Source organism: Dipodomys spectabilis, unplaced genomic scaffold (assembly GCF_019054845.1).
Source record: "Dipodomys spectabilis isolate Male_0828 unplaced genomic scaffold, ASM1905484v1 ptg000324l, whole genome shotgun sequence".
In the NCBI taxonomy this organism is placed as follows: Eukaryota; Metazoa; Chordata; class Mammalia; order Rodentia; family Heteromyidae; genus Dipodomys; species Dipodomys spectabilis.
This window is the reverse complement of record NW_024871001.1, coordinates 3,159,688-3,262,706: the sequence shown is the minus strand read 5'-3', so window position 1 is coordinate 3,262,706 and position 103,019 is coordinate 3,159,688. Positions and strand designations below refer to the sequence as shown.

At 41.0% G+C, this 103,019-nt stretch overlaps 2 protein-coding genes across 2 annotated transcripts; one reads left to right on the top strand and one right to left on the bottom strand.

Annotated features, from left to right (window-relative positions):
- Positions 1-25,664: 25,664 nt before the first annotated feature.
- On the bottom strand, positions 25,665-27,794 carry LOC122128187 (sodium-dependent phosphate transport protein 2B-like). The gene has a single exon (XM_042702469.1). It carries the CDS (start codon positions 27,792-27,794, stop codon positions 25,665-25,667), a length of 2,130 nt encoding a protein of 709 aa, XP_042558403.1.
- A 14,695-nt stretch (positions 27,795-42,489) lies between these two features.
- On the top strand, positions 42,490-101,741 carry Rpgr (retinitis pigmentosa GTPase regulator). Its single transcript, XM_042702441.1, has 18 exons — positions 42,490-42,683; positions 44,815-44,940; positions 45,996-46,088; positions 46,673-46,735; positions 48,548-48,706; positions 49,878-50,027; positions 51,448-51,606; positions 54,890-55,045; positions 61,896-62,020; positions 63,344-63,529; positions 64,743-64,905; positions 66,673-66,773; positions 78,571-78,636; positions 81,852-82,058; positions 92,447-92,626; positions 95,086-95,143; positions 95,563-95,654; positions 101,100-101,741. Exons 1-18 carry the CDS (start codon positions 42,521-42,523, stop codon positions 101,301-101,303), a joined length of 2,451 nt encoding a protein of 816 aa, XP_042558375.1. The 5' UTR covers positions 42,490-42,520; the 3' UTR covers positions 101,304-101,741.
- Positions 101,742-103,019: the final 1,278 nt, after the last annotated feature.

The following is a 103,019-nucleotide window of genomic DNA, read 5'->3' as shown; positions in this document are numbered from 1 at the left end:
ATAAAATCAGTTGACAAGTTCCCATTGAGCATATAATGTATGCAAGGCACTGCAGTGCTGACTGCTGTGAAAGTACATAGAAATAACTCATTCAGAAAAAGTGACTTGGCAGTGCAAAACCCCAGATGTAGATATGACAGCCCTGAGTATTCCCACTGATTGCACTTCCCTACCTCTCATTTCCTGCTTTTTCACAAAAGCAAATAGACAGAGGTTGGTCTGGGAGCTTTTTTTTTTTTTTTTTTTTTTGGTGACATGAAGCTAGAGAGTGGTAGAAGAATTTTTGTGGGGGGGCCTGAACTCTGGGCCTGGGCGCTGTCCCTTAGCTCCTCAGCTCAAGGCTAGCGCTCTACCACTTGAGCCACAGCGCCACTTCTGGCTTTTTTCTTATGTGGTGCTGAAGAATCGAACCCAGGGCCTCAGGCATGCAAGGCAAGTGCTCTACCACTGAGCCACCTTCCCAGCCCCTGGTAGAAGAATTAAAAAAAAAAAAGAGTTCAGTCCAGGGGCTCTCCTTGTGCCTTGCACATAGTAAGCTTCACCAAGTTAAATTTGCCTACTGATTCTAGCAGGAGCTCATCATTGGTAGCAATATATGGAAGGGATGCTCTATGCTCCTTCCCAGCAGCCTCTCCAGAACATGGAGGGGCCATCCGCTGCTTCACATTCACTCTCTTATCCACAGCTATAAATTGGATGTTTTCAAAGTCTATTTTGTGTCTGACACTGAGCTAGACTGGAATTTCAGAGAAGGAAATGATCTCATCTTTGCTGGGCCTACATTTCAATAAGAAAGATAAAATCTGTAAATAAATGTCCATAAAACAAGCCTGTAAGAGAGGTCTCGATAAAGCTGTTCTGCATCATTGAGAAATCAGGAAGGGTGGGAGACTGGGAGGGTTAGAGGAGGGTGGTAGGGAGGAGGAGGAAGAAAAGAGGAAGGAGCTGCCTCTTCTGGTAGACTCATATGACTTAGCAAACTCAGGAAAGCATTTGCTAGATTTTAGAATGTAAACATATGTTATTAGAAAACAACTATGAGCTGGGTTCTGGGTGGCTCATGCCCATAATCCTAGCTATTTGAACGCCTGAGATGGAGAAGCTTGTAGTTTAAGACCAACTTGGGAAGAAAATTTCACCAGACCTCCTTTTCAACCAACAGCTGGATGCAATTGTGCCCATTATCTCAAGCTATGTATGTGAGAGGCTGAGATCTAGAGGATCACAATTCCAAGTCAGTCTGAGCAGAAAAGTCCTCCAGACTCCATCTCTGCAGAGGGAAGCTAGATGTAGTCATCTCAGCAAAGACAGGAAGTCTAAAGCAGGAAAGCACAACCCTGTTTTAAAAATAACCATAAAAGGGCTGGGAAGGTGGCTCAGTGGTAGAGCGCTTGCCTTGCATGCATGAGGCCCTGGGTTCGATTCCTCAGCACCACATAAGCAAAAAGAAAAAAGCTGGAAGTGGCGCTGTGGCTCAAGTGGTAGAGCTCTAGCCTTGAGCTGAAGAGCTGAGGGACAGCGCCCAGGCCCAGAGTTCAGGCCCCACAACCGGACTCAAAAATAAATAAATAAATAAAAATAACCATAAAAGAAAAAACAAAGCTAGAGCTGGGAATGTGGCTCAGTGGTAGAGTGCTTGTCTAGCATACATGAAGCCCTGGGTTCGATTCCTCAGTACCACATAAACAGAAAAAACCAGAAGTGGCACTATGGCTCAAGTGGTAGAGTGTTAGAAGAGTGCAAAAGAAGGTCAGGGACAGTGCCCAGGCCCTGAGTTCAAGCCCCAGGACTGAAAAAAGAAAAAAGAAAAAGGAACAGGCTAGAGGCAGATCTCCATGATATAGTGCCAGCCTTGCAAGCATGAGGACCTGAGTTCAAAATCATTTCAGAAAAAAAGATAGTTTTGATATCATAATTAATATTAGCTGGGAGATCGATCACTGCTCCCTTCTGTTTGTGGAGAATAAAGTGGGATATAGGGAGGGGAAGACTGAAGCTTCCAAACTTCTGCCAAATCTCTGATCTAGAAAGAATATTCCAAGCAGTAGCATCTGTCTGTGAAAGCACAGAGAAGGTAGTGTGAATAAGCCAAGTACATGGTTGCTTTGTATGAAAAGACAGTAAAGCATCTTTGAGGAATCTAAACTGGGCCAGTTGTTTTGACAACATTTCTCTGAAGATCAAGGAAGAAAAAGGAATGTAAGGAATTTGAGGGAGAAAAGGGCTAGCCCAAGTTAAGTAGAGCTCCTATCTTTATCCCTTTACCTTCAGTAAATTGTGAACAAACAACTCTTAAGAAAAATGCCTGGGGGGCTGGGAAGGTGGCTCAGTGGTAGAGCGCTTGTCTTGCATGCATGAGGCCTTGAGTTCGATTCCTCAGCACCACATAAGCAAAAAAAAAAAAAAAGGCCAGAAGTGGCGCTGTGGCTCAAGAGGTAGAGCGCTAGCCTTGAGCTGAAGAGCTGAGGGACAGCGCCCAGGCCCAGAGTTCAGGCCCCACGATCGGACCCAAAAAAAAAAGAAAAATGCCTGGGGGGCTTGGAAGGTGGCTAAGTGGTAGAGTGCTTGCTTAGCATGTCCAAGCCATGGGTTAGATTCCTCCAAACCACATAATCAGAAAAGGCCAGAAGTGGCACTGTGTTCAAGGCCCTGGAAGAGGAGCTGTGGCTCAAAGAGGTAGAGCTCTAGCTTTGAGCAAAAGAGCTCAGGGACAGCACGTAGGCCCGTGACCAACAAAAAGAGAGAGAGAAGTGAGCATTGGTGGCTCACACCTGTAATCCTAGCTACGCAAAAGGCTGAGATCCGAGGATCGCAGTTCAAAGCCAGTCCAGGAAGGAAATCTGAGAGACACTTATCTCCAATAAACCAACAGAAAAACAGAAGTGGTGCTGTGGCTCAAGTGGTAGAGCGCTAGCCTTGAGCTGAATTGCTGAGGGACAGCGCCCAGACTCAGAGTTCAAGCCCCATGACCGAACAAAAAAGGAAGGAAGGAAGGAAGGAAGGAAGGAAGGAAGGAAGGAAGGAAGGAAGGAAGGAAGGAAGGAAGGAAGGAAGGAAGGAAGGAAGATTCCTGGAGAGAATTCAAGAACTGTACTTTCATGCCAGAGTACATGGGCAGCACTTCTGAGATGTCAAAGAACTCATAGATTCTAATTCTCTAGGAACTCAAAGCTGGAGGTGACTAAGACAAACTGAAGCCACCCATAAAGATTGAAAAGGAGAAGTGACACCATAAGTGCGTTGATAGGAAAAGCAATTTCACTGAACTTCATGACAGAATTTCTTCATGGACTTGAGAAGGTTATCATAGCCAGCCAGCTCGCTTCTGCAGATTGAGCTTGTTCTGCTGGTGGAGTCTGTTTACTTATCGGCTTTGGGATAATCCATCTTCAGATTTTTTTATTTTTATTCTTTTTGGCGGTCATGGGGCCTGAACTCTGGGCCTGGGTGCTGTCCCTCAGCTCTTCAGCTCAAGGCTAGCACTACCACTTGAGCCACAGTGCCACTTGCGGCTTTTTCCGCTTATGTGGTGCTGAGGAATCAAACTTAGGACCTCATGCATGCAAGGCAAGCACTCTACCACTGAGCCACCTTCCCAGCCCAATCTTCAGAATTTTTAAGCATTCATGTTGACCACCCTTCCCTCCCTACCCCCCTGTGGTTTCTCTAAGTTAGCTTCAACTGCTGTGTTTGGCTCCCTAATAGTTTCTAGTGTTCACCCAATCTTCTATTCATTTATTTTTCTCTGACACCAAAAATAGTTGTCTGAAGGGGGTGGAGGGAGGGAAAGAGAGAGGAGGGGGAAGAATGAGTGCCTTCTCATGTGGATTTCATTGTTTGAAATTGAAGTGAAGAAACTGAGTCACAGCCATCCTGGAGCCTGGCCAGGTGCTAGGGGAAGTTGGTTTCACAGATACCCTGAAGTCTAACCAAGAGATGAAGGATGTCCACCCAGCTCCAAGGCCTAGAGGTGAGACAAGCCATCTTTTGAACTGCAGATGCTAGTTCAAAGGGTAGAGCCAGGAAGGCCCATCTTTGGAGAAAATGTAGATACATCTTTACACTGATACATCATGTTGTTTAGCCCCAGGGGAGCCGTGCTCCTGGAGCCCTGTTTCTGTACAATACTTAGCTGAGGCTTGGTCTCCACCTAACATGTAACCTTTGTCTTTAAAAGCTTGGTGCAAGGGGCTGGGAAGGTGGCTCAGTGGTAGAGTGCTTGAGGCTCTGGGTTCGATTCCTCAGTACCACATAAGCAGAAAAAGCCAGAAGTGCCGCTGTGGCTCAAGTGGTAGTGCGCTAGCCTTGAGCTGATGAGCTGAGGGACAGCACCCAGGCCCAGAGATCAGGCACCATGACTGTCAAAAAAAAAATGCCTTATCTGCAGCTGGAAATGTAGCTTAGTGGTAGAGTGCTTGCCTAGCATGCATGAAGTCCTGCTGTGGCTCAAAGTGGTAGTGCGCTAGCCTTGAGCAAAAGAAGCTCAGGGACAGTGCCCAGGCCCCGAGTTCAAGCCCCTTGACTGGCTTTATCTGGAACTAGAAACCAACTAAAAAATAAACAATGGGCACCCAGCCCTACTCCCATTATCTACAGTGCTCTGGGCCATTACCTCACACAGTCACCTTATAATCACCTTGGGCTCCTAGAAAGTCTTGATTAACCAATAATCATCTTTTTTTTTTTTTTGGTCAGTCCTGGGGCTTGAACTCTGGGCTTGGGCACTGTCCCTGCGCTCTTCAACTCAAGGCAAGCGCTCTACCACTTGAGCCACAGTGGCACTTCTGTTTTCTAGTGATTTGTTGGAGATAAGAATCTCACAGACTTTCCTGCCTGGGGTTGGCTTTGAACCGAGATCTTCAGATCTCTCTCCTGAGTTGCTAGGATTATAGGCAAGATCCACCAGCCCCCGGCTCCAATAATCATCTTATGACAAAAAGTGAACAAGCCAGAAGATCACCCACGAGGCAGCTTGTTCCTGCTCTGCTCACGTGGGGAGAGTGATAACTCCTCCAGAGATTCAAACCAAGATACTGTTCACAGGACTGTTTTAACTGCATATTCCTTTTCACTTACCCCTACCTCTCTTTATTTAAACTAAGGCAAATGTCAATATCCCTGAAGGTACTGAAGACAAACCAAAGTGCTGTCTTTGCATGGATGCTATGTAACAAATCTCCTTTCTCTGCCCTTCATCTTGTCTCTTAATTTGGAATTTGAGGTAGTAGCTAGAGCTCCGGGGGGTTTTGCCTGGGGTCTAAAAACCTGGTCCCCAATGATTCCTCTATTTAAATAAAAAGCAAATATTGGGTCTGGGAAGGTGGCTCAGTGGTAGAGTGCTTGCCTTCACACATGAGGCCCTGGGCTAGATTCCTCAGCACCACATAAGCAGAAAAAGCCAGAAATGGTGCTGTGGCTCAAATGGTAGAGCACTAGCCTTGAGCTGAAGAGCTGAGAGACGATGCCCAGGCCTAGAGTTCAAGTCCCACAACTGACAAAAAAAATTTTTTTTTAAATAAAAGCAAATATTAATACAGGGAAGATGACCCCCCCAAGTATGCCCATGCCCACATAATAAGCCTCCTTTCTCCACCTTTCCTTCACTATTACTGGTCTCTTTATTTGGTGTGCTGGGTGAGTAGCCAGACCGGACTTATGATGCCATAGTTTGGGCCTGGAGCCTAAAACTCTTGTAATATATTGTTTTTGTAAGATTTACTCATGGGGGCTGGGTATGTGGCTTAGTGGTAGAGTGCTTGTCTAGCATGCATGAAGCCCTGGGTTTGGTTCCTCAGTACCACATACACAGAAATGCTGGAAGTGACACTGTGGCTCAAATGGTAGAGTGCTATCAGTGAACAAAAGAAGCTCAGGGACAGTGCCTTGGCCCTGATTTCAAGCACCATTACTGGAAGAAAAAAAAAAGAGCCAAGGGCTGGTGGCTAATGCTTGTAATCCTAGCTACTCAGGAGGCTAAGATCTGAGGATCGTGGTTCAAAGCCAGCCCAGGCAGGAAATTCCATGAGACTTTTATCTCCAGTAAACCACTAGAAAACCGGAAGTAGTGCTGTGGCTCAAGCAGTAGAGTGCTCCCCTTGAGCTGAAGAGCTGAGGGATAGCCCCCAAGCCTAGAGTTCAAGCTCCACAACCAACAAAAATAAATAAATAAATAAAAATAAAAAAAATTGGGGAGGGTGAGAGATGGGAAGGGATGAGAAGGGGAAACAAAAGAGGAGGCAACAATGCTTGATAAGAAATGTACTCATTATCTTGCCCATGTAATTGTAAGCTCTCTGTACGGTATTTTCACAATAAAAATAAATAAATAAATAAAATTTAAAAAATTTTTAAAAAGACTTTCCCATGGGACCCCAGCTACTCAGGAGGCTGAGATCTGAGGAGCTCAGTTCAAAGCCAGCCTGAGCAGGAAAGGCCATGAGACTCTTATCTCCAATAAAGCACAAGAAAGCCAGAAGTGGTGCTGTGGCTCAAGTGGTAGAGTGCTAGCTTTGAACTGAAGAGCTCAGGGGCAGCACCTAGGCCCAAAGTTCAAGCCCCAAAACTGACCAAAAAAAGTTTTACCCATAGGTTTGGGTGCTAGACTTGAGCAAAAGAATCTCAGAGACAGAGCCCGGCCGTGAGTTCAAGCCCTAGAACTGGCAAAAAAAAAAAAAAAAGAAAAGAAAAGATTTACCCATAATTGAACAAATGCAGCAGTAGTACTCACTACACACTATGTTGAAAAATGCACTATGCACAGTTCGTTCTTCTCATTGTTTTTTTCCCCATGGTTTCCCTCATTTGCAATAATTAGTATACATCTAGGATAATTTTATCAGACGAGCAGAAAAGCTCAAAAGTTAGTACCTATGACCATATAAGATAATGATAAGCGAAACGAACCCCAAGATATGGATACAAATGGTTCTTCTTTGTTGTTGTATTTATTTATTTATTTATTTGTTTGTTTGTTTTTGTCGGTCATGGGACTTGAACTCTGGGCCTGGGCACTGTTCCTTAGCTCTTCAGCTCAAGGCAAGCACTCTGCGACTTGAGCCACAGACCACTTCCTGTTGTTCTTTTCAATGTACTGATTGTTTTGTTTCCTTTGTATGTTCTTCCCCCTATGGTGTATCCCCTGTTGTCACTGTATTTGATTTTGGTACCCTGCATCTTGTAGATACATTTATCTAATTTGGGGAGGGGAAGGGGAATAACAAAATGCTGAAACAAGGACACAGGATGACCCATCGCAGCAATGATACTTACAAGACATTATATTGGAAATGAACTTTACAACTTGGCAGAGGAGGGAGTGAGGGAAGTAGGGGAGGGAAGGGATAGTGGAAGAACAACACAGGAGAGAGTAACAATTCTTGACAAGAAATGGACTCATTACCTTACTCATGTAACTGTAACCCCTCTCTACAGCATCTTTACAATAAAAGAAATCATTTTTTTTAAAAAAGAAAATGAGCTATACAACTTATGGGTGGGGATGGAAGAAAAAAACTGGGAGAGAGAGAGGGAAGGGGTGACATTTTTTTTTTTGTTGGTCCTGGGGCTTGAACTCTGGGCCAGGGCACCATCCCTCAGCTCTTCAGCTCAAGATGAGTGCTCTACTGCTTGAGCCTCAGTACCAACTGCAGTTTTCTAGTGGTTTATTGGAGATTATAGGCGTGAGCGACCAGTGCCTGGCTTAGAATAACAATTTTAAAAAGTAAAAAAAAAAAAAAAAGGGCTGGGAAGGTGGCTCAGCGGTAGAGCGCTTGCCTTGCATGCTTGAGGCCCTGGGTTCGATTCCTCAGCACCACATAAGCAAAAAGAAAAAAGCCGGAAGTGGCGCTGTGGCTCAAGTGGTAGAGTGCTAGCCTTGAGCTGAAGAGCTGAGGGACAGCGCCCAAGCCCAGAGTTCAGGTCCCATGACTGGACCCCCAAAAAAAAAAAAAAAGTAAAAGAAAAAATTACTCATATTGTGTGTAACCACTAGTTAGCTCCATTTTTAAAAATTGTGCAGCTATGTAACAGTTTATTTTCTCATTCCTGTATCAAAGGACATTTGGGTTATCTCCTGTTTTGGAAGCTTGTAAAGGAGGCTTCTACAAATATCTCTACATAGACTTTTGCAAAGTCATAAGATTTATATACCTAGGGTATCTAAAAGTAGAATGGCTAGATCATTTAGTATTTATAGATTGAGTTTTGAAGGCCCCATCATACTGTTTACCTGAATGACTATATCATAGCGCAGGCCCAGCATTAATATGTGAGAGGTTTCATTGCTCTACATCCTTGCCAGCTTTTGGTATTTTCGGTATTTTTCATTGTCACAATCCCTAATAGGTATGCAGTGTAAACTGTGGTTTTAATTTGCCTTTCTCTAAAGGCTAATTATGCTGTGATTATTTGCCATTCATATGTCTTCTCTGGTGAAATATGCATTAAAGCTATCGCTTACTTTTAAAAATTGAATTGCATCTTTTCTTACTTACTTTCCTTTTTTTGGCGGGGGGGGGGGGGTCCAGTTGTGGGGACTGAACTCTGGGCCTGGGCGCTATCCCTCAGCTCTTCAGCTCAAGGCTAGCGCTCTACCACTTGAGCCACAGCGCCATTTCTGGCTTTTTTTCTTTTTGCTTATGTGGTGCTGAGGAATCAAACCCAGGGCCTCATGCATGCAAGGCAAGCGCTCTACCGCTGAGCCCCCTTCCCTGTCCCTTCCTTGGTTTTTATTTACACACACACACACACAAACACACACACACACACACACACACACACACACACACACAGATATTCTTCATCTTTCATTAGATATGTGACTTATTTTTTCATATTCTGTAGCCATTTAAATCTCTGGACAGAATCATAAAGCAAAGTTTTTAATTTGATGATATTCAATTTACTATTTCTTAAATCAATCATGCTGCTAGTGCTATATGAATTGTTTAATTCAAAGTCACAAAGATTTTCTCGCATCTTCTGAAAATTACATAACCTTAGATTGTGGTTCATTTTGAATTGTTTTATCTAAGATTTGAGGTTCTGGTTGAGGGATTATATTCCCCCATATATGTGTGTGTGTGTGTGTGTGTGTGTGTGTGTGTGTGTGTGTGTATGGGCTTGAACTCAGGGCCTGGGCACTGTCCCTGAGCTTCTTTTTTTTTTTTTTGTCGGTCATTGGGCTTGAACTCTGGGCTTGGGTGCTGTCTCTGGGCTCTTCAGCTGAAGGCAAGTGCTCTACCACTTGAGCCACAGTGCCACTTCTGGTTTTCTAGTGGTTTATTGGAGATAAGAGTCTCACGGAATTTCCTGCCCAGGCTGGCTTTGAACCACGATCCTCAGATCTCAGCCTCCTGAGTAGCTAGGATTACAGCCACCGACACCGGGCTTGAGGAAGGTTTTTTGTTTGTTTTGTTTTGTTTTTGGTCAGTCATGGGGCTTGAACTCTGGGCTTAGGCACTATCCCTCAGCTCTTCAGCTCAAGACTAGCACTCTACCACTTGAACCACAGCGCCACTCCTCTGAGCTTCTTTTGCTCAAGGCTAGTCCACTCTACTACTTGAGGCACAGAGCCACTTCTGGATTTTTCTGTTTATGTGGTGCTGAGGAATCAAACCCAGGGCTTCATGCATTCTAGGCAAGCACTCTACCACTAAGCCACATTACCAGCCCTCCCCCACATATTGATATACAATTTACCCTTTTTAATGAGCTCTCTATGGTCTAAATAGAATACATTATGCTTAAGATTACAATAATTCTTATGTGTTAATAACCCTAGAATGGTTCATAAATTGTGAAACTTTTCTCTGTAAAAAAATGTATTGTTGGAAGAGGCACTGTGGCTCAAGTGGTAGAGCGCTAGCCCTGAGCTGAAGAGCTGAGAGACAGTGCCCAAACTCAGAGTTCAAACCCCACAACTGACAAACAGAAAGAAAGAAAGAAAAATGTATTGTTTTGTAGTTTAGAACTGCGTGGGAACTGGCAATAAGAAATAAATTCAAATTATAATAGTTGAAGAAATCACTTATGAACTAGCTATATTTTTCTCTCCATGTGTATATATATATATATATATATATATATATATGTCACCCAAGGAGCTTCCAATTTACAGATCTAATAATTAGTTTTCAATTAACAGATGGCAAATTTAGAGTTTGACTGAAAATATTGATTTAGGGATGTTTTCTTTCTATTCATTACTAAGTATTTGTTCAAACAGCAGACCTAAAGGGAAATTGTGAAATCAGCAAAGATTCTTCCAACTCCCTTCCCTACCGTTTCTTGAGACATTTGAAAAAGTAGTCAGCTCCATCACTCCCAAGATAAAAATTCCGAACAGATTATGAAATGCTAATCATTAAATTTAAGTATCTTCACTTGTCAAACAGACCAAATTGGCATTGAAGTCAATCTTGTGTTAATCATTTACTCTGGCAGTTTTTGATTTTAAGTAAAGCTTAGAATTTTCCAGAGCACTGATAGAAACAAAGAATCACAAGTTTTCATATCTAGTTGTTTTTCTTTTGTGATCAGGTAAACTTTTTTTTTTTTGCACAGCAGACAAGATTAGAAAATGCACAGAACAATGGACATGATTGGAAAAGGATAAATAAATATAGTGAAGGATGGAATCTTATATCAGAGGCAGATAACATGCAAAGGAGGAGTTCTCTTTCCAGGGTACCCTTTTATTGTTTAAGTTCTCAAGCTGAATCCTAGGGCCCTCTCTTCTCCCATAGGCTGATTCCAATCCCTCCCCCCTTGGAAACGCAGAGGTCAAATTGTACATAAGGGAGATTATTAGCAGACCAAAGGCTATCAGGCATTAAAGCAAACAGGGAAATCACAGAGGTTCAAAGTTTATTTGTGTCCCAACAATGATCCCTTGTTCACCTGAAACTACCAGACACTTCCAGAGCCTCAGTGATCAAGGCTCTGCAAGATCCTTGGCATTGCTTCTTGCTGAAAAGAGTTTAGTCTATAGGTGTTATCCATCCTAGCAATAATTTCCATGACAGCATTCTTCCCTTGGAGTCCAGGACACATGTCCTCAAAAGCCACCGTTCTCTACCTGTACAATTTGTTGATGCTAATAAAAATGTGGAGAAAAGCCAGGCACTGATGGCTCAGGCCTGTAATCCTAGCTACTCAGAAGGTTGAGATCTGAGAATTGTGGCTCAAAGCCAGCTTGGGCAGGAAAGTCCATGGGACTCTGATTTCCAATAAACTACCCAGAAAAAGCTGGGAGTGGCGCTGTGGCTCAAGTGGTAGAGTGCTTGCCTTGAGGCTCAGAGACAGCACCCAGGCCCTGATTCAAGCCTCAGGACTAGCAACAAAAAAATGTGGCGAAAAGTAGCTACCACTAAGGACTGGAGTCAATGTTTATCATTAGACAGCTTACCTAATAAGTACAAGGCCCTGAGCCCAAACTATCAAAAAAATTTAAGAAAATACTTTCTAGTTCTTGGTGTAACCTGGAATCTTTTTTTTTTTTTTTTTTTGCCAGTAGTGGGCCTTAACTCTGGGCCTGGGTGCTGTCTGTCAGCTCTTCAGCTCAAGGCAAGCACTCTACCACTGAGCCACATTCCCCTGAAATCATCTTTATTGTTGACACTTTCCTCCAAACTCTGCTTAGAAGTTCTCTTGACCTGCTCTTATTTTATTAGGCCACATCTGCTAAGCAAAGGTTCTATCCTCACCTTAAACTATTAAACACAGGCTTATTCTCTTAAAATTGTTCCACTAGCAATGTTTCTGTGGCCTATTAAAAAAGGGGAGGGGGCTGGGAAGGTGGCTCAGTGGTACAGTGCTTGCCTTGCATGCCTGAGGCCTTGGGTTCAATTCCTCAGCACCACCTAAACATAAAAAAAAGCTGGAAGTGGTGCTGTGGCTCAAGTGGTAGAGCGCTAGCCTTGAGCTGAAGAGCTGAGGGACAGCGCCCAGGCCCAGAGTTCAGGCTCACGACCGGACCAAAAAAAAAGAAAAAAAAGGGACTGATCCAGATTGAAGGGTATAAGAGTATGAGAATCTTTTGTCTACCAATACGGAAGAGAAACAAGTGCTTTTCCTAGAGTTGTGTTGAATATTGTGAGGTTGACATGAGAATTAGGCATTCTCTAAGACTGGTTTTGTCTTCCAGAGTTCTTCAACTAGAGTTCCCAAGCCATCCTGAATTGTTATTCAAAGTATTTCCATTAGGAATAAGCAAACAAATGTAAAAAGCTTTAATCTAAGGATTTTAGAGTTATCAGTTGAAGAACTATTTATTATAAACAAATTATTCAGCCTCTCACGTTCTTCCTCTGTTAACTGTTGCACTAGTTAGGTCCTACAGTAGCTTTCTTGTGAAGATAAGTGTGATAATATAGTACAAAGGATTGTATCACAGTACCTGGCTCAGTGCTCAAGGAATAGTAACTTCTTCTTCTTCTTCTCCTTCTCCTTCTCCTTCTCCTTCTCCTTCTCCTTCTCCTTCTCCTCCTCCTCCTCCTTCTTCTTCTCCTCCTTCTGTCCTGGGGTTTGAACTCTGGACCTTGGCACTGTCCCTGAGATTCTTTTGTTCAAGGCTAGCACTCTACGACTTGAGACAAAGCACCACTTCCAGCTTTTTCTGAGTAGTTTATTGGGGGCTAAGAATGTGGCTTAGTGGTAGTGTGCTTGCCTAGCACACATGAAGCCCTAGGTTCGATTCCTCTGTACCACATCAAGTGGTAGAATGCTAGCCTTGGGCATAGGAAGCTCAGGGACAGTGAACAGGCCCTGAGTTCAAGCCCCAGGATTGGCAAAAAAAAAAAAAAAAGAGTGTCTCAGCCTTCACTACCTATCCTGGCTTTTACTGCTTGGGTTGTCTTGAACTGTGATTCTTAGATCTCGGCCTCCTGAGTAGTAGTTAATTAGAATTACAGGTGTGAGCCATGGCACCCAGCTTAAATTCTTTTTTTTCTTCTTCTTCTTCTTCATTTTTTTTTTTTTTTGTTGTTGTTGTTGGTCCCAGGGCTTGAATTTGGGACTTGGGAGCTGTACTTGAGCCTCTTTGTGCTCAAGGCTAGTACTCTACTATTTGAGCCACACAGTACAACTTCTGGCTTTTCTGAGTAATTTATTGGAGATAAGAGTCTCATGGATTTTCTTGCCCAGGCTGGCTTCGTCGAACTGTGATCCTTGATCTCAGGCTCCTGAGTAGCTAGGATTACAGGCATGAGCCACCAATGCCACTTTTTTGGGGGGGGGGGCGGTCCGGTCGTGGGGCCTGAACTCTGGGCCTGGGCATTGTCCCTCAGCTCTTCAGCTCAAGGCTAGTGCTCTACCACTTGAGCCACAGCACCACTACCGGCTTTTTTCTTTTTGCTTATGTAGGGCTAAGGAATTGAACCCAGGTGCCTCATGCATGCAAGGCAAGCGCTCTACCACTGAGCCACCTTCCCAGCCCCCACCAATGCCACTTCTGTTAACTACTCCACCTCTGGCCCATTTGTCAGCTTGTCACTTTCTTCGTCATTAAAAGTATTGAAGGGGCTGGGAAGGTGGCTCAGTGGTAGAGTACTTGCCTTGCATGCATAAGGCCCTGAGTTTGATTCCTCAGCACCACATAAGCAGAAAAAGCCAGAAGTGGAGCTGTGGCTCAAGTGGTAGAGCGCTAGTCTTGAGCTGAAGAACTGAGGGATAGCACTCATCCCACAGTTCAGGCCCCAAGACTGGCAAAAAAAAAAAAAAGTATTGAAGCCAGGCGCCGGTGGCTCACGCCTGTAATCTTAGCTACTCAGGAGGCTGAGATCTGAGGATCGCGATTCAAAGCCAGCCCAGGCAGGAAAAACTGTGAGACTCCTATCTCCAATAAAACCACTAGAAAACCTGAAATGGCACTGTAGCTCAAGTGGTAGAGCGCTCACCTTAAGCTAAAGAGCTGAGGGACAGCGCCCAGGCCCAGAGTTCAAGCCCCATGACCAAAAAAAAAAAGTATTGAGGTGCTGTGGGCTGTTTTCATCTACTCTTTCAAATTATATTGAAAATTTCATTTCCTATCACACTGCTGTTCTCTAAGCTAATCAAAAAGGAAAAAATTAATATTTCCTCATTAAGTATCTTTTCTTTCTCTATTTCCCAACAATGCTGTGAAAACTAAGAACTTTGTTCTCCACGGGTACATCAACTGCTTAACATTGCAACTATCTAATCTTTTACTGGCCTTCTCTGACCCTGCCTGGATAGTCAACCAATCCTGTTTTCAATAGAAATTAGATAAGGTAATTAATGATTGTTAAGTGCTTCAACAACAAAGTATGCTATAAAATTCCAGGAGGGATTATTGCCTTCCAGTGTAAAGAAGTATAATGAAAATGTATCTTCAAATCTCTTTTATATTGTGGCCATTACTCCTTTTTGTCAAGTGAAAATTTACAGTTATTTATAGCTTGCTTATTCAAAGCATCAAAAGACATGAAAATAATCCAGTAACTAATGGTAAACTGAGGAATTCCTGTCAACTAACAATATGTGCAGGGACTGGGAATGTGGCTTAGTGGTAGAGTGTTTGCCTCGCATGCATGAAACCCTGGGTTTGATTCCTCAGTACCACATAAACAGAAAAAGCTGGAAGTGGTGGTATGGCTCAAGTGGTAGAGTGCTAGCCTTGCATGCATGAGTTCCTGGGTTCGATTCCTCAACACCACATAAGCAGAAAATAGCTGGAAGTGGGGCTGTGGCTCAAGTGGTAGGGCCCTAGCCTTGAGCTGAAGAGCTGAGGGACAGCGCCCAGGCCCAGTTATTTTGGCCTAGTGAGATTCTCAAATAATAATTTAAATTTAGATCACAGGAAGAAGTAAGCAAAATATCTGTGGTTATATCAGCACTCTATTTTGTCAAGTCCGTGGGGGAAAAATGCACATTTGTTTCTAATGATATCACTGAGGCCTTTCTCAAACTCCTTTGCTGCAATGCATGTGCTGTTCACATTTCTTTCTTTCTTTTTATGCTGTTAACATTTCTTTTGCATATATTTTTTGCCAGTCTTGGGGCTTGAACTCAGGACTTGGGCACTGTCCTTCAGCTTCTTTTTTTTTTTTTTTTTTGTCGGTTGTAGGGGGCTGAACTCTGGGCCTGGGTGCTGTCCCTCAGCTCTTCAGCTCAAGGCTAGTGCTCTACCATTTGAGCCACAGCGCCACTTCTGGCTTTTTTCTTTTTGCTTATGTGGTGCTGAGGAATCAAACCCAGGGTCTCATGCATGCAAGGCAAGCGCTCTACCACTGAGCCACCTTCCCAGCCCCAGTTTCTTCTTCTTCTTTTTTTTTTTCATTCTTTCACTGCCCTTGGAGTTGACAAAGTAATGTTGGCACCTGACACTGTTCCTTAACTTTATTAAGTGAGTATAATTAAAAGTTATTTGCATCCAATTATTTGCTTATCTGCTTCTTTGATTGTGCTTTCTCTTTTCATCAATACCAATTTTAGCCTCATTTAATCAAAGTGGTAAAATAATTAGATAGATAAGAGATTTAAAGTAAAACATCAATCTTGGTAAGACCCTAAGACTTCCTTGAATAGCTGTTTTCTTTGTCATTGTTCTCCCTAAGATTTACTTGAATTTTTATGTGTATTTTGAGTGGGTAGAGGAGTTATCAAAAGAATTATTAAAATCAACAACAAATGTGAAATAGAGAAATTCAATAAATATGTAGAATCTGACATAGGGAGAAGCTTCATTTTCAATGAGAAACTGGATCAAAACTATCAATTGAAACAACTCATTAGATAAAAGACTTCAGACTATATATTTATTAAACCCTTATTGAGAGCATAGTTTCCTCCTTACAGATTCATGAGAGGTCTGGAATCATAGAGTGTTAAACATAGATAGACTCTGAATATCTTCTTTTTAAAATTTTTTGGGGGGGATTCAGTCATGGGGCCTGAACTCTGGGCCTGGGCACTGTCCCTCAGCTCTTCAGCTGAAGGCTAGCACTCTACCACTTGAGCCACAGCGCCACTTCCAGCTTTTTTCTTTTTGCTTATGTGGTACCGAGGAATCAAACCCAGGGCCTCATGCACGCAAAGCAAGTGCTCTACCACTGAGCCACCTTCCCAGCCCCGGACTCTGAATATCTTAAATCAGCTTTCTCCCCCGGAAGAATAGAGAGATACAGTGACTATCTCCAAAACAGGTAAAAAAAAAAAAAAAAGAAAGTGTTAAGAGAAATAGAAAATAGCTTCTGGACTCCTAATGAAAGTGCTTTACTATTGATTAAAAAAGAGTTTATAGCCTGGTCCTGGTGGCTCACGCCTGTAATCCTAGCTATTCAGAAGGCTGAGATCTGAGGATTGCGGTTCAAAGCCAGCCCAGGCAAGGAAAGTCTGTGAGACTCTTATCTCCAATAAACCACTAGTAAACCAGAAGTGGTGCTGTGGCTCAAAGTAGTAGAGCACTAGCCTTGAGCTGAAGAGCTCAGGGAGAGTGCCCAGGCCCAGAGTTCAAGCCCAAGGATCAAACAAAGAGAGAGAGGAGAGAGAAAGAGAGAGAGAGAGAGAGAGAGAGAGAGAAAGTTAGTTTATGTTACCCAGCACTCAGTTAAGTTAATCCATCTCCAGTTCGAGGGATGTGTGTGTGTGTGTGTGTGTGTGTGTGTGTGTGTGTGTGTGTGTGTGTGTGTGTGTGTGTGTTGGCAGTACTAGGGTTTCAACTCAGGGTTTACTGCTTTTAGATAAGCATTGTACCACTTGCGCAATGTCCCCAGACTCTGTTTTCCTTTCCTTTAGTTATTTTATTAGGGAAAGTAGGTGATCAATCTCATATTGCCATCATGCTACTATAGCTTCCTGTGTAACAAGGGTTTTGCTATACTCTGGTTTCTCTTCAGATCCTATAAATCTTTCACCTTTTACAAGGGTATTGCTAACTCCACCATACCTAGCTTATTGATTGAGGTGTGATCTTATTAACATTTTTCCCTAGCTGGCCATGGAACTGCAATCCTCCTGATCCCTTCTTCCTAAGTACCTGGAATTACAGGTGTGGGCCAATACACCCAGCCCATCACGACTTAATGTAATGTCTTACTCTGTCTCTCCACTACCCATTAAACCAGGTTATCAGCACCTGATTCTGCAGATGCACCCACCTGGGATTTTGAATCTTGAATTACTAAAGTAAAAGAGCCAATGAGGTTCACAGTGCTGTTATTCACATGTAGTGCTGATTATGTCTTGTGGCTAGCATGGTCTTGACTTGGTGACTAGGTCAGTAAGGGCTGTGGATTAAGCAAAGATAGCAGCAATATTCTAACCCAAGGGCTGGGAATGTAGGTAGAGTGCTTGCTTAGAAGCTCTGAGTTCAATTCCTCAGTACCACATAAACAGAAAAGGCCAGAGTGGTGCTGTGGCTCAAGTGGTAGAGTGCTAGCTAGCCTTGAACAAAAGAAGCTCAGGGACAGTGTCCAGGTTCAAGCCCCAGGACTGGCAAAAAAAAATTCCAACCCAATGTCCTGTTGTTTCCCCTCCCTAGTTTCTCATCTTTGCCTAGGAATTCCTCTTGAGATGGTCTTCTCATTCTATGAATTCTCTGAAGGTTTCCCACTAAGTCTTTTCTTCCCTAGGAACTTTGACTGACAGGCAAAGTCCCTCTTAAAAACACAGCAGCAAACCAGCTTATTAATCACCTATGAACATCTGAATGCCCATTCACCATCCAAAGAGAATATAGTATGAAGGGGATAAGGAGTTCATTCAATGACAGTTGATGAGGTAGCTGCTTCTGATTATAAATAGCTCAATTGTGTAAAAAAAAAAGTCATTTGCCTCAGCAGATCTGAGATGGTTAAAGATAAATTCAGCCTTTGGCTTGATCCTGTGTGCTGATGAATTACAATATCAGTAGTATCCACAGCCCTGACAGGTTTCTGAGGTGCATATTGAGGCATTATCTGGGTTAGATTGAAAGCTAGAAAATTGACATGGAAATATATGAGAGGATTTAGAGGATCCTATGAAAGCTGAACCCTTAATTCTCATTGAACCTCCCTTGCCAACATAAGAAATCTCTTTTTCCTTGTCTGATGAAACTTCTTCCCCAGATTGAAGATGCTCTTTTAGATGGTTGCTTATTTCCAGGCATCAATAAGATTTATTTCAGTCCTTACTTGCCCACTCAAGATGTGTATGTATGAAGCACATATGCATATACACACATAGAAGTAAAGTTTAAAAAGAAAATGTAAAAAGATGCTCTTTTTACCTGGGGGAGTTTCCTTGCAAGATGAAGCTAGATCTCTTCATCTTTCCTCTCCCATCAATTCCTGAGGTTGTAAGATTTCCCATCATCTTGAGAAGGAGGTGGAACTAACAAAGTCAAAAGCTCAAGAAAGCCAGCACACTTCTCGATTCCTAGTTCGTAGTGGATAAACTCGAAGAAATATGTATGCAACAGCATATAAATATGCTTGGTTAAGGATGAAAACAATGTAACTTTGATCTGGTTCTACCAATTCAGGATATTGTAGAATGAGCTGCTGTTCCTAATCTAGGAGTGAATACGGTAAATACATTTTTTTTTGGTCAGTCGTGGGACTTGAACTCAGGGCCTGAGTGCTGTCCCTGAGCTATTCAGCCCAAGGAAAGCACTCTACCACTTGAGATACAGTGCCATTTCCAGTTTTCTGGTGATTAATTGTAGATAAGAGTGTCATGGACTTTCCTGCCTGGGTTGGCCTTAAACCATGATCCTCAGATCTCAGCCTCCTGAGTAGCTAGAATTACAGGCATGAGTCACTGGTGCCTGGCAAGTAAATTAATTTTTTTCTGAAAATAGAGAAGATATACAGCACTGTTCTATACTGATTCATTAGCAGTGCAGTTAGTGGTTTTGGTAGATAATTAGGAACACAGAAAAAGAAATTAAGGATTGAAGGCATGGAGGGTTTCTTTGTTGTGTTTTTGTTGTTATTTTTGTCCAGTTGTGGGGCTTGAACTCTGGGCCTGGGCACTGTCCCCGAGCTCTTCAGCTCAAGGCGAACACTCTACCACTTGAGCCACAGTGTCACTTCTGATTTTCTGGTGGATAGTTAGAGATGAGTCTCATAGACATTCCTGTCTAGGCTGGCTTTGAACTGCGATCCTCAGATCTCAGCCTCTTTTATTTTTATTTTTTTTTTATTGGCACTGTCCTTCAGCTCTTCAGCTCAAGGCTAGCGCTCTACCACTTGAGCCATAGCACCACTTCCAGCTTTTTTTTCTGCTTCTGTGGTGCTGAGGAATCGAACCCAGGGCCTCATGCATGCAAGGCAAGCGCTCTACCACTGAGCCACCTTCCCAGCCCAGATCTCAGCCTCTTGAGTAGCTAGGATTACAGGCATGAGGCACCGGTGCCTGGTAGTATCGAGGTTTTAAGAAAATTGTGAATGGACTTCTCAGAGGATGAGAATATTGATGTCCCTGTGAATGCACACCAAAAGGTCCACAGTAGGGAGAAGTCTCTTATGTCTCTCTCCTTTATTCCTCTGTCTCTTAAAAATGATACATTATTTTTAAGGCCATAAATATTATATAAATATTTACTATATAAGAAGCAACTGAAGGACTTGCCTCTAGGCCCACCCTGTTTTCCCAGGTGCATACAGATAGCAGGCAACCCACCAAAGATAAGTGTAGACTGCCTGACTCCAGCAGGGCAATCTATCTAAACCTGATTGTAAACATTCCATCGTAGGCCCAACTGAAAAGCCCCCACCTCCCTTGACCTAGTGGCTTTTTCATTAACCTCCTTGCTCAGACCTCATAAAAACCCAACTCCTATCCCAGCTCTTACACACAGGCTTCAAGCCCACCAGGAAGGCTGTGTCCTCGCTGCTCTATCGCAGTATACAGTCAGGCCTGTTTCCTTCCTTTCTCCTCCAGTTTCCTAACAATAACTGGAAACTCTCAATGTCATCTTAAAAAAAATGCATGTTAAGCGCTGGGAAGGTGGCTCAGTGGTAGAGCGCTTGCTTTGCATGCATGAGGCCCTGGGTTCGATTCCTCAGCACCACATAAGAAAAAAGAAAAAAGCCGGAAGTGGCCCTGTGGCTCAAGTGGTAGAGCGCTAGCCTTGAGCTGAAGAGCTGAGGGACAGCACCCAGGCCCCACGACCGGACCCCCCCCAATAAAAATCTAGAAAAATAAAGAGCTTTCTTGAGATCAGGATATGGAGGAAAAAGGAAATGAGAAGTCAGAGAACTAGAAATAAAATAAATAAGTATCTCTACTCTGGTTTGCTAATCATAATGTTGCAGATTAATAAAGATTTAGGAGGCTTATTTGTTAGTGGAGATTTGTGTGTATGGTTTTTGTTGTTGTTGCTGTTTTCTGATCCTGGGGCTTGAACTCAGGGCCTGGGAACAGTCCTTGACATTTTTCCCCCTCTAGGTTAGCATTCTACTACTAGAGCCAGAGCACCACTTCTGGCTATTTCTGAGTAATTAATTGGAGATAAAGACTTTCCTGCCTGGGCTGGCTTTAAACTTTAATCCTCAGATCTTAGCCTCCTCAACAGCTAGGATTATAATCATAAGACACCCGTGTCCAGTTGAGACTTTTATTTTAAAGAAGGGACATAGTCTTATTTCTGAACTATTTCTTAATATCTAGAAATTTTCAATTGTGTGAGTTTTGAAAGAAGACAGCAACCACTCCAGTTCCCACCAGGAAAGTAAAAGCCCCAAAATACTGCTTCTCTGTATCCCTCCACGTGGCAGTGTGGACAGGTAAACAATCAGATGCTTTCACTCAAGACTTTCCTCTTGAGAATGTGACCAAGAGCCAAAAAGGACAATGAGGTGACAATTGTGGGAAAATATTGCTGTATCCACAGTGAGTGATGTCTTAGAAGATGTCTCCTGCAGGGCAGCCTTTCTTCATCTTTGGCCTTCCTCTTTTTCCTGATTCTCCTCAGCTTTCCCACAGTCAATGGACTAGCCAATAGCCCCAGTGCTAGATACTGACCTATGAAAGCTAATTTGCCTGGGCTATGTCAATGAGCTCTCATGTCTTACAGCTTCTAGTTGGGTTTGGCCAATGGAATCCCAGCAAGAGAATGAGAGAATACCATAGAGTGAAGTTAGAATATTTATTCTCATTGTTATTTCTCTATATGGAGGATAATTCACTGTTCCTCCAAGGTAGTCTGCTTTATTCTCTCTCTCTCTCTCTCTCTCTCTCTCTCTCTCTCTCTCTCTCTCTCTCTCTCTCTCTCTCTCTCTGTCTCTCTCCTCCTTCCCCCATTTTTGGGTCAAGGAACAGTAGCTCCAGCTCCATTCTCATGTCTTTGCACTATGCCTTATGTTTGTCCCAACCTCTTTCAAAATTAGTTCCACTGCAAATGAACATGTCTCAATTCAGCCCAATGAGAAGGAATCATCTGTGAGTTGAAAATTTGACTGACAGGACTTCAGTTATATTCCCTTTCTGGTTACTTTTATGCAAAACAACAACAACAATAATAAAAAATAATGGATTTAGCATTCTAAAAGGAGGCTAAGCTGGGCGCCGGTAGCTCACACCTGTAATCTTAGCTGCTGAGGAGGCCGAAATCTGAGGATCACAGTTCAAAGCCAGCCTGGGCAGAAAGTCCATGAGACTCTTATCTCCAATTAACCACCAGAAAACCGGAAGTGGTGCTGTGGATCAAGCGGTAGAGCGCTCGCCTTCAGCTGAAGAGCACAGGGATAACTCCCAAGCCCAGAGTTCAAGCCCCATGACTGACAAAAAAAAAAAAAAAAAGGAGGCCAAAGAAGAACAGAGGCTCATAGTTAAGATGAAAGGTGAACATTTCAAGGAATGGTAGTAAACAAACTGAATGAATCCAGGCAACCCTGTTAGGAAAAAGTCACCTAAGAAAGGTACAAATAAAAATGGCTCAAGCCAGGCACCAGTTCATGCTTATAATCCTAGCTACTCAGGAGGCTGAGATCTGAGGACCACAGTTCAAAGCCAGCTCCTAGAAGGAAAGTCCTGGACACTCTTATCTCCAGTTAACCACCAGAAAATGGGAAATGGTGCTATGGCTCAAAGTAGTACAGTAAAAATGCTCAGGGACAATGCCTGAATTCAAGCCCCATGATTGACAAAAAATAAAAAAGGCTCAAAACACATTTCAAAAGTTTTTAAGCATGACTCTCTGTCACAATGATTAACAGATCATGTATAATAGAGCTTGTGTTTGCAGACATACAATCGCTAAATAATTGAACCATTCATTTTAAGTGTCTGACATTCATTAAATCCTCTTTCACCCCTGCCCAGTTCCTATAGTGCTTTGAACAAAATAAAATGCATATACATTCTTCTAGATCTCTGTCATCCTATTTTCTTCTCTGACAAAGAGAAACGGCTGCACCATGTTTGGACCAATGCAGCGTGAAAAAGCTATTAATCTGGCTCCATCTAGATGTAGCAAGTCTAACTGCAGGGCTAGAGTTAAAGTGTGTACAAAGTACTGAAACTTGTAAGACCAATGAAATACAAATAATGAGAATTCAAACTATGAGGCAAAGTAAGTGATATGCAAAGAGCTTTACTGAAAAGCCAGGTTCAAAAGGTTTTCTTTGCATCTTGTTACTTAATTAAAAAACAATCCTGCAAATTAGAAATTACTGTCCTGATGAAATAGATGAAGAATTGAGGGGCTGGGAAGGTGGCTCAGTGGTAGAGCGCTTGCCTTGCATGCGTGAGGCCCTGGATTCGATTCCTCAGCACCACATAAGCAAAAAGAAAAAAGCCAGAAGTGGCGCTGTGGCTCAAATGGTAGAGCACTAGCCTTGAGCTGAAGAGCTGAAGGACAGTTCCCAGGCCCAGAGTTCAGGCCCCATGACAGGACCCCCCCCCCCCCCAAAAAAAAAATAGATGAAGAATTGAGCCAGTGACTGGTGGTTTGTGTCTGTAATCCTAGCTACAGGAGGTTGAGATCTGGAAGACTGAGGTTTGAGGCCATCCCAGGCAGAAAAGTTTACTAGACTCCATCTCCAAAATAATCATCAAGACAGTAGGTGAAGTTCAAGTGGTAGAGCTTTGAACAAAATAGCTGAGTGACAGTATGAGGTCCCAAGTTGGAGCCCCAATAGCAGCACAGAACCAGCAAACAAGCAGGCCTAGAAGACTGGCTCCAGTGGCAGAGCACCAGTCAAGCAAGTGGGAGGCCTTTAGTTCAAACTCCAGTACCACAAAAAATGTAGCAATAAAACAAAAACAAGAGACAGGAAGTGAACAGTTTGCCAGATTATTAAGCTAATAAGTGGCAAGGCTTGAATTCACAACCTTGCTATCCCATGCCTGTTCTCTAAATTAGAATGTGTGGGGAGTTCACAGCAATCCGTCTTGATGAGGCAAAACAAATAATAGAATTTGTAGTTACTTTTTTGTATCTTTTTGGCATGCAAGGCAAGCGCTCTACTACTGAGCCACCTTCCCAGCCTAAGGCAGGTATGTTTGAGGAAGGGTTTTTCTATATAACCCAAAGTGATCTCACACTCCTTCTGTAGCTCTGACTGGCTTTGAATTCATCATCATCCTGTCTCAGTTTCCTGAGTGCTGGGAATACAGGTGTTCATCACCGTGTTCAGCTTGGTACTGGGGATAAGAGTTGGTGACATTTTGGAACAAGGAGGTAATGATAAGGATAATAAGACATAATTTGCAAATATATTTTGAGACTGAAAATTCCTGAACATATATTTAAGATGTTTCTGTAGGTTAAAGGTCTCACTAAGGTATTTGGTACAGCAATGAAGGGATACTGATACACTACTTCCTGCTTAAAATTTGTACAATCATCAATGGGTAGCCAATTTATTCAGAATTGAGAGGAAATAAGTGCCTCTAAAATATTTTCCTTCCAAACTTATTTTAACTTTTTCTTACTAGGCAAATGTCATTCTCTTACAGCTAGAATTATTTAAAAAGACAGGGTTTCATATCTCTTTTTTTTTTGAACTGCTACAGTTTGAAATTGGCTTTGATCTTACTAGGCAAGCTCTCGACCACTGAGCCATCCTTCAACCTGTTTTTACTTTAGCTTTTTTGGGTCATGGGGTTTGAACTCAAGGTCTGGAAGCTGTCCTTAAGGTCTTTTGCTCAAGGTTAGCACTCTACCACTTTGAGCCACGTCTCCACTTCTAGTTTTCTGGTGATTAATTGCAGATAAGTGTATCATGCACTTTCATGCCCAGGCTGGCTTCAAACCATGATCGTCAGATCTCAGCCTCATAACTATCCAGGATTAGAGGCATGAACCACCAGTTCCCAAAATGTGTCTTGTCCCTTTAGGGTAGGAAACCTCTGGTCTTAGGGCCAGAAAACCAGAAGTGGAGCTATGGCTCAAAGTGATAGAGCTCTAGCGTTAAGTGGGAGAGCTCAGGGACAGTGCCCAAGCCCTGAGTTCAAGCCCATGACTGACAAAAAACAAAAACAACAACAAAAAAAACCCAAAAAGTAATTCCCGGGGCTGGGACGGTGGCTCAGTGGTAGAGTGCTTGCCTTGCATGCATGAGGCCCTGGGTTCGATTCCTCAGCACCACATAAGCAGAAAAAGGTGGAAGTAGTGCTGTGGCTCAGGTGGTAGAGCACTAGCCTTGAGCTGAAGAGCTGAGGGACAACACCCAGGCCCAGAGTTCAGGCCCCATGACCAACCAAAAAAAAAAAAAAAGTAATTCCCTATTCTCCTCTTTCCTTCATCCAGCTCAGTAACAGCAAACACGGAGCCAAGCATATCCTAAATCTTCCTCAGCAGCCCAAGTGTGGCTTCTACAAATGTGAGCATGGGAATAAACTGAGGATGCAGTCAACTGCTTGGAAGAGCCATACTTGCCCAGGAGAGAAAGCCCTGATGGGAGTTGGAGAAACACTGGGAAATAAGTGAAAGGCCACACTTATGACCATCTTCAAGTTTCCAATCACTATTTCCCAGGCTGCTCTTGAGCACGAATCCCTGAGAGTAATTGCTCTTGGAGTAAGTAGTCTTTCATTTAAGAAAAACATAGAAGACCAGCACTGGTAGCTTACACCTGTAATCCTAGCTACCCAGGATGCTGAGATCTGAGTTTCTAGCTTAGAAGCCAGCCCAGTCAGAAAAGACCCTCTGAGATTCTTGTCTCCAATTTTAACCACTCAAAAACTGGAAATGGAGTTGTGGCTCAAAGTGGTAGAGCTCTAGCCTTGAGCAAAAGAGCTCGGAGACAGAGCCCAGGCCCCAGGCTCAAGCCCCACAACCAATAATAAAAAAAAGAAAGAAAAAAAATAGAGAGACACTTGGGAGAGATCTGCACACATATATTCATGCATCCTTACATAGACTGTTCAAGAACTGTCTTTAATCCTTTTCAACAGGATGCTCTGGGTCTGAAAACAGATCCCGGTGAAGCGGTGTGCAGTAGAAGATGTGGTAATCTCTCTTGGCAGGTTGCATTGGATTCTTCCTTAGTGCTGTTCAATCGTGCCTTTTGGAAAGAGGAAGTCAAGGGAACAGGGTTGAGATAAGACTATGTGGCAGGCTGATGCCCTAGTCTAGGGAAAGGAGAGCTGGGCAGCTGTCAACTCTACTTCCTAATTGGGAATAAAGGGCTGCAACTGTAGCTGAAGGTGTGCAGAAGTGGGAGAGGTAGAATACATAGGATGTGGGTCCTCCCCCAACCATGGGCCACCCGCTAGAAAGCTTTGTTGCTAGACATGTTCTTCATACCCTGGGAATTGATGCTGGCTTTGTCCTCTTTCGGGATGTCTTTGTTCGGGGCTTCATCATTGAAGGCCTCAGAGGCATTGGTCTGGACCGTCTGGTCCTCTGGCTTCTCCTTCTGGTCCTCGCAGCACTTGCTACAGTAGCAGCACTTGGCACAGCCATACATCAGGCAGCATACGTGGCTGCACCGGTTCTGGCAGCCAGAGATGGTCAGGGAGATGAGGTGGTCCCAGGGCTTCAGTGAGTGCATCCAGGAGGGCAGGAAGTTCCAATCTTGGAGCTTCTGGGGCAAGATATGTGGGTGGTGGGATTGCAGCAGCTGGAGGAAAACGACCAGAAGCACCAGGAAGGCAATGGGCACCCCAACACCCACCAGCACCCGCCAGCCGGCCAGAGAGAGGCCAAATACTGCCAGCGGTATCAGAAAGAAGAAGAAGATCAGGTAGAAGACGGCAAACCAGCGGTATTTGGCAGAGATGTTGCCCAGGCCCTTGGCCAGGCGGATGGGAAGGCGAGTGAAAGGGATTGGGTACCACAGCAGGATGCCGGAGACATTGAAAAAAAAGTGGCACAGGGCTATCTGGAGTGAACTCTTCAGTGTGTAGCCTGGACTAGCTAAGGCAGCCAGGATGGCGGTGGTAGTGGTGCCGATGTTGGAACCTAGAGTGAGTGGATATGCCCTCTCAATGGTTATCACTCCCATACCAATCAGCGGAGTCATGGCAGATGTAAACACCGAGCTGCTTTGCACGATGAATGTCATGCCTGCCCCCACTAGGATGGCCAAGTAACCAGTCACCCATGCAAAGGGAAAGGAGAAATCAGTGTTGATGGTCTTCTTGATGACAGAAGCCACCTTCCCCTTGAGCACGGATGCCAAGAGTTTGATGATTATGATCAGACAGCCACAGAGAACAAGCAGGGAGATGATGAGCAGGATGATGCCCACAACAAAATCTGGAAGGTTGAAATTCACAAATATATGCTGGCATTTAGCAATGTTCTCCATGTGGGTCACATTCTTGATGGTCCAGATGTTGATGCCATCTGTCCAACAGAGGAAAGGGGAAGTACAGTTCTCAGGGAAGGGGACTGTGACATTCATCAGAGTCATGTTGGTAAGAGTTTTGCACCAAATCTTGATCAGACTCTTGTTTTGGGCTGTAGGATCGTTCATTGCAATTTGGTGGATAACTGTTTTATCCAGCTGGATAATGAGCTTTGTGAAGGGATCCGTAAAGACTTTCAAAAGGGCTTGGGAATCTTCCCTGTTCTTGAAGTGGAAAGTGTCTACCACAAGGTTGGTCAGGACCTCCAGGTAGTGGGCGATGACCTCTAGTGGCAAAAGAACCAACACAGATAACCAGTTGAAGAAGTCATGGACAGTGGCCCCTGCAAAAGCCCTTCTGAATTCATTTCTGTCTCCTGCCTGCATAAGTGCCACAACAGTATTAGTGATGGAAGTTCCAATGTTTGCCCCCATGATGATGGGGATGGCAGCCCTTACAGTCAACAGTGAGGAGGCCACCATGCTGACAATGATGGATGAGGATGTGCTGGAGCTCTGCACCATTACTGTCACCAGCACACCAATCACCAACCCTGCCACAGGGTTGGACAGGATGGAGTTTTTGCTGAAGAACTGCCCAGCCACTTTTCCTCCAACCAGCTGGAAAGCACTGCTGAGGATATCCAAAGAGCACACAAACAAGTACAGAAACCCCAGGAGTATAATTAATTGCCCAATACCCTGGAGGACGCAGAGAATCTTCCCTTTAGTGTCTCTCTCTGACCACTTAATTCCAGTGTCCTGGAGTTCAGGCAAGTCCCAGGGGTCATCCACCTCAGTGTTCTCCTCTATCAAGGCCACTGTAGAACAGGAGGGCAGAAGTTCAATCTTGGAAACCGGAGACTCATTAACGGCTGTGTTGATATTCTTGTCAGTTTTGTTGATGGTCTTGTCAGTTTTGTTGATGTTCTTGTCAGTTTTGTTGATGGTCTTGTCATTAGCTGGTATGGTAGATTGCAGACTCAAGTCCCCTTCGATATATTTCTTGGGATTGGGTTGCGCATTTTCTAACTCTGACCAAGGAGTCATTGTGACTCTGAACTCGAGTTTGAAAGCCATCTGAGTGTGGCTAAGTCTTTCTTTTTCTCTGATAATTTAGGTCAATACAACCTGAAAAAAAAGCAAGCAGAAATTGCAGGGAACAGTTGGGGACCACAACCACACCTGCTTTTTTCTCTTTTAGAAATACAAAGGAAGGGCTGGGAAGATGGCTCAGAGGTAGAGTGTTTGCCTCCCGTGCATGAGACCCTGGGTTCAATTCCTCAGCACCACATAAACATAAAAAGACAGAAGTGCTGTTTTGGCTCAAGTATTAGAGTGCTAGCCTTGAGCTGAAGAGCTGAGGGACAGAGCCCAGGCCTAGAGTTCAAACCCTATCACTGACCAAAAAAAAAAAAGAAAAGAAAAGAAAAAAAAAAGATATACAAGAAAGAGAGAGAGAGAGTGTGTGTGTGTATTAAAATGATTACTACAGTCAACCTAATTAACATCTCCATCACTTCACAGTTGCTGTTTAGGTTTTTCTTTTATTGCAAGAGGCAAGAACATTTATATTTTAGATATACACTCATCAAATTTCAAGTATACATGATTTTAATTATAGGCATCATTACAGTCCCAGAACATATTCATCTTATAACTAAAAATTTACATCCTTTCACCCAAATCTCCTCGTTTTGACATCCCTTGGCTCAAGACAACCAGTGTTCTATTCTGTTTCTTTGAGTTTGACTTCTTTAGATTGCACATATAAGTGATTTCTTGAGTATTTCTCTTTTTCTGTCTGGTTTAATATACTTAGCATAATGTCTTGTACATACATCCAAGTTGTTTCAAATGGATTTATTTTATTTTATTTATTTTATTGTGAAAATACTGTACAGAGGGGTTACAATTACATGGGCAAGATAATGAGTACATTTCTTATCAAGTATTGTAGCCTCCTCCTTTGTTTCCCCTTCCCATCCCTTTCCATCCTCCCCTCTCAAATGTTTTTTTTTGTTGGTTGTGGGGCTTGAACTCTGGGCCTGGGCATTGTCCCTGAGCTCTTTAGCTCAAGGCTAGTGCTCTACCACTTAAGCCACAGCGCCACTTCCGGCTTTTTCTGCTTATGTGGCACTGAGGAATCGAACCCAGGGTCTCATGCATGCAAGGCAAGCACTCTACCACTGAGCTACTTCCCAGCCTTCAAATGTATCCTTAAGGCTCAATAATACTCCATTGTACATATCAGTACATGAACATCTTGGTTGATTCAATGTTGTGGCTATTGTGAACAATATTGCAATGAACATGGATTGTAGATATCTCTTAGAGACATTGACTTCATGTCTTTTGAATATTTACCCAGAGATAGGACTACTGCACCATATTGTAACATAATCATATTTGATATCCTGAAACTCCAGAATTTACTTGCTTATTGAAGTAATTTACTCATCTCTCTTCATTTACTCTAATAATGCTACAATAAATTTCTATTTTGTGAAAATTTGTGAAGATCTGTATATATCTGTGAAAAAAAATCTAGATGATCTTATCCTTCACAAGAAGGAGAGAATGCAGTCAAGAATCTAATGTATATCCTACAAAATTAAGAAAAGTGAGGGAAGGAATGGATTTGGAGGTATGGGTGAGAATGTTGAAAGGGATCATGAGAACCAAAACATTAAACTGCTTTGTTGAAGTGGCAATTCCTTTGTAAAACCACTTAAATAATCATTTAAAAATAAGTGGTTACAGGAGAAACTCTAGGGCTCCTTGTTCAACCACTCTGGATATTAGTAAAGATCCAGAAACACAACAAATCAAAGAAAGGTTGGACAAATAGGATTGCATGAAACTGCAGAGCTTCTGCATGGCAAAAGACATAGCTAGCAAGATCAATAGAAAGCTCATGTTTTGGGAGAAGATCTTCACTAGCCATATAACAGACAAGGGGCCTCATATCTAAAATAAACTTAGAACTCAAAAAATTAAATCCCCCCCAAAAATCCTCAAAGAAACATCTACCCCATTAATAAGTGGGCTAAAGACTTAAAGAGAGACTTCTCTGAAGAGGACATAAGAACGGCCAATAGACACATGAAGAAATGTTCAACTTCTCTGGCCGTAAAAGAAATGCAACTCAAAGCAATATTGAGATTCCACCTCAATAGATGTGGGAAGGGATGTGGCCAAAAGAGATCCCTACTACACTGTTGGTGGGAGTGTAAACTTGTTCAACCACTCTGGAAATCAGTATGGAGGTTCCTCAAAAGACTACACATAGAGCTCTCCTATGACCTAGCAATCCACTTCTGGGCATTTACCCAAATGACCACAAACAAGGCCACACTAAACTATGTTTATCACAACTATGTTTATCACAGCATTATTTACCATAGGTATGATATGGAACCAACCCAATGCCCCTCAGTAGATGAATGGATCAAGAAAATGTGATACACACACACACACACACACACACACACACACACACACACTGGATTCTATGCTTCCATCAGAAAGAATGGTACCACCCTATTTGTAAGGAAATAGAAGGACTTGGAAAAAATCATATTAAGTCACACACACAGAGGATTCTATGCTTCCATCAGAAAGAATGATACCACCCTATTTGTAAGGAAATGGAAGGACTTGGAAAAAATCATATTAAATGAAGTAAGCTAGACTCAAAGAAACATAGGTCCCACGGTTTCCCTTATTTGTAACAATTAGTATATACATGTAGGATAATTTTAGCAGATGAGCAGAATAGCTCAATAGCTATGTATATATGACCATATAAGATGATGTCAAGCCAAATGAACTCTAAGACATGGACACAAGATGTTTTTCATTGTTGTTGTTGTTTTCAATGTACTACATGAGTTCTTTTTCGTTTGTGTTTTCCCCCCTATGGTTTATCCCCTGTTATCATTGTATTCAATGTTGGTACCCTGGGTATTGCATATATGCTTATCTGAACAACAAAATGCTGAGACAAGGGACAAAGTGGGAACCTATGCAACAGCGATACTCACAAGACAATATATTGCAAATGATCTGCAAATGAGGGAGGGGGTAACAAGTTAGACAAGAAATGTAATGTACATGCTACCTTATTTATGTAACTGTAACTACTCTGTACATCACCTTGACAATAAAATTAAAATAGAAAGTGGTTATGCTGAGTAAGAATTACATGCTTTTAAAAGTTATTATTTTAGAACTGGGCACCAGTGGCTCACACCTGTAACCTTAGCTACTCATGAGGACTGAAATTCAAAGCCAGCCCAGCCAGTAAAGTCTGAGATTCTTATTTCCAATTAACTACCAAAAGGCTGGAAATGGAACTGTGGCTTGAGTAGTAGAGCACCATCCTTGAGTGAAAAAGCTAAAGGACAGCATCTAGGCCCTGCGTTCAAGCCCTAGTACTGGTACAGGAAAAAAATCTAATTTTATTGCCTACTTTTTTTATGAAAGATCATACTTGTGTGTGTGTGTGTGTGTGTGTGCGCGTGCGCTCACGTGTATGCATGCATGTGCGTGCCAGTACTGAAGTTTGAAGTGTGTGCCAGTATTTGGGTTTGAACTCAGGGCCTCAAGTTCTGTGTTTGAGTTTTTCTGCTCATGGCTATCACTCTACTGCTTGAGTCACAATTCTAATTCCAGCATTTTGTGGCTTAATGGGAGATAAGTCTTGTGGAGGCCGGGAGCCAGTGGAGGTGTGAGCCAAGCTCACACCTGCAATCTTAGCTACTCAGGAGGCTGAGATCTGAGGATTGCCAGCCCAGGCAGGAAAGTACATGAGATGCTTTAGCTTCAATAAGCCACTGAAAAAAACAGAAGTGGCACTATGACTCAAGTGGTAGAGTGTTAGCCTTGAGCTGAAGAGCTCAAGAACAGCTCCTAGGCCCAGAGTTCAAGCCAACGATCGACAAGAAAAAAAAGTCTCTTGGATTTGTTTGTCTGGGCTGGCTTTGAACCATGATTCTCAGATCTCAGCCTTTCATTAGCTAAAATTACAGGCCTGAGCCACCAGCATCTAGATAAGGTCGTACTTTTTTGAATTCCCACCAAATGAAACTGAATCTTTGGAATCTTTTTAATCTTTGCTAACCTAATAGGCAAAGAATAATTCAAATCTATTTTTGAGTGCATTTAAATGATAAGAGTTTATTGTCTTTTCAAATGTTTAACATTTGGATTGTTTTGTACAAACTTCTTATTTCTGTCTTTCACTGATTTGAGAGAGAAAATTTCTTTTTTCTTGCTCTGTGTGTGTGTGTGTGTGTGTGTGTGTATGTGTGTGTAAGTGTGTGCCTGTCCGGAGACTTGAACTTAGGGCCTAAATGCTGTCCCTGAGCATTTTTTGCTCAAGGCTAGTACTCTACACTTGAGCTAAACCTCTACTTCCAGCTCTTTTTAGTAGTTTATTGGTGAGAAGAGTCTCATGGAGCAAGCTGCTGGTGGCTCACACCTGTAATCCTAGCTATTCTAGAGGCTGAGATCTAACAATTGTGGTTCCAAATAAGCCTGGCAGTCTGTGAGACTCTCTCTCTCTCTCTTTTTCTTTTTTTTTTTTTTTTCTGTCATGACACTTGAAATCAGGGCCTGGGCGCTGTCCCTGAGCTTTTTTCACTCAAGGCTAGTGCTCTAACACTTTGAGCCACAGCACTACATCCCTGTGAGACTTATCTCCAATTATGCACACCCCGCCCCCCCCCCCCCCAAAAAAAAGGTGGAAGTGAAGCTGTGCCTACAGTGGTAGAAATCTTGAACAAAAAAGCTCAGGGACAACACTCAGGCCCTGAGTTCAAGCTCCAGGACCAGCACACACACACACACACACACATACACACACACACACACACACACACACACACAGAAGGGTCTCATGGACTTTCCTGCCTGGGCTGGCTTTGAACGGTGATCCTCAGATCTCAGCTGCCTGAATAGTTAGGATTACAGGTATGAGCCACTGACACCTGGCTGACAGAATTTCTTTTTATTTACTTTTTCTTCTTGTTCCCCTCAAATTTTGCCAAAGGCAAACATTGAGTTGAAAGAAAATATTCAGAATCCTAAGAACTTGGGTCTACAACATGTAAAGAACATTTACAACTCAAAAATAAACTAATAACCCACTTTAAAAACTAAACATGAGGGCTGGGAAGTTGGCTCAGTAGTAGAGTGCTTGCCTCACATGCATGAGGCCCTGGGTTCGATTCCTCAGCACCACATAAGCAGAAAAAAGCTGGAAGTGGCACTATGGCTCAACTGGTAGGGTGCTAGTCTTGATCTGAAGAGCTGAGAGACAGCACCCAGGCCCAGAGTTCAGCACCCACGTCTGACAAAAAAAAGATATACCAAATAACCAATAAGAAATAAACTCCTAAATTTCATTAATTATTTGGGAAATGCAAATTAAAACTCAAATGAGACATCAGTACATATAACTATCATGGCTAAAATTCAAAAAGTGATCACAACTTATGTTGGAGAAGGTGCAAAGAATCTAGAATGCTCACAAATTACTACTGGGATTATAAAAATGTATACTTTGGAGAAATGTTTAATAATTTTTTTTTTTGGTCTGTCGTGGAGCTTGAATTCTGGGCCTGGGCACTGTCCCTGTGCTCTTCAGCTCAAGACTAGCACTCTACCACTTGAGCCACAATGCCACTTCCAATTTTCTGGTGGTTTATTGGAGATAAGTCTCACAGACTTTCCTGCCTGGTCTGGCTTTGAACTGTGATCCTCAGATCTCAGCTTCCTGAGTAGGTAGGATTACAGACATGAGCCACCTGCACCCAGCCTGGCAACTTCTTATAAATTGAGATGTACAGTTACCATATGACATAGCAGTGTTATTTTGTATGTGTTTATCCAAGAGAAATGTGAGCCTTTGTCCACAAAACTCCATGAATATCCTTTTATATTTTATTAATTACAGTTCCAAACTGAAAACAATCCAAAGGTTCATCAAGTGAAAAGATAAATAACTTAAGGATATATGCACAAAAAAGCAAGTATTAATACAATGTCATGATGTAATCCCAAAAATGTTATGTTGAGTGAAAAAAAGCACAGACAGAAACAAGAGATATGGCAAAACTGGGTGCTATTTGCTCATGCCTGTAATCCTAGCTACTGAGAAGGACAAGATCTGAAGATCATGGTTCAAAACCAGCCCAAGCAGGAAAGCCCATGAGACTCTTATCTCCAATTAAACACCAAAAATCCAGAAGTAGAGATGTGATGCAAATGGTAGAGTACTAACTTTGAGCACAAAAGCTCTGAAACAAGGTCCAAGCCATGAGTTCAAGCCCTAGGACCCACACACGTGTGTGCGTGTGTGCGTATACACACACACACACACACACACACACACACACACACACAAAACCCTAGTGTATTGAAGATTAAAAAAAACAAGATGGTAAGTGTGAGGGAAGGAAATGTATATCTTACTTAAAGTGCTTGAGTGGTCATCCCATGGTATATATATTTGTCAGAACTCATCCAAGTATATACTTAAAATGGGTGCTTTTATAATTGTACATTAATCAAGTCTAATTAAAAAGGAAAAAAAGTTGTTTCTAGTTTAAATATTTTAATCATGCATTAAGCATAGATCATAATATATATCTACCACTCTGCTTGAAAAGAATTTAACCGTGTTTTTGTTGTTGTTGTTGTTGTTAGTCATGAGGCTTGAACTCAGGGCTGAGACACTATCCCTCATCTGTTTTTTGTTTTTTTTTTGCTCAAGTCTAGCACTTTACCACTTTGAGCCACAGCTCTTCTTCCAAAGTTTTGGTGATTAATTGGAGATAAGAGTCTCATATACTTCCCTGCCTCCTGGGTAGCTAGGATTAAAGACATGAGCCACCAGTGTACAGCTGGATTTTAACCTTTTTGCTGTATTTGTTTTAGTTTCTTTTCTATTTAAAGAAACAATTAGAGAAATGTGCCACTTGGGGGGTTAGTTGAGGAGGTGGGAGGGAAGGGATGATAGGGAAAAAACAAAGGAGGAGGCAACAATGCTGGATAGGAAATGTACTCATTACCTTGCTCATGTAATTGTAACCCCTCTGCACAGTATTTTCACAATAAAGAACGGAAAAAAAAGAGAACTGTACCACGTTCATCAGTCTTGTTTTCCCGTTTTAGAGGAAATGATTCCCATGAATCATCATTTTCTATATATGTGAATCTCTACACAATGTTTTCCTTTTTTTTTGTCAGTCATGGGGCTTGAACTCTGGGCCTGAGTGCTGTCTCTCAGCTCCTCAACTCAAGGCTCGTGCTCTACCAGTTGAGCCACAGCACCACTTTGGGTTTCTAGTGGCTTATTGGAGGTAAGAGTTTCATGGCTTTTTCAGCCTGTGCTGGCTTTGAACCACAATCCTCAGATCTCAGCCTCCGGAGAAGCTAGGATTACAGGCATGAGCCACTGGTGCCTGGCAATATGCTTATCTTTTTTTTTTTTTTTTTTGTTGGTCGTGGGCTTGAACTCTGGGCTTGGAGCTGTCCCTGCGCTCTTCAGCTCAATGCGAGCGCTCTACCACTTGAGCTACAGTGCCACTTCCGGTTTTCTAGTGGATTTTTGGAGATAGGAGTCTCACGGTCTCTCCTGCCCAGGCTGGCTTTGAACCCCGATCCTCAGATCTCAGCCTCCTGAGTAGCTAGGATTACAGGCGTGAGCCACCAGTGCTCGGCTATGCTTATCTATTTATAAAATAATATTATATAATGCACTCTATTCTGTAATCTTAGTTTTTGTCAGCATTACAGTTGATGCCCATGCATATAGAAATAGTTTGTTATTTTTAACCCTGAGATTATTATTATTTTGGGGGGGGAGGTCCGGTCGTGGGGCCTGAACTCTGGGGCCTGGGTGCTGTCCCTCAGCTCTTCAGCTCAAGGCTAGCGCTCTACCACTTGAGCCACAGCGCCACTTCCGGCTTTTTTCTTTTTGCTTATGTGGTGCTGAGGAATCGAACCCAGGGCCTCATGCATGCAAGACAAGCGCTCTACCACTGAGCCACCTTCCCAGCCCCCTGAGATTATTTTTAATGCCTGGTATAAACAATTTGTTAGTAGAACACTTATTTTGGCTCACAGTTTTAGAGATTTCAGTCCATAGTCCTGTTGCTTTTGGTCCTGTGGTAAGGCACTATATTGTATGATAAAGGAAACTGCTTACCTCATGATAGCAGAGGGCATAGCGAAAGAGAAGAAAAGGCTGAGTCCCAATATCTTCTTAAGAGATACCTTCCCAGTGATCTAATTTCAGTCCATTAGGCCCCTACTTTTTCCCAGTGGTAGCACAGAGTAGCAATCTAAACCTTTAACACATAGGCCTTTGGAGAACACTTAGTAAGCCATAGTAGATTATTGTACTTTTCCTTCTAGGATATGCTTTGACAAGTCTTCTTATGTATGCCTATTTGAGCACGGAGCAGCTTTTTTTTCTTTTTCATTTTTTTTTCATTTTTGGGTCCCATTGTGGGACCTGAACTCTGGGCCTGGGCGCTGTCCCTCAGTAATTCAGCTCAAGGCTAGCGCTCTACCACTTGAGCTACAGCGCCACTTCCGGCTTTTTTTTTTGTTGTTTATGTGGTGCTGAGGAATTGAACCCAGGGCTTCATGCATGCAAGGCAAGTGCTCTACCACTTAGCCACCTTCCTAGCCCCAACGGGGGCAGCTTTTTAATTTTACTTAGTCTTGGCAAACTATTCTCTAATGTAGCCATACTAATTTCACCTGTGAAAATACTCAAACGTACTTAAAGTTAATTAGTAGTATTATATTTAATCTCAATCTTAGGGGCTTAATATGTTATCTGATTATTATTTCTTTGGCATTTCCCTTATTTTCGGTAGGTTGAACATGTTTTGATATTATTGGCCCTTAGAATTTTATCTATGTGGGGGGCTGGGAAGGTGGCTCAGTGTTAAGAGTGCTTGCCTTGCATGCATGAGGCCTTGAGTTCCATTCCTCAGCACCACATAAGCAAAAAAGAAAAAGCCGGCAGTGGCGCTGTGGCTCAAGTGGTAGAGCGCTAGCCTTGAGCTGAAGAGCTGAGGGACAGCACCCAGGCCCAGAGTTCAGGCCCCACGACCGGACCCAAAAACAAAATTAAAAAAAAAAAAGAATTTTATCTATGTGAATGCAATATCTTTGCAAAATATTTCCTGTATTTTTGCCTTTTTTCTCGTTGATTTTTTGTTTTTTTTTGGGGGGGTTCGCTCATGGGGCCTGAACTCTGGGCCTGGGCGCTGTCACTCAGCTCTTCAGCTCAAGGCTAGCACTCTACCACTTGAACCACAGCGCCACTTCCGGCTTTTTTTCTGCTTATGTGGTGCTGAGGAATAGAACCCAGGGCCTCATGCATGCAAGGCAAGAGCTCTACCCCTGAGGCACCTTCCCAGCCCTCTCGTTGATTTTTTTTTTAATATTTTTTTTATGGGTCCGGTCTTGGGGCCTGAACTCTGGGCCTGGGTGCTGTCCCTCAGCTCTTCAGCTCAAGGTTAGTGCTCTACCACTTGAGCCACAGCACCACTTCCTGCTTTTTTTTTCTTTTTTGCTTATGTGATGCTGAGGAATCGAACCCAGGGCCTCTGGCATAAAAGGCAAGTGCTCTACCACTGAGCCACTTCCCAGCCCCCCTCTCGTTGATTTTTAAAAATTTAACATATAGCCTTTTTATTGTCAGTCATGGGGCTTGAACTCTGGGCTTGGGTACTGTCCCTGTGCTCTTCAACTCAAGGTGAGTACTCTACCACTTGAGCCACAATGCCACTTCTGGTTTTCTAGTGGTTTATTGCAGATCAAAGTCTCACAGACTTTCCTGCCTGGGCTGGCTTTGAACCATGAAACTCAGATCTCAGCCTTCTGAGTAGCTAGGATTACAGGCATGAGCCACCGGTGCCCAGCTCTAACCATATACTCAAGACTAGATTCTTATTTGGTAATTTTTTTTTTTGGGTCCGGTCGTGGGGTCTGAACTCTGGGCCTGGGGGCTGTCCCTCAGCTCTTCAGCTCAAGGCTAGTGCACTACCACTTGAGCCACAGCGCCACTTCCTGCTTTTTTTTCTTTTTGCTTATGTGGTGCTGAGCAATCAAACCCAGGGCCTCATGCATGCAAGGCAAGCGCTCTACCACTGAGCTACCGTCCCAGCCCATTATCTGGTAACTGTTTATAAACTCATTTATAGGAAAAGTATTTTCCTTTCTAATCATACACACACACACACACACACACACACACACACACACACACACACAGAGACTAATTCATACACCTTTCCATAGATTAAGCCTTAAGACTAGTAGTAAGAACAGCAGCTTGAAAGTTGTTGAAAATGCAGATTCCTTAAGCTTACTCTAGGCATGTGGAATCAGAATCCAAATTTTAACAGTCATTAAGTGATTTGCATTCCAATTAAGTATTTTAAAATCCTGGATCAAATAAGTTAAAAAGGGAAAAAAAAGGTGTATGCTTTTCTAAGGGGTAGTAGCTCTGTAGAGCCTACCTACTTTCTGCTTCTTTCTCAGAAACAAAGCTCCCTGCTTGGATCTGTGAATTCTCACTTTAAATGTCCCAGATCTGTACTATGATTTCAGGAATTAAAGAAGCCATTAGAATCTCTTATGTAAAATCAAATGTGTATAGCAACCCACAGTGGAACTGGTAAAGTAAAAACATACCTGGTTATCTGATTCTGACAGAAACAGCAGTGAAAGCTGCACTGCAATGCAACTCAAACTGCAAGCTTTGGAAGTTTTGTTGAATACTGTAAGGAAAGAAATGAGTTTTCTTAGGATGCATAATCCAGCAAATGTTTCCTTGTTCATATATGCCTCTATTTTTAGTTGAAGTAAAATGCTACAGAAATTAATAACAACTAGAAGTAATAGAGGAAATTACCTACTTGTACATGTTGTCAGATTTGTGATGACTGGTGTATAACAGCATGATTTGTTGAGAATATCTGAGTGTGTATACCGAGAGCATCAAAAGAGCACATGAGTATAGATGGAGGTCATAAAATTATGCCTTAGAGCACAGTTTTCTCCAACATGATAGATGTGACTCCATGGACTAAAACTACCTTACTTTGGGGATAGTGGAGGTATTTGCTACTCATTAACCATTTCTTAGTCTTCCTAGAGTGTGTGTAACACTGGGTAGGGCCAATAGGTTATGAGAAGAGGAAACATGTCTGTTCTGATGTGAAACATCTGTTCTAGCAACCAAAGAGCTCCTGAGTTGCACATGATACAGCTACAAAGTAGTTCAACACTGTTCCCAGGTGGAGAACATCTATATGATTCACATTGTGCATGTAGCATGAGTGAGTGAGAAATAAACTTGTTTGTGTTAAGCTACTGAGATTTGGGTATTGTTTACATTGTAGCACAGTGCCAGTTGTATAGCATAGCCAATTCTGTATCATTAATACTAGCTAACAGGAGGCTGGGAATGGGCTTAGTGGTAGAGTGCTTGCCTAGCATGCTTGAAGCCCTGGATTCAATTCCTCAGTACCATATAAACTGGAAAAAAAGCCAGAAGTGTCACTGTGGCTCAAGTGATAGAGTGCTAGAACAAAAGAAGCTCAGAGACAGTGTCCAGGCCCTGAGTTCAAGCCTCAAGACTGGCAAAAAATACTACCTGACAGTACTGAGTGCTACTCTATTCCAGGTATCAAGAGCTCAGTTTCATATATATTACCTAGTATTTCACAAGTCTTCTAGGACAATAATACTATCATGTCTTATATTATAATCTAGGTTTATACTATAGCTATATTCATGATGCATATGTATATATATATGGCAGTTCTAGATCATGTATATTAGTCTATAGGTAGGTAGGTAGGTAGGTAGGTAGATAGATAGATAGGTAGAGCTATACATAAAAGTCTGTAGTATATTCTGAAAGAATGGTTTCCTTCCTTCCTTCCTTCCTTTCTTCCTTCCTTCCTTCCTTCCTTCCTTCCTGCCTTCCTGCCTGCCTGCCTGCCTGCCTGCCTGCCTGCCTGCCTGCCTGCTTGCCTGCCTGCCTTCTTTCTTTCCCCTATTCCTTCCTATATGCTACAAATGTTGTCTCTCCTAGCTTAGGTCAGTCCCTCTACATGGAGTCCAGATGCCGTCGGCTCATGCCTTACATTATTTATTATCCTTTCAGTCTCAGGAATCTGCATTCTTTCTCCATCTGTTCAGTTTGACCCCTCAGCACTCTCACATCTCCTCAAGTTTCACAAAGCCCTTTATCATATTCTATCTCCTGTCTCTAAAGCTATTTTCCTATTCTATCTCTTATCTCTAAAGCTTTCACCTCATGCCTTTCCTTAAGATTCTTCTACTGTCTACTCCAATACTATTTTTTTTCCCATCACCATACCGAATAGTTCTTTTCGACACCACTAGTGATCACCAAATAGTGAATTTCAGTGGACATTTTGTTTTCACTAATCTGTTTACAAGACGTGACCTAATTGACCACACCCTTTGTTGATGCACTATGAGTCTCCCTTTCTGACCACTCTTCAGCTTCATCATCTTTTGCTCAGCCATTTAGTTTTTACATTTGAGCCTCTTCTGCTTCCACTCTATAGTCATTTTCAAACTTTGGCTTAGTATGCTCTTTTTTTTTTCAGTTGTGGGGCTTGAACTCTAGGCTTGGGCGCTATCCCTCAGCTCCTCAGCTCAAGGCTAGCGCTCTACCACTTGAACCACAGTGCAACTTAGAGTTTTCTGGTGCTTCATTGGAGATAAGAGTTTAATGGACTTTCCTGCCCAGGCTAGCTTTGAACCGCAACCCTCAGATCTCAGCCTCCTGAGTAGCTAGGATTCAGGCATGAGCCACCAGCGCCCGGCTGGTTTAGTATGCTCAAGGCTGAACTCATTATGTTCTCTGGATTCCCATCTACTAACTGCAACCTACTTGGCCCTTTCCTCAGTGGATTCTGTATCTGTAAATTATTCTTCCCTCTCCTATTTGCTTATGTTGAAAAGTTGAGCATAGGATTTCCTTCATCTACAGCAAACAAAGCTTATCACAACTTGAGTAAGTCTTTTGAAATTCCAATTTTCTCACAGTGATTATCAAAATCCTTTGAAAATGAATATCAAATCCCTTTCAAAATAATTTAGAGTTACTTATTTTTGCTGTTGGTCTAAGAGTTGAGTCAAATATTTTCTAAGGATGACTAACAAGACATTTCCTGTGGGTCAATGCACTGGACTGCAAGTCAATCTTTACATGTCTGAATACTTGTAACAGCTCTGAGCCCTTCTCATTGGTCCAGTTTATTTTCCACAAAGCAACCAGGCCAGCTGAATAATTTTAGAAACACATAATGGATTGATTCAGTCCAATGGTTAAAACCTCTCAATGGATTTCCATTGTCCTTACAATAAAATTTCAGATCCCCTAACATGCTATGAACCTTGCCATGTCACCCGGAGTCAGCCTCTTTGAGTTTCTAGAAAGAAAGATGCTCCTGTGAGCCTTTGGACACAATTTGCTTAGAACAGAATTCTCTCATTTTTTTCCCCCAACTTCTCTTCAGTTATTACATTGAAAGTGCTGTCTTTAAATACACCTTTCTGAACATCAAGTCATGATCCTGGTTAAACCTTTACTTAGTACTCCCTCCCCATTTTGCTTTGTATGTAAATGAGTATTTGTGGAAGAGGTCGTTTACCCTCTCCTTACCATGTTTTTTGGTGCTGGTACTGGGTCTTGAATTCAGGGTCTGGATGCTGTCCCTTAGCTTTATTGCTCAAGGATGGTGCTCTACCACTTGAACCACAGCTCCACATCCGGCTTTTTGGTGATCAATTGGAGATAATCTCACAGATTTTTCCTGCCCAAACCAGCTTCAAACCACGATATTCAGATCTCAGCCACTTGGGTAGCTATGAATATGGGTTTGAGCCACCGGTGCCCGGTTCCCCTCACCATTTTTAATGAGAACTCGCAGAGAAAGTTTTGGTAAATACTCTCGAATACATACTTAATTTAGGGCTATTTGAATCCATCTCAGCTCTCGTGTAGAACTACCACAGGTACATAATCTACTCCTAGAAGATGGTTTCCTGCTTCTTTACTACGACAAACTGCCGATACATAGGAAACCAATGTTTGACTACAAACACATAATATCACCAGGCCAAATTTATACACCTCTGCTTTTTCCTCTTTATGGGAGGACAACACTATACAGTTCAGACCACAGACTGGACTACCTGAGCTGGACTTCTGCTCTCCTGCACATATGTAAATAGGGATGACATTAACCACCTTGCAGGGTTGTACTAGCTCTCATTCGTTCAATAAATATTTAATGATAATTTATATGCAACGTCTTGCTTGACATGTCTAGAGGGTGGAGGTTACAATTGTGATTTGGTTGCAGAACGTTTAGGAAAATGCCTATTACGGTTTGCCCAATTATAGTGTTGTCATAACTGAGTGTAGACGTGTATATACGTCACAAACCTCAAAGTAGCGAATATGTGAGATTTGTGATTCTTCAGTACCGAAACGCGCTGACTTCCTGCAGGACCTGTATGTCGCCCAGCAGAACAGCGCGGTCGTGGACCGCCGGCTGCCTCCCGCATCTGCGCCTGCGCCGCAGGAGTCGCAGGGCTCCCGCCTCCCGTTACTGACGCGGGGCCGTCTTGCGCCTCTAAGCTCCGCCTCCGTTGCCCTAGCGGCTGTTTGTTGACTTCCGGTAGCACAGTTGTAGCCGATGCCAAAGGGGTCGTTATGGGGGTCCGGGGGGCTTCCGCGGCCTGCGTTGGAGCTAAGTCGCTACTTTAGATCCCATCGAGCCACTCCCTCGGAGTTCCAGGACCAGCCTTTTGTTTCTAGTCCGGCCCTAGGCATGGGAGAGCCCAAGATGCTGGTGCCCGGTGAGTTATGCCGGTGGTGGCGGCGGGCCGGGAGGGAGGGTCTGCGGGCGGGCGGCTAGGCCGCCAAGCTCCGCCTCTGGGCCAGCCCCGTCAGAGTAGAGGCCCAAACTCCGGCGGCCATATTGAGGCGGGAGCTTTAACCGCGCCCCAGTTAATTACCGAAAGCAGAAGAAGGGAAGGGACGGGGAACCTCGGGAAAAAGCGGAACCGATTTTTTTTTCTCCTTTTATAAATAAAGTTTTCGACGAGGTTCTCGAAGGCTGGAGCAACTTTTACCTTAGCAACGTTGATACTAACGGACGCGGGACCGGAGTGGGGGAAGGGGTGAAGTAAAGAACGGAGACAGATCGGAGAAACAATGAGAAGGGGGAATCTTCAGCGCGTTTTATTTATTTTTAGACCCTTGAGCTATACAGTTTAAAGTACTTTAGACACTGAGTCCCATTGCCGCTTGGTTACTGTGTAACGGAAATAGCTATAACAGCAAAAAGCTAAAAGTAGATACATGCCACCATTGAGCAGAAAAAGCTAAACAAGAGCTTGAGCCCCCCCCCCCCCAGTTCAAGGCCCTGAGTTCAAGCCCCACTAGCGTCACAATTAAAAACAAAAAATAGAAAGCCTATTGTGACCTACTAGTTGAGAGCATAATTATTCATTGCACTAAATATTACATTTATATGTTATATTCTAGGCCTAAACATTTGACTATTGTCGGTTTACGTTTATGAGAACTTATATTGACTACATTTTTCCTTTCTGGTACTGTGTAGTTTGTCTGTGATTGTCCCCTTTTGAGAATTCTCCAAAAGGTGGATCTGGCCTCCGGTTTCACATGGTATGGTGTGTATGTGAGAAAGACAGTAGAGTAGAAAGAGGAAAAAGATTAAATGGTTATTTATTAGAAATTGATAGAAGGAAGTTGATCTCTTCAAAATAGTGTTGGACCAAAACATTTTGTGAATTTTACTCAGATCAATTGATCACTTAAGAATTGAAATAAATTCAACATTTTTGTGATGGTGTGAATAATTTGTTTCTATCCTGCCCCAAGATTTATGGGTAGTCATTTGGGATTATCAGTTGAGAAATAACCATTTGGGGTAATGTTCTTTCTTTTGCATAAGAACAAGGAGTTAAAAAAAAAAAGAGCAAGGAGTTTTTCCTTAGAAAAACTAGACCAAAGATAATCCAAATGAATTTATGCATATATTGCCCCCAAATGTCCTGTGGTTAAAAACAACAATGACAACCCCCCCCCCCCAAAAAAAAAACACACCCAAAACTCCATTCTGTATTTATTCTGAGTGTGAAAAAAACTCCTGTCAGGGGCTGGACCATGGATATTAACCAGTGGGAGATACTAATTGTACCAGCCTATTTTTTTTTTTTTTGGGTCCGGTCATGGGGCCTGAACTCTGGGCCTGGGTGCTGTCCCTCAGCTCTTCAGCTCAAGGCTAGCGCTCTACCACTTGAGCCAAAGCGCCACTTCTGGCTTTTTTTCTTTTTTGCTTATGTGGTGCTGAGGAATGGAACTCAAGGCCTCAGGCATGCAAGGCAAGCTTTCTACCACTGAGCCGCCTCCCCAGCCCTGTACCAGCCTATTGAACAAAAGTTCATCTACTGGCAGCAAACTATTACTACAGGTGATACTTTGTGAAGTTTCATTGCATACTTCCTATCAGTAAATAATACCTGTTCAATTTAGTGGATTCCATAGGTCAAATTAGAATGAAATCTGAAGAGGACGACTAAATGAAGGTCAAAGAATGACTTAAGGGCTGGGAAGTTGGCTCAGTGGCAGAGCGCTTGCCTTGCATGCATGAGGCCCTGGGTTCGATTCCTCAGCACCACATAAGCAAAAAGAAAAAAAAAAGCCGGAAGTGGCGCTGTGGCTCAAGTGGTAGAGTGCTAGCCTCGAGCTGAAGAGCTGAGGGACAGCACCTAGGCCCAGAGTTCAGGCCCCCCGACTGCCCCCCCCCCAAAAAAAACCTAGAATGACTTAAAACCAGGCCCAAGTAGACTCAAAGCTATTACAATTCAAGGACTTTGTATGGACATATTACTGAAAATGTATTTTAATAAAAGGCAGCACAGTAAAATTTGTGTAATAGAAACTGTTTTGTACTTGCAGATTCGGGTGCTCTGTTTACATTTGGAAAAAGTAAATTTGCTGAAAATATTCCCAGCAAATTCTGGTTTAAGAATGACGTTCCTGTATGTCTTTCATGTGGAGATGAACATACTGCTATTGTTACAGGTATTATAGTCCTAAATTAAGATAATACTTAGAAGGTCCTAAATATTACATATGCGCTGTTTAAACATATTGAAGATACATAGTGGTTTTCCTTTGTCAGAGAAGAATTCTTTTTTTTTTTTTTTATTGTGAAAATACTGTACAGAGGGGTTACAATTACATGGGCAAGATAGTGAGTACATTTCTTATCAAGCATTGTAGCCTCCTCCTTTGTTTCCCCTTCCCATCCCTTCTCATCCTCCCTCCCCCCCACCCCCCCCCCCCCTCCTAATCCTTCCCCCTGTCAGAGAAGAATTCTTCACAAATCAAGTCATTTAGTCTTTCCAGCTTTGTTACCTTTGTGATTTTTTTCTTTTGTCAGTTCAGTCATGGGGCTCAAACTCTGGGCCTGGTGCTGTCCCTGCACTCTTCAGCTCAAGGCAAGCCCTCTACTGCTTGAGTCATAGTCCTACTTCTGGTTTTCTAGTGGTTTATTGGAGAAAAGAGTCTCATGGACTTTTCTGCCCTAGCTGGCTTTGAACCATGTTCCTCCGATCTCAGCCTCCTGAGTAGCTAGGATTACAGGCATGAGCCACTGACGCCCGGCTGTGATTTTCTACACATAACAAATTTCTTGTAATAAATCTATTTCACTATAAATACAAAATGTTACTGTATAGTCTTAGAAAAATTACACATAATTACACATCAGCAAGGTAAAAGCAGTATTTTAAAATGTCTTTTTGCTGAGCACTGGTGGCTCACGCTGGTAAAATTAGCTACTTAGGAGATTCTTATCTCCGATTAACCACACAAACCTAGAACTGGAGCTGTGGCTCAAAGTGGTAGAGCACTAGCCTTGAATAAAAAGAGCAAAAAGAGCTTAGGGACAGCAGCTAGGCCCTTGAGTTCAAGCCTCACAACTGACCAAAAAAAAAAAAAAATATATATATCTATATAATATATATATAAAATATATATATAGATATGTCTTTTTGTTGTCTTTTAATTGCTTTATCCCATTATTTATATGAAGAATGCTTCAATCTGTTATTTTTTTTCTCTTTTCCTACTAGGAAATAATAAACTTTACATGTTTGGCAGTAACAACTGGGGACAGTTAGGATTAGGATCACAGTCGACTATGAACAAGCCAACATGTGTCAAAGGTTTGGGGTCATCATTTTATATATACTGATTGTGTACTTTTTTTATTTAGGTGTTTATTTTGTAATAATTGAATATTGTTAACATTTAACTTTATTCTGTATGTGAAATTCAACTACTTCTATGTTAGAATCTAAAAAATGACATTGATTTTAAACTCAGAGACCACAAAGGAAGCATGATCCTACAGTACTACAATTGAACATCCAGGGCTTTTTTTGTGGTTTACTATGTATATGTGTATGTTTATACATACATCATAAATATCTACATGAGACATAATTTTTTTCACTGTCTCTTTTATATCACAGTTATATGTCAGCGTTGGTTTTATAAAATGCAAATTTATTTTCCAGTGCATTAAAACATTGACTTTCTGTCAGATAGACTTGATTTTAAATCTCATTTCCGAGACTAGGGCTATAGTTCAGTTGTAGTCTGTATGCTTAGCATGAGCAGGGTCCTAGTTCTATCCCCAGCACCACAATAAGTAAGGAAATCTTAATTCTACCACTTAGTTACTATTTGGCCTAGATAATTTATTTTCATATTCATAAAATACTTTATTATATTCTTGTATATTTAGCTCTTAAACCTGAAAAAGTGAAACTTGCTGCCTGTGGAAGGAATCACACATTGGTTTCAACAGGTATAGTATTCAATCCTTATGACTTCCTGCCCAGCTTTTATTAATATAATATTTATTATATATCATTATGTATTTTACATATTTTATGTACCTATATACTATATTACTTAATCTATATTTATGTACTTACATATTTATGTACTTTATATATATATAAATTGTATATATAATAGATTTTTAAGCATCTGTTTATATTTTAATAATATATGTTATATTTGATAATATATGATATATGGCATGACACATTATATAGAATATACTATGTATTAATATGTAATAGTAAAGATATAATATACATATTGTGTATTAATTATATGTACATTATATATATATTAAGGCATATTATGTATATATATATTTTTTTGTCCATTGTGGGGCTTGATCTCAGAGCGTCGACACTGTCCCTGAGCTTTTTTTAAATATATATTTTTATTGTAAAGATACTGTACAGAGGGGTTACAGTTACATGAGTAAGGTAATGAGTACATTTCCTATCAAGCTTTGTTACCCCCTCCTTTGTTTTCCCCCTACCATCCCTTCTCTCCCCACTTCCCCACCTCTTCCCTCTTCCCTTCCCCCCCAAGTTGTAAACTTCATTTTCAACATATCCTTGAGCTTTTTTGTTAAAGGCTAGTGCTCTGTCACTTTAAGCCACAGTGCTACTTCTGTTTTTCTGGTGGTTAATTGGAGGTAAGAATCTCATGGACTTTACTGCCAGGGCTGGCTTCTAACTGTGAACCTCAGATCTCAGCCTCCTGAGTAGCTAGGATTATAGATGTGAGCCATTGGCACCTGGCACATATTATATTCTTAAATTACTATATATTGTATACTAATTATATACACACTATATTATATTGTGAGAACTGAGGTCTTTCTTTGGTAATAAAAGGCTTTTGTAAAATTACTGTTAAGAGCTATCTTGTCATTAAAATGTGTTTATTATAGCCAGACACTGATGTCTCATGCCTCTAATCCTAGCTACTCAAGAGGCTGAGATCTGAGAATCACAGTTCAGAGCCATCCTGGGCAGAAAAGTCTGTAAGACTCTTACCTCTAATAAATTTCAAAAAATGTCAGAAGTAGACCTTTGGCTCAAGTGATAGAGTGATAGCCTTAAGCAAAAGAAGCTCAGGGACAGTGCTGAGGCCATGTGTTTAAGCCCTAGGACCAGCAAAAGAATGTGTGTAGTACAGTTACTTGCCTTTATAAATCTATACATAAGCAAAAAGAAAAAAGCCGGAAGTGGCTCTGTGGCTCAAGTGTTAGAGCACTAGCCTTGAGCTGAAGAGCTGAGGGACAGTGCCCAGGCCCAGAGTTCAGGCCCCACGACCAGACCCCCCTCCCCCCCCCCAAAATAAATCTATACATAAATATTAAGTGGCTGAAGAAAAAGATTTTCTTGGATCATATCAAGAAATAGCATGTCTGCTTGGGGGCATATCTCAAGAGCTGATTACTCCTTTCTGTTTTTATTTAGTGGTAGTAGGAAGAAGCCCTTATAAGGACTCAGCCTGTGAGTCAGCTCACATCTGGTCAAAATCTAAACAGATTTTTTTTTCTTTTGTGTGTGTGTGTGTCAGTGTGTGTGTAAGATGACAAAAACAAAAGACATTACCAGTCCTTCCTATATCTTCCTCACTCCCAGCTGCTGTTGTCTTAAAAATGTTATCTCTGGCCCAGCTCTTCTCTACCTCTCTACATTAGTTCATATTTGCCTTCAGTGTTAATAAAGGAAATAATGTAGTATGTGTTCACCTATCTCATGAACAGTATAGCTGTAGTATGTTAATGTTTCTTTTCCATGTATAGAAAAAGGCAGCGTGTTTGCTACTGGAGGAAATAGTGAAGGGCAATTGGGACTTGGTGATACTGAAGAAAGAAACACTTTTCATCAAATTAGCTTTTTTACCACCCAGCATCAAATTAAGCAGCTCTCTGCTGGATCTAATACTTCAGCTGCACTAACAGGTGAATGAGACTTGTTTCTATTTCCATCTGGGCCATATCTTTTCCTCTTGAAATATACCAATTCAGTAAACTCAATATAGTATCACAGTTAAGTATTTGCCAGTTGACTCCCTTCCAGAAGACATTTAGAGTATAACTGATCTCTCTCTATATATTTTGAATATGAATGTGATTATGTACTTAGAAGATGATTGTTAAATTTTAACTTCTCTTGTCCATCTACTTTGAATATTCTTAAGTATTACTTTTTATTAGCTTATTAGTGCATATTCTGAAAATTAAACTTGCAACTTCAACTGAAATTGTTACTAGAAATCTGTTGGGGTATATGTTGTTACAATATGGGATGTAAGCCAGGTGCTGGTGATTCGTTACTCATGGCTTGTAATCCTAGCTACTCAAGAGGCTGAGATTGGAGGAACATAGTTTGAAGCCAGCCCAGGAGGGAATGTCCTTGAGACTCTTATCTTTAATTTATCACCAAAAAAGCTGGAAGTGGTGTTATAGCTCAAAGGGTAGAGTGTTAGCCTTGAATTGAGCAAAGGAGTTTAGGGACAGCACTCAGGCCCAGAGTTCCAGGCTCAGGACACACACATAAAGCACAATTTAAAAAAAAAAAGAAAAACATCTATCCTACTTTAATTTTTTTGTATGTCAAAACCCCTGTCAGAAAGGACATAAGTTATGGTTGGAGTATGATCCAATGGTATTGTGCCAGTCTAGTAAGCATAGCCCTGAGTTCAAACCTTGAAAAACAAATAAGGACAGACATATGTTAACATGTTTTTGAGATGTTTATGAGTGGCACTGGTGGTTCATGCCTATGATCCTAGCTACTCAGGAGGCTGAGATGTTACAATTCCAGTTTGAAGCCAATCCGGGCAAGAAAGTCTATGAGACTACTATCTCCAGCTAACCACCAGAAAAACTGGAAGTAGAGCTGTGGCTCAAAGTGGTAAAGCACTAGCCTTGAACATAAAAGCTCAGAGACCTTGCCCTGGCCCTGAGTTCAAGTCCCACTATGGACAAAAAAATAAAAGTAAAAATAAGAATAATATAAACTAAAAAATAAGTTGAAGTCAGAAGAGAAAAAAATGATCTGTTGGAACTATAACTACCTTTAAAGCCCCACTACTTTTTAAAACCTGTTCTCCCCATTTTTTCTTTGTAGAGGATGGAAAACTTTTCATGTGGGGTGACAATTCAGAAGGACAACTTGGCTTAAAAAATATAAGTAATGTGTGTGTTCCTCATCAAGTGACTGTTGGGAAACCAATTATCTGGATCTCTTGTGGATATTACCATTCAGCCTTTGTAACAAGTAAGACAGAATGATATAATGAATGCACATATCATCTCTCCTTTCTAAGTTATTACTAAATGAGTAATGAAATAATGCAGGGCTGGGAATGTTGCTTAGTGTTACAGTGCTTACCTAGCATGCATGAAGCCCTGGATTTGATTCCACAGTACCACATAAAGAGAAAAATACAGAAGTGGCGCTGTGGCTCAAGTGGTAGAGTGCTAGTCTTGAGCAAAAGAAGTTAAGGGACAGAGCCCAGGCCCTGAGTTTAAGCTCCAGGACTGGCAAAAAAGAAATAATGCCTTGGGCTGGGAAGGTGGCTCAGTGGTAGAGCGCTTGCCTTGCATGCATGAGGCCCTGGGTTTGATTCCCCAGCACCACATAAGCAAAAAGGAAAAAAGCCAGAAGTGGTGCTGTGGCTCAAGTGGTAGAGGACTAGCCTTGAGCAGAAGAGCTGAGGGACAGTGCCCAGGCCCAGAGTTCAGGCCCACGACCGGACCCCCAAAAAAAAAAAAAAAAAGAAAAAGAAATAATGTCTTGGTCCATGAAATGAAATGATTTGGATATGTTTTAGGTCACACTATTTTCCCATTTCTATAATGAGTATTTTATAATTTCAAATTATCTGACATGTTGGCATTTTAAGTGACAGCTATATTTTCAATTTTTAAACCCTTTTGATATTAAAAACAAGATCAATGGGCCACTTTCTTCCAGACCCTCTTACTTCTATACTTTGACCTACCTACTCCTGATTATTTTTTTTATTGTTTCAAATAAGTGGGTCATAGGATTTCCTTGTGGGGAGTCAGAATGAAAATTAGATGGACAAGAAGAGTGCAATATGAAAAAGAGTCCTTTTGATAGGGCTTTTCTCAGTATCTCCAGTTTTTCTCTTTCTTAGACCCACTAGCAATCTTTTATGCCTGAAAGTATTGAAAGTATTTGACTCTATTATTGTCTTCATCTGTACCAGTAATAGAAATACAATCATAGCTTTTCCATGGGATTGATGGTTTTTCTAACAATAAAAACACCTTGTTAATGTAATTTTATGGACTTCCTTAGGCATCTCTCTATATCTTTATTTTATATACTTACTCTTTATTCTGTGGATCACAATTCAGGTTTAGGACAGTGCTAATTGACTGGTTCTAGTAGTCAATTGGTAGTCAATTAGACCTGTCTTTGTTGATATTGTTTACTACTGTATCCCTGATGATAATTATCTAGTGATGGAGCAAGTTAATTTTACTAGTAAACTCTGCTTTAGCTGTTAGGGATACAAGTAGGATTGTTTATCTTAACTTACAACAATTACATTCCACTCTTGTTTTTGTCACTGTCTTAACATTGTTGAGCATGAAAATATATACTAAAAGCCAGTATTTTGTTCATGTCTATGTCAACACTCATCACTCTACTCTGCTTTCAATAGCGGATGGTGAACTTTACACATTTGGGGAACCTGAGCATGGGAAATTAGGCCTTCCCAGTAAGCTGCTGGCCAACCACAGAACACCCCAGCTGGTGACTGGAATTGCCGAAAAGGTGTTACAAGTAGCCTGTGGTGGAGGGCACACTATTGTTCTCACAGGTATGTGTGGAACATACTGTTATATAGCATACTGTTATGTTCTCTGCTGTCTGTGATCGCTAATGACATTAAAAAAAATCTTTTTATTGTTATAACAACACTACAATGAGGCATAACTTCCAAACAGATTTTGAATTATATAGTATAATATTGTTGTATGTAGGCACGGTGCTGTACAACAGATCTCTGAAATTTTGTGTCCATTGTACATCTCTTATGCCCTCAAACCTCATGTCCCAGCTCCAGATAATCACCATTCTATTCTCAGTGTTTGTGAGTATGACCCTTTCAGATCATTCATGGCAGCTGGCCTAGCATGTCTTTCCATTAAGATTCTCACTTTTTATTCCTGTGGTTAGTGTATAGTTCTGTCCTATGCAAGGATTTCTTTTTCTCTCTCTCTTTTTTTTTTTTGTGGGTCATGGGGCTTGAACTCAGGGCTGTCCCTGAGCTCTTCAGTTCAAGGCTAGCACTCTCCCACTTGAGCCACAGTGCCACTTCCAGTTTCTGATGGTTTATTGGAGATGAGAGTCTCACAGACTTTCCTGCCTGGGCTGGCTTTGAACCACGATCCTCAGATCTCAGCCTCCTGAGTAGCTAGGATTACAAGCATGAGCCACTGGTGCCTGGCAAGTATTTCTTTCTTCTTTCTTTTTTTGTCTATCATGGGGCTTGAACTCTGGGCCTGGGCACTGTTCCTGAGCTCTTCAGCTCAAGGTGAGCACTCTACCACTTGAGCCACAATACCACTTCCTGGCAAGAATTTCTTAGGTAAGAAAAATAGAATCTTCTTTAATTTTATTTCTACTAGAGCAACTGACATTTTTATGACCTTGCTCCCTTTAAATGGCAGAAATCCCTGGCTCATTTTAAAAGATGATCCCTTTATGCATTTTACATTACATATTTATCTAAAATTGACATTATTTAAATTAAATTTTTTAGAGAAGCTATCTCTTCATGCTATTTTTTAATGTTAATTCTTTGAAATATTTATAATATACAGCTTGAGAATTTCTTTGTGATTTTACATTTGTTACAATAGTTTATTAAAAAAATAAGAAGTGGGGCTGGGAAGGTGGCTCAGTGGTAGAGCGCTTGCCTTGCATGCCTGAGGCCCTGGGTTCGATTCCTCAGCACCACATAAGCAAAAAGAAAAAAAAGCCAGAAGTGGCACTGTGGCTCAAGTGGTAGAGCGCTAGCCTAGAGCTGAAGAGCTGAGGGATAGCGCCCAGGACCAGAGTTCAGGCCTCACGACTGGACCCCCCCCCAAGAAAAAAATAGGAAAGTTTAAAGTTACAGATAATAAAAAGTTACAATCTTACTGTTAACATCACTTTGGGCTTCTGAATTTTATTTATTTATTTATTTTTGGTCCGGTCGTGGGGCCTGAACTCTGGGCCTGGGTGCTGTCCCTCAGCTCTTCAGCTCAAGGCTAGCGCTCTGCCACTTGAGCCACAGCGCCACTTCCGGCTTTTTTCTTTCTGCTTATGTGGTGCTGAGGAATCGAACCCAGGGCCTCGGGCATGCAAGGCAAGCGCTCTACCACTGAGCCACCTTCCCAGCCCCATGGGCTTCTGAATTTTGTACTTCATATAACATGTAATTTCTTTGCATGTGGTACTGGAGATTGAATCTATCGCAGGTGCTCTATCACTGAGCTATACCCCTAACCCAGAAACTATGTCTTATGTAATAGATTATTAACTCCAACTAAAAGCAATTTGTTTTTTGTAGAAAATGCTATTTATTGTTTTACTTCTGACAGTGAAAGGAATTAGTTTATAATGAAAAAAGTTTACATATTTTATGTCCTGTTGTTTGCTTATAATAAAACCTTTTATGGCTGTGTATAAAAGATAAAATTAGGGGGCACCAGTGGGTCATGCCTGTAATCCTAGCTACTCAGAAGGCAGAGATCTAAGGATCACAGTACCAAGCCAGTCTTGTAAGAAAAGTCTGCTGTGGGGCTTGAACTCTGGGTCTGGGTGCTGGCCCTCAGCTCTTCTTCTCAAGGTGAGCACTCTATGGGCTGGGAAGGTGGCTCAGTGGTAGAGTGCTTGCCTTGCATTCCTGAGGCCCTGGGTTCGATTCCTCAGCACCACATAAGCAAAAAGAAAAAAGCCGGAAGTGGCGCTGTGGCTCAAGTGGTAGAGTGCTAGCCTTGAGCTAAAGAGCTGAGGGACAGCGCCCAGGCCCAGAGTTCAGGCCCCACGACCGGACCCCCCCCCAAAAAAAAAAATCAAGGTGAGCACTCTACTGTTTGAGCCACAATGCCACTTCCGGTTTTCTGAGTGTTTTATTGGGGATAAGCGTCTCTTAAACATTCTTGCCCATTCTTGCCCAGGCTGGTTTTGAACTATGATCCTGAGATCTCAGCCTCCTGAGTAGCTAGGATTACAGGTGTGAGCTACCTACCCCCAGCTAAGGAAGAAAAGTCTTATCTCTAAGAAAACTACTCAGAAAAAGCCTGAAGTGGTATTTTGGTTCAAGTGGTAGAGCACTACTAGCCTTGAGTACAAAGAAGCTCAGGGATAGTACATAGGCCCTAAGTTCAAGCCCCAGGACTGGCAAAAAAAAAAAAAAAGAAAAAGATAAAATTAGACTCATGATTTTTACAACTGCATGTCTCTTCAATTTTCTCTTCAGCATTGAAACATTTACACATCAGTATTAATATTCTATTTTTTTTGTCAGTCATGGGGCTTGAACTCTGGGCCTGGGCACTGTCCCTGAGCTCTTCAGCTCAAGGTGAGTGCTCTACCACTTGAGCCACAGAGCCACTTCTGGTTTTATGGTGGTTTATCAGAGATAAGAGCCTCATGGAGGGCTGGGAAGGTGGCTCAGTGGTAGAGTGCTTGCCTTGCATGCCTGAGGCCCTGGGTTCGATTCCTCAGCACCACATAACAAAAAAGCCGGAAGTGGCACTGTGGCTCAAGTGGTAGAGCGCTAGCCTTGAGCTGAAGAGCTGAGGTACAGCACCCAGGCCCTGCGTTCAGGCCCCACGACCGGCCCCCCCCCAAAAAAAAAAAAAAAACAAAAGAGTCTCATGGACTTTTGCGCCTGGACTAGCTTTGAATCATGATCCTCAGATCTCAGCCAGGATTACAGGTGTGAGCCACTAGCACCTGGCTAGTATTAATATTCTTATGCGGATATTTCCTTTGAAAGGCAGTTAACCTTCATTATGAAAGTGTGTATATCGCTTTTTAAAAATTATATCAGAGTAATAGTGACTGCCTCTGTGCAACCCTTTACTTGATTTTTGGCTTTTTCCTTTTAGAGAAAACTGTATATACCTTTGGACTGGGACAATTTGGTCAACTAGGCCTAGGCACTGCTCTTTTTGAAACTCCAGAACCCAAAGTTGTTGAACATATTAAGGATCAGAAAATAACTTTTGTTTCCTGTGGAGAAAATCACACAGCTGTGATGACAGGTATGTATTAAATCATCTATTTTACATTTACAGATCTGAGTTTATATTATCACAATAAAAGAATACATGGAACAAACATACTTAAAGGAATTAAGGATTGTGAAAATGGAATTATTTGATTACAGTTCCACAGTATAAAGTTTTGAGTGCCAAGCACTGATGGCTCTCACCTGTAATCCTACTTACTCAGGAGGCTAAGATCTGAGGATTACAGTTCGAGGCCAATGCGGGCAGAAAAGTCAATGAGACACTTATCTCTAATAAATTACTCAGAAAAAGTCAGCTGTGGTGCTGTGGCTCAAGAGGTAGAGTGTTAGCCTTAATCACAAAGAGGCTTAAGGACAGCACCCAGGCCCTTAGTTCAAGCCCCTGGACTGGCAAAAACAAGTTATGAACTACTTTTTCTTATATTAATTCAGTTTGAATGTGTGTTTAGCACTCTTGAGGCCATGGGTTCAATCCTCAGAAGGATTTAAAAAAAAGATTCAAAGATTTAGAACCTCAAAATAAGTCATTATGGTATACTTTGGAAGAAACGTGGAATTGTTTTTGAAATTGTATGTTTGAAAGTTCTTTTTTTTTTTTTTTTCGGTCATGGGGCTTGAACTCTGGGCCTGGGCGCTGTCCCTCAGCTCTTCAGCTCAAGGCGAGCACTCTACTGCTTGAGCCAGAGCGCCACTTCCTGTTTTCTAGTGGTTTATTCGAGATAAGAGTCTCATGGACTGTCCTTGCCCGGGCTGGCTTTGAACTGTGATCCTCATATCTCAGCCTCCTAAGTAGCTAGGATTACAGGCATGAGCCACCGGTGCCTGGCTTGAAAGTTCTTAACTCTTTCAAGCCATATGAAGGCATCCCACACAACAGAATTTTTCCTATTCAATTTGAAAGGGGCTATAGTCAGGCTGAGGAAATTATTATTATTATTTTTTATTTATTTTAGTTTTTTTGGGTCCGGGGGCCTGAACTCTGGACCTGGGTGCTGTCCCTCAGCTCTTCAGCTCAAGGGTAGCGCTCTACCACTTGAGCCACAGTGCCACTTCTGGCTTTTTTCTTTTTGCTTATGTGGTGCTGAAGAATCGAACCCAGGGCCTCATGCATGCAAGGCAAGCACTCTACCACTGAGCCACCTTCCCAGTCCCCATGGGCTGAGGAAATTATTGTGATGCTTTTACAACACCAGATGTTGGAGTTTTTCTTTTTTTCTTTTGTATGACTTCTTTTGTTTCTTTCCACAGTGATACAGGGTGTATCAAAGACCACTATCTGAATATATCTCCTACTCTGGCTTCCTTTTTTTTTTTTTCCAATCATGGGGCTTGAACTCTGGGCCTGGGCACTGTCTCTCAGCTCTTCAGCTCAAGGCTAGCTCTCTACTGCTTGAGCCACAGCAACACTTCCAGTTTTCTGGTGGTTAATTGGAGATAAAAGTTTCTTGGGTTTTCTTGCCTGGGCAGTTTTGGACCATGATCCTCAGATGTCATCCTCCTGAGTAGGATTACAGGCTTGAGCCACCGATGCCCTGGCTGCTTCCTTATTTATTTATTTTTGGGTTTGGTCGTGGGGCCTGAACTCTGGGCTTGGGCGCTGTCCCTCAGCTCTTTAGCTCAAGGCTAGCACTCTACCACTTGAGCCACAGCGCCACTTCCAGCTTTTTTCTTTTTTCTTTTGGGGTGCTGAGGAATCGAACCCAGGGCCTCATGCATGCAAGGCAAGTGCTCTACCACTGAGCCACCTTCCCAGCCCCCCTTATTTTTTTAAAAAGGGTTTACATTATTGTTATTGTAAAGGTGGTGTACAGAGGGGTTACAGTTATATGAGTCAGATAAAGAGTACATTTCTTTTTGAGCATTACCCCTTCCCTCAATGTCTTCCCTTTTTTCCCTTCCCATCCTACCCATAAGTTGTAAAGCTGATTTTCAACATAGTGTTTAGTGAGTATCACTGCTGCATTTGTTCACGCTTTGTCCCACCATTTCTGTGGCCCCCACCACTTACCCTCCCGAAGACAGATAAACGGACAGTCAGGAAAAAAGGAAATGAAAACAAAAACAGAAACAAAGATGAAAAAAACCTTTTGTTTCATTTCCTGGAGTTCAGTTTTTTTGTTTTTTTGTTTTTTTTTTGGTTGTGGGGCTTGAACTCTGGGCCTGGGTGCTATCCCTAAGCCCTTCAGCGCAAGGTGAGCGCTCTACCATTGGAGCAACAGTGCCACTTCCCGTTTTCTCGTGGTTAATTGGAGATAAGGACTTTCCTGCTTAGTATGGCTTTGAACCGTGATCCTCAGATCTCAGCCTCCTGAGTAGCTAAGATTACAGGCATGAGGCACCAGTGCCCAGCTTTAAAAGAAATATATTCTTTATTTTTTTTTCAGTCCTGGGGCTTGAACTCAGGGCCTGAGCACTGACCCTGAGCTTTTGCTCAAAGCTAGCGCTCTACCACTTGAGCCATAGCCCCACTCCTGGCTTTTTCTGTGTATGTGCTACTGGGGAATTGAACCCAGGGCTTCATACATGCTAGGCAAGCCCTCCCACTAAGCCACATTCCCAGCCTGGAGTTCAGTTTCAGTAAATACTATACACATAGCTATTGCCAGCCTTAAAGAAACATAGGTTGCATGGTAAATAAATGCTTTTGTAACAAAAGAGGTTGTAGTTTCACTATTTACTTCATTTCTAAAAATGAAGTAAAAAGCATCAATAAGTCAGGAACATCTAGTATATTAAAATAACCCAAGTTCTTCTATATCCTTTTTCCTCCTGTTTTCAAAAAAGGCTCCTTCTAACATGGAGCTCATCTAACGATAGCTGGTTAAAGTAGGAATAGCAAATTCAACCTATTACCAAGCAGCTTTTCTCCATAGAACCCTTCAGGAAGGATGCTGTCCCTTATCATTTATCAATTGTGTTAGCATAGCATATAATAATAGTACTATGCAGAATATAAAGCATATAAAGAAGTGTTCCCTCCTTATCTCACAGGAATTATATATATATATATATGTATGTATATATGTATATACATACATATATATATATATATATAAAATATATTTATCTTTACTGGAAAATCCTAATCTATTTCTCCATCTTTTTTTTTTTTTTGGGTCCCGTCGTGGGGCCTGAACTCTGGGCCTGGGCGCTGTCCCTCAGCTCTTCAGCTCAAGGCTAGTGCTCTCCCCCTTGAGCCACAGTGCTACTTCCGGCTTTTTTCTTTTAGCTTATGTGGTGCTGAGGAATCGAACCCAGGGCCTCATGCATGCAAGGCAAGCACTCTACCACTGAGCCACCTTCCCAGCCCCTGTTTCTCCATCTTGATTGTCATTTTTAGTCAACTCTAAATTGCTATTGATGGCAAATACAAGCTATTTTTTATGGATCATCTGATATACAATTACACTTTAAGATTTTTCAGTTGTGGGGCTTGAACTCAGGAACTGGGCACTGTCCAAGAACTTTTGTGGGCAAGAATAGCCATCTACCACTTTGAGCCACAGCTTTGCTTCCACTTTTCTGTCAAGACTTTCCTGCTTAAGATGGCTTTGAACCACAATCCTCAGATCTCAGCTTCCTGAGAGTTGGGATTACAGGCATGAGCCACCAGAACTCAGCTTTAGTTAAGGTGTTTGTTTTTTTTTTTGGTCGGTCATGGAGCCTGAACTCTGGGCTTGGGCACTGTCCCTCAGCTCTTCAGCTCAATGCTAGTGCTCTACCACTTGAGCCACAGCACCACTTCTGGCTTTTTCTGCTAATGTGGTGCTGAGGAATCGAACCCAGGACCTCATACAAACAAGGCAAGCACTCTACCACTGAGCCACTTCCCAGCACTTAAAGCACAAAAAAATTGCCTTTTTGCCTTTTCATCTTGTCTAGGGGGACAAGTGTTAAAGATGCTTTTTTTTCCTCTAGGGCTGTTGAGAAGTGTGTAACAATTTTCCTGAAAATTCTTGCCAGCTTTCTATTGTAGCTGGCTTTTTTTTTTTTTTTTTGTCAGTTGTGGGTCTTGAACTCTGGGCCTGAGCACTGTCCTTCAGCTCTTCAGCTGAGGTGAGCACTCTACCACTTGAGCCACAGCACCACTTTCTGGTTTTCTGGTGGTTAATTGGAGATAAAAGCCCAGTTTGGCTTTGAACCATGATCCTTAGATCTCAGACTCCTGAGTAGCTAGGATTACAGGCATGAGCCACCAGCACCTGGCTAGTTATCACTTCTTTTACATGGAATCTATTCCCCTACTGCTCTGGTCCTGTAGGTTGAACTCTGGGTCTGGATGCTCTCCCTGAACTTTTGTACTCAAGGCTAGCAATCTCCTGCTTTAGCCACAGACCCACTTCTAGCTTTGGTTGTTAATTGAAGAGTCTCAGACTTTACTGCTCAGGCTGTCTTCAAACTGCGATCCTCAGATCTCAGCCTCCTGAGTAGCTAGAATTACAGGTGTGAGCCACCAGGGCCTGGCTGTTTTTTAGAAATCATTTTTTTTAACTGGTCACCTTACTGAATTGTTATTTCTAATCAACTTTTTCAGTCCTAGGAGTCTGTTAAATAATTTTTGCTTCCTAAACTAGAAGTCCCCAAATAGGATTCAGTTATTTCCTAGTATAAAAGCCTCTTAGTGCCCTTAAGATAGATTTTAAAAATTTGTAATCTGAACTAATTGAATCCTTCCTGGTATAATTATGTTACTCATGCATGCAAGGCAAGCGCTCTACCACTGAGCCACCTTCCCAGCCCCCTGTTACTCTTTTTTTGTTGTTGCTGGACGTGGGGCTTGGACTCTGGGCCTGGGTTGGGTGCTGTCCCTCAGCTCTTCAGCTCAAGGCTAGTTCTCTACCACTGGAGCCACAGCGCTACTTCCGGTTTTCTGGTGGTTAATTGGAGTTAAGAGCCTCACAGACTTTCTTGCCTGAGCTGGCTTTGAACCACTATCCTCAGATCTTGGCCTCCTCAGTAGCTAGGATTACAGGCATGAGCCACTGGCAACTGCTTATATTACTCTTCTTAAGATTCTTACTACCCCCTTTCTTGTGCCCTGGGCTCATTGGTTGCATTTTCACTTCTTTTCTGATTCATAATTTCTCTTGATTCAGTGCCTAAAGGATCTACCTAGAAGATTCCTCATTCTATTCTTACAGTTAAACTCTAATTATCCTTTAACCTTCAATCAAAAGTCTCTCTTAATCACCAGACTCTTTTCTGTACCCATGACTTCTGCTTCAAGCCACTTAAGGCACTTAAGATGTAGAGATGAAAGAGGAGTACGTAACAGATGAGGAAAAGTTTAGAATAGGTGCTATTGCAGCACACAAAATGGTTTATTAGAGAGAGGTAGCAACACTATTCATCATGAGCCTTACTGTAAATGGGACCAAGATATTGGCATGGAGACTAGTCAGTATGGTTATTGACTCATAACATTTCCTTAGGCCGAAATTTATGGAATGAATTCAAGAACTGAATGATTAAAAGGGACATTTATAGTTGGGCACTGGTGGCTCACACCTGTAATCCTAGATACTCAGGAGGCTGAGATCTGAGGATCTCCATTCAAAGCCAGGGACTTCTGTGAGATTCTTATCTCCAATTAACTACCAGAAAACCGGAAGTGGCACTGTGGCTCAAGTGGAAGAGCACTAGCCTTGAGCTGAAGAGCTCAGCGACAGCCCCCAGGCCTTAAGTTCAAGACCCAGGACCAAAAGAAAAAAATGAGATATTTATATTTAAGTAAATCAGTGGTTTTCCACTTTAGCCAAATTTATTCTTCCAGAAGGCACATAGAATCTATAGATATTTTTTATTGTCACAGCTGCAGAGAGGCATTGTTCTACTGGCATATAAGTGGATAGAGGCCAAAGATGCTGTTAAATCCCCTACAATGTACAGAACAGACCCACACAATCCAAATGTTGATAGTGCCAGTGTTAAGAAACTTTGATTTATCAATGATCTGAGGAGAAAAGAAAACATAGTATTGAAATAGAGGTCAGAATACAATAATCTCTTTTTCCTTAAGAAATGTGTATCTCAGATAGATGATGTATATCTGTCATCTATATAGATACATCATCTATCTGTATAGATCAATCTACAAGATTCAGCACTGTACTGTGCTGCTGTTCCACAAATCTCTTCTTCTTTTTTTTTTTTTCCGTGGGGCCTGAACTCTGGGCCTGGGCGCTGTCCTTCAGCTCTTCAGCTCAAGGCTAGCGCTCTACCTCTTGAGCCACAGCGCCACTTCCGGCTTTTTTTTTTTCTTTGCTTATGTGGTGCTGAGGAATCGAACCCAGGGCCTCAGGTATGCAAGGCAAGCGCTCTGCCACTGAGCCACCTTCCCAGCCCCCACAAATCTCTTCTATTACAAGAACTCACCTTCACAAACCACCAAGGTTTAGTTGTTTATGCTCAGTTTTCTTTTTTTCTTTTATTTGTCGGTCGTGGGGCTTGAACTCTGGGCTTGGGCACTGTCCTTGTGCTCTTTAGCTCAAGGCGAGCGCTCTACCACTTGAGCCACAGCGCCACTTCCGGTTTTCTAGTGGTTTATTGGAGATAAGAGTTTCACAGACTTTACTTGCCCGGGCTGGCTTTGAACTGTGATCCTCAGATCTCAGCCTCCTGAGTAGCTAGGATTACAGGCATGAGCCACCGGCGCCCAGCTCTGAGTTTTCATTACATAACATTACATGTAGAAACACAGAGACTGTAGAGAGTGTGGGAAGATCAATGGACCAGATTAAATTTAATGCAGAATTTAGTGGGAAGATTTTAATAGCATTATAAATTAGTATATTTGACTATTTACAAATAGAGCCATATGAGTAGCACTTTTGTAATTTTCTTCTTTTTTGTTTGTATTTTAGACGTAGGTCTAATGTATACTTTTGGAGATGGTCGCCATGGAAAATTAGGACTTGGATTGGAGAATTTTACCAATCAATTCTTTCCCACCTTATGTTCTAATTTTTTGAGATTCATAGTTCAACAGGTAAGGGTATCAATGTGTTTCTTTATATTTTCATACTTCTAGATTAGAGTGTTTTAGTATATCATAGAAAATGAATAAATTTTATTATTACTAAGTATATTAATATTGCAAATATGTTCAAGAAAGTGTAATGGATGCAATTAATAAGTATAACTGGTTTCTTTTTTATTTTGCTAGTCGTGGGGGATAAACTCTGGGCCTAGGTGCTGTCCCTCAGCTCTTCAGCTCAAGGCTAGTATCCCACCATTTGAGCCACAGTGCCACTTGTGGCTTTTTTCTGCCTATGAGGTGCTGAGGAATCCAGCCCAGGGCCTCATGCATGCGAGGCAAGCACTCTACCACTGAGCCAACTTCCTAGCCCTGTAACTAGTTTCTTAAAAAGCCAAATATTGGGCATTATGTCCCTGAAAAATCTGTATCTTTCCTAATTTCCCCCTTTAGCACTTTGTATTAGGAATATAAAGTAATCAGTGAAGGACAAAATAACCAAGTCCTTAGTGATTGGACATAGTCTTAATGAGGATGATAATTTTCAAAAAGTATACAAAAATATACATAAATTTTATATTTGAAAATACTATAAAGGAAGGTACAGAGTATGCTATTCGTCCTATTTCACTAGGTAGAACACTGCAGTCTGTGTATGAAAAATACTATGGTGTTTTCATAACTATTTTCTTGAAGGTTATTATGTCTCAAAATTCTTTGAATATTGGTTTTGTTGTTCCATCATCATGCATGGTTACCTTTTGTGAAAGGGCTTGTAAGCATTAAACTTAAAAAACATTCATGGGAAGTAAAAGGCTTGGAGGCCTAATTATCTCAAGAGACTGATTATTTTTTTTTTCTATCTTTTTCTGCCAGCCCTGGGGCTTGAATTTTGGGCCTGAGCACTGTCCCTGAGCTTCTTTTGCTTAAGGCTAGCACTCTACCACTTGAGCCATAGTGTCACTGCTGTCTTTTTCTGTTTATGTGTTGCTGAGTCTGTGTGGTTCTCATCTTCAATTAACGAGCAAGAAGCCAGAAGTGGAATTATGGCTCAAGTGGTAGAGCTTTATCCTTGAGCAAAAAAGCTAAGGGACAGTTCCCAGGCCCTGAATTCAAACCCTAATACACACACACACACACACACACACACACACACACACACACACACACACACACACACACACACACACACACACACAATTGTATTTGATCCAATTTTCAATTAAATTTTCTTTGGATTTTCCTGCATATTGCTTGTGGTGGTTCACACACACACACACACATATTTGTATTTGATCCCATTTTCAATTAATTTTTCTGTGGATTTACCTGCAGATTGCTTGTGGTGGTTGTCACATGCTAGTTTTTGCCACCCCTCGACTTGGTGTAGTAGAAGAAATGGAATTTAATGAAGCAAATGAGCCTTACTTACAGTCAACTTCTTCTAAGCCCATCGGTGGTCTGAACTCAGGGAATGCACTCCATAGAACTGTATCAGCACGTCTGCGTCGAAGAGACCAGGTACATTTGTGGTCTACTTTATATATTGGTGTGATTGCAAAAAGAGTGAAGAAAAAAATATTTTCTTTTGAAATCAAAGAAAAGGTGTCTTAGATAAAAATTTCAAAACAATAAGAATGAAAGGTTTTTAAATTTTAAAAGTGAGTTTAGGTTTAGTGGTAGAGTGCTTGCCGTGTATGCATGAAGCCCTCGGTTCAATTCCTCAGTACCACATAAACAGAAAAAGCTGGATGTGGCCCTGTGGCTCAAGTGGTAGAGTGCTAACCTTCAACAAAAGAAGCTCAGGGACAGTGCCCAGAACCTGAGTTCAAGCCCCAAGTCTAGCAAAAACAAAAATGAGGGCTGGGAAGGTGGCTCAGTGGTAGAGCGCTTGCCTTGCATGCATGAGGCCCTGAGTTCAATTCCTCAGCACCACATAAGCAAAAAGAAAAAAGCTGGAAGTGGCGCTATGGCTCAAGTGGTAGAGCGCTAGCCTTGAGCTGAAGAGCTGAGGGACAGTGCCCAGGCCCAGAGTTCAGGCCCCATGACCGGACCTCCCCAAAAAAATGAGTTTAGAGTTAAACCATTAAAGATACAAATTAGAATACTGAAAATTTTGTTGTGGCTAACTTTTGCTTGTAGACTGTCATGCTGTGCAAAGCAGCCTTCATAGGCCTTCCTTATTACCTCTGAGTGAATATTGCATTTTTTCATTGGTATGTGGATTGACTTGTACTTTAAATTGTTACAAGCTTTTTTCTATTATTGTGGTATGAACAACCAACATAACACTTGGCCTTTAAATGTACAATACAGTATTGTTTTTGTTAACATAGTGAGAACAGATCACAGAAATAAGAACTTGAGGGGCTGGGAAGGTGGCTCAGTGGTAGAGTGCTTGCCTTGCATGCATGAGGCCCTGGGTTCGATTACTCAGCACCACATTAGCAAAAAGAAAAAAAGCCGGAAGTGGCACTGTGGCTCAAGTGGTAGAGTGCTAGCCTTGAGCTGAAGAGCTGAGGGACAGCGCCCAGGCCCAGAGTTCAGGCCCACGACCGGTCCCAAAAGAAGAAATAAGAACTTGAGTTTGAAAGAAGGAATATTCATTCTCAAGTTTAGAAATTCTGTCATGTAAAATTATAGTTTAATGCTTATTATTTTTTTAAAATGCAGAGAAGTTTATGATGATGTTTTATACATGATAGAAATTTTATTTACCCTGCTTATTTTAAAGGAGACACCGTCACATTCTTCTCCAGTGACACAAACACTGCCTCCTGTAGAGGGGGCTGGCAAAGGAGCTGCTTATTTCTCACCCAGTTCAGTCCCTTTCCGTTTGCCTCGGTGTAACTTCCCAGAGAAAAGCACTTTTGAGCCTGGAAAGCTACTGGAGTCAGGTAATATTTGTTACTCTACTTGCTTTCAAGAGAAATCTCTCTTTCATTCCTATTGTTTTTCATGTGTTTTTTTAAGATAATCTGTCCAGTTTATTGAAGTGATCAGGTTAGATCTTGCTGAGAAAGTACATGTATATTAAAATATGAAGGATAACAAATATATAGCTATACATAACAAGGTGGCAGAAGCTCACACTTGTAATGTGGCTCACACCTGTAATCCTAACTATTCAGGAGGCTAAGATCTGAGGATTGAGGTTTGAAGCCAGCCCATGTGACTCTAGACTAGAGGTACAGATTTGAAAATTATGAACATAGAGACTGTACTTAAAATTTATGAAACTGTGTAAAATTATCACAAATTAGAGGAAGTGTAGGGCCAAGGATATAGTCCTGTCTTCCATTTAGAGGGGGAAGGAGGAAGAGCCAATTAAAAAATTCTTTGAGTCTTACAGTTGGCAAAAAGGTAGCAGGGAATCTAGAGAACAATATCATGAATGCAAAGTACTGTTCAAAGAACATCCAGTGCATTTGCTATCATGGAGATGAACAATAATCTCAAAAGTGCAATTCGAGGGAAAGATAAGAGCAGAAACTAGAGCATTAGAGTGGAGGCATGAATAACAAATGTGCAAATGAAGATGAGATAGGCTCCATCGAGGTTAATTTGCCTTTTTGTTCATGAAGTAGTCCAGACAACTGGATTGACAGCTAAGAATGATCTGTGGTATGAATGGGAAATACTGGAACACATTTATATGTCAGTGGAGATGAGCCAGTAGTGTCTAGGAGAGCTGAGTATCCTAGAGACAAGATACAAAGCTCTTTGAGGATGGGAGAGGCTGATATACAGAGCAGTCTTTGATAAAAGGGAAGACATCCTCCATTTTAACAGGAAAATGAAAACTTGGGTACAAATGCAGGTAATTGTGTACATTTGTTGGTAAGAAGATCTAGCAGATCTGGTCTGGTAATATCTGTTTTCTTAGTCAAGTCTGAGACAAGAATATGCTAAGACTGTATTTTCCAACCTTACATTCTGTGTGTCTCCAATCTTTCCTTTGCAACACTTTCCACATTAATTTTATCCAGTTGCAGTTTAGTTCCCACATCCTCACCTATCTTCAGAGGATCCCTGATATTTTTGAACATAAGTGTAAAATTTTCCATGTAACTGTCTCTGGCTTCATGTCTCAGTGTTTTTTTTAATTAACCATAAACATACAGACCAACCTGGCATAATCTACAAGGGGAACTGCCAACTACAAGGGGATGTGTGTCATTGGGACTTTCTTCATTCTATACCCACCTTCCCAGTGCTTGATACCTGGGTAGTATTTATTCCAAAGGATTAACATTTGTCTGTCTATATGAACGAAGCAATTGTTATTTAATTAGTAGCAGATTTTTCAAACATAGAAAAGATTTTAAAAACATTGACTCTAAACTTGACAGTAAAGACTTCTGGTAAGGAGGGTTGAGGGGGGGGTCAGAGGGTATAGCTGAGGAGGTAGGAGGGAAAGGATGATAGGGGAAAAACAAAGGAAGAGGCAACAATGCTGAATAAGAAATGTACTCATTACCTTGCTCATGTAACTGTAACCCCTCTGTACAGTATTTGCACAATAAAAATCTTAATTAAAAAAAAAGACTTCTGGTAAAATAATACCCATACTTTGTATTACAGAATAACTTCTGTATTCTGTTCAGTTGTATTTCCCTATTCTTTTGAAATCTGAATTTTCTTTTTACTTCTTAATAATTCAGAGTATTTTCAAGATCTGATGACCAAAGAAAGTGATGCAGAAAATTCTACTCAAGCAGCGGATTCAGAAAACCTTGAAGAAACTACTGATGTCTTAAATATGGTAATGATTTCCTACCTATTTTCCTATTTTTTGTGAATTTAAGTTCATCATATGCTTTTGTGTGCATATATGTATATTCTATTATCTTATGCTCATAAAAAAGGGTTATTTTTTGTCCATTGTAGAGCTTGAACTCTGGGCTAGGCACTATCCTTGAACCCTCCCTTTTGTCCTCCCTTTTACTCCCTTCACCCCTTATCTAACAGTTCATGTTTCTCTTTTCAGGTCAGTTTCTTTTATAGTTTCCACATGTGAGTGAAAGCCCACAATACTTTTTTGTGTGTGTCTGGCTCATTTGCTTAGATTAATGTCCTCCAGTTCCATACATTTTCCTGAAAGTGACATGATTTAATATTTTTGTAGATAAATAATACTCCATTGTGTGTATGTCCTATTTTCTCTGTCCATTTATCTATTGAGAGACACTTAGGCTGATTCCATATCTTAGCTGCTGGGAATATTGCCTCAGAAAATATGAGTATACAGGTATTTCTCTTCCTTTTCCATTTCCTGGTATACCAGGAATAGTATAGCTGAATCATAGGGCAGTTCTTAGTTTTTGAAGAAATCTCCATATTGTTTCCCACATTTCTACCAATAACCTCTAATGATTCTTTTTTCTCCATATCCTTATCAGCATTTGTTATTTTTTTAAATAAATAATAGCCATTCTGACCTGGGTGAGATAGATTCTCTCTGTACTTTTGATTTACATTTCTCTTACCTCTAATGATATTAAGTTTTACATACATTTATTGGCCATTTGTGGGGTTTTTTTTTTGTTTTTTTTTGGTCGGTCGTGGGGCTTGAACTCTGGGCCTGGGTGCTGTCCCTCAGCTCTTCAGCTCAAGGCAAGCGCTCTACCACTTGAGCTACAGCACCACTTCTGGTTTTCTGGCAGTTTATTGGAGATAGGAGTCTCACGGTCTCTCCTGCCCGGGCTGGCTTTGAACCGCGATCCTCAGATCTCAGCCTCCTGAGTAGGATTACAGGCATGAGCCACCAGCGCCCAGCTTGTGTTTTTTTTTTTTTTTTTAAGAAGTATTTGTTCAGATAATTTACCCATTTTTATTACATTAATTGTGTTTTGTTAAGTTTTTCAAGTTTCTTTTTTTTTTTGTCGGTTGTGGGGCCTGGACTCTGGGCCTGGGCGCCATCCCTGAGCTCTTCAGTTCAAGGTTAGTGTTCTACCATTTGAGACACAGTGCCACTTCCGGCTTTTTCTGCTTATGTGGTGCTGAGGAATCGAGCCCAGGGCCTCATGCATGCAAGGCAAGCACTCTTAGCACTGAGCCACCTTCCCAGCCCCCTCAAGTTTCTTATATATTCTGAAAATGAATCCTCTGTCAGATGAATAGCTTTACAACTATTTTTTCCATCCTGTAGATTGTCTCTTCATTCTGCTGTTCAGAAACATTTTTTTATGCAATATTATCTCATTTGTCAATTCATCCTCTATTTATTTTCTTTTTTTTTTTTTTTTGCTGGTTGTGGGGGCCTGAACTCTGGGCCTGGGCACTGTCCTTGAGCTCTTCAGCTCAAGGCTAGCACTCTACCACCTGAGACACAGCACCACTTCTGGCTTTTTCTGCTTATGTGGGTGCTGAGGAATGGAACCCAGGGCCTCATGCATGCAAAGCAAGCCTTCTACCATTCCAAGCCCCATCCTTTATTTCTTGAACTGTTGGACTCTTATTAGGAAATTGTTTCCTATGCTATTATCTTGAAGGGGTATCCTTTGTGTTTTCGTATAGGAGTTTCAAAGTTTCAGTTTTTAAAATCAAGACTTTGATCGACTTTTAGTTGAATTTTATACAAGATGAAAAATAGAGAGGTCTAGTTTTAATTTTCTACACGGAAATATTCAGTTTTCTCAGCACTATTTCCCTTAAAAAATCTTATTTAGGGGCTGGGAAGGTGGCTCAGTGGTAGAGCGCTTGCCTTGCATGCCTGAGGCCCTGGGTTCAATTCCTCAGCACCACATAAGCACAAAGAAATAAGCCAGAAGTGGTGCTGTGGCTCAATTGGTAGAGCACTAGCCTTGAGCTGAAGAGCTGAGGGACAGCACCCAGCCCCAGAGTTCAGGCCCCACGACCAGACCCCCTCCCCAAAATTTATTTATTGTTAATGTAAAAATGATGTGCAGAGGGGTTACAGCTACATAAGTCAGATAAACAGTACATTTCTTTTTGAACATTGTCACTCCTTCTGTCACTCTTAAGTTTTTCCCTTCCTTACCCGCCCACAAGATGTATAGTTCATTTTCAACATAGTGTCTAGTGAGTATTATGGCAGTATTTGTTCACCCTTTGTCCTAACTTTTCTGTGTCCTCATCCCCATAGGCAGATAAATGAACAAACAAGACAAAAGGAAAAGAAAACAAAAACAACAACAAAGAAAAAGAAAAACTCTTTGTTTCCATTTCCTGGAGTTCATTTTGATAAATATTGTTTTATATGATTAGATGCACATAGCTATTGCACCTAAAAAATCAACACTATTTCTTGAAGAGACTTTTTTACAGTTTTTGTTTTTGGTATCTTCATCAAGAATCAGTTGGCTTTAAGGCCCAAAGAAACATACATTTCCCTTATTTGAAATAACTAGTATATGTCTAGGACAAGCAGAAAAAGTCCAAAGCTAAGCGAAATGAACTCCAAGATAGGGACACAAGAGGCTTTATCTTTTTTTTTTTTTTCAGGTAAGGATAGGTTTATTCATTGTTCTGGCTGGCACCAGGCCATCTTGGCCCTCCACGCGGTTGGGAAAGGCCTGGGAAAGATGTGGGAAAGAGAGAGCTGGGAAAGAGAGAGGAAGAGAGAGAGAACTGGAAAAGAGAGAGCTGGGAAGAGAGAGAGAGCTGGGAAAGAGAGAGAGCTGGGAAAGAGGGTGTCTGGGCCTGGGCTAGGCCTTATCTAGGGTATGGGCGGAGGAAGGTGTGGCCACATCAAATTCAGATGTGACCTCAGTGGATGCAGATGTGACCTCTTCCAGGTGTGCCAGTTGCCTAGGTAATGCAGGTAACTGGGCGGAGACTTTGCTGCGAGGAGGGTGGAGTCTGCTCACCATCCAGAAGCAGACCTTACATTACAGCCTTTTAATAATCATGGAATAGGGCACGGATTCTCTCTGGCTACTTCCTGCTGACAAGGGGCATTGACTTTAGGGGTAAAAGACTGAAACTTGGTCCCCTCCTAGAGAAGGCAGCGAGCAGCAGCTGTCCCTTGGTGGCATGAGTCCTTAGATGAAGTAGAAGTCTCATGAGGCATTGAGGGGCTGGAAAAAAAATACTAGAGAGCAAATAAATGGCAAGAGGAAGGACTTGGGGCTGAAAATGTTGGTACAAATGTCCCTAGCTACTTCTGACATCTGGCGACTAGGTAGAGAAGTCAGGTGACAAAGGCAAGAATATAAATTCCTGTTCAGTTAATAGGTAGACAGGTATAGACATTGGATGGACAGGCTTCTTACTTCTACTGACCTCCCGGCTCTGGTTAATTTCGAAAGGGCAGCCACAAAGTAGCTGATGTGACATCATCTTCTCTTACTGCTCTCCATGTTTCCCTTGTTCCCCAGACTGGCTAAGTCTAGGTGCTTGTTGCTGGGATGGCTTGTCCCAGTTGGTATTCAAGGAAGTTTGAGCTCAAGGCTTGGGCACTGTCCCTGAGCACTTCTGCTCAAGGCCAGCACTGAACCACTTTGAGTTATAGTACCACTTGCAGAGTTTGGCTGGTTAGAGATAAGAGTCTTGAGCCATGCTTCCAGCCTGGCTCTTTGCAGGTTAGTTGGGAAATGGAGTCTTAGGGATTTTTCAGCTTGGGCTGGCTTTGAACTGCAATCTTTGCCACAAAAGCTCTTTATTATTTCCAATTAAAGCAACAAGGAGATCAAGTAGAATAAGTAGAACTTACCTTGTTCTTATCAAGAATTGACCAACAAATATTCTGCAATGACAAAAGTCATTGGATGTGAGAATCTTAGCACAGATATGCCCAATATTTTAGTCACATAGTCAGTCCCAGAACACACAACACAAAACAAAAAAGGCAAAACTCAAAACCTAAAAATTTGACAACGTTTAGACATCTTTGCTAACAAAGTACATCAGATGGTTGGGCCTCAGTTACCAGGGCCTGTGAAAAGAGCAACTTGTTAGCAAGGCACCTTAGAATAGATGGAGTAGTAAGTTTGGTAGAAGGTTAAGGGTCAGATGGGGCCAAACCCTTAACCCACCATGTGGCCAAGATGGCAAATTCAAGGTGGTGAATTTCTGAAAAAATGCAAAGAACAAATAGATCAAGCTTAAATTGGCTAGCCCTTGAGAGGGAACCTAGAAGGGGGTCCCTGGGACCCAGCCTGTGTCGCACTCTTCAGGGCACAAACCAAAACGCTATAGAAGAGAAAGGGAGAAATAGGGAAAGTTGGACATGAATGGCAGAGAGAGAGAGAGCAAAGAGAACCTGAAAGTCAACAGACTCTGACCATTTACCATTGCAGTGGCAAAAACTGTCTACATCTGAGAATGGCATAAAATTAGGCGCTCTGGCTTTCCAGGGAGCACAGGAGGCCTGTCAAAGGGGTTTCACCGCTCTGGCGTGATTTGCAGCACCCCATTAAATGTGTCGGAGAGTCAGTCTGGTGAGTGAAGGAGAGCTGACCAGGCAGAAGCAGCGTCCTGACTTCCCCCAGAGCCCTCTAGAGAGAAATGGCCAAGCCCCCAAAACCAAGTGCCCTCGGCTTCAGAGGTGACAGGCCTTTCAGCTAAAGGCCGTAGGAGCTCTCTGGTGTGGCACCACATCTGGACAGAGACTGAACAACAGAGAACCGTAGAGAGTAGTTTCACTCACCAGAGTAGAGAAGTGGTGTGGATGTGGATGTGAAGGCCAGCAATGGTATCGATGCGCTGTGTCTGCAGCAGACAGATGGGTTCGCAGAAGGCCGTCAGAACTGTGGGTATTCCTCAGAGCAAAAAAGGGGGAAAAAAAAAAACGGAGAGGAGTCTTTCCCAGGTTTTGACACCATTTATGTTAGGTTTTAAAAAAGAGGTAGCTGAGTAAGAACAACACCACGCACGTGGTATTCATGTAAGGGTAGGTTTATTCATCATTCTGGCTGGCACCAGGCCATCTTGGCCCTACACGCGGTTGGGAAAGGCCTGGGAAAGAGAAGTGGGAAAGAGAGGTGGGAAAGAGAGAGCTGGGAAAGAGCGAGAGCTGGGAAAGAGCTGGGAAGAGAGAGAAAGAGAGAGAGCTAGGAAAGAGATAGCTGGGAAAGTGAGGTTTTATCTTTCTTGCTATTGTTTTTAATGTACTTAAAATGTACTGTGTGATTTTTTTTTATTGTGAAAATACTGTGCAGAGGAGTTACAATTACATGGGCAAGATAATGAGTACATTTCTTTCTTTTTTTTTTTTTTTTTTGTCGGTCGTGGGGCTTGAACTCTGGGCCTGAGTGCTGTCCCTCAGCTCTTCAGCTCAAGGCGAGCACTCTACTACTTGAGCTACAGCGCCACTTCCGGTTTTCTGGTGGCTTATTGGAGATAGGAGTCTTTCCTGCCAGGGCTGGCTTTGAACCGAGATCCTCAGATCTCAGCCTTTGTTTTCCCTTCCTATCCCTTCTCATCTCCCCTCCATCACCCCCCACCCCCGTCTCCCTCCTCCTTCCACCGCCCACCGCCAAAGTTGTAAAGTTCGTTTTCAACATAACGACTTGTACATCTCATTGTTGCAATGGGTCCACCTGTATCCCTATTTAAATGATTTGTTTTTTTCCCTTCCCCTCCACAAATTATACCAGAATCAAATACAGTGAAAGCAGGAGTTATATCGTGGGGGAGGGACACACAAAGCAACAGAGAAATCATTTTATAAATATGTTAGAAACAATCACATGAAAGAAAAAACATTTGAATACTTATCTTGGGGTTCATTTCGCCTAACATCAACTTATCTGACCTTTTCTGCTTGTCTCAGACATATACTAGTTACTGCAAATAAGGGAAACCATGGGGCCTATGTTTCTTTGGGCCTGGCTTACTTCACTTAATATAATTTTTTCCAAGTCTTTCCATTTCCTAACAAATGGGGCAATGTCATTCTTTCTGACAGAGGCATAGAATTCCATTGTGTATGTATACCACATTTTCTTGATCCATTCATCCATTGAGGGGCATCTGGGTTGGTTCCATATTTTAGCTATGATAAATAAGGTTGCAATAAACATAGGTTTGCTGGTAGCTTTAGTGTGGTCTTGTTTGTGATCCTTTGGGTAAATGCCCAAAAGTGGGATTGCTGGGTCATAGGGGAGCTCTATGTGGAGTCTTTTGAGGAACCTCCATACTGCTTTCCAAATTGGTTGAACAAGTTTTCACTCCCACCAATAATACAGTAAGGTTCCCTTCTGTCCACATCCTCTCCAGCATCTGTTGTTATTAGAGTTCTTGATTCTAGCTATTCTAACTGGGGTGAGGTGGTATCTCAATGTTGTTTTGATTTGCATTTCTCTTTTTTTCTTAAAAAAAATTTTTTTTGGGGGGGTCCAGTCGTAGGGCCTGAACTCTGGGCCTGGGCACTGTCCCTCAGCTCTTCAGCTCAGGGCTAGCGCTCTACCACTTGATCCACAGCGCCACTTCTGGCTTTTTTCTTTTTGCTTATGTGGTGCTAAGGAATTGAACCCAGGGCCTCATGCATGCAAGGCAAGCGCTCTACCACTGAGCCACCTTCCCAGCCCTGATTTGCATTTCTTTTATGGCTAGGGAGGTTGAGCATTTCTTCATGTGTCTGTTGGTCATCCTTCTTTCCTCTTCAGAGAAGTTTCTCTTTAAGTCTTTAGCCCACTTATTTATTGGGCAGTTGTTTCTTTGAAGATTTGTTGTTGGGGGATTTAATTTTTTGAGTTCCAGGTATATTTTAGATAGGAGACCCTTGTCCGTTGTATGGCTAGTGAAGATCTCCCAATCTGTGGGCTTTCTATTGATCTTGCTAGCTATGTCCTTTGCCACGCAGAAGCTCTGTAATTTCATGCAATCCCATTTGTCTAACCTTTCTTTGATTTGTTGTGTTTCTGAGTCTCTATTAAGACTATTTCAGCCTGTGCCAAGGAGACTTAGGGTTTCTCCTATTCTATCCTGTAATGTTTTCAGAGCGTGTGTTTTAACTCCGAGGTCTTTAATCCATTTGGAGTTGATTCTGGTGCAGGGTGATATATAAGGATCTAGCTTTAGGTTTTTTGTTTTTTGGTCCGATCGTGGGGCCTGAACTCTGGGCCTGGACGCTGTCCCTCAGCCCTTCAGCTTAAGGCTAGCACTCTACCACTTGAGCCACAGTGCCACTTACGGCTTTTTTCTCCTTATGTGGTGCTGAGGAATGGAACTCAGGGCCTCATGCATGCAAGGCAAGCACTCTACCACTGAGCCACCTTCCCAGCCCCTAGCCTTAGTTTTCTACAAGTAGTTAATCAATTTTGCCAGCACCATTTGCTGAAGAGGCTGTCTTTCTTCCATTCTATTTTTTTAGCTCTCTTATCAAAGATTAGATGGCTATAGGTCTGTAGGTTCATTTCTGGGTTTTCAATTCTATTCCATTGGTCCTGAGGTCTGTTATTGTGCCAGTACCAAGCTGTTTTAATTACAATGGCTTTGTAGTAGAGTTTGAAATTTGGTATTGATATTCCAACAGCACCGTTCTTTCTGTTAAGGATTGTTTTTGCTATTTGGAGTCTTTTATTGTTTCATATGAATTTTTGGATTGCCTCTTCTATTTCCTTGAAGAATGAGGTTGAAATATTGATAGGTATTGCATTGAATTTGTAGATAGCCTTGGGAAGTATTGCCATTTCCACGATGTTGCTGTGTGATTTTTTTTTTTTTGGTTTCTTTTGTATGTTCTTCCCCCATGGTATAACCCCGGGTTTCACTGTATTTGATTCTGGTGCCCTACATCTTGTATATACATTTTTCTGATTTGGGGAGTGGAGGGGAAATAACAAAATGCTGAAATAAGGATACAGGTTGACCCATTGTAACAATGAGATGTACAAGACACTATGTTGAAAATGAGCTTTACAGCTTTGGCGGGGTTGAGGATGGTCAGAGGAGAAGTTAGGGAGTTGGGGAAGGAAGGAATGGTAGGGAAAACAAAGGAGGGGGTAACAACGCTCGATAGGAAGTGTACTCATGACCTTACTCATTCAACTGTAACCCCTTTGTACAGTATCTTTACAATAAAAAAAAAAAACAAAGCTCACTGTCCATCAAAAAAAGAATCAGTTGGCTTTAGATGTATAGCTTATAGGCATACTCAACCATGCCTAACTTACCAGATTTAGAGAAGATCACCTATAATTTCTAAAATTATCCATAAAACTGAAAGGACAGAACCCCTTTCAAACTCATTCATATTAGGCATAGTAATTTTAGCCAGAAGTTAACCTTTCTTTCATTTCATACTTTTTTGGTCTTTAGAGTTTCTGCTGAGAAATCTGGTGTTTTTTTGTTATTTTTGGGCTTGAATTCAGGACCTGGGCACTGTCCCTGAGCTTCTTTTGCTCAAGGCTAGCACTCTGCTTGTTGAATCACAGTGCCACTTCCAGATTTTTATGTTTATGTGGTACTGAAGAATTGAAACCAGGGCTTCATGTATGCTAGACAAGCACTTTACACTAAGCCACATTCCCAGCCCCTGAATCTGTTGCTTTATGAGTTTACAATTAAATGTCAGCTGTATGTCTTTCTTTCTTGTAGTTTTTGATATTTTTTTCTTTGTCCCATACTTTGGCAATTTAGTTGTACCATGAAGAGGTTCTTTTCTAGTCTTGTCTATTTGGGGTTTTAAATGTCTCCTATACTTGGATGTTCATGGTTGGGATATTTTCTGTTATCTGACTGAGCAGATTCTGCCCTCAGCATATAGTGCTTCTGCCTCTGGTATGCCAAGTATGTGGATATTTGATATTTTGTGGTGTCAAGTGATCTGGATATTCTATTCATTCTTGTTTATTTAAATTGCTGTCTGCATGTAATATCTTGGTAGAGGTGTCTTTTTTTGTCAGTTGTGGGGCTTGAACTCAGAGACTGGTCACTGTTCCTGGGGTGTTTTTTTTTTTTTAATTTTTGCTCAAAGGCTAAAGCTCTACCACTTTGAGCCACAGTGTCATTTCTGCTTTTCTAGTGGTTCAATGGAGACAAAAGTCTCACGGACTTTCCTGCATGGTCTAGCTCTGAAACATGATCCTCAGATCTCAGCCTCCTGAGTAGATAGGAGTACAGGCCTGTAAACTCTAATGTTCTATCTTTTGGGCTGGGAAGTTGGCTCAGTGGTAGAGTGCTTGCCTTGCATGCATGAAGCCCTGGGTTTGATTCATCAGCACCACATAAGCAGAAAAAGCCAGAAGTGGCGCTGTGGCTCAAGTGGTAGAGCGCTAGCCTTGAGCTGAAGAGCTGAGGGACAGCGCCTAGGCCCAGAGTTCAAGTCCCACGACTGACAAAAAACAAAAACAAAAACAAAAAAAACCCAGTATTTTCTTTTCCTTAATCTAATTTGTTGTTGAAGTTCTAGACTGAGTTTTAAAATCTGAATTGTTGAGTTTCTTGTTTACAGTATATTTGTTTAGCTCTTTTTCAGAATCTATTAAAATGCTCATTTGTATCCTGTATTGTCTTCCTTAACTTGTTCAAGTATTTATTTGTATTCTCTTAGATTCATTGAATTTTTTTTTTGGTCGGTCGTGGGGCTTGAACCCTGGGTCTGGGCACTGTTCCCTCAGCTCTTTAGCTCAAGGCTAGCGCTCTACCACTTGAGGCACAGCACCACTTCTGGCTTTTTTCTGCTTATGTGGTACTGAGGAATTGAACCCAGGGCCTCATGCATGCAAGGCAAGCACTCTACCACTGAGCCACCTTCCCAGCCCCAGATTCATTGAATTTTTAATTATTCTTTTATTTTTTGCAGCATTTCATACACTTTGATATCTTTGGGAATCTGAATTACAATTTTTTGGAGGTGGTCATCTTGCTAGGGTTTTTCTTTTTTAATGTCTATGTTGTGATTTGCAGAGATGAATATTGCTTTCACTTTTATATGAGGGCTTTCTTAGTAAGTAACATTCTCCTATAATGTGTCCTGAGGTATCAGTTATGCATTGAGTTTAGTTTTAATTGGAATTTATAGTGTAATCTTCCTATTCTTTGGCCATTATTAGTGGGTTGTGACCCAGTGTATATTGTGCCATAGACTGAGGTATGAACTTTCTTTAAGTCTCACAAGAGTTGGGTCCCTAGGTAGTTCAGGCAGGTGGTGCATAACCAGCAGGGCAAGTAGGGTACACCATCTGCCATTATTCCTAAAGTGGCAGTGGTGCTTGCCTGATGATTAGCATGGGTGATTTGTAGATGAAGCTAGTTAGAATCTTCTCAGCTGCTCATTGAAAGCAGTTGGTAGAGAAAGCACAGATTCTCAGGTAAAGATTCTCTCCAGAGGTTTTTTTTGTGATGAGACACTGGTTCTGTGGCACATTTCTGACTGCCTCCAGGGGCAGTGAATAGCAATGAAATTACAAAAGAACTGTACTAGAAATGGGGTGATGGGGCCATCCACTTCCCATAATTGTGATACTTCCAAACATGGCTCCCATGTGAAGTCACACACAGATGTTCACTTTCCCCAGGTTGTAAACAACTGTTTCTCCAAACCTCTGATTTTGAAAGGAAGTAACAACCTCTCCTCTCTGCACCGAATTCCTACTACCTAGAATTCTCAGTGAAATTGTATCAGAATCTCTTCCAAATTAAGCTGACTCTCCAGGTAGCTACCTGCATGCTAGAGTAGTACAGTGATACTGCCTTGAGATTTAGAGATAGGAAAATGTATGATTCTTGACCCCCACAGCAGTGAGCTCAGGCAATAACATGCCTTTCAAGATGGCTCAGAATATGCTGGACACAATGAAGAAGTTCTTCAGAAACAGGTTGTTCTGTAGGTTCCAGATCTTTTCTCTGTCTAGACTATTTGTCTTAAAAGCCAGTCAATTCATGCCAAGATTTCCAGATATTCTGCATGTCAGATCCTGAGCTGGTACAGCTTATTACACTCTTTCTTTTTTACCTATTCTCCTGACTAGAGGGTATTCCCTCTCTCCCTGTCAAGCTGTCATAGTTTCTCCTTCTCTTACACACTTCCCCGAGATTTCTACAAGTCTGCACCCACACTCAGCATAGTTCCAACATAGTTGTTTATATCAATAAGCACCTAAAATCCTATTGTTTTTATTCTAATTCATGCAGAAGCAGGCCCAGTACCTCTAAATCACCATCTTCTATTTCAATTCTGTTCATTTTTAATCATCTTTATTGAGGTACAAGTTACAAAGGATAAAATTAATTTCTATCCTCACATCATTTATATGGGAATTGAGAATAGATTTTTTTTTGCCAGTCCTGGGGCTTTAACTGTGGGCCCAGGTGCTCTCCCTGAGCCTCTCTGTGCTCAAGGCTGGTGCTCTACCACTTGAGCCACAGTACCACTTCTGGCTTTTTCTGATTAATTTATTGGAGACAAGAGTCTCATGGATTTTCCTACCCAGACTGGCTTCGAACCACAATCCTCAGATCTCAAACTCTTGAGTAGCTAGGATTACAGATATGTGTACCACTGGTGCCTGGCTGGATTGTATTGCCATATGTACTGTGTGTGTATGTGTGTACACGCGAGTGCATGCAGAAACAGATTTGGAATTATAAGTATATATACATAATCATATATAGTCTTCATTCTTTTTAGAACTATTTTTCTTTTATTTCAGACACATGTGGTGAACCTGAGTTCCAGTGAGAAGTCACCAGTATTTTCTCCAATTCAAAAACACAAGGTATAATTTGGAAAGTTATTATTTTCAAGGTGGTTAAGAACAGTATTAATGTTTTTTTCTTTGCAAAGTTTCTGGGAAGGACACAAGAAAGATAATCACTTATTTTAAAATTAAAGAAGTGGAGGAATACAATATAGATGTCCTTCATTTGGCTTGTTTATTGGTATGTATTTTCTGTGATAGTTTTATTGCTTGAATTTGCTCTCTGTGGTTACTTTCTTAAGTTACTATAATTTTTTTTTAAACTTGAGTTTGAACTCAGGACCTTGTGCTTGCTCACCTTGCTTGCTGGGCTCACACTCTGCCACTTGAGCATGCTCTAGCTTGGCTTTTTGCTGCTTAGGAATAACGTCTTGTAGGCTTTCTACCTGGGCTGGCTTTGAACCATAATCTTCTAGATTACAACCTTCTACTGAGTAACTAGAATTATGGGCATGAGCCACTGGCACAGGCTTATAAATTATGCTTTCTGTCAAGGAATAGATTATAATTATAGTGCTTATGGCTATTGTTTATCAAAGTGACTGTGACTATAATTGAGTATGACTTTGAGGGAGTTACTATGCTGAGTTTCTACATGATATTAACTTTTAACTTTAAAATTTGGCAATCTTAGAGAAAATACCAGATAATATTTTTCCAGTATTTATTTGGGCTTTGATTTTAAGGACCAGACAGCATAAAAGGCATGACAAAAACATTTGGAAATGAGGCAGAGACTGTTCATAGGTGAGAAAGAGAGACATTTTGTTGTTGTTTTGTTTTTTTGTCGGTTGTGGGGACTGAACTCTTGGCCTGGGCACTGTCCCTCAGCTCTTCAGCTCAAGGCTAATGCCCTACCACTTGAGCCACAGCGCCACTTCTGGCTTTTTTCTGCTTATGTAGTGCTGAGGAATTGAACCCAGGGCCTCATGCATGTGAGTGAGGCAAGCACTCTACCATTGAGCCAACTTCCCCGTCCCAAGAGAGACTTCTAATGAGTAAGGAATAGCTAGAGGAAAACACAGTCTGTGGTTTCCACAGACATGGAGAAGGATGAGTTTGCACTTTAGGAAAATAAAACAAAAAATGTTAATTAAAGTAAGAAGGCTATATAAAATATTTAATTTCTGATTCTAATGCCTTTGGCACTTAAAAAATCATTAAAGCCAAATCCACTGAAATGCAAAACAATCTTGCTAAATCATAAAAATTTAGAATGAATCCTCACTATTCTTATCTGTATTAGTGAGAGGCATGTGAATAACAGCATTTCTGACTATAGATGAGCTTTTCTCCTCACCCAGTTATGTAAACACAGTAAATGTTGACCACTTTATTGTCTGTACTTCAAGCAGCCATCTTTTCTGTGTCTTTCCATCCTCTTCTGTTAGACTCTGGGCTTGGCCACTTTTGAGATGCTTTATTATATGCTAGGGAAAGAAATACATATCCATTTGGAAATCAGTTCTGATGGTTAGGCTTGTATGTCTTAGGGCTCCTGGAAAGGACTAACAAGTTTTATTCACTGCTTCTTAAAGGACAGGCCTAGAACAAATGAAAAAGAAAAATCTTTCCTTTTAACGATATTTCTAACTTCACATGTTGCTTTTATGTTTAGTCTCTGCCAGGTATATTTTATTGTTTTTTTTGGGGGGGGGGCGGGGTCTGGTTGTGGGCCTGAACTCTGGGCCTGGGCGCCTCAGCTCTTCAGCTCAAGGCTAGCGCTCTACCACTTGAGCCACAGCGCCACTTCCGGCTTTTTTCCTTTTTGCTTATGTGGTGCTGGGGAATCGAACCCAGGGCCTCATGCATGCAAGGCAAGCGCTGTACCACTGAGCCACCTTCCCAGCCCTGCCAGGTATATTTTAATGAGTGAAAACTAAAAAGGATTGGCTGAATAAGCTGTTAGCTTAATTTGTAACTTGTCCTATTTTAATCATTTCTTTGGTAAAAAATAATGAGCCCTTTCCATAATATATCTCAACTTGTAAAATTTATTTTAATTTTCCGCCTTGAGACCATAGTTTATCAGATATTGAATCCATTAGCTTATAGAATAGGTCAACAATTTGACGTTTTCCTATTTTGTTCATTAGAGAATTATTCTTTCTTTTTCTTTTTTCTTTTTTTTTTTTTTGCCAGTCCTGGAGCTTGAACTTGGGCCTGAGCTTCTTTTGCTCAAAGCTAGTGCCCAACCACTTGAGCCATGGCTCCACTTCCTGCTTTTTCTGTTTATTTGGAACCACATACACAGACACACAGTCGCATGTGCGCACGCACACACACCACCCATGTGTAGATAGTCTGGTGAAAATTATCGGGGCGGGGGGGGGGATGGAGGAAATGGTGTGTGGCTCAAGTGGTAGAGCACTATCCTTGAGCTGAAGAGCTCAGGGACAGTGCCCAGGCCCAGAGTTCAAGCCTCAGGACTGACAAAAAAAAAATACGTTCATCATTATTTACTATGTAGATAAAAATGATTTCATGAGTAGTTTCCATTTCAAACTTTCTCTTATAGAAATAACCTATTCATTTTTCAATATTTATCATTTTCACATTTTTATTTTGTAAATTTCATGAGCTCAAAAGGCATCAAAATTTGAAAATTAAAAATGATAGAGATGATGGCAAACATATGCCAGAGTAGTGTAAAAATGTTTACAGCATCTTACAAGATCAGTCTGAAAATGAATCATATCTAAAGATTGAGATTGGGAAAAAATGTAGAGAATAAATATGATAGATGGAAAAACTAAGGCAGGTAATGAGAATTGAAAGTCACACAAACATAGATATGTGTTCTTAAAATTAGACATGCCTATAGCATGGCATAAATTATCCCTAAAGAAAACAAATCCTGGGCTGGGAAGGTGGCTCAGTGGTAGAGTGCTTGCCTTGCATGCATGAGGCTCTGGATTCAATTCCTCAGCACCACATAAGCAGAAAAGCCGGAAGTGGCACTGTAGCTCAGATAGTAGAGTGCTAGTCTTGAGCTGAAGAGCTGAGGGACAGTGCCTACGCCCAGAGTTCAGGCCCCACAACCGTCAAAAAAAAAAAAAAAAAAGAAAACAAATCCTCACTAAAATGCCTAATAAATTGGACATTTTAATTCTCCTTATAAACTTATAAAGTAGGTTATAAACTTATGAACTTATAAGTAGGTTAAATCTTAGCAGTAATTTGTTACTTTTGTTAACTAATAGTAGAATAATGATTGCTTTAAAAATTTACAGAGCCAAGACGCAGTTGAGAAACTGAGCCAGCTTACAACCTGTACTGAAAATGATGATAATAATGAATATGAATTTGAAGAGATGTCAAAAACAAAAGAAGATAAAACATGTGAACAACAGGTGGCAACAGGTGTTTCTGTGGTTCAAGTAGCTGAAACCTTGGAAGCATTTTCAGATGAGGAAGAAGGAAGTAGTGGCACACAGCAGGTGAGGCATCGGGCTGACATCAATGGAAAGGGTTTACAAAAAATGATGTTTAGACACAAAAATAACAATGGTATTGATCACCTTGATGCTAAGGAACTAGAAAAAGAAAGTGATGAAGAAGTAATTTTTAAGAAGAGCACTGGGCTGAAGAAAATGGCAAGTGTGAAAAATCTAAGCAAAAGGGAAAAGAAAGTGAAATTTTTACATTATGATAAATTTTTTGATGACATATCAGATAAAGATGCAAATTCTGTGTATGAAGAACATAAAGGTTATGTTAAGGAAAATAGGATTGGACAAATGATCACTGGCAGTGAAACATATTTCATAGAAGAGCCAAAAAGTTACACGGAATATAAAAGCCAGAGTCAGCAAGGCAAACCTAACATATTCTTGCATTCCAAGTCAGTACACTTTAGTAGTGAAGAGAAAGACGATGAAGTGGAAAGTGAGCACAGCTTGTGGTTCAGCAGAACATTTCTTAAACAAGGAAATGGTAATGGTTCCAGAAAGTCCAGATTCATGGGAAAATATGATTTTATTCGTGAGCATTTGTCAAAGATACCAGAGGAGCAGGAAGAAGCAAATGATTCAGAAGAAAATGAAATAGAGAAGCAAGTAATAGAAACATATAAGAAAAAATTTGAGGTGCCAGGAAGACAAAAGAAGAAAGCACAAACCTTATCAGATGACCTTACAGTCAGAGCAGAGGTGAGTGAAGGCAAGGGAGAGCCAGTGGGAGAGATAGTAGTTGGGCCTGAAGGTACAAGGGACCAAATCTGTGAGAAGGGTATTTCAAATGTGGAACAGTGGCAGAGGGAGGAGGATGAGGAAGAAGAGGAGGAAGAGGAGGAGGAGGATGAAGAGGAGGAGGAGGAGAAAGGAGGACAAAAAATGCGGTGCTTGAGTAAGGAACAGAAGAACCTAAAAGAGGAGAAATGGGAGAAAAGCAATGAGAAAGAAGGAGAGGAAAAGGGGAGGGACAAAGGCAACCAGGAGGAAAGAAAGCAAGAGCTAGAAGGGGGAGAAGGGGATGAGCAAGGAGAGGAAGAAATGGAAGAAGAGCAAGGAGAGTGGGGAGAGGAGGAGGAGGAAGGGGAGGAGCAAGGAGAGGGAGAAGATGAGGAGGAAGGAGAAGAAGGTGCAGAAGAGGAAGAAGAAGAGGAAGGAGAGAGGAAAGATGAAAGAGATGAAAAGGAGGAAGGAAAAGGGGAAGAGGAGGAAGAAGAGGGAGAAGGAGATGAGGAAAAGGAAGACGAGGAAGAAGAGGAAGGAGAGGAAGAAGAAGGGGAGGAAGAAGAAGAGGAAGGAGAGGAAGAGGAGGAAGGAGAAGAAGAGGAAGGATTGAGGGAAGGAGAGGAAGAAGGAGAATGGGGAAAGGAGGAAGGTGAGGAGGGGGAAGGAGAGGAAGAAGAAGAGGATGAAGAAGGAGATGAGGAAGAAGAGGAAGGAGAGGAAAAGGAAAGGAGGGAAGGGGAAGAAAATGGGAGGAATGGAGAAGAGGAGAAAGAAGAGGTAGACAATGAGGAAGAAGAAGGGAAATTCCAGGAGATATGTAAAAAAGAGAATGAAAAGCAGGAAAGGCAGAGTGATGAAGAAGAGTCAAAAAAAATGAGCAAAATGAAAGGATCTATGAAATATGGCAAACATAGAACATATCAACAAAATTCAGTTACTAACTCAGAGGGAAAATGGAAAGAGCAGAGGTCCAAAATGCCAATGCGATCAAAACAACTTTTAGAGAATGGGCCTCCAGTTTCCAAAACATTCTGGAATAATGTATTGCCACATTATTTGGAATTGAAATAACAGACTTTAAATTTCTCCAGATTATTGCAAGCCAAATTACTTGAATGCTGTATGCACAATATGCACTCATATTTTATTAAGTTAATTTTGTATGATGGTATTTTACATTTGGTGGAAAAAAATTAATGTCATTTGTGTTAGGGAGTCAAAGACAGCAGGAGGCACTGGTAAAATCTGATGCCTCTTAAACTACCAAATTATAAGTGTATAACTATAAAATATTAAAAGAATGCATCAATATAATTAATATATAATCAACATAAATATATAATAAAATATATTTTTATAAATGTATAATAAAATATAAATACTTAATTAACATATATTACATTGTAAATAATATTTATTGTTAAAGGAAAATTTAGAAACTAGACGTATACCCTGAACATTATATTTGTTTACACAGAGCAGTTCATTTAAAACTAGTATGTGTCAAACCATCTGTGGTAGTGCTCACCTGTAAGCCCAGCACTGTGGAGGCTGAAGTTGGAGAATTGAATATGAAGCTAGCCGAGAGCACATAGTTATTAATAAGATATTGTCTCAAAAAATAAAAAAGAGTACAGATCCTTAAGAACTACCAAAACTTCTGATTTTCTGATTTTGGGATTTGAACACAGGGCATACTTCCAGCCCTGTTTTGCACTGGCTATTTTTGAGACAGTGACTTATTTTCTACTTGGCGGGTTCCTGGACTGCAGTCTATTTTAGACTTCCTATTGTAGTGAGGTGGTCTCTGCCCAGCTGGCATGGAATTTCAGTCCTCTCAATCATAGCTTCTCATGTAGCTAGGATTCTAGCTGTGAGTCACCAGTGCCTGGTTGATTGTCCCCCGCCCCCCCCAGTCCTAGAGCTTGGATTCAGAGCCTGGGCAGGGCACTGACCTGAGCATTTTTGCTCAAAGCTAGTATTCAATTGAGCCACAGCTCCATTTTCAGCTTTTTGATAGTTAATTGGACATAGAAATCTCATGGACTTCTCTGCCCTGGCTAGCTTCAAACTGCAATCCTCAGATCTCATCCTCCTCAGTAGCTGTGACTACAGGCATAAGCTACCAGTGCCCAGCTTGATTTTTTATAAATCAATAGATTAGCATGTATTTTTCAGTCTTTGACTATAGTTTACCCATTATATAAAGTAATTTTATAAAAATAAGTACTGATTTAAAACTAAATAATTTACATTTTAAAGAAATAGTTTTTTTTCTTTTAGCTTTTGTGTCCTTTTTATAAAAATCTACTGTGACAGCTGTATTTGAAGTTTCGATCTTAATAATGTGATCTCTTTTAGTTACTCTCTAGGCAGATGACATTATATCTAATGAAATGGAGATTAACAATCTGGGAGTATGTAAAACTTTTGCTTATAGGCCAGGCAGAGTTACTTTTTGGAACTCAATTTCCTCATTTGTACAGTTAAGTGAATAATTGATAATAATACTTAAATTCTTTTCATTCTGAATTTGTTATTCTCTCATTTTGTTACTTGAATAGAAAATGTTTAGGAAAAATTATACTTTAAAGTACGCCTAGTTTTATATAAAATATTTTTCACTCTTACAAAGTTACAGTTTTATTGTTTCTTATCTTTTATAACTTTGTATTTTAATTTCCTTCCTGAATTTTAACTGTACTGTCTGAATCTTCATTCTCAATGTTTTCTGTCCCTGACATTTCTTCATTGACTATTCTGTAATTCTCATTTTGTCTTTTGTATGTCAGAATGTTTTAAGTAAAATAAAGATTAAATTTAAATAGTATTGTTCGTGGAAAGGCAAAAATATCTAATATTAGATGTTGAATTTTACAGGGGTTAGAGTCCACTAAAATAATTTGTCTTCCCTTAAAATTTCTAATGTATATTATGAAGGTAGTTTTCTTGTGTTTGGTGTGTGTGTGTGTGTGTGTGTGTGTGTGTGTGTGTGTGTGTGTGTGTGTGTGTGTGTGTGTGTGTGTGTGTGTGTGTGTGGTGTGGTGTGTGTGTGTGTGTGTGTGTGTGTGTGTGTGTGTGTGTGTGTGTGTGTGTGTGTGAGTCACATGTGCTCCAGTCCTGGAGGTTAAACTCAGGCATGGGCCCTGTCCCAAAGCTTTTCACCACTGGCTTTTTGGTGATTCATTGGAGATTACTGTAGTATCATGAATTTTCTTGCCTGGGCTGGCTTCAATCCTCAGATCTCAGCCTCCTGAGTAGCTAAGATTACAGGCATGAGTCACAAACTCCCTTTCCAACTGATTTCTTTTCTCAGTCCCTTCTATACCTTAGACACAAGGAGCAGAGAAGATTTTGATGTAAACATCCTGTGCATTTTGTGTAGTTGAATTCTTTGCTCATTTGATTCTTAATGAGTAAAAGAGAATATGAGGAGAAAAAATGTAATCAAATGAAGTGCAGAATTTCCTAGTTGCAATTGCAAATTCTTCTTAGCTATAAGCAGCTCTGGTAAATAGATAGGCATTGCGGGCCATAGCCAAATTCTACCACATTCATTAACTTTTCATAACATAGAATTAATACTATGATAAAGTGTATGTGCCCAAACATTGTTTGTTTTCTCAGTCATGGGCTTAAATTTAGGTCCCAGATGCTGTCCCTGAGCTTTGTTGCTCAAGGCTAGCACACTGCTCCTTGGAACCATAGCTCCACTTCAGGTTTTCTGGTGGTTAATAATTGGACATAGTAGTGTCATAGACTTTCATACTTGGGCTTGCTTCAAACTGCAGTCTTCAGATCTCCACCTCTGAGTAGCTAGGATTATGGGTGTGAGCCACTAGAGCCTAGCTCAAACATAGTTACCTCAAAAGTAGTTTGAAAAGGATTGAATAATATGGATGACAGATGTAGAGTTCATAAAGGAACTTTTTAAGGAATTCCAGGGAAATGAGAAACTTTTAAACTCAAGTTGTTTATGTTAGAAATAGAGGCATTCTTCTTCCCCTGAAGAGAGGTTATCATTTAGCAACATGAAATTGTAATTTTGAAGTGTGCCCATCTCAGAATGTGAACTGGTCTAGATGTCCACTTTGCAATTTCTTTGCAGTTTCCCGGCCAAAAACTTTGTATACTCTTTAGAAGCAGTTGCTTTTACAAGCATGTGTTCTGATTAAGAGGATATACAGTTATTCAGAGACCAGCGCCCTCCTTCTAGCTTTATACTTTTTAGCTGGAAAACTTGGGCCAGTTTCTTAGCCTTTGTAGGCCTCAGTTTCTTCATCTGGAAACATCAAGTTAGAATAGGTGACCTGAGTGTTTCTATAGGAACATCTCTATTTCATTACCAACTAGAGCTTTGTCAGAATCAGAATTACTGGTATCTCTTATCCTCAATAACGAATCCCAGATCATACAAACTTCAGGCAAACTAGCAGTTCTGATGAAGGTAAGCAGTGACCAAAAACTAAGTAATGAGCTGTTCAGTGACCATTTATTTAATTCCATATTAATGGCTAGCAAGCTTCTTACTCTCTAAAGTTTATCGAGAAGAGTCTACTAGTGGCCAGTAGTGGCTTAGAGGATGGCTAAAAGACCACAGACTTATATGAATAAAAGTGGTTTACATATTTATAAATTATATTTTAAAATATACTAATATACCTTAATATATATCTTAATAAATGTAAATATGGATATCACTTATATATCTTAGCAGAGAAAGAAAAGGAAGTTAAAAATGAGCACTTTGTCCCTATGGATTTGGAGATATAGATTAAAATAATTAGATCCTTTTTCATGTCCCGCATCTGCTGGTTGCTCAAGATTTGGCTGTAGTTTATCACTGATCATTACTGAGGGAAGTATGGGCTGTATATGTAGAAGCCATTGAGTTACAGTTTCCTAATGAGTACTCTGTCAGAACAAGTCTTTAAGGTAAGCTGCGAATTTCCACAGAACGTCTGCTGCTGCTGTACAGCAGCACTCAAGGTGAGTGCAACTGAAGTGCCTTTTCTTACTTTACTTGCTAAACATGTATACATACATTAAACCAAATGCAACCATCAAGGAAAGAGTTGTAATCCCTTCTTCTTTTCATTGTAAAAATATGTGGCATTGTATTCCCAGTACTTGACACATGTTTGGTATATATTATTTATTCAATAAATATTTATGTACCAAAACTTCCTCAGGTCAAGTGGATCACAAGAAGTAAGGCCAACTTATATTCCACCTCCTGGGGCCCTCTTAGCTGTTATGTTATATGCCCTTTAGGTATATATTTCTTCAAAGAACACCTAGGAATATCAAGGTAACCCTTTCTCTTTTTTTTGGTCAGTTATGGATCTTGAAATCAGGGCCTGGGTATTGTTCCTGAACTTTTAGGGTCAAGGCTAGTGCTCTATCACTTAGAGCCATAGTGCCACTTCTGGTTTTCTTGTGGTTAATTGAACATAAGGGTCTCACAGACTTTCCTGTGTAGGCTGGCTTCAAATCACAATCCTCAGATCTTAGCCTCCAGTAGCTAGAATTATAGGCATGAGCTACTGGTACCTGGCTAACCCTATTTCTTCATAGTGTTATTTGTTTCCTGTGGTTTTGGCTAGGCCTGTCCAAAGATAAAATATTACCCCCAAATGTATATCTTTCCTCCATTTGAATCCTTTAACTAATGAGAAGAAACAGATACTGTGTCTTGTGTATGCAGGGAATAAGATATGACTCTTGATTTCAAGAAGCTCTGTAGGATGTACCAGAATTTTTTTCATACATTAGACTGTGTTAGGAGTGGAACTTAAGCTGCCACAGAGAAGTCAGGAGAAAGCTCTTCATTATGAAGTAAAGAATCCTAAGTCATGAAACAAGACAGGTCAAACAAAACTTAACAAGACAACAAGGTTAAGGGAATGGGGCTTTCCAGGCTGATGTGAAATCATAAGAATATTTGGTCTTGGGGCTGGGAAGGTGGCTCAGTGGTAGAGTGCTTGCCTTGCATGCAAGAGGCCCTGGGTTCAATTCTTCAGCACCACATAAGCAAAAAGCCGGAAGTGGCGCTGTGGCTCAAGTGGTAGAGCGCTAGCCTTGAGCTGAAGAGCTCAGGGACAGCGCCCAGGCCCAGAGTTCAAGCCCCACGACCGGACCCCCCCCCCCACAAAAAAAAGAATATTTGGTCTTACAGGTTTGTAAAAGAGGTTAAAGAAGGGACTTGGGGATGTGGCTTAGTGGTACAGTATTGCCTAGCGTTCATGAAGCCCTGGGTTTGATTCCTCAGTACCGCATACACAGAAAAAGCTGGAAGTGGCGATGTGGCTCAAGTATTAAGGTACTAGCCTCGAGCAAAAGAAGCTTAGAGACAGTGCTCAGGCCCCAGTGTTCAAGCCCCAGAACTAGCAAAAAAAAAGATGTTAAAGAGTAAGTTGACTACACTTGGATTTTTGTATAACCATCCTGGCAATATATGGAGAATGGATTTGAAAAGAATAGAACCCAAGTCACAGATCCCAGTTAGACTGCAGCAGTTATAGTAGGCCAGGCAAAGAATGAAGAGGGCCTGGACTAGGATTGTGGGGATGAAGACATGGGAACATGTATCTTGAAGACATTTTGGGATGGAATTGGAAGTGAGGTGAAAAGCCATGTCTTCCTTCTTTTGGATTGGAAAATTGAGTGCTGCGTGGAAAGAGTGCTATTTACTGTGTGTGTATATATATATATATAGATATAGATATAGATATAGATAGATAGATAGATAAACACATATATACATATATATATAAAACAGTGTTATATATGTAATATATATAACATTACATTATACATATAATGTTATATATATAACATATATATATACATATGTACATAGATAATATTTTTCCTATTTTATATATATCCTGCAACGTAATTAGATGCCATGCTGAGGTAGCGCAAGGCTTAGAAAACAGTGCTTAGACCTTTGTATTTAATATCCTCTCACTACTATTTGGTGATTTCTAGTATAGTAAAAAACATGTTACCTTTTCCAATCCAAAAAAATAACCAAAAAAGCAAACAAAAGTCCTTAGCCGAATGCTGATGGCTCATGCCTATAATCCTAGCTACTCAGAAGGCTGACATCTGAGGATCATGGTTCGAAGCCAGCCCAGGCAAGAAAGTCCATGAGATTCTTATCTTCAATTAACCACCAAAAAAGTTGGAAATGAGCTGTGGCTCAAAGTGGTAGAGTGCTATCCTTAAGCAAAAGAGCTCAGGAAAAGTGCCCAGGGTCTGAGCTCAAGCCCCACAACTGACCAAAAAAGAAAGCAAAGAAAACTCCTTGAAATTGAACTTTAATATATGCATTTTGTTGCTGATAGAACTTAGTTATAAAGTTTCATGACGCATTAATATATTGGGAAACCATTCTGTACCCTATATGACATTGAAGAAGGTCATGAATCCAGAATTGTAGCATGAAATATTATGCTTTATAGTTCTTTAGATGTGGGTTTTTTAAACTTAAAAACTAGGGGGGCTGGGTATGTGGCTTAGCGGTAGAGTGCTTGCCTAGCATGCATGAAGCCCTGAGTTCAATTCCCCAATACCACATACACAGAAAAGACCAGAAGTGGCACTGTAGCTCAAGTGGTAGAGTGCTAGCCTTAAGCAAAAGTTCAGGGAAAGTGCCCAGGTCCTGAGTTCAAGCCCCAGGACTGGCAAATAAAAGCTTAGTTTAAAGCTCCTCAGATGCCCTTCTTCCCATCCCCACTTCCCATTCTCTGTCCAAGGATAACCCCAGGCTACCTTCTAATAGAAGCCTCTAATTTTAATGCATGGTATGTAATTTATTTGTGTATTACTGAGAACCAACTCAGAAGTCTCATGCATACAAAACAAGCTCTCTACATCTGAACTATATCACCCAGCCCTGTGATTGTATTCTTAAGCACACTGAAACCTCACAAGAAACATTGGCTTTCTTACTATTCTGTAAAGATAATTTAAAAGTGTTACCCCATGTTGTGTGACCCCTGAAACAAGTCCTTTTGTGAGAAGTCAGGCCCATTCACCTCCTGTGTTCCTAACACAAGAATCTTACTTGACCATTCACCTCTTTCTATCTTAAATAGTAGTGTCAAAAATGTACTTAAACTTTACCCTTTCTCTTTATAAAACAACAGTTCTACCAATTTCTCCTAAATTGTTTCAGTTTGAAGGTAAGTGTTTTCTGTGACTTAAAGTAGTTGTCCAGGTGTGTATAGAATAATTTCAAATGTACTTTAAAAGTCCCAAATGCTTAATTGTAATTTTTTAGCAAAAAATGCCATTTTCTAATAGCTTTGTCAAATTTAGAAAATGATGTAGTTCCAGCAGCTCTTATAGTATACATTTTCTTGGTTACTGATTAAAATTGTAGTTTGTAGACATGTATGTGTGATTTGCCTATTTCTAAAATAAAATTCCAATTTTTTTTTTTTTTTTGTCGGTCGTGGGGCTTGAACTCTGGGCCTGGGCGCTGTCCCTCAGCTCTTCAGCTCAAGGCGAGCGCTCTACCACTTGAGCTACAGCGCCACTTCCGCTTTTCTGGTGGTTTATTGGAGATAGGAGTCTCACGGTCTCTCCTGCCCGGGCTGGCTTTGAACCGCGATCCTCAGATCTCAGCCTCCTGAGTAGCTAGGATTACAGGCGTGAGCCACCAGTGCCCGGCCCAAAGTCTTTTTTAAAAAAAAAAAAAAAATACCACTTTATTATTCTACAAGGACACTAATATCTAAGCTAGCAAGCCTGACAGGAATTGAGTTAGTGCCAGACTAGCCCAACTCTGCTGGGAGACAGGGGCATAGTCTGAAACTCTGAATCTTAGCATTATGATTCTTTCTAGTTAGTCTACCACTTATATATAATTATGTACATATTTACCATCCATAAGTAATGTTAGTTAACCATAGTTATGCATATGCATAATATGTTACCTAGAGGGAAAATCATGCAGAAATAAGTTTTTGGTCTCTGGTGAATTATAGCCACCATAGCATTTATCCTACATAACTTCAAAAAAGTCTCAGTAGAGGATAAAGGCTAAAATACAATGCTTACTTCCTGTACTTACTAAGCATTACAATATTGACTATACATCTACCAAATGCATAGTGTTTTCTAATTTGGATTAGCTGGCTAGAAGCCACATAAACCAAGTTATATCTCTATTTGAATTTTCCTCTGCTCTTAACAATCAAGAGCAAAGGATTACTATTAGGTACCCTTTTATCTTTGCCTGAAATGTAAGTAGTTACACTTATCTCTTTTATAAATATCAGGGGAAAATATCTTTGGAAGGATTCTAAAGTCCTATGTTTTAAAAAATGAGCACAATACATCATCTATAATGTAATGCCATAATAAATAGAAAATGTTTTTCACTTCTCTCAAGTTTAAAAGCATCTTGTAGAGCCAGTCAAGAAAATAAATATTTAAATTTTACCATTTTAACCATGCTGCAGGTACTAATACCATTTAAGAAACCTAGATGTTGAAATAGATGTTTTATCTATGCAACTGCTATATGTGATTTAATTTTCTACATGTTATTTAAGATAGTATAAATTATTTATGATAGCATTATTAAATCTCTTTTTTCTAATCTTACTCTTCTCTTGTGATCAACTTTGTCATAGGATCTGAGTGTTTCCGAAATTACAGACCCCAAACCAGAAGATAATGATAGTCAAATTAATGCCAAACAAACAGAAGAGAAGAAAACTGTGGAAGATGATAAAAATGTTGCTGCAGGTGACCATGGTGAAACCAAAGTGCCAGGAAGTGTCAAAGACATTCCAGCTGAAATCGCTGAAGAGGTGTGCTGATAGATGTTTGCATCTTGATCCTATGGTTTCCTAGTCCCTGAAAGTTCTGTTATCCTATGGGAGCAGCAATACTTTACTCATGTGCCAAGAAAAGGCTTTGACTACTTTCTAAATTAAGCAAATCTTTTCTCTAACACACTGCCACACTGCTTGGTAGAATGCTATCCCCCACATGCATAGAAGTCAGTTGGTATGGATAGTATACTTCTGGGAAATGAACAATAAAATTGGGCATAGGTGTTTAAAATACTGAAAATTCAAAGTTAGGAGCCCCAGTGCTAGTGGGAAAATGGGATGTGTACATCCATACATTTAAATGTATATGAACAAATGAAAGTTGGTCCCAGCAGTATTTGATGTTGTGCTTAATTCTTCACAGATAAAATATAGACAGAAATATGTAAAGAAGAATTAAGAGGAGATATTACTAAGAGAGCAATGATCATCCTGAAAATCAATTTAGGAATGTTACAAGCATAATTATTTGGCAGTTTTGCTAGGAGACAGACAGTTGGTCAGTTTGAAATGATTTGTTTACTAACAATATTTGGTTCTAATTTCAGAGGTGTGGAATTCTGAAACCCAAACCCAATAGCATTATATGAATCTATTTTCATTCTGTAACTCTCATGTACTATTAGTTGAGACTTCTGTACTGATCCCTGCTCTGTGCTACGTTCTTTCCTTTTACTTGAATTCTCTTGTTTGTTTTTAGTTGGTCGTGGGGCTTGAACTTTGGGCCTGGGTGCTGTCGCTGCTCAAAGCTACCGCTCTATTACTTGAGCCACAGCGCCACTTCCAGTTTTCTTGTAGTTAATTGGAGATAAGAGTCTCACAGACTTCCCTGCCTGGGCTGGCCTTGAACCACAATCCTCAGATCTCAGCCTCCTGAGTAGCTAGGATTACAGGCATGAGCCACTGGCGCCCAGCTGAATTAATTTTCTTTTAGCCCTGCTCCCATTCTCCTTTTTTCTGACATAGATAACTACTGAAATATATCTATATATCTTTTTATTTGAATTGGTACTTAAGATACATGTATTGTTTTATGGGCATGTATTTTTTGTTTTTCTTTTTTTGTTTATTGTGCTGGTCCTGGAGCTTGAACTCAAGGCCTGTCCCTAAGCTTCTCTTGCTCAAGGCTAGTGTTCTACCACTCTAGTCATAACTCTACTTCCTTTGGTAGTGTGTTAGATATAAGAATCTGACAGACTTTCCTACTTGGGCTAGCTTTGAACTGTGATCCTCAAATCTCAGCCTTCTGAATAGCTAGGATTATAGCCATGAACCACTGGCACTCAGCTATGTATTTTTTACTTTACAAAATATTATTGTTCCTTAGAGATCATTCTCATCCTTGGTGCCTTCTTTTGCCAAGGCTCCTTCCTCACACTGGGGCTAAAAAATATTCTGTCAGCTATTTTTTTTCAGAAAGGGAAAATGATTCTCTTCATAGGAAGCATTTATAATTTGGATCAGGATGGTTTCTAAACTTCTAATACAGAAATTATTGAATACCTATTCTAGATGGTAAAATGTTGAGATTAATTATATGCCAGTTAATATTTCTGAATCATCTTTGAGGAAAATTTTTGAGTCATACTGGTTTTTTAATCATATAATTTTAAACTAGAACATTAGTAATTAATATATAAGGACCTTAATTTCACAACAGCCTAGCAAGATGAAGTAATCATCACATGGAAGTAGAGGTATGGCTCAGCTGATAGAGAGCCAGTTGTAAGATTAAAAATAAATAAGAGCCAGGCACCGGTGGCTCACCCCTGTAATCCTAGCTACTCAGAAGGCTAAGGATCTGAGGATCACAGTTCAAAGCCAGCCCGGGCAATAAACCACTAGAAAAATGGAAGTGGTACTGTAGCTCAAGTGGTAGAGCGCTCACCTTCAGCTGAAGAGCTGAGGGACAAGACAGCACCCAGGCCCAGAGTTCAAGCCCCATGACCGACAAAAAAAAAATAAAATAAAAATAAATAAATAAGAACTCCATCCCTGAGTTCAAGCCCCAGTACCAGAAAAAAAAAGAAGTAATCATCAGACATTTATCTTATTAGCTAGAGACAGGCTCTGTAACTCTGCTTAAAAATCAAGACTAATTTACCTAGCACAGGATGAATATGGGTTTTGTTTGGTGTGGGTTTTTTTTGGGGGGGGGGGGGCGCCAGTCATGGGGCTTGAATTTTGAGCCTGAGCTCTGTCCTTCAGCCCTTCAGGTCAAGGATAGTGCTCTACCACTTAAACCACAGCACCATTTCCAGTTTTCTTGTGGTTTATTGGAGATAAGAGTTTCACGGCCTTTCCTGCCCAGGCTGGCTTTGAACCACGATCCTCAGAGCTCAGTCTCCTGAGTAGCCAGGATTACAGGCATGAGCCACTGGCACCTGGCTTATGAATATGTTATTTTTGTGACATTGTGTCTTTATTGTTTATAGGAAAGAAAAGCCAGTGTAGAGGATCTAGCTGTTCATGAATACAACAAAAATCCAAAAGGTATGAACACATTTGACTTCAAAAGCATATTTTTAAATTTTAGATAAAATTTTAAGAAAAATTTATTAAAGGAAAGTTAGGTATAAAATATTTATATATGTATGCATATATATGTATCCATGTTTTTGGGTCATCATAAGCTTATTCACATATGTTTTTTATAGCTTTTACTGTCATCTGACCCTCATTAACAAGTTATGAAATATGTTACCCAGGCATATCTGTTTTCATTTATAACTATCACAGATACTTCACATGCAAATATATGGTTCATGGTGTTCACATGTCAGTGTTCAGGGCTTTAGGGTAGTCTAAAACCTTGGTCCTCATATCTCAGCTTCCTGAGTAGCTAGGATTATAGGCATGAGCCACTGGTGCCCTGCAGAATGAACAATATATTTAAATATATTTGATTGTAGGAAACATGCATGAATGTGCCCCGAGTACTTCTCCAGACAACCTGGAAGTTAGTGATTCAACACCAAGTCAAGAAGTGAAAAAATCCAAAAAGGTAAGTGGAATTAATTTTCCATTTTCACATACATCCTTAAGGTCTAATCTAAGGCATTTGATGTTCCTATCTTTTCCCCAAATAGTACAAGGATTTTAGAATTTTTTTCTGTCCCACTGCCCCTTCTTTCACATTTATTCTATTTTTTTTTGGCCAGTCCTGGGACTTGAACAGTGCCTGGGCACTGTCCTTGAGCTTCTTTTACTCAAGGCTAGCACTCTACCACTTGAGCCATAGCACCACTTCCGACTTTTTCTGTGTATGTGGTATTGAGGAATCAAACCCAGGGCTTCATGTATGCTAGGCAAACACTCTACCACTGAGCCACCTTCCCAGCCCTACTTAATAATTTTTAAAAATTGAAAAAATAAAAAAAAATAGTATTAAGATATTTCTTCAGAGGCCTTGTCTAGCATACCAGATTTGTTTTCTAGTACTGCACAAAACAAAAAACACCAAAATACTGCTTTTTTGGGGGGGTCATGGGGCTTGAACTCTGGGCCTGGGCACTATCTCTCAGCTCTTCAGCTCAAGGCCAGCACTCTACCATTTGAGCCACAGCACCACTTCTGGGTTTTGGGTGGTTAATTGGAGATAAGCATCTCACGGACTTTTCCTGCCTAGGCTGGCTTTGAACCATGATCCTCAGATCTCAGTCTCCTGAGTAGCTAGGATTACAGCTGTGAGCCACCAGTGTCTGGCTCAAAATACTGCTTTAGTATAATTGTTGATAACTTAATAAATAACGTCATGTTTCTGTCAGTGAATTTTGGTCGGTTGTGGGGCTTGAAATCTGGGTCTGGGCACTGTCCCTGAGCTCTTCAGTTCAAGGCGAGCACTCTACCACTTGATCCACAGTGCCACTTCCAGTTTTCTGGTGGCTAATTGGAGATAAAAGTCTCATGGACTTTCCTGCCCGGGCTGGCTTTCAATTGCAATCCTCAGACTTCAGCCTTCTGAGTAGCTAGGATTATAGGTGTGAGTCACCAGCACCTGGCTCTCTTACTGCTTTTTTAGTGCTTTCTTAGATTGTGTGTCTTTGATATATTTCGGATGCCTAGCTCTTAACTTTTCATTTTAACCTTCTTGAAATTTATTATGACTCTTGAATCTGAAAATTTGTTTCATTAATTATATATTTTTTGGTGTTATAAGTCCTTATGCTTGCTATTTGAACCACACTTCCAGCCCTTATTCACTATATTTTTAAAAATTCTTTTTCATTTAAATATTTAAATATTAACTCTTTTACTTTTTGAACTGACATGAAACTTTTCCATTCTGTTCTCCATATCTTTTATTATCTATTTCATATTTTCTATGTCTGCGATAGGGAATGTAAAGGTTTTTATTGACTTGAGAGCTTCCCTTTTGTTGAAATTATTCTGCTCTTTCACCTACTTATTAAATTATAATTTCATTGATTATTTTTTTTGGCAGTAATGGTATTTGAACTCATCCTCACTCTTACTAGGCAGGTAATTTTATCACTGAGCCCTTTATTGCCCTTGTTGGTTAGTTTTAGATAGGATCTCCTTTCATGCCCAGCGAGTGCCTCAAAAATGGTCTGTCTATGCTTCCCATGTAGCTGTGATGATAAGCATGTGCCACTGCATCCAGGTATTGGTAAGAAGGGGTGTCTTAACTGGCCTCAAACTGCAATCCTTTTATTTCAGCCTTCCAAGTAGCTAGGATTCACAGATGTGAGCCAGTAGTGTCTGACCTTATTTTTTTGTATATAGTCAGTCATGGGGCTTGAACTCTGGACATGGGCGTTGTCCCTGAGCTCTTCAGCTCAAGGCGAGCCTACCACTTGAGCCACAGAATCACTTCCAGTTTTCTGGTGATTAATTGGAGATAAGAGTCTCAGGGGGCTGGGAAGGTGGCTCAGTGGTAGAGCGCTTGCCTTGCATGCATGAGGCCCTGGGTTCGATTCCTCAGCACCACATAAGAAAAAAGAAAAAAGCCAGAAGTGGTGCTGTGGCTCAAGTGGTAGAGCACTAGCCTTGAGCTGAAGAGCTGAGGGACAGCGCCCAGGCCCAGAGTTCAGGGCCCACGACCGGACCCCCCCCCCAAAAAAAAAAAAGTAGTTTAAGAGTCTCAGGGACTTTCCTGCCTAGACTGGCTTTGATCCACAATCCTCAGATCTCAGCCTCCTGAGTAGCTAGAATTACAGGTGTGGACCACCAGTGCCCAGCTAATTTTTTCATATTTTAAAGTTTTATTTTGGTTCTTTTTTCAATTAAATATGTTCTTTGAAAAATTAATATTTAGGGTTTTTGCTTTTTAAATCAGTTAATATACTTACTTTCTATTCTATATTTCTTAATTCCAGTGTCAGCTATCATCAGGAGTCAATATTTATGTATTACTTTGATGGACTTGATAATAGCAACTTGTTTATAGATGTATTTTGTAATTTGGACTCCCAAGTTTATGTTCAAGTAGGACTTTTTTGTGGCAATCCTATAAGGCCTAGATTAAAGTGAATTCATCCATAGAGAATATTTATTACCCTTTGTTAGGTATGAAATGGCAGGAAGCACTTTGGGTTAATTATCACATTGATCATATGAACCTCAAACTCACCTCAGCAAAACATTTTTTTCTTCCTCATAAAAGGGAAGCCAAAAGGCACCATGGCTCAGGCCTATAATATGAACTACTTGAAAGGTAGAGATTGGGAGTATCTCAAATTGAGGCCAGTCTGCTCAAGAACAGTGATATGCCATATCAACCAACAAGTTGGGGCAGAGTGGCTCACACCAATATTCACAGCTACATGGGAGGAGAAGGTAGGGAGGACAACAGCAGTCGGAGGTTGACCCAAGCAAAATATATGAGACTATCTAAAAGACAACTAAAGCTGTTGTAAAAGCCTTGGAACATGGCTTAAGTTGTAGACTACCTGTCTAACAAGTGCAAGGGCCTAATTTCAAACCCCAGTAGCACACACAAAAAAAAGCCAAACCAAGAGAGTCATTTGTATGTGGACTTGTGTTAAGGACATAGTACTTACAGAATTCTCACCTTATGTAGAGCTCTCAATTCTTTTCCCCACATTTTGTGAGATCAAATCTGTTAAAATTCAATCATCTTTAAGTTATGAGACCAATATCATTTTAGTATTCACCTCTGAGGCTTGTGAACCTTCCTCATTTTTTGGCCCACAGGGATTTCCTTTAATTTTTTTTCTTTTTTTTTTTTTTTTCTTGCCCAGCACTATCCTTGAGCCTCTTTCTGCTCAAAGCTAGCTAACATTCTACCACTTGAGCCACAGTGCCACTTCTGGCTTTTTCGGAGTAGTTTATTGGAGATTAAATTCTCATGGACTTTCTTCATGTTTCCAACTGCAGTCCTCAGAACTAAGCCTCCTAAGTAGCTAGGACTACAGGCGTAAGCCACCAGCACCCAACTTCCCTTGATTTCTTGTGAGATTATCTGCACATTTATAAAATTATATTTTTATACTTAGAATTTTTTTGCCAGTCCTGGTGATTGAAGTCTGCCCTGGAGCTTTTTTTTTGCTCAATGCTAGCACTCTGCCACTTAAGCCACAGTGCCACTTCCAGCTTTGTCTGTTTATGTGCTACTGAGGAATCGAACCCAGGCTTCATGTATGCTAAGCAAGCATTCTACCACTAAGCCACATTCCCAGCCCTCAGAATTTCTTGTTCTTTTGTTATCCCTCAAAAATAGCAGAAACAAGAGTGCTTCCATTTTAATCCACAAACACTTTTTCTAGAAGCTTTATAACTTTTCACTTTTAATTCTTCCATTTTAAGGTTATAAATGAATGGTCATTATTAGCACTATCTTGATTTCTAAAAGAACCAATTCCTAACTTAGTTTTTCTTTCCTGTTTTATTGTGTTGGCATCATGTCAGAATCATTATTTGTATTGTAATTCATTAAGAATCCTGTTTTCTAGGGCTGGGAATGTGGCTTAGTGGTAGAGAGCTTGTCTAGCATGCATGAAGCCCTAGGTTTGATTTCTCAGTACCACATAAACAGAAAAAGCCAGCAGTGGCACTGTGGCTCAAGTTTCAAAGTGCTAGCCTTGAGCCAAAAGAAGCTCAGGGACAGTGCCTGAGCCCTGAGCTGAAGCCCCAAGATTGACAAAAAAAGAAAGAAAGAAAGGAAGGAAGGAAGAAAGGAAGAAAAGAAATGAAAAAAGAGAGGCCGGGCGCTGGTGGCTCACGCCTGTAATCCTAGCTACTCAGGAGGCTGAGATCTGAGGATCGCGGTTCAAAGCCAGCCTGGGCAGGAGAGACCCTGAGACTCCTATCTCCAATAAACCACCAGAAAACCGGAAGTGGCGCTGTAGCTCAAGTGGTAGAGCGCTAGCCTTGAGCTGAAGAGCTGAGGGACAGTGCCCAGGCCCAGAGTTCAAGCCCCATGACCGACAAAAAAAAAAAAAGAAAAAAAGAGAAAGAAACCTGTTTTCTCTCTCGGTAAATCCTCAAAGAACTTAAGTAGGATGAAACTTCCATTAGCATTTTATCTGATAACTCCTGCATGTGGCTCTGTTGGCCCCTATCTTCTTAATATGTTTTCCTTGCCTGATGCCTGAGATGCCTTTTCCTTATGTTCTCCTGCAGTCCTCAGTGCTACACCCCCTCCCACTTTGCTCTTCCTCAGTATCTCTTTTTTTTCCAATCCTGGGGGCTTGAACTCAGGGCCTGGGCACTGTCCCTGAGCCTCTTCATACCGAAGGCTAGCACTCTACCACTTGAGCCACAGCGCTACTTCTGGCTTCACACATTTGAGGCAAGCACTCTACCACATTTCCAGTCCCTGGTATCTCCTCTTATCATCTTTCTTTCTGCCTTCCAGGAATCCCTGAGTTCTTTCATCTCTTCAAGTTCATGTCTGGATTCTGTACATTTGCAGCATTGACCTCCCCTGAGCAACAGGTCCCTATATCTCACTGCCTGCCTGCACAGACCCATAGGACTCACACAGCCATCATTTGGCAACACTAACACTTTGCTAGGAGTTCTGATCCACAGGAATAGGGAAATATGTCTTCCTCCAGAATGTTTTTCTTTACATATGACACACTGTGGATGGCAAGTGTCCCCAAAGTGGCCCATTCTGGTTATATTTAAAAGTTAACTATAGGTAATATCCTACTTTCCGTGTTTTTCTCTCTTACAACAAAGTGAAATCATTTTTTTGACAAAAAATGGTCATATTACCAAGATGTTGATAATGTTAAAGTTTATATCCTGAAAGATCTTGATTTAGGGTGGAGTCCTGACTGTATTTTGGTAAAAAGGAATAAGACTGATGTGTGCTAAGAATAAACCAGCTGACATGTGGCACTCCATAAAGATGGGATGACATCATGATCATGCCTGTTTAAAGTAATACCCCTGCATACCAAGTGAATATTTCACTTACTGAAATGGAATCTTTTTTCTTTGTGTATGTTTTTTCTAGATGTTTTTCCTTAAATGGATGTCTCTGACAGGTCAGAGATTTACACAGAATGAGTCACCTGAAACCATTAAACCAGTAGGAGATGAAGTACCATTACAAAGCGATAACAAAGATGCCAGCCAGAGCCAAATGGAACAAAACTTTCAGGATCCTTCACCATCAAATACTGCTGAGGGAAAGTCAAAATCCTGTATGATATTATAAAGGATATGTCTTATGTTTTCATGGTCATCAAGCACATTCATAGTTTATACTTGAAAAACGTTATGACTTCTGAAAGAAAGTTTCTAATAAAATAAATTTAAAGATGTAAATTATAGATTTTATTTGAGCAGTATGACCAGTTTTGATATTTATGTATGCAAATATTTTTGACAAGCGATTTCAAAATATATCTCAACATCTCAACCTCTTCTTGAAGTGTTGTGGCCTTAACTGTTCAGTGTTGCATAAAACAATGTATTTTTGTATGTGAAAATTGAACTCTAAGATATTTCATGGTTTTTGCTAAATAATTTTACTTCTTATTTCATAAGACAATGTTCACCACCTCATGGCACTGTAACAGTTTTAAATGTATTTGTTAAAACCTGAGTCAAAAGTGTTTGTATGAAATTATTTTAATAAATATATCTGATTGGTTCTGCTGTTAAAATGAATGAATATGAATGAAATTTGGAAGGATATGGAAGTTACCCACTGATCAAATGGGGGCAAAAATATCTAATTTTAAAATATCTCAGGACACAAAATGCCTTAAACCTGAATAAAGACTGTCTAAATGCAGTTGTGTAAATAATATATATTTGTAGAGAAACTTAGTGTTGATGTTTATTTGCTTCCCATTTCTTTCTTTTGGGAGGTGATTATGCACAATAATTTCAGATTACATGTTGTGATCTGGAATGATGATCCTGCCACAGATTGCCAAACTTGTTTATTTCAACTGTCCCTAGAGTTGACAGTGACAAATCAAGTTTGGCTTAATCCCGTGCGCACTATTCCACAAGGAATGGGAGGGATTAAGAAGTTGCTTTCCTGGCTCGTAGGTGCTATGTATTTAATAGACCAAAAGACCTTCACTTTTCCCATTCAAGCTTGTGAACAAACCTTCTTTTTGCCAGTCCTGGGGCTTGAACTCAGGGCCTGGACACTGTCCCTGAGCTTCTTTTGCTCAAGCCTAGCACTCTACCTCTTGAGTCACAGCTTCACTTCCAGATTTTTCTGTTTATATGGTATTGAGGAATCAAATCCAGGGTTTCATGCATGCTAGAGAAGCACTCTGCCACTAAGCCACATTCCCAGCCCCAAACAAATCATTTTATTCTTCAATCATAGTGACCATTTTCCCACTTAAAACGCTTTGTCTTTCATAAACAAAGGTTGTAAAAATGCTAGTACAAAATAAATGATTTTGAAATCCTAACGGTAATCTTTGTGAATATTAATAAAGTTCTAATTTCATTAAAGGAAAATTTATTTTTAAATTTAAAATTTTTAAATTAATTTCAAATTTTAAAATTAAATTTTAGTACAATTTAGCAAAAATACTTTACCAAAACATACGGTAGAAGTTGGGTGCTAGTGGCCCCTGCCTATAATCCTAACTACTAGGAAGCTAAGATCTGAGGATCATGTTTTGAAGTAACCCATGCAGGAAACTCTTAGCTCTAATTAACCTGTAAGTGGAGTTGTGGGTCAATTGGTAAAGGGATAGCCTTTTGTTGTTGTTGTTGTTGGTCATGGGGCTTGAACTCTGGGCCTGAGCTCTCTCCCTCAGCTCTTCAGCTCAAGGCTAGTGCTCTACCACTTGAGATACAGCGCCACTTCCAGTTTTCTGGTGGTTTATTGGAGATAAGAGTTTTATGGGCTTTCATGCCCATACTGGCTTTGAACCACAATCCTCAGATCTCAGCCTCC

Bases quoted from the DNA above. Each gene is read 5' to 3' on its own strand.
- LOC122128187 (XM_042702469.1), bottom strand. From the start codon at position 27,794: ATGACTCCTTGGTCAGAGTTAGAAAATGCGCAACCCAATCCCAAGAAA.
- Rpgr (XM_042702441.1), top strand. From the start codon at position 42,521: ATGCCAAAGGGGTCGTTATGGGGGTCCGGGGGGCTTCCGCGGCCTGCG. The intron at 42,684-44,814 runs GTGAGTTATGCC...TTGTACTTGCAG, and splicing joins GCCCAAGATGCTGGTGCCCG to ATTCGGGTGCTCTGTTTACA. The intron at 50,028-51,447 runs GTAAGACAGAAT...TGCTTTCAATAG, and splicing joins CCATTCAGCCTTTGTAACAA to CGGATGGTGAACTTTACACA.